This window comes from Ornithorhynchus anatinus, chromosome 15 (assembly GCF_004115215.2).
Source record: "Ornithorhynchus anatinus isolate Pmale09 chromosome 15, mOrnAna1.pri.v4, whole genome shotgun sequence".
NCBI classification, from domain to species: domain Eukaryota; kingdom Metazoa; phylum Chordata; class Mammalia; order Monotremata; family Ornithorhynchidae; genus Ornithorhynchus; species Ornithorhynchus anatinus.
In genome coordinates this window covers 11,998,319-12,142,497 of record NC_041742.1, presented here as the reverse complement: position 1 = coordinate 12,142,497, position 144,179 = coordinate 11,998,319, and the positions used below count along the sequence as shown (strand labels likewise).

The window sequence follows — 144,179 nt, the reverse complement described above, 5'->3', positions numbered from 1 at the left end:
TTCAGAACACTGTAGTAAGTGTTTGGGAGAGTAAAATAAAATGGTTGATAGACAGGTTCCCTGTCCACGAGGCATTTATGATCCAGGGGGATGACATATGTTAATGTCTTATTATATGACTGAGCTCCTTATCTTCCCACCCAAATTTTGTCCTCTCACTGAGTTTCCCATCACTCTAGACGTACTACCATCCTTCCCATCTCACTGGCCCATCACCCTAGTGCTATCCTTGACTCTCTCTCTTTCATCCCACATATTCGAATCTTCACCAAATCCTGTCAGTCCCACCTTCACAACATAGCTAAAATCTGCCCTATCTACTCCATCTAGCATTAATACAATCACTTATTCTTTTCCCGTAGATCACTACATCAGTGTCCTTACTGACCTCCCAACCTCTTGTCTCTTCCCTCTCCAGCCCATACTTCATTCCACTGCTCAGTCATCTTTCTACAAAAACTTTCAGGACAAATCACGCCCCCCCAAAAAAAAAATCTACAGTGGTTGTGCACCTACCTCCGTATCATAAACTCCTCACTATTTGCTTTAAAGCCCTCCATCAGCTTGCACCCTCCTACCTCACCTCAATTCTCTCCTTCTACAACCCAGCCCTCATGAGAAACAGCATGGCTTAATGGAAAGAACACGGGCTTGAGAGTCAAAGGTCATGGGTTCTAATCCCATCTCCTCCACTTGTCAGCTGTGTGACTTTGGGCAAGTCACTGCACTTCTCTGTGCCTCAGTTACTTCATCTGTAAAATGGGGATTGAGACTGTGAGCCCCACGTGGGATAAACTGATCACCTTATATCGACCCTATTGCTCAGAACAGTGCTTGCCAAATTGTACACTCCAAGTGCTTAATACAGTGCTCTTCACATAGTAAGAGCTCAATAAATATTATTGAATGAATGAATGACCATAGTAAGTGCTTAACAAATACCATTATTATTAACATTTTTATACTTCGTTCCTCTAGTGCTAACCTTTCCATGGTGCCCTGATCCTACCTGTCATTCATTCATTCAATAGTATTTATTGAGCGCTGTCTCACATCCGACTTCTGGCACACATCCTACCTCTGGACTGGAACATCCTCCCTCCTCAAATCCAACAAACAATTGCTCTGCCCAGCTTCAAAGCCTTATTGAGGACACATCTCCTCCAAGAGGCCTTCCTAGACAAAGTTCCACTTTCCTCATCTCCCAATCCTTTCTGTGTCACCCTGACTTTCTCCCTTTACTCTTCACCCTCCTCAACAGCCCCACAAAACTTATTTATATATCTGTTTTTGGTGTCTGTCTCCGCCAATGTTTATTATTATATTGTACTTTCCCAAACACTTCGTACAGTGCTCTGCACACAGTAAGCACTTCATAAATTCCATCGAATGAATGAATAATTGAATGTAAATAAATAAGTTTTGGATATGTATGGATAAGGAAACAGTGTGGCTTAGTGGAAAGAGCACAGGTTTGGGAGTCAGAGGTTGTGGGTTCTAATCTCAGCTCCACTACTTGTCTGCTGTGTGACTTTGGGCAAGTCATTTAACTTCCCTCTGACTCGGTCATCTAATCTGTTAAATGGAGATTAAGGCTGTGAGCCCCAGGTGAGATGACGTGATAACCTCGTATTTACTCCAGAGCTTAGAACAGTGCTTGGTACATAGTAAGTGCTTTAAAAATACCATCATTATTATTATGTACAGAAAGAGACAGTAACTGAGACAAAAATTGATTGTGACAATAAGAAACATAGATAAACAGAGAGGGCAGGAGACAGAGACACAAGGGTATAGACAGTTGGAGATGGAGATATAGAGGCCAAAAAAGTCCAAGAAACATAGTAGAGGGACAGATATATACATAGAGAGAGAGAGAGAGAGAGAGAGGGGCAAAGAGGCAGATAGAGACAAACAGATGGAGAAATAGTCAGAAAATGACAGAGAAAAACAAAGAAGTGGAGAGAATGAGAGTGAGACAGGTGGAGAGATGGAGAATGAAAGAGAGAGGAAGAGAGAAACAGAAACAATGAATGATTCATTTGGGTGCCCAGTTAATTTCAGCACCACTTTTCATAATGGTTCCAGACAAATACATTTCCCTGTGGGCCAGTTACACAACCTACTCAGAAGTTTCCAAGATCCCACTTGGTCCCAGTTCAGTCTCATGTTCCATATAATGCAGGGAACCTGCCCCCAGTTCAGCAAGGAAGGACTGGAACTCTCCAGGTTGAACTGAAGCAAGATGAGAGAGGATTCCCATGGCATCCTTCAGAAAATTTAAAGGAGATGTGGGAAGAAGCCTGGAATACCCTCCATCTCTCCTCTCAAGTGGTTAGATTCTTGGAGACTAGACGTGAACACTATAATGCGAGTTGAGAATGGCCTCTTCTGCACTCCACCTCTCAGGTCCAGTAGTGTAAGGGAGGGAGACATAGGTGATGAATAAAGATCCTTGGGCACCAGAGAGTGGGAGCTCACTGAGCATGCTCATTGTCTGACACCAGCCCTGCCCTGGGCAGGATGGAGACATAGACTATGTTCTGGTTGCCTTCAAGGTTGGGTCACAGCAGGGTGGGCTTTAGGGGAACAAGAAAAGTTCTGTTGCCTCCAACCCCTTTCTAGTTGGTGGCCAGGAGGTGAGGACAGAAAGAATAAAGTGGTCTGTGTTGAGAAGAGGTGGGGAGGAGAGAGAAGAAAAAGAGTGGAAAGAAAAAATGGAAAATGGGAGAAAGGACTAGAAGGGCAGGGAGAATGGTCTGGGGAGTAAGTGAGAAGGGATGGGATGATAAAAAGAGAAGGGACAGGAGTAGAAAGAAAGAAGGGACAGGGGGAGAAAAAAAGAAGAGACAAGGAGAGAATGAGAAATAGGAGAGGAGGAGGGGGTAAAGGACAAAGGCAAAGAGAGGGAAATGCTTAGAGAGAGAGAGAGAGGAAGAGAAGAGTCTGCTGCAGAGAGCAAGGATTTACCTGGTTTCTTATCTTGGCTCCACCACTGGTTTGTTGTGGGACCTTGGGAAAGTTACTTAACTTCTCTAGGCCTCAGTTTCCTCATAGAAAAAAATGTGAATTAAATGATGCCTGTTCTCACCCTTATTTAGGCTGTGAAATGTTAAATGGGGATGAGATCCCTCATCTCTCTCCCTAATACATGCTGGGCCTCAGTAGAGGACAGGGACTGTGTCCAATCTGGTTATCTTGTTTCTACCCCAGATGTGGGTGCATAATAACCACTTAAGATATATCATCCTTATTAGGCCTGGTACTTGTCCCGGCTCTGCCACTTGCTTGCCGGGTGAACTTGGGCAAATCACTCCACCTCTCGACCTCAATTTCCTCACTTGTAAAGTGGCAGTCATAAATACAATGACACAGAGATCCTGAGAGAAGAAGATGTGAGATATAGCAAGTGATCAGCCCTCAGTACAGTTCTCTGTACCCAGTAAGCACTCAAAAAAACCATTGACTGACAGCACTTTGGAGTAATAAATTTAAGGCTTTATTATCATTACTGTATTATTACTATGATTATCATTCTGCCGTGAGTAGGGGGCTCTCTCTAGCCCTGCTGGCCTGAAATGGGGCTCAACTGTGCTCTGTATTCAGTGGATACGTAGAACTCCCAATAGCCCAACCCTCCCTTCTAATGAAGCTTGTCTGGATGTAGTTCACCCCAGACCTGTGGACACCTTTTCCTGCTTCTCCTGACGGCTCCATCCCATATAAAAATCATTAGAAATGTGCTGTGGAAACAGTATGCTCTAGAGGAAATATCTTGGACCTTGGAGTCAGAGGACATGGGTTGCAATCCCACCAAAGTCAATTGCCTGCTGTAGGATCTTGGGAAAGGAACTTAACTTTTCTCTGCCTCATATTCATTACCTGTAAAATGGGGATTAGATACCTCTTCTCCCTCCTACCTAAATTGTGAACCCGTGTGGTACAGGAGTTATATCCAATCTGATCAACTTGTATCTACCTTACCACTCAGAACTGAGATTGACTCATAGTAAGTATTTAACAAATATCATAGCAATAACAACAATAAAAGAAGAAGAAGGGGCTAAGAATAAAAATAAGAATAAGAATTATATTAACAAATAGGTACTAAGCCCTTCCCAGGATGAGAGCCTGGGGTCCAGTTCAGTTGGAACTGATTATTTGCCTCAGAATCTGGAGGAGTCTCCTCCCGCCAAGTCATTTCCACATGTATTCCCATTGAGGTCTCAAGCTCAAAATGTCCAAATCTGAACTCCTCATCTTCACTCCCATAGCCTCTCCTTCACCTAAGTTTCCCATCACACTTGCCAACACTGCCATCCACCCCAAACCTCAGTATCATCCTTGACCTCTCACTCTTTTTATTCTCATATTCAGTCTGCATCTAAATCCCATTGGATTTTCCTTCATAACATTTTCCAGATCAACTGCTTCCTAACCATCTCAGTGACCACCATCCTGGTGCAGGCACTTGTCCAAGTCTTGCTAGATTACTATGTGGACACCCTACCTCTATGGCTGTCATTTCTGATGACGGGAGTGCTTCCATTGGCATTATTCTGAGCCATATTGTCAATACTAGAAATCAAGGCAGTATAGTGGGCCAGGAAGAACTGGAATGTAGTCAATCTCCTAAACAATGAAATTATTCCCACTGCAACACCCTTGTGCTGGGGGAGAGGAAGTCAGAGAAGAATGTCCAGCAGCAGAATACCCAAACGAATTTTTCCCTGGAGTGTTGCAATTGAAAATGGAAATCAAGGAGGGTAGAGGAGACTATTTTAAGTGGATGCTGAATCAAAGGCTCAGATCTTGCTAAATCCCAGATGGGAATCAAAAGCTCTACAGAGACCAGCATGATGCAATGAGATCAGGAAGGTAGTGTTGAAGCCGGAACTCTATTAAGATTGTGAAAGTAAGAGGTAAAGGAGAAACAGTTCAGATTTTGCAAACTACTAAGACAGAACAATAAGGGGCAGTCTTGCCTACTTAATCTATCGTAATAATAAATTTCTATTGTACTCTCTCAAACAGTTCAGTCTGGAATCAAGTGCTCAGCTTTATTACATTGTACTTATCCCAGATGCTTAGTACAGTCCTCTGCACACAGTACTCCCTCAGTTAATACCACTGATGGACTGATTGCAAGCATAATGCAGCCAGGACTGTGCCTGCTCCCTTAGATTTTTCATACTCACACAACAATGGGCGAAAAACACCATCACTTACATCTTCTTCAAATACCAAGGACAAAATTCTGTGTTTGTGTGTGTGCACATTACATATGGTGGCAGGGAGACCATTAAGGAGATTGTTTAGAGTATCGCCCTCCTCACTGTTGTTCTTCCTCCTTCCACACTCTTCCTACCCTAGTCCATTCTTCACTTTGTTGCCTGGATCACCTAAGATGCCATTCTGCCATTTTGTCTTACTCACCCGCACTACTTGAGAATTCAACCTGGGATAGCAACTCCTGCACAGTATGATTCTTTCAGGACAAGTCCGAGGCAGCAATTATCAACAACTTTCCTCATCTCTCCACTCCCTCAGGGAGTGATTAGTGTGTGTGGGGGGGTGAAGAAGGGGGGATGGAAGGTATCAGTTTGTGGCTCACCGAGCTCTAATCCACTTTGACACCCAGACTGGGACCGCTCTGGAAATTCTCAAATTCCCCTCTCTCTTGCCTACCAGACTGGGACAAGATGAGCCCAGATCTCTTCCTGCAATTACCTGATGCCAATTATCCCATCAGAAGTGCCCGGGGGGGGACATGGCATCTTCAGTGCTATACCTACACTCCTTTCTTCCCCTGTTACCTGTCGCTCCCCCTTCATGCTCCCTTTTCCTCTCCTACCCTTTCTCTCTTTCCCTCCCCTCCATCCCACCCTCTCCCTGAATTAGGTTTGGCCCTCTGCTCTTGGACCTGAAGAGAAAGGGATTGTGGGACTTGAATAATATGAGTACCAGCTAAGTGCTTTTTAGAAGATCAAAGAAACGAGATATCAGTTGAGATAAGGAACTAGGGTAAATGAGAACAAAGAACAAAGATGTCAGGATTTCGTTGATTTTCCTTCTGACCACATACGAAGTATTTTATGTTTATGATAGTCTTGTGAGCTGTTTTTGTTTTACAGAGGAGGTAACTGAGGCATCTAAAAGTAAAATGACTTGCCCAAAGTCACCCAGCTTAGATGTGTAAGAGCCCTGATTAGCACCCATGACCCCATGACCAGCCCATGCTCTTTCCACTAAGCCATGCTGCTTCTCATAAATCAAAAGCTGAGGGGGGTTGTGCGGGGCCGGGGGGGGGAGGGGTAGCGGGGGGAATGAGAGCTGAGGGGCAGAGGGACTGAGGAACAGGAACAAGAAATAGTGATGATGGCAGAGAGCAGAGACCCTGGGGGAGGCAAAGGGAGAAGAGAGTTGAAGGGTAAAGAGTAATAATAATAATAATGATAATAACTATAATAACTAAGATTGTGAACCCCATGAGGGACAGGGCCTGGACTATGTCTGACCTGATTACCTTGTATCTACCTTAGAACTTAGGACAATGTTTGAGACACAGTGGCTAACAACTACTATTGTGATTATAACTGGTAGGATGAAAAAAAAACCCAAACTGGTGGATTGCCTTAAAGCCACTGGTGAGGCTCTCTTTGACATAGAGAGGAATGAGTAACCATTAGGAGTTTTTGTCTTCTCAAGATGAAGGGGGCCTCATCAGAATTTAGGAGGGAATCCTGGTAACTGGCCATGACCCAAAAGGTCCTTGTCCCCTGGAGCAATGAGCCACCTTAAGACTGGCTCTCTGTAACTGCCACTGCACAGATCAGCTTCCCAAGTACAGGAACCTATAGAATATTTGGAGAAATTGTATCTCCTAAGATTCCAGATACTTGGAAAACTTTCCAATCTTAATCCTATTATACTGATTTCTTAGCACCAGGATTTATAATTATTCTTAATCCACTGTTATCCTGCTTTTTCTGTGTCTACCCTCTGTCCTTGTCCCTGAATCCCAGAGGAATGAGCAAGTATTTGTAAAAACGGAGAACCGGGATATAGTCCCACGTCTGCCTCTGGCCTATTGTGTGACCTTGAGCAGGTCACTTTACTTCTCTGGACTTTAGTTTCCTAATCAGTAAAATGGAGATGTGATACCTGTTATCCCTCCTTCTGAGACTGTACACCTTCGTATCTATCTTATATAATTATTTCTCAAGCATTAACTTTTATGTACATGGTAACATTCCTTCTTATTTCTATCTGTGATGTACTTTATTATCTGCCTCTTCCCTTTCCATCCTTCCCCCCGCACCCCAACACACGGCTTGGATTAAAATAACTTGAGGGTATTGATCATGTCTTCTGAACTCTCCTGAGTTCTTTGTTCAGTGCTCTGCACAAAATAAGTGTTCAAAAATACTGTTGATGAATTAGACTGTAATTGTTTGCATTTATCCCAGCACCTAGTTCATTAGGTACTTAAAAAAGATGAACACCAACCAGTGAACATCAAAAATGAGGTCCTCCAAGCTCATCGTACAGTGTTTAACATTCAGAAGGTGATTAATAAATTTGTTTAATACTACTATTACAGAGAAAACTCTGATCATGTTTAGTAGGACACAAGTACAAGATCTCTAGTATGAATCGTTTTAATCATCAATCTTTGTCTTCATCACCATCCTCATCATCAATGTCAACATCACTATTTAATTCAGCATCTCTCCCTCAAGAGGTCCTTCCAACCCTATTCTCCCTCCCGCTTTGCATCATTTAGGCTGTAGCCTTTAAGCAATTTGATACCCCATGCCCAGCCCCATAGTGTTATGTCCATGTCTTAAACTCTGCCATTTCCCCTATTTGTAATTTCTTTTAGTGCCTGCCTCCCCTCTAGATTGTAGTTCTTGTTGGTTAGGGATCATGTCTACCAACTCTATTGTACTGTACTCTGACACAGACCAGAGTTAAAAGGGAGATACCAGATGTCACGGTGCTTTATAATCTGCTCTTTTTACTTTTATGCTGCTATCTCTTGTTAGATCGTTGGGATGGTATGTAACTTTTTACTTTTCTATACTTCCCAAGTCTCTAGTACAGTACAATGCACCAAGAAATGCTCAATAAATGGTACTCTTACTTCTATTCATTCATTCATTCCATTCAAGAGTGCTTGGGATATAGTAAGTGCTTAACACACACCATTCAAGTATAAAAGAGGGAGATCAGGCCTAGGCAGGAAGGAGATTTGTTCTGTGTTCTGTATGCCTTCAGGGAGAGCTCTCAGAAGGGTGGGCTTTAGAGGAACAGGAAAGCACTCATGGCTCCTTGTAGCAGAACCTATGTCTCCTGACTCCTAGTCCCCTCATCACTCCATGAGAAAAATCTCCATCAGCACCTTGGAGGAAACAGTCCTGGTACTTGTCAGGTGCCCATAATAATAATAATAATTGTGATATTTGTTAAATGCTTACTATATGTCACTGGGGTGGATACAAACAAATAGGGTTGGACATAGTCCCTGGCTCACATGTGCTCACAGTCTCCAATCCTCATTTTACAGATGAGGTAACTGAGGCACAGAGAAGTGAAATTAATTCATTCAATAGTATTTATTGAGTGCTTACTATGTGCAGAGCACTGTACTAAGTGCTTGGAATGTACAAATCGGCAACAAATAGAGACAGTCCCTGCCCTTTGACGGGCTTACAGTCTAATCGGGGAAGAAATGACTTATCCAAGGCCACACAACAGAAAAGTGGCAGATCAGGGATTAGAATCCATGACCTTCTGACTCTCAGGCCCATTCTCAATTCACTACACCATGCTGCTTCCATCATTTGTCCAGTGGCCGATGTTTACCCTTAAGTATCTGCAACTCCCCCGTGACCCCAGGCCCCGGGGAATAGGCTGGGGATGAGGCAGTCTGGCCCCAAACAGATGGAGATGGGGGTCAAATGCGTTGAAGGACCAGATAGGACATCCCTGGCAGTAGGTGGCCAGGGAGTGGGGCCAGAAAGAGTGAAAGGGATTGTGTAGGGGAATGGTGGGAAGAAGAGGGGAGAAAAAGGAAAAGGAGAGAGGAAAGGGTAAAGAGAAAAAGGGAGAAAGAACAGGGTGAGAAAGGGAGAAGACGCCAAAGGAGAAAGGGAGATGGGACTGGGAGAGAAAGGGTTGATGGGGTTGGGGAAGAAAGAATCAAGGGACCGGAGGGGCAAGAGAAAAGGAACAAGTAGAGAAAGAGAGAAGGGACAGGTGAAGAAAGAAGGAATGGAAGAAATGGTGAAGGGACAGAGGCAGAAAGATAGAAGGGAATGGGGCCGAAAGAGAAGGGACATGAGAAAAAAGACAGGAAGTACAGAGAGATAGAAGGGGAAGAGCAGGAAACAGGAGAGGATAAACCAAGGGAGAAGAGGTAAGGGATATGCCGAGGAGATGAAGATTAAAGGGGAAAAGACAGGGAAGTGTGAAAAGTATGCAAGTAGAGCCAGGTGCAGGGTGTGGGGATATACCTGGTTTATAATCCCAGTTAATAATAATAATGATAACAATGAATAATTAATGTATTTGTTAAGCACTTACTATGTGCCAAGCACTGTTCTAAGCACTGGGGTAGATACAAAGTAATCAGGTTGTTCCCTTGAGGTTCACAGTCTTAATCCCCATTTTACAGATGAGGTAAATGAGGCACAGAGAAGTGAAGTGACTTGCCCAAGGTCACACAGCTGATAAGTGGAGGAGTTGGGATTAGAACCCATGATCTCTGACTTCCAAGCTGAAGCTCTTTCCACTAAGCCACACCAAACTAAAACATTTCTGTCACTTGTTTCCTGTTGGACCTTGGGCAAGCCACTTAATTTTTCTGGGTCTCAGTTTCGTTTCGGGTCTCAGGTTCCTCTCTATAAAATGTGAATTAAATGCTTGTTCTCACCGTTATTTAGACGGTGAAACCCATTTGGGACAGGGATTGTGTCTAACCTGATTGTCTCTTATCTATCCCAAAGCTTAGAATAGTTTTTGGCTTAGAGTAAGGACCTAAAAACAATAACAGCAATAATAATAATAATAATAATTTCATTATTATCTCTTTCAGGTTGTTCACTGATGGCAGTGGAAAGTACCCAGTTTTTCACCAACTTCACCACCATCCCCAGTTCCACCATTGCTGACCTGATTGGGCCCAGACTGCCTCATCCCTAGCTCTTTTCCCTAGCCCGGAGACCCGGGGAAGCTGTGGGTGCTGATTGGTGATCACTGACCAATGGGAAAATGGTGGACACCTGACCAGCACCGTGATTGCCTCTTCCAGGGTGTTGATGGAAATTTCCCATAGTGAATGATGATGGGATTAAGAGTCAGGAAACATAGGTTCTGCTAGTTATCTGTTTTGGGACCTTGGACAGGTCACTGCATCTCTCTGTGTCTTAGTTTCCTCTCCTGTCAAATGGGGACAAGCTCTCTGATCTCCCTCCCTCCTAGTCTCTATGCCTCAATAGGGGACAGAAACTATATCCAATCTGATCAGAGATGGAGAATGAAAGAGAGAGGAAGAGAGAAACATAAATAATGATTAATTCATGTGGATGCCCAGCTAATTTCAGGACTACTATCTACACTGTCCCCAGGGTAGTTTACAAAAACCACTCAGAAGGTTCCCAGATCTCACTTGGTCCCAATTTAGTTTTCTCTCAGTGAATGTAGGAATCACACCCCTCAATTCAGCAAGGATGGCCTGTAACTCTCCAGATTGGAATCAGGCAAGACTAGGTCGGATTCCAATTGGATCCTTGGGAAAATTTCAAGGAAATGTGGGAAGAGGCCTGGGGGGCTCTCAGTCTCTCCTCTCCGGATGTTGGATTCTGTGAGACCTGAGGGGACCACTATGTGTGTGAGCTGAGACTGGCCTCTTCTCCAATCCACCTCTCGGTTCTCATGGTCGAGGGAAGGGAGGCCCGGCTGATGAATAGTGACCCTTGGACACCAGAGAGAGAGAGAGAGAGAGAGAGAGAGCTCACTGAGCATTATCAGTTCCTGAGACCAGCCGTGTCTTGAGCAGGAAGGAGACATGTTCTACATTCTGCTTGGCTACAGGGTGGGTTCAAAGCAAGATGGACTTTTTTTTGTGGAACAAGAAAAGCTCTGTTGTCTTCCTGCCCTTCCCAGTAGGTGGCCAGGGGGTAAGGCCAGAAAGAGTGATGAGAGCTGTGTCGAGAAGGGGTGTGGAGGAGAGAAGACTAAAAGGAAAATGACAGTGGTAAAGAAAAAGGGAAAAGGGGAAAAAAGACTTGGGGAGAAAGGGAGACAAGCCCTGGGGGAAAGAGAGAAGGGGCAAGAGGAGAAAAAGAGAAGGAACAGGAGGAAAAAGAAATAAGAGACAGGGGAATAAAAAGAAAAGGGATAGGAGGAGATAGAGAGAAGGGTAACGGAGAGAAAGAGAAAGAATAAAGAGATTAAAAAGGCAGAGCAGGAAAGAGGAGACGGGAAGCCAAGGGAGAGGAATTAAGGGAAAGTACAGAGAGGATAAAGGATCAAGGGAAGGGAGAGAAAAGCATGAAGACAGGACAAGAAGAGCCAGGGGCAGGGAGTGGGGATTTAGATGGATTCTAATTCTGGCTGCACCACTCGTTTGCTGTGGGACCTTGGGAAAGATGCTTAACTTTTCTAGGCCTCAAATTCCTCATCCGCTAAATGTGATTCAAATGTCTGTTCTCTTCTTTACTCTATAAACCCCATCTGGTACAGGGATTGTGTCCAACATGATTATCTTGTGTCAATTAACAAATAGCAATGATTTTCATTATCATTACTATTATTAACTTTATCATTATTACTACTACATTATTACTGTCTTCATGTTATTCAGTGATTTTCTCTGCAATCCTTCAACTCCTTTGACCCTCATCTCCACCATTGTTGGCTCTCTGGTGCCAGATTGCCTTATCCCCAGATTTTTCCCTGGGCCTAAGGACCCAGGGGAGCTGCAGGTGCTGATGGGTGAAGATTGACCAATGAGTGAATGGTGGACACCTGGTCAGCACCAGGACTTTATCTTCCAGGGGGTAAATGGAAATTTCCCACAGGGGCCATTGATGGCACTAGAAGTCAGGAGACCCAGCTTCTGCTAGTTGCCTTCTGTGAGATCTTGGACAGGTCACTGAATCTCTCTGGGCCTCAGTTACTCTCCTGTTCAATGGGGATAAGATCACTCATCCCTCTTAGACTCGGAGTCCAAAAGGAGGACAAGGAATGTGTTCAGTTTGATTATCTTGTTTCAACCTCAGAGGTAGGTGCCACTTAATAAATAATATCCTCAATATCCCCATGGTCTAGTGGAAAGGGCTCGGGTCTGAGAGTCAGGAAACCCGGAGGTTTGCCTCAGCACTGCCACGTACTTGCTGAGTGACCTTGGACAAATCACTCCATCTCTCTGGACCTCAATTTACTCACCTGTAAGGTGGCAGTCAAATACAATGGCACAGAGGTGCTGGGGCACTGTGAGATATATCAAGTGACAAACCCTTAATACAGTCCTCTTCACACATGTAGCACTCAATAAATAAAACGTTGGTATTTGTTAAGCTATTACTATGTGCAGAGTATTATTCTAAGCGCTGGGTAGATACAAGGTAATCAGGTTGTCCCACGTGGAGCTCACAGTCTTCGTCCCCATTTTACAGATGAGGTAACTGAGGCCCAGAGAAGTTAAGTGACTTGCCCACAGTCACACAGCTGACAAGTGGTAGAGCCAATATTCAAACTCGTGACCTCCGACTCCCAAGCCAGGGCTCTTTCCACTGAGCCACATCTTGGGTTAACAACAGGGCTGAGCAAATTGGGGGCTTTATTATTATTACTGTATCATTGTTATGATTATCATCACACTGTGAACAGACGATTCTCCCTAGCTTTGCTGGCCTGAAATGGGGCTCAAGTAGGCCCTGCCTTTAGTGTCAGCATAGAACTCCAAATAACACGACCCTCCCATCTAGTGAGGGTTGTCCGGACACTGTGTACCCCAGACAAGTGGACATCTTTCTGCTTGATCTGATTGTTCTATCCAACATAAATATAGTTAGAGATCTACTGTGGAAGCAGCATGACCGAGAGGAAAGAGCACGGAACTCGGAGTGAGGGGACATGTGTTCCAATCCAGCTATGCCAAATGTCTGCTATGGGATCTTGGGGAAATCACTCAACTTTTCCACACCTCGGCTTTCTTGTCTATAAAATGGGGATTAGATATCTGTTCGCCCTCCTACTTCAAGTGTGAGCCCCATGTGGAACAGAAGCTGTGGACGGCACTACCGTCATTCCCATCTCACAAGTCCACAGTCTTGGTGCCATCCTTGACTCTGCTCTCTCATTCACCCCACACATCCAATCTGTCACCAAAACCTGCCGGTCACACCTTCACAACATCGCCAAGATCTGCCCTTTCCTCTCTATCTAAACTATTACTTTGCTGGTACATTCTCTCATTATATCCCGTCTGGATTATTGCATCGGTCTCCTCTCTGATCTCCCATCTTCCTGACTCTCCTTGCTTCAGTCTATACTTCACTCCGTTTCCCAGATTATCTTTCTACAGAAACGCTCGGGCATGTCACTCCCCTCCTCAAAGTCCTCCAATGGTTGCCTATCAACCTTCACATGAAGCAAAAACTCCTCATCTTTGGCTTTAAAACTCTCCATCACCTTGCCCCCTCCTACCTCACCTCCCTTCTCTCCTTCTACAGCCCACCCCATACACTCCATTCCTCTGCCACTAATCTCCTCACTGTACCTCGTTCTCACCTGTCCCACCATCGACCCTGGCCCATGTCCTACCACGGACCTGGAATGCCCTCCCTCCTCAAATCCACCAAACTAACTCTCTTCCCCTCTTCAAAGTCCTACTGAGAGCTCACCTCCTCTAGGAGGTCTTCCCAGACTGAGCCCTCCCTTTCCCTTTGCCCCCTTCCCCTCCCCATTCCACCTACTCCTTCCCTCTGCTCTATCCCCTCCCCCTCCCCACAGCACTTTGTGTATATTTGTACATATTTTTGTCACTCTATTTTATTAATGATGTGTATATATATATATATATGATTCTATTCATCTATTTTGATGGTATTGATGCCTGACTACTTGTTTCGTTTCTGCTGTCTGTCTCCCCCTTTTAGACTGTGAGCTCGTTGTTAGGCAGGGATTGTTCTCTATGTGTTGCCGAATGGTACATTCGAAGCACTTAGTACAGTGCTCTGCACACAGTAAATGCTCAGTAAATATGATTGAATGAATGAAAGGAGCTGCATCCAGTCTGGTTACTTGCATCTAACCAAGTAATAATAATAATAATGTTGGTATTTGTTAAGCGCTTACTATGTGCAGAGCACTGTTCTAAGCACTGGGGTAGACACAGGGGAATCAGGTTGTCCCACGTGGGGCTCACAGTCTTAATCCCCATTTTACAGTTGAGGGAACTGAGGCACCAAGAAGTTAAGTGACTCACCCACAGTCACACAGCTGACAAGTGGCAGAGCTGGGATTCGAACTCCTGACCTCTGACTCCAAAGCCCATGCTCTTTCCACTGAGCCACGCTGCTTCTCTATTTGAACCCATGACCTCTGACTTTCAAGCCTGTGCTCTTTTCACTGAGCCAAGCTGCTTCAGAGTTTGACTCATAGTAAATGATTAACAAACATAATTATAAGAATAAGAATAAAGATAAGAATAAAAATATTTAGAAATAGATAATAATCCCTTCCCTGAATGGGAGCCTGGTTTCCAACACAACTGAAACCTATCCTTCGCCTCAGAATCTGTTGGAGTCAGGCCATGGAGGGAGCAGGAAACCAACCAATGTTTGCCCACCATTGAACTGGGTTTTGGGGTTGGAGAGCAGGCAGTATTGCCTCGGTAACTGCTGTGGTCTTCTCCACCTATGGTGCTATCTGTTTTCCTGGATTCCCACTGGGCCTGTCTACCTCACGGAAAGACCTAGTTGATTCTTCAGTTGGAAATCTTCCCTGCTGATGACCACCCCCCACAGACTCTCCCCTTCTTCTGTCAGCTTCGTTTCTCCACGGCAGTGAGATGTGTGTTGGATGTTGGGCGGAGAGGGCAATGTAAAAGTGCTCTGTAATAATGAGCTGAAAATGAAACTGATGATTCTTGTAAGGAAAGGTTGCACAACTGTAGTTTTCTGCCCTCTCTTTTCAAATCCAATAAGCAGTCATTCTCCCCACCTTCAAAGCCTTCTTGAAGGCACAGCTCCAAGAGGCCAGCCCAGACTAAGCCTTCATTTCTCCTTATTCAAATCCCTTCAGCTGTGCCCCGATTGCTCTTTTTATTCACCACTACCTCCCCCACCAGCCCCTCAGCACTTGTGTACATATCAGTAATTAATTTGTTTATACTGCCATCTTTCCCTCTAGACAGGATGCTTGTTGTGGTTAGGGAATTTGTCTATTATATGTCATAATCTCACAGACCTTAGTACAGTGCTTGGCACACAGTAAGCCAGACTCCAGATTTATGATTGATTGATTGATTGCTCACAGTTGGCATTTAGAAGTGATTGACTGATTGGCTTAATAATTGAAGTTGGCCACCCAGTCCTGTGGCCAGACTCCAGAATTGGACACAGGAAACATAGAGAACCAACATGGCTTAGTGGACAGAGCACAGGCCTAGGAGTCAGAAGGACAAGGGTACTATCCCGGCTCCTCCACTTGTCCACTGTGTGACCTTGGGTAAGTCAGTTCAGTTCTCTGTGCCTCAGTTACCTCATCTGTAAAAAAATGAGGATTTAGACTGTGAGACATGGACTATGTCCAACCTGATTATCTTGTATCTAACCCCAACACTTAGAAGAGTGTCTGACAACATATTAAGCACTTAGCAGATTCTATTAAAAAAATGGGGTCTGTTAAATCGAGGATAAAGCCAGTGATACCAAAAAGTGGATAGCATAATGAGGGGCAGCCTTTGATTGTTCAGGAAGGGAGTCTCACATTGCTCTTTTCAGTCACACATAATCAAAATGCTTAGTTAATACCATAATCAATCAGCTAGAGTGAAAGCTCCTGTGGGCAGGAAACGTCACTTTTATTTGTACTTTCCAAGCACTTACTACAACGGTCTGCACACAATAGGTTCTCAATAAATACTATTGATAGATCATTCTCCATTAAATTCTAAGCTTCTTGAGAGCAGAGATCATTTCTTCTATCTGTTGCACTCTCTCAAGGGCTTACTATAGTTCTCTGCACACAGTGGATGCTCAGTCGATACAATTGGATTGTAAATTCCTTAAGGACAGGGACCATGTATAATAAGTCCCCTGTACATTATCTCAAGTGCTTTGTAGAGTGTTTTATACACCAAAAGGGCTCAATAAATATTATTGTTTGATTGAAAGCATTCTAATGCTTTCACCAGCCCAGAGTTTTAATCCACCAGTAAACTGACATACATTTAAATCTTGAGGTATTTCAACATTTCAATAAGAGATTCCCAAGAATGAGTTAATTTGGGGATTCCTTAAACACTAACAATGACATAAGCACTCTGACAGGAACTGAGGTATTTACGGGGTCATCAAATTGGACATCGGCCCTATCCTGTATGGGAGTCAGTCTATGAAGTGGAGAAAAAAGACGTCTTACTCCTTTTAGATCGCAAATTCACCATGGAATGAATGTGTAACTTCTTTGTTTTGCGCTCACCCAAGTGTATGATACAGTGTTTTGCACCCAGTGAATGCCCAGTAAATACCTTTACTATTTTACAGATATACAAACTGAAGCTTATAGAGGATAGACTACTTGACCAAGTCAGTCTGTCAATCAAATTTATTGAGCGCTTACTATGTACTGGGCTGGTGTTCTACATTCCTCTTCCTTTCTTTCCCTTGCTCTTGTTGAGCAGAAAGAAGAGAAGCAGCATGGCCTAGAGGAAAAAATACGGGTTTGGGAGTCAAAGGACATGGGTTCTAATCCCTGCTCTCCCCCATATCTGCTGTGTGACCTTGAGCAAGTCAACTTCTCTTTACCTCAGGTACTTCATCTGTAAAATGGGGATAAAGACTGTGAGCCCCATGTGGGACAGGGACTATGTTCAATCTGATTACCTTGTATATACCCCAGCACTTAGAACAGTGCTTGGCACATAGTAAGGGCTTAACAAATATCATAATCATTCCCCTGTGTCTACCCCAGCGCTTAGAACAGTGCTCGGCACATAGTAAGCACTTAACAAATACCAACATTATTTTATTATTATGAGGATGAGACACACATACTGGGAGGGGGCTGATATAAGCTGGGGCACAGTAGTATCTGTGACCCACGGGAGGGTGGGAGGGATGAGAGAGTGTCAGACACAAACTAGAGATCCAGGCTTGGTTCCTGGCACAGCTAGGCTGTGGGGTCAGAGCTGGAATGTCCCTGGAGCTGCAGAATATGACACTGAGGCTGCTGTGTCTCTCCATAGGCATCTCTGATAGCCAGATAGCAGTAAGTAAGTAAGTGAGGGGAGAGATCCAGGATCAACTTGTCCCAGATTGGTGGCCAGCAGCGAAGGGATTCTGGGCATTTCCAATGATGTCCCAGTTCAAGTGTCAGAGTGGATTACTGCTCAGCGATTTGCTCATTCATCCCCACACTAATAACTCCCTGAGGGATTGGAGATACTAGGAAAGCAGATGATAAATGTTTCCTCAGACTCTTCCTGCCAGAGTCTCTCTGCTCATGAGCTGCCCTCCCATCCAGTAGGAGAGATAGTGATAAGTGAGTACAATAGAGCGCTCTCTGTCAGTGTGATTTCAGACTTTCCTTAGGAACTTTGCAGCTTTGGGCCTGGAGCTCTGGGATGGGAATCAGGGCTGTTCACCCCTGCAGAACCTTCTCCCAGGGCTCTCACCTTCCCATTTCCAGGAGTTTTGGAATGGAGGCCCCTCAGCATTAAACTCAATCTCCTACTGTTCTAGGTCGAGGGAAAGAATCAGCTTTAATCTCAATATGCAGAAGGCAAAGCGTTGCCATCCAGAGGGTTGCTGTGAGTTTAACTTTCAGTGACACCCAGGGGTTGTCAGACAGGGAGGGCTGGGGCAGAGAGAGATGCTTCCAAAGCACACATCTCCCTGGGTCTCACCGTTTTCCCTTCTCTTCTGCTCAACTGTATCTCTTGGGATATCGGGGCTGCAGTGACCTCGGCCCAAGAGAGATTGCTTCTCAGCCACCCACTGACACAGCCATGGCCCCATGATTTCATAGAAGAAGGATGGGTAACTTGAGCAGAGATAGTAGGACCAAAGAAATCCCAATTTCATCCTTGGTGGCTACATGGGAGATGGAGGCAGAACAGAGCAGAATAGCAAAGGTAAGCTATTTACCTCCCTCCCTCCTTGCCTTTAACCTCTATTGCCTCGAGTTTAAGCAACCCACTGGGGAGGAAGGGAGGACAACATGTTTACTCTTCCAGTTTTCCGTTCTCTATTTCCATCTCTATTCAACCCCTGCCAACCAGTCAGCGCAACTCACTCCTCCCCTTCCAACACACTTTCCCCCTTGCCCTCCTCCACCCAACCCCTCCTCACCCCTTGCACTCTCCTCAACCTCATTCTTACCCCATCCCTGTTATTCTATCCCAGCACCACCCCTCTTCCCCCTCCCCCTACATTGGCCCCCCATCAACTCACTCCCACCACCCCCTCCCAACTCCTCTCATCATCCCCAGCCCAGAACCGCCTCGCAACATAGCCTAAGCCAAGTGCACATAGAACATATAGTGCATAATAATAATGTTGGTATTTGTTAAGCGCTTACTATGTGCAGAGCACTGTTCTAAGCGCTGGGGTAGATACAGGGCAATCAGGTTGTCCCACGTGAGGCTCACACTCTTAATCCCCATTTTACAGATGAGGTAACTGAGGCACAGAGAAGTTAAGTGACTTGCCCACAGTCACACAGCTGACAAGTGGCAGAGCTGGGATTCGAACCCATGACCTCTGACTCCCAAACCCAGGCTCTTTCCACTGAGCCACACTGCTTACAGTGTGCATACTTATTCTTATTAATCTGGAATAAGCTAATAGAAGTTGAGTCCTTTGGCAGTTCAAAGATCCCATTGGCTTTATTCCAAAACCCACTGCTTATTTTTCAGGCAGTGCACACGTGATATAAGCAAAAGCCTTCTCCAACACTATGTTTCAAAAGGATTAATGGTTGTACTATCATGTTTTTTCACTGTCCACTGTCCACTGTTCACTGTCAAATCCAAACAATATCACTGGAAACACAATAGAATTGACAAATTGTATTTTTGTGGCAATTGTTAGATCAGCACGTTTAATGTTTTTTTCAGGCTCATCATAGCAGATCTTCTTAACATTAACCTTCAGTGAATTTCTTGACAAACAGTTAGTTTATTTTTGATTATCAATCCCAGGAGAGAGAAATTTTGAACTATATCAATCTTCTCTCCATCCACTATAAATTTGTTAAAACTTCCAGTTGTCATGATTTTTGATTTCCTGACACTCGAATGCAGGTCCATCTTTTTGCTCTGCTCCTTAGGTTCATTCATTCAATAGTATTTATTGAGTGCTTACTATTTGCAGAGCACTGTACTAAGCGCTTGGAATGAACAAGTCGGCAACAGATAGAGAAAATCCCTGCCGTTTGACGGGCTTACAGTCTAATCGGGGGAGACAGGCAGACAAGAACAATGGCAATAAATAGAGTCAAGGGGAAGAACTTCTCATGAAATCAATGGCAACTAAATAGAACCAGGGTGATGTACATTTCATTAAACAAAATAAATATGGTGATAAAGATATATATAGTCGAGCGGACGAGTACAGTGCTGAGGGGGTGGGATGGGAGACGGGGAGGAGGAGAGAAAAAGGCGGGAGAAGAGGGTTTAGCTGCGGAGAGGTGAAGGGGGAGTAGAGGGAGCAGAGGGAAAAAGGGGGGAGCTCAATCTGGGAAGACCTCTTGGAGGAGGTGAGTTTTAAGTAGGGATTTGAAGAGGGGAAGAGAATTAGATTGCCTGAGGTGAGGAGGGAGGGCATTCCAGGACCGCAAGAGGTCATGGTCCAGGGGTCGACGGCGGGATAGGCGAGGCCGAGAGACGGTGAGGAGGTGGGTGGCAGAGGAGCGGAGTGTGCGGGGTGGGCAGTAGAAAGAGAGAAGGGAGGAGAGGTAGGAAGGGGCAAGGTGATGGAGAGCCTTGAAGCCTAGAGTGAGAAGTTTTTGTTTGTAGCGGAGGTTGATAGGCAACCACTGGAGGTGTTTAAGAAGGAGAGCGACATGTCCAAATCGTTTCTGCAGGAAGATGAGCCGGGCAGCGGAGTGAAGAATAGACTGGAGCGGGGAGAGAGGAAGAAGGGAGATCAGAGAGAAGGCTGACACAGTAGTCTAGCCGGGATATAACAAGAGCCTGTAGCAGTAAGGTAGCCGTTTGGGTGGAGAGGAAAGGGCGGATCTTGGCGATATTGTAAAGGTGAGACCGGCAGGTCTTGGTAACGGATAGGATGTGTGGGGTGAATGAGAGAGACGAGTCAAAGATGACACCGAGATTGCGGGCCTGAGAGACGGGAAGGATGGTCGTACCATCCACAGTGATAGGGAAGTCAGGGAGAGGACCGGGCTTGGGAGGGAAGATGAGGAGCTCAGTCTTGCTCATGTTGAGCTTTAGGTGGTGGGCCGACATCCAGGTGGAGACATCCTGGAGGCAGGAGGAGATGTGAGCCTGAAGGGAGGGTGAGAGGACAGGGGCAGAGATGTAGATCTGTGTGTCATCTGCGTAGAGATGGTCGTCAAAGCCGTGAGAGCGAATGAGTTCACCAAGGGAGTGAGTGTAAATGGAGAACAGAAGAGGGCCAAGAACTGACCCTTGAGGAACTCCAACAGTTAAAGGATGGGAGGGGGAGGAGGCGCCAGCGAAGGAGACCGGGAAGGACCGGCCAGAGAGATAAGAGGAGAACCGGGAGAAGACGGAGTCCGTGAAGCCAAGGTGAGATAAGGTGTGGAGGAGGAGGGGATGGTCGACAGTGTCAAAGGCAGCTGAGAGGTCAAGGAGAATTAGAATGGAGTAGGACCCATTGGATTTGGCAAGAAGGAGGTCATGGGTCACCTTAGCGAGAGCAGTCTCGGTAGAGTGGAGGGGACGGAAGCCAGATTGGAGGGGGTCCAGGAAAGAATGGGAGTTAAGGAATTCTAAACAGCGAGTGTAGACGACTCATTCTAGGATTTTGGAAAGGAAGGGTAGTAGGGAGATAGGGCGATAACTGGAAGGGGAAGTGGGTCGAGAGAGGGTTTTTTTAGGATGGGGGAGACATGGGCATGTTTGAAGGCAGAGGGGAAGGAGCCATTGGAGATTTGAGTGGTTAAAGATAGAAGTTAAGGAACGGAGGAGGGCGGGGCGATGGTTTTTATAAGGTGTGCGGGAATGGGGTCCGAGGTGCAAGTGGAGGGGTGGCACTTGCGAGGAGGGAGGAGATCTCCTCTGAGGATACTGCAGGAAAGGATGGGAAAGTAGGGGAGAGGGTTGGTGGGGAGGAGGAGAGAGGGGGAGGGGTGGCTTTGGGGAGCTCAGACCTGATTGTGTTGATTTTTGTGATGAAGTAGGTAGCCAGATGATTGGGGGTGAGAGATGGGGGAGGGGGAGGAACAGGGGGCCTAAGGAGAGTTAAAGGTCCGGAACAATTGGCGGGGGGGACGGGCATGGGTGTCGATGAGGGAGGAGAAGAAGTTTTGCCTGGCGGAGGAGAGGGCAGAGTTAAGGCAGGAAAGGATAAATTTGAAATGTGTGAGGTCGGCTTGGTGCTTGGACTTTCGCCAGCAGCGCTCAGCAGCTCGAGCCAAGGAGCGTAGGAGGCGAACAGAGGAGGTGATCCAGGGATGTGGGTTAGTGGAGCGAGAGCGGCAGAGGGAAAGGGGGGCGAGAGAGTTGAGATGAGTAGAGAGGGTGGAGATGAGAGCGGAGACCTGATCATCCAGAGTGGGAAGTGAGGACAGGGCGGCAAGGTGAGGAGAGATGTTTTTGGAAAGACGGATGGGATCAAGACAGCGGAGGTCTCTGTTGGGGAGTAGCAAAGATTTGCAGGGGGAGGGAGTGTGAGAGATGAGGCACGTGAGAAGGTTATGGTCAGAGAGAGGGATTTCAGAGTTGGTGAGGGAGGAGATAGTGCAGCAGTAGGAGATGACGAGATCGAGGGTGTGACCGAGTCAGTGAATGGGCGCGGTATGGTGGAGCAAGAGGACGGCAGAGTCGAGGAGGGATAGCGGGCGGGCGGCAGAGGCGTCATCGGGTACATCCATATGGGTGTTGAAGTCTCCGAGGATCAGAGTGGGCAGAGAGAAGGAGAGAAGGAAGGTGAGAAAGGGGTCAAGGGGGTTGAAGAAGTCGGAGGTGGGACCGGGAGGGCGGTAGATGACAGCGACAAGTATCTGGAGGGGGTGGTAGAGGCGAATGATATGGGCTTCGAAGGAGGGGAAGGAGAGGGGGGGGAGGAGGGATAGTGCGGAAGCGGCAACGGGGTGAGAGGAGGAAGCCGACGCCTCCTCCCTTACCGGTGAGTCTGGGGGAGTGGGAGAAGGAGAGGCCTCTGCTGGAGAGAGCGGCGGCGGAGACAGTGTCTTAGGGAGTGAGCCACGTTTCTGAAAGGGCGAGGAGGAGGAGAGAGTGGGAAAGGAAAAAGTCATGGATGAAAGGTAGTTTACCTGTAATGGAGTGGGGGTTCCAGAGGCCACACTTGAAAGTAGCTGTGGGTGCTAGGGGGGGAGGGTGGAGGAGCGGGGGGAGGGGAGGGTTTTGATGGGAAGAGGGGGATGAGGGGTAGCGGTGGGACAGGAGGACTGGGATGGGGCGTGGGTGGGGAAGAGGGAAGGGGGGAGGGGTTGAGGAGGGGGTTTGGTGGGGGGGAGAGTAGGGCCAGGGGGAAAAGTGGGGTTCTAGGGCGGGGGAGAGGAGGGTGGGAGGAGGCAGAGGAGAGAGCAGGAAAGAGCTGAACGAGAGAGGGGAAGGGGAGGGGAGAATAGGAAAGGGTGGGACGGAGGGGGGGGGGTGGAGGGACATGGTGAGGCCAGAGAGGTGGGTGGCAGCACTGACAACAATAAACAGTAACAAGCGAAATCGGTAATATAGCAACATGGTACAGTATGATACAATACAATAGTGTTAATAAGTGGGCGATGACCAGGGTTGGGGGTCGACTTGATTAAAGGTCGACCTGATCAAACTCAAAGTCAAGCGGCTGGTGAGGCCAGAGAGGTGGGTGGCAGCACTGACAACAGTAAACAATAACAAGTGAAATCGGTACTACAGCAGCATGATACAGTATGATATAATACAATAGTGTTATAATAAGAAGCTCTTCAAATCTTCTTCACTTTGTGCTAGTAGGGTTGTATCAACAGCATAAAGAAGGATGTTTATATTCCTTCCTCCAATCTTTACTCCTGGTTCATCTTCATCCAATCCAGCTTCTTTTATTATGTATTCAGTTTAAGGAATGAACAGATAAGGTGAAGACACATCCTTGTCCTACACCCTAGGTAAAGGGAAACGTATCAGTTTCTCTATATTCTGTTCTTATTGTAGCCTTCTGTTGGGCACAAAGGTTCCGTATTAATGCAATTCAATGGTCCAACATGCCCATTTTCCTTAAAGTGCTCCAGAGCTATTCATGGTCCATGCAATCAAAGGCCTTACTATAATCTATGAGAAGCAGCATTGCTCAGTGGAAAGAGCTCGGGCTTGGGAGTTAGAGGTCATAGGTTCGATTCCCAGCTCTGTCACTTGTCAGCTATGTGACTGTGGGCAAGTCACTTAACTTCTCTGTGCCTCAGTGACCTCATCTGTAAAATGGGGGTGAAGACTGTGAGCCTCACGTGGGACAACCTGATTGCCCTGTATCTCCTCCAGCGCTTAGAACAGAGCCCTGCACATAGTAGGCGCTTAACAAATACCAAAATTATTATTAATTATTAATCCCAGCTCTGCCACTTGTCAGCTGTGTGACTTTAGGCAAGCCATTTAACTTCTCTGTGCCTCAGTTACCTCATCTGTAAAATGGGGATTAAGACTGTGAGCCCCACGTGGGACAACCTGATTACCTTGCATCTCCCCCAGCGCTTAGAACAGTGCTTGGCATGTAGTAAGTGCTTAGCGAATACCAACATTATTATTGTTATTATTATTATTATAATAATCTATAAAGCACATGCTGACTTCCTTTTCATATTCTACCATAATAATATTGGTATTCGTTAAGTGCATACTATGTGCAGAGCACTGCTCTAAGCACTGGGGTAGATACGGGGTCATCAGGTTGTCCCACATGAAGCTCACAGTTAACCCCCATTTTACAGATGAGGTCACTGAGGCACAGAGAAGTTAAGTGACTTGCCCACAGTCACACAGCTGCCAAGTGGCAGAGCCGGGATCCTTTCAATTACCCAGTGGACAGTAGCAATAATATCTCACAGTCCTCATCCTTTCTGGAATCTTGCTTGAACATCGGGCAATTCACGTTCCAGGTAGGTCTCCACTGTATACTGTTTAACTTTTAGCAATACCTCACTGGCATGTGAGATCAAGGAAATTGTATGATAGTTGTCATGTTTAGTTGTACCCCTTTTCTTCAGTATTGGAACATAAACGGATCTCTTTCAATTAGATGACTATATCTGCCGACATAAATTGGTAAGGACTTTAACAAGTTCCCATCCAGTTGCCTGACACACCCCAATAATAGGTCTATCAAAGTCAGGGGCCCTATTCTTGGCAAGGCTATGCAGAGCTGATCTAACTTTGCTTTCCCTGATAAGTGGCTCTAATTCACAAGAACTTCTTACAAATACTCCTTGAATATTGCTATCCTTCTGTCATAGTTCCCTTGTGTATTCCTTTCATGTCTGTTTGATTCCGCTGGCATCATTCATGATCAGCCCATCTTTGCTTTTAACAAAGCCATTCCGAGGACAAAATGTTCCTTTGATTTCCTTAATGTTCTGAAATATTGGTCTTGTCCACCCACATTTGTTATTGACTTCCATTTCTTTACATCTGCTGTTATAATATTCTTGTTCATCCTTCTTGGCAGAGCGCTGGATTTCTGGGCTCAGTTCTTTATCCAGCTTCTTTAGCCCTCTGATTTTTGCTTCCTTCCTTTTCCTGGTTCTTTCCAGAGTTATGTTTGACATCGATTTTGGCTTCTTTTGCTTCTTAACCTTTTTGCAATACTGGGTTGTGTTCTTCCTGGATGACATTTTTAATCTCCAGACACATTTTCTCTAGTTTCTTGTCTGTGAGATTTAAGTGCCTCAGATCGATTTTTCACATGATTCTTAAATGCAGGGGGAAAATTCATCAGGTCATATTTGGGCAGCTAAAAGACATGATAGATCTTTCTAACTTTCAGCCCAAGAGTACACATTAACAACTTATGATCTGATCCAAATCGCTCCAGACCGTGTTTTTACTGCCAAAATAGAACTCTTTCATCCCTTTCTACAAATAAAATAGTCTATTTGATTTTTATATAGTCCATCTGGTAAAGTGTAATTGTACAGTTGTCATTTAGGTTTGTTAAAGAAGGTGTTGACAATAAAAAAGTCATTCCATTCACAGAAATTGATGTCAGTCTCCAGCTTGATTCCAATTTCCAAAGCCATATTTTCCAACAACCTTCATTTCCATTTGATTACCAACCTTTGGAGTCCAGTCGCCAGTGATAATCAACACACCTTGTTTGGAGCTTTTATTAATCTCTCCCTGCACTTTATCAGAAAACCTATATCTTCTTGCTCTGCATCCGTTGTTGGAGCATACACCTGAAGTATTGTCGTATTGAATGGTTTTCTTCTGAATCTAAGGGATATCAATTGGTCATTGACAACATTATATCCAATAACTGTCTTAGAAATTTTCTTCATTTACACTACACCATTTACACCGCTACACCATTTCTTCTTCTTTTCTCAGCATGTGCAGAGTAGTAGACTATGTGCTCAGTCAACTGGAAATGCCCAATACCAGTCCATTTTAGTTCACTTATCCCAAGCATGTCGATCTTCAATAGGTCCATTTCATTCTTGACTATTTCCAGCTTTTCCTGATTCATACTCCACACATTCTATGTTCCAATAATAAGGGTGTCTTTATAGCTTCGGATACTCATTTCTTACATGGAACATCAGTGACCAGAGGGCCCGAAGACTTTATTCCAGCCAGGCACAAACACCCATGATACTCAGAGACATCATCTGCTCATCCCCAGTAGCTCATTGAGTGCCTTCTGACCTTAGATGCTCATCTTCCAGCACTATATCTGCAGTTGTTCAGGTATGTGTATACATAGAGTTTTCTTAGATAAAATGCAGAAGTGGTTTACCATTGCCTTCTTCCATGCAGTGAAAACTTGAGTCTCTGTCGCCACCTTTGACCAACACTTAGATGACGTGATCATCCACCTTTGACTATTTCCCACACCACTGCTACCCAGCACAGTTGAATCAACTTTGTGTGACACTTCAACTTAGACCTTTCCATTATAGGTAACCCTAGTGAGACAGTGTCTTTCAATGGAATAACTCTAAGTATCATTGGTTTATGCAAACTTTCCTGCCATAGTAAGGCATTGAATTCATAGGAGTGATATAGATAGTACATAGCTATAATTTATTTGTTTCTATTAATGCCCGTCTCCCCCTCTAGACTATAAGCTCCTTATAGGCAGGAAATTTCTTCAGTGTTGTACTTTCCCAAGTGCTTAGTACAGTGTTGGCTTAGTGGAAACAGCACGGGTTTGGGAGTCACAGGTCACGGGTTCTAATCCCATCTCCGCCACTTATCAGCTGTATGACTTTGGGCAAGTCATTTAACTTCTCTTTGTCTCAGTTACCTCATATCTAAAATGGGGATTAAGACTATGAGCCCCACATGGGACAAACTGATTAGCTTGTATCTACCCCAATGTTTAGAACAGTGTTTGGCACATAGTAAGTGCTAACAAATACCATCATCATCATCATCTTCACGATCTACACCACAGTAAGTGCTCAATAGATGCAAATGAATGGATGAATTGAATGAATGAAATGGATGAAGTGCAGCCTGTGGAATCCCCGCTTCATCATGAGAAAGCTTCCCTCCAACCTTGACGTGTTCCTGACCCAATCACTGCTCCCCCTCACCATCAGTGAAACCTGGCTCTTCCCAGATGACACAGTCACCCCTGATGAGCCCCTCTAGAGTGGGCTTCATCTTCACCCACACCTTAGACTCACTGGGAAATGGGGAAATGTCGGCTTCCTCCTCATGCCTCGATGCTGTTCTTGCACCATTCCACCTTCCCCATCCCTTTTTTCCCCTTCCTAAGAAGGCCTTATCACCTGCATCTACCACTTACTCCAGATTCTAATAACAGTCAACTCCCCCCTCCTCCCCAAGGGCTCCACTTCCAAATTTTAACCATTTCAATCCCTTTCTCACATTCCTTCCCTCTTTCTCCATACCTATATTGATTCTTGAGGACTTCAATATCCACATAGATGTTCCTGATGACCCTTCTGCTGCCCGCTTTCGATCACTCCTCAACTCCCCTGATCTCCTACTCCACCCCACCTCACCCACTCACCAACTTATACACACTCGATCTTATCATTTCTAGCCACCGCAAAATCTCTACCCTCACCAACTCTGGAATCCCTCTGTCTGGCCACAACCTCTTTACTTTTTCTCCCATACACAGCCTCCCCACAAATCTGTGCTGTTCCCCAATGAGACCTCCAATCTTTTGACCCCAACCAATATTCTTAAGTCATCATGATCCCCTTTAGTCTCCAACCCAAACTACCTCTCACTGATTATGAAACTGACACCCTCTACACCACCCTCTCTACTGAACTCAACTTACTCGCTGCCCTATGCCTTCATTGATCTCATACCACTAACACACCTCATCTGGAAAAGGGGAATGAAGGCTTGAGTCACACGTGGGACAGTGGGACAGGGACTGTATCCATCCCAATTACCTTGTATCTACCCCAGTGCTTCAGACAATGCCTGGACACACAGTAAATACTTAACGAATATGATTATTGTTATTATTATTATTATCATCACATCCCTGGATCACCTCCACAGTCCACCTCCTTTGTTCTTGTGCATGAGATGCAGAGTGCTGGTGGTGGAAATCTAAATATTGGGCCAACCTTGTCCATTTCAATAATAATAATGATTATGGTACTTGTCCACGTCTTACTATGTCAGGATTAGAACCCAAATCAGCCTGACTCCCAGGCCCATGCTCTATCCACTTGGCCATGCTGCTTCTAATTTATCCTTATGTGGTTTAACTCGGTTCTCTCCTCTGACCTGCAAAATGATTTCTCCATCCTTATTGACATCCATGGCCATTTCCCTTGCCAGTTGTTCCAGACATAAAATTCCTTCCTCAAACCCCCTGTTCTCCTGTCTCCCTAAACTTCACACTGTACCTCGATCTCATCTATCTCACCTCTGACTTCTTCTCCATAGCCTGCCTCTGGACTGGAATGCCCTCCCTCTTCATATCTGACAATTACTCTCCCTAACTTCAAAACCTTACTGAAGGCCAATCTCCTCCAAGAGGCTTTCCCTGACTGAGGCCTCCTCTCCTCTTCTCCCACTCCCTTCTGCACCACCCTGGCTCTCTCCCTTTAATCATTCACTCTCCCACCCCTACAACATTTATATACATATCTGTAATTTATTTATTTACATTAATATCCATCTGCTGCTCTAGACTGTAAACACTGTGGGCAGGAAATGTGTAATTATTATATTGTACTATCTCAAGCACTTGGTATACTGCTCTCCCCACAGTAACTGCTCAATAAATATGGTTGACTGACTATAGAGACCATGGCCTGGGACCCTGGTTCCTGTCCTCCATAAGCCATGCTTCAGGATACCACTGACCCAGCAATGATACCACTTCCCATAAGAGCAGTACAGGAAGTGGGCATAGGTGGCAGGACCACAGAGGTCTCTGCTTCAGTGCAGGTGGCCACATCTGAGGTGGAGACAACACAGAACAGAAAAGGCTAATGTCTTGTTCCTCCTGACTTTTTCCAAATGTCTCTCCCACTCCATATCCCTTCCTTCCCTCAAACTTCCCCCTCTGCTCTCCATCCATTGCTTATTCATTGGTGTTCTTACATCACACAATCAGATGTCCTGGTCCACTTTCCCTCTCTTCACAGTGTGATAATCATCCGTCTCAGACCTGTACCCTTGATTCAGAGCACAGGGCAGAGAGGGGAGACCTTGTCAGGGGCATCCTCAGAGAAGGGGTGGTGCAGGAGATGAAAGATCTTTCCTGTAGAACTGAATCCTCAATCATGGCTAGGGGCATGGTTGGCTTGGGAGGACTGAGGATGCTCAGTTTGCTCTCTCAAGCCTAACACCACTTTCCAATAACTGTAGTTTCTGTTTTTCCATTCACGTCTCCCAAGTCTCAGAGCATGTATAGAGCCAATGACAAGCACCAGGGAGACATCCCAACTTTGTGGAGAGGAGGAACTGAAAGTGTTTACTAGCAGGGAGAGCTGCTCCCTGCAACTTGGGATCAGATAACAGCTCCATGGTCCGTGGTGATCATCAGAGGGGAATCTGGGACCTCAGAGCCCGAGATGGATGGCCAAGAGGGAGATCATCCCACTACTTCTTCTAAGTTCTTTGGAGCCAAGCCTGGAGATAATCAAGCAATATACAATTGGTATTTATTGTGTGTTTACTGTGGGCAAAGTACTCTACTCAGTGCTTTGTAGAGTACAGTACAATAGAGTTGGTAGACTTGGACACTGCCCCAAAAGAGCTTACAGTTCAAAAGGGGAGAGAGAGAGAGTTAAATGAATTATAATAGTAGTGTAAGGATATGTAACATAGGTGTGCGGGCTTGTGAGCGGGATGAATATTAAGAGCTAAGGAGCTCCCAGTGCAAATGCGCTGGTGATGTAGAATGCAGCAGAGGATGGGAGGGCTTTGTCTGGGAAGATTTCTTGGAGGAGATATGATTTGAGTGTGGTTTTGAAGGTGGGGAGACTTTCTCTCCACCTTTATTTCTTACTCTCATAGTCTCTTCACCCCCATTCTTAGATCTAATCTACTACAGGTGTATCACTACAAGAAGCTGCTGTGATATTTATTGAAATTTTAACACAATGGATGCTACTGATCTCTCATTTGGAATCGTGATTCTGATACAGTTCAGCCTTGGGCTCTCAGTCAACATCTTCCTCCTCCTGTTTTATATTCGTGTGGTCTCCACCAGGCACAAGCCCAGTTCTACCGACCTGATTCTCGCCCACCTGACCTTGGCCAACTCCATCCTCCTCCTCATGGTTGGAATACCTGAGACTATGTCAGCCTGGGGGCTAAGAAATTTCGTGGATGATGTTGGTTGTAAAATCCTCATGTACCTTTACCGGTGGCCCGGGGTCTTGCCATATGCACTACCTGCTTCTTGAGCATCTTCCAGGCCATTACCATCAGCCCTGGCACTTCCTGGTGGGCAGGAATCAAAGCAAAATTACCAAAGTTCATCCTCCCTTCCTGACTCATCTCCTGGACCCTCAATATGCTGATAGAATTGGATACGCCAATATACATGATAAGCCCCCAGACCAATAGCACTTTTCGAATCATTTTGGATATAAAATATTGCTCAGAAATTGGTATCAGTGAAGAAACCACCCTAGCAATTACAGTGGTCCTTTCTCTGCGGGACCTTTTCTTCGTGGGGTCCATGAGCACAGCTAGCGGCCTCATGGTGTTTGTCCTTCACAGACACCACAAGCAGGTCCACCACCTCCATCGGTCCAGCTGCTTCCACAAGACGATGCCTGAGGTCAGAGCAGCCAGGAAGGTGGTTGCCCTGGTCACCCTCTATGTCCTCCTCTACGGGAGACAGACCATCATGCTGAGTGTTTTAGTAAACATAAAAGAAAATTCTCCTTTGCTAGTGAAGAGCCACCTAGTATTTCTACTCACCTTCTCTGCTTTGAGTCCATTCCTGATAATTCATGGAGACAGGAGAATAAGGACATTCTGGAAAAGGGAATCTTCCATCTCTGACCTGGATAACTCTTAAGGTTCCAGATCAGTCAGCTGTTTTCCTTCTAGGGGCAGCTGGGACAGGGTGACCAGGCAACCTGATTTTGACAGCACCATTTGGATGTTGGTTATTTTTTTCTAAGTCTATCCAGTGCTAAGGGAGAAGCAGTTAAGCATGATGGTGATGTGGATTCCCTTCCCTAAATTTCTTTCATGCCAAGGAGGCCTCCCTGCATTGGGATAGGGTAACTAGGCAGTCTGATTTTTGGCAGCACCATTGCTATTGTTCTTGTCTGCCCATCTCCCCCGATTAGACTGTAAGCCCGTCAAAGGGAAGGGACTGTCTCTATCTGTTACCGATTTGTACATTCCAAGTGCTTAGTATAGTTCTGTGCACATAGTAAGTGCTCAATAAATACTACTGAATGAATGAATGAATGATATTGGAGAATCTTTTCCGAGTCTCCCAAGGGTTAGGAGAGAGCCAGTTATGGGTGATGGTGATATGGCTTCCCTTCCCTAAATTCCTTCCATGTCTTTGAGGCTGCTCTGTCCTGGTCCTGGGCAACTAGTGATAGCAGGAGGCAGGGAGAAAGGAAGTGAGCTGGCCCTTGAAGCTCAGCCTTGGTCTAGCATCCTTGAAGCTGTCCTGACACCGCTGCTGTGGGGTCAGTTTCCCAGGATACCCAGCACAGAGGCAAGCTCCAGAATGATAATAGTCCTGGAAGCATATTTAAGTGGAAGCAGCCACAGCTAGGGTAGCAGTGACATCTAAGATGCTAGATAAGCTGGACCAGGTATTATGGATTTTCAAGTCACTCGATGACTGTGGGAGATGGTGCAGAGTTTTCCGTGGCAGATAAAGGAAGTTGAGAATATTATTGATGGGCTCCAGCTTCCCCACCTTCAGTTAATAGCGGAACGTGGCACCATTACCCTGAGAGACTTCTCAACCTACCCGCAATCTCGTTTATCATTTGTCCTCCCACCTAAATTGCAATCTTTGTGGTGGCGGTATCATGCCTATTAATTATATTTTGCTCATCTAAGAGCTTAGTGCTCTTCATACTGTCAATATTATTAGACTGGAAGCCTCTTGAGGACAGCAATCCTGTCTACCAACTCTATTGGATTCTCTTATATGCTTAGTACAGTTCTCTGCACACAGAAGATGTTTATTCAGTACTATTAAGTTGTAAGCTGTGTGGTCTGCACTAGGTAAGCACTCAGTAAATAACGACTGAAAGAATGAGCTCTTGATTATTTGTATCAGCCTCCTTGCTGACCTCCCTGCTTTCTGTCTCACCCCACTCCAGTCCATATTTCACTCTGCTGACTGGATGATTTTTCTACAAAAATGTTCAATCCATGTTTCCCTACTCCTGAAGAACCTCCAGTGGTCGACCATCCACTTCTACATCTAACAGAAACTCTTTACTATTGGGCTTAAAGCATTCAATAAGCTTGCCCCCACCTACCTTAGCTCACAACCCTCCTAATATACCCAGCCCAAACACTTTGCTCCTCTAAAGCCAACCTTGTCAATGTACCTTGATCTCATCTGTCTTGCTGCTGACCTCTTGCCCACATCCCACCTCTGGTCTGGAATGCCCTCCCCTTTCTTATCCTAGAGACAATTACTCTCCTCACCTTCAAAGCCTTATTGAAGACACATCTCCTCCAAGAGGCCTTCCCAGACTAAGTCCTCATTTCCTCTTTTCCCACTCCTTTATGCATCACCCTCACTTGCTGTCTTTACTTACCACCGCCCCACCAGCCCCAAGGCACTTAATAAACATATCCATAATTTATTGATTTAAATTAATATCTGTCTCCTCCTCTAGACTATAAACTCACTGTGGGCAGTGAATGAGTCTGTTATATTGTGTCCCTCCTAAGTGCTTAGTTCAGTGTTCTGCATACAGTAAGTGCTAAATAAGATTGATTGATTGAATGATTGATTGATTAAGCTCCTTCTGGGAAGGGATTGAGTCTACTAATCTATGGCACTCTCTAAAGTACTTAATAAAGAATTTAATACACTGAGTGGCAATCAGTAAACACTTAGAAGAGTAAAGAAGACATATCTTCTTACCTCACAGATCTTAAATTTAATGACAAATCTGATTTCAAATTTTGGGAGGAGAATCTTAAACAAGGACAGAACAGCCAGTAATATGAATATATCAGGATAAATGAATGATGGAACATACAAAGAAATACAAAGGTAGTTAAGTGTTTAAGATTTTGCTCTGCCCATCATAAATGTTCATTAAATGTTATCCATCTGGTTGATTAATGGATTTTAAGAGTGGTGCTCTTCTTGAATATTTTGCACCACTTTACACTTGCTTTATATTTACTAAAGGCCTAACTCAGTATTCTATAGGCACTATCAGTGAAAATGAGGAGGAGCCTGGGAGTGAGCTGGATTATGCTGGTGGTGATGGTCATGATTGTTGATGATTATTGATGATGATAATGATGATGGAAGAGAGAAAGGGGGAGAACCAAGATATAGTGTGCAAGAAAGTTGCTGATTCTTGGCACTAGGCTGAAGGAGGAACTACAAAAAAAGTCATGAATCAAAACCCTGAAGAACCTTGAAGACCCTTGAAGAACTACACACACACACACACACACACACGAAGGAGTCATTGCTTAAGTGTTTGAGAGCCAAAAATCCAAATTTTTTAAAATCTGAATTTCACACTCATTCTCTTTCCTCATCCCTTTACTGATCCTCAGGGACTTCAATATCCTTCTGAGATTCCCGACGATCCCACTGGGACATGACCCTTCTCAATCCTCAATCCTTCTCAATTTTGCCCCACCCAGCCCACTCACCAACTTGGACAGACCGTCCATTTCACCATCTCTAGTTATTGTACAATCTCTAACCTCATTAACTCTGAAATTCCATTCTCCTCACATGAATTGTCTCCCACATGCCCCCTCTTCAGAAATATCTCCTGTTACATCACACAGACTTCCATTCCCTGTAGTGTTTCAGTTATCAAGATATATTTGCTCTCCATGTATAACCTTCTATCTCTTGACATACAAATCCACACCCACAGACACCTTAAGCATAACAAGTCCAAAACAGAACTCCTCATCTTCCCACTTAACCTCATTCTGCCCCTTGGCAGTCCTATAACTCTAGGGAGCACCACTATCTGCCCTCTCATAATGCCCATTACTTTTAAAATGTCCTTGACTTGTCTTTGTCACTTGCCTGCATGCCTGCATAATGTCTCTAGAATCTACCCCTTCCTCTCCATCCAAGCTGCTACCATGCAGATCCAAGGACATATCATAACTCACCTTACCTACTGTGTAAGCCTCCTGCTGACCTCCCAGCATGCTGTCTCTCCCCACTTCAGTCTTTACTTTGCTGTCTGGATCATTTTTTCTAAAAAGGAAGTTCAGTCCTTATCTTCTTACTCCTCAAAAACCTCCAAACATTACCCACCCATCCTCATAGGAAACAAAACCACTTACCACCAGCTTTTACCTCACTAATCTCCCATTGCAATCCAGCCCACTCACTTTGTTTCTCTAATGCCAGCCCATTAACTTCACATTGATCTTGTCTTTTTGATTGCCTCTTTCCCATATCCTCTCTCTGGCATGGAATTCTCTCCTCCTTCGAATCTAACAGACCACAACTCTTGCCACTTTCAGAGACAAACTAAAATTATAGGTCTTCTAAGAGGCCTTCCCTGACTAAGCCCTCACTACCCCATTTGCTTTCCCTTCTGCATTGCCTAAGCACTTGGATCTGTATCCCCTAAACACCTTGTATTTAGGATCTATATCCCCTAAACCCCACCCCAGTTCACCTGTGTACACAGCCATATGTTACTTACTTTAATGTCTGCTTCCCCCTCTAATCTGTTAACTCCCTGTGGGCATGGGTCATGCCTACCAATTCTATCATATCATTCTCTGAGAAGCAGCATGGCCTAGTGGCAAAAGCACAGGGTTGGGAGTCAGAGGACTTGGATTCTAATCCTGCTCCACCACTTGTCTGCTGTGTGACCTTTAGCAAGTCATTTCACTTATCTGTGCCTCAGTTACCTCATCTGTAAAATTGGGATTAAGATTGTGAGCCCCATGTGGGACAACCTGATTACCTTGTAGGTACCCCAGTGCTTAGAACAGTGCTTGGCACATAGTAAGTGCTTAACAAATTCTATTATTAGTATCATCTCCAAAGCACTCTCTAAAGTGCCCTGCACACAGTAAACACAGAGTAAATATCATTGATTGATTGATTGATGTAAAAGGTTGGGAAGTCTGAACCAATGAAATGATATCATGAGAGACCCAGGCTTGGCTCCAGGCAGTGCTGGGTTGTGGGTGAGAGCCGGGATGTCCTTGTGGCTGCAGGATGTGGCACTGATGTTGCCATGTCTCTCTATGGGCATCTCAGAGGGTCAATTAGCAGCAGGTAATTATGGGGCACAGACTTGTGCTCATCTTGTTTCAGTTTGTTGAAGCAGAGTCTGAGCATTTCCAGTGATGTCCCAGTCTGAGTGTTACAGTGGATTAGTAATTCTCTCTCTCTCTCTCTCTCTCACACACACACACACACACACACACACACACACACCAAACACACACCACTCCCTGAGGGTGGGAAAAGATGAGGAAAGTGGCTGATAAAATGCTGCTTTAACCTTGTCCTGCTTGAGTTTGACTGCCTGCGAGCTGCCTTCCTGGCCAGCATGAGTGATGGAAATAGATGAGCAGGATAAAGCCATCTTTCTCTGAGGTTGTGGTTTCTGGCTCTCTATAGGAACTCTGGAGCTTAGGACTCGAGCTCCGAGGTGGGGGTCAGAGTTCGTTAGCCTTAAAGAACCTTCTCCCAGGGCTCCCTTTTTCCTACTCCCAGGGCCATTTCAGACTGGATCCCCTCCTGCTTGATGTCTTGGAAAACAATCAGTTTTAAACTCGCTATGTAGGAGACAAAAAGTTGCCATATGGCTGGCCACTAGGAGCTCAGAATGGCTCCCAGATGGCTCTCGGGTGTCAGCTGGCAGGGAGGACTGGGGACAGAGAGAGGGGGAAATTTCCCTGTGCCCCACGCTTCCCCCTCCGTCCTTCTGCAGTCGTGTCCCTCAAGGTCGTGGGACTGCAGTGATCATAGCCCAGGAGAAGCCGATTCCTGTCTCCGCTCTGTTACCCTCCAGGACCACACTGACCCAAACAATCAATCAATCAATCACATTTATTGATCACTTACTGGGTTCCAAGCACTCTACTAAGCACTTGGGAGAGTACAATGTGTGAATATAGCACATATGTTCCCTGCCCACAATAAGCTGACAGTCGGGGGGGGGGGGGGGGGTGTTATGTTAATATGAATGTCATTTATAACGTATAATTTTAAGACATGATGCAGCAATCATCTCAACTCCCATGAACGCAGGATGGGTGGAGGGTGGGTGGGTGATCTCTTGCTACAGAGATCACAGACCACTCAGGGTCACTTTGGAGGTGGAGGCAGCACAGAGCAGAGCTGTAAAGGCCAGTGCCCTGCTCCTCCTGTCTGCTTCCGAATCTCTCCCTTAACTGACCTCTAGTCTCCCACTCCATCTCCCAAACATGTCCTCTCTGCCTTACCTCCCTGCTCTATTCCTTCCCTCACGGCTGTTCTTGTCTCACAGAATCAGCTGACCCCATCCCCTTTGCCATTCATTCGTCCCAATCAGTGTGATAATCCCCCAACTCAGATTTGTGCCTGTCTCTCAGAGCACAGTGCAGAGTGAGGAGACCCCAGGAGGGGAATACTCATTGATGAAGAGGTGCAGGGGATGGAGTTCCCTTAGAATTGAAGCCCCAACCATGGCCAGGGTCAAGGCTGGTAGGGGGGGACTAAGCATGCTCAGTGTGATCTCTGCGACCCAACATCACCTCTGTCCAGTGGTCCTGGTCTCTATTACAACGTCCATGTTCCAAAAAAAGAGTGTGGATGTAGCCAACCACGGAATGCAGGAAGATGTCCTAAATACACAGTCAGTAAGAGCTGGCTTGTATCTCAGATTCTGATATTGCGGATCATCAGAGGGAAAAACTGCAGCATCAGAGTTAGGGATACAAGTCCAAGAGAGAAATAATCCTTTGGCTTTGGAGCCAGGACCTGAAATAATCAGTCAATCAGTGGTATATATTGAGCACTTACTGTGTGCAGAGCGATGTGCTAGTGACTTGGGAGAGTAAAAATTGATAGAGTTGATAGATGAAATGGCTACCTACAAAAGAGCTTATAGTTTAGAAGGGGAGACAGACAGTAAAATAAAATACAGATGGGGAAGTGGCATAAGAAATGTGTACATAAGTGTTATGGGGCTGAGGGTGAGGTGAATAACAAGTGCTTAAGTGGTACAGATCCAGGTACACAGATATTGTACCAATTAGACTGTAAGCCCGTCAAACGGCAGGGACTGTCTCTATCTGTTGCCGACTTGTTCATCCCAAGTGCTTAGTACAGTGCTCTGCACATAGTAAGCGCTCAATAAATACTATTGAATGAATGAATGAAAGATATTGTAGAAAGGGATGGGGAGGGAGGGCTTAGTCTGTGAAGAAAGACCTTTTGGAGGAAACAAGGTTTTAGCATGGTTTTGAGTCAGTTGCTTTCCCACTAGGATAGGGTGCCCAGATGGCCTGATTTAACTAGAACCTTTTGACTGGTCCCAGCTTCCTATAGGCACAGCCACCTGATACCCCTGACAAGGCCTGGCCAAAGCGACTCCAGGTGCCAGTGTGGTGGCGGGCTTTCATGGTGCCCACATCCAGAGCGTTACCTAGTCCACTCTCTGGTTGGTCCTGAGCAACAGTGATGGCAGGAAGCAGGGAGAAAGGAAGTGACCCTCGAGCCCCTACAAGGTTCCTCCTCCTGCTACTGTGGGGTTGGCTCCTGTCACGTGAGACCTACATGACTCCACTTTGGCCGAACTGCAAATTCAGGGCAAGGCAGGGAAAATGTGGAAGAAGTTCGAGTATGAGAAAGTCAGGGAAATGTTCACGGTCCTTTGTCTGTGAACCCAACAGTTCACATATTTGAATAAGATGTGGGAGGAGAGGAAGTGCACAAATCAACACCAGCTGCAGCCTGCCTGCAGTGGGATGGGATGAGAAGACAGCAACCCACCAGTAACCACCACTGGTTACTAATGGGTATAATAACTCCCCTCACAGGGGAGGACTTGTCATTGTTCCAGCCCGTCGGACGGTCCACGGGCCGAACCGGATTCATTTCCGAATACCAGGGTTGCCTGGTGGGGCTCTGTGAGTATTGATACAGCATCATATCCATTCAGGAACAGCTATGGTGTTGTTAATAATAAGAATAATTACACTTGTTAAGCACTACTATGTTACACTGTTCTAAATTAATCAGGTTAGACACAACCCCTGTCCCACATGGGGTTCACACTCTTAACCCCCATTTTACCGATGAGGCCCAGAGAAGTGAAGTGACTTGCCCCAAATCACAGAGCAGACAAGTGGCAGAGCCAGGATCTGAACCCAAGTCCTTCTGACTACCAGGTCTGTGCTCAATTCACAAAATCACATTGTTGTTCCTGTCTCTAAGAGATGTGAGTTGATTCCCACGATGGGTAGTGATTTTGGAGAGTGTAATAGATCATAATAGGGGACAAGTGGGTCACAGCATGGTTGGTTGCAAGTATCAGTTATTCTGTGCGTTTAGTGGTATAATAAATAGCAGTGTTTAAATGAGTGACTGGTCTCAACTTTTGTGCTCCTCTTCCCGCTCAAATTCTGAGCACACCTACCTGGTCAGTGCACAGATCTCCGTGAGTGACAACTCCCTATTTTCCCCAGTATGGAGGCATTCTCCAGGACCAGAATCCCCCAGGAAGCAGATGACAGTAGAGGGAGTAGAGCAGTCATGGAATCAGAGATGGTAGGAAGGATGATCAGGCACTAAGGAGTTTCAACTCACTGGCTGTGGTGAGATGGTTCAGAGCTTTCTGTTAAGCTTCTCCAGCTTTTCCACATTCAGTCAATACCTGAACAAACTACCCATTACCCCAAGAGACTTCTCAGCCTACCTGAAATCTCTTTTATTGTCTGTCATCCTGGTAGGAATTCAAGATCCTTGATGGCAGGGATCATGACTATTAATTCTACTGTGCTTACCCGTGTTTGCTGCTCTTCACACAGTCAATATTATTAGGTTGTAAGCCTCTTGAAGGCTTAGATTCTGTCAACTCACTCTATTAGACACTCCCAAGCCCTTAGTACAGCAGCGTGGCATAGTGGATAGAGCATGGTCCTGAGAGTCAGAAGGTCATGGGTTCCAATTCCATCTCTACCATTTGGCTGCTGGGTGACCTTGGTAATTCACTTCTCTGTGCTTCAGTTACCTCATCTGTAAAATGGGGCTTGAGACTATGAGCCCCATGTGGGACAGGAACTGTGTCCAACCTGACTCAAGTGTTTAGTACAGTGCCTGGCACATAGTAAGCACTTAACAAATACCACAATTATTACTATTATTAGAAAATGCTCAATCAGTACCATTACATTGTAAGCTTGTGGCTCAGTGGAAAGAGCCCGGGCTTGGGAGTCAGAGGTCTTGGGTTCTAATCCCGACCCCGCCACTTGCTAGCCGTGTGACTTTGGGTAAATTGCTTAACTTCTCTGTGCCTCAGTTACCTCATCTGTAAAATGGAGATTAAGACTGTGAGCCCTACTTGGGACAACCTGCTTACCTTGTATCCCCAACAGTGCTTGACACATAGTAAGCGCTTAACAAATACTATCATTATTATAGAGAAGCAGCATGGCTCAGTGGAAAGATCCCAGGCTTGGGAGTCAGTCGTCATGGGTTTTAATCCCATCTCTGCCCCTTGTGAGCTGTGTGACTTTGGGCAGGTCACTTCACTTCTCTGTGCCTCTGTTACCTCATCTGTAAAATGGGGATTAAGACTGTGAGCCCCATGTGGGATAACCTGATCACCTGACCCCCCCAGTGGTTAGAACAGTGCATTGCACATAGTAAGCGCTTAACAAATACCTTCATCATCATTATTATTATTATTAAGCTCCTTGTGGGTTGGGATTAAGTCTCCTGACTCTATTGTACTCTCCCAAGCACTTAATGAATAATTTAATGCAAACAGAGGGCGCATGATATATGTGACTGATGGATTGATTGACTCGTATAAGCTGAGTGTAATTTACCCAACACTTAGAAGGGTAGAGGAGAAGTATCTTCTTTCCTCATGGGTCTTAAAATTTAATGGGTGAGTCAGGCTGACAAAACTGATTTAGAAACTGTGAGACCACAAACTTGAACAAGGGTATAACAGGTAGTAGTGAAAATATAACAGGAAAATAGATCATGGAAAATACAAAGAAATATAAATGCACATAAGTGCTTAAGACTGCTCTCCATATAGTAGGTGCTCAGTGAATGTTATTGTCTGATTGCTTAATTGGTTTTATGAGTGTTTTCTTCTAGAATGTACTGTACCATTGTACACTTCCTCTAAATCTGCTAAGGGCCAACCTCAGCATTCAATTAGGACTGTCAATGAAGATAATGAGCAGGAGGATGAGTGGAGTGATGATTGATGATGATGATGATGATGATGAAGAGGAGGAGGCAGAGGAGAACCAAGAAATATGTAAGAAAATGGATAATTTGCAGCACTAGGCTGAAGAAGGGGCTATAAAAACAGTCATGCATCACCATCACTTGAGGAACCACGCACATGCATGAATGTGAGCATTGCCTCAGTATCTGATAGCCCCAAATCCACATTTTAAAAATCCAAATTTCACATTCCTTCTGTCTCCATCCCTACACTGATCGTCAAGGACTTCAGTATCTATACTGAGTTTTCCTACAACCTTCCTGTGGCTTGCCTCTTCTCACTCCTCAACTCCACCGAACCTCGGCTCCAACCCACCTCACCCACTCATCAACATGGACACAGTCTGTATTTCATCATCTCTAGATATTGTACAATCTCTAACCCAGTTTACTCTGAAATTTCACTCTCCAACCACAACCCCCTCTCCTGAATTCTCTCCCACAGACCCACTCCCTACAAATCTTTCCTCTTCCTATACAGAGACAGCCAATTTCTTAACTCCCTCCAGTGTTCCAGTGTTATCATGGCCCATTTGGTCTCCATAACCACCTACTCTCCCTTGACAAATAAATCAATGCCCACCAACACCTTAAACATAACTAGTCCAAACAGACCTTCTCATATTCCCATTCAAATCGTGTCCTTCGTAAGACATACTCATAACTGGAGGCTACATCACTATCCTCTCTGCCTGAATACCAATAAACTTGGCATTACCCTCAACTCATCTTTCTCATTTAACCTACATGTTTGGTCTGTCACTAAGTGTTGTTACTTTTACAGTCACAACGTTTCTAAATCTAACCCTTCCTCTTCATCCAAACTAAGCTGATCCAGTTACTAAGCTGATCCAAGCATTTATCATATTCCCACATTGACTACTACTGCATCAACCTTCTAGCTGATTTTCCAGCTTCCTGTTTCTCCCCATCAAGTCCTAACTTTGCCCTGCTGTCCAGATCATTTATACATAAAACCTCTCCAGCATGGCGCAGTGGAAAGAGCACGGGCTTTGGAGTCAGGGCTCATGAGTTCGAATCCCAGCTCTGCCACTTGTCAGCTGTGTGACTGTGGGCAAGTCACTTAACTTCTCTGTGCCTCAGTTCCCTCATCTGTAAAATGGGGATTAAGACTGTGAGCCCACGTGGGACAACCTGATTCCCCTGTGTTTACCCCAGCGCTTAGAACAGTGCTCTGCACATAGTATGCGCTTAACAAATACCAACATTATTACTCTCAATCTCCATCTTCCTACTCTTCAAATCTTCCAAAGGTTGCTTATCCATCTCCATATGAAGCAGAAACACCTGCCCTTCTGCTTTAATACCCTAAATCTTCTCTCTCCCTCCTGCTTAACCTCACTGGTCTCCCAATACAGCCTAGCCCACACACTTTGCTCCAGCAATACTAGCTTACTAACTGTTCTATAATTTTGTCTTTTTCACTTCCAACTTTCTGCCCACGTCCTTCCTCTGACTTGGTATTCCTTTCCTTAGTGAAGCAGCATGGTTAGTGGAAAGAGTCCAGGCTTAGGAGTCGGAGGTTGTGAGTTCAAATTCTGGCTCCACCACTTGTAGTTGTGAGATTTGGGGTAAGTCACTTCACTTCTCTGTGCCTCAGTTACCTCATCTGTAAAATGGGGATTAAGACTGTGAGCCCCACAAGGGACAACTTGATAACCCTGTATCTACCCGAGTGCTTAAAACAGTGCTTGGCACATAGTAAATACTTAACAGATACTATCATTATTATTATTATTTTTTTTCATATTCAACGGATGACTACTTCCCCTACCTTCAAACCCAGACTAAAACCACAATTTCTCCCAGAGACCTCCCCTGACTATGCCCTCACAAATTTTATTCACCCCACCCTATGTATCATTTGGGCCTGAACCCCTTCAACACTTTGATTTTCATCCTGTCATTTGCGACTTATGTGAATATCCTCTTGCCACTTATTTCAATGATTTTCTCCCCTTATACCTGTAAACTCCTTGTGGACATGGATTATGCTTACCAACTGTACTGAACTGTATCTTCCAAACACTTAGTACAGTGCTCAGCACCCACTACAAGCAAAATAAATATCATTGGTTTGTTGATGGATAGAAGAGGATAGGAAATATCAACCATGAAAATAACATCATAGAAGACAGGTGCTTGGGTCCTAGCAAAGATGTATGTGGGAGCTGGAATGTTCCCAGGAGTGCTGAACATTGCACTGGGAATGCCACATCTTCCCATGGACATCTCTGATGGTCAATTAGCAGCAGGTAATTGAGGGGAGAGATCTAGACTCATCGTCTCCCAGCTCTGAGGGCAAAAAGGAGGGGAGCCAGGGCATTTCCAGGAATGCCCCAGTCTGCCTGTCAGAGTGGATTAATGTTCAATGAGTCACACACACACACACACACACACACAGACACACACACACACACTAATCACTCTCTGAGGGAAGGGAAAGATGAGGAAAGTGGCTGATAAATGCTGCCTCAGCCTTGTCCTGCCAGAGTCTGACTGCCCACAAGCTGCCCTCCTAGCCAGTGCGAGTGGTGGAAATAGGTGAGTAGGATGAAGACACCTTTTTCTGTTGGTGATCTTTTGGGTTGTTCCATAGGAACTCTGGGGTTCCGGGGTGGGTCCAGGGCTGATCACCACTGAAGAATGTTCTCCCAGGGCTCCCACCTTCCCATTCCCAGGACCTTTGGAGTAGAGGGCCCTTGGCAGTGGACTGGATCTCCTTCTGGCCAAGGTCTCTGGAAAGAATCAATTTTAATCTCGATATGTAGAAGGCAAAACGTTACCATACAGATGACCACTATGAGTTCAGAATGACTCCCAAATGGTGGGCAGGGAGGACTGGATCAGAGGCAGGTGGTTATACAGCATACATCTCCCTGCGCCTCACAGATCCTCCTCTGTGTTTTTGCAGCTGGGTTTTCTGGTTGTAGCGGGGCTGCAGTGAAGTTGGTGAAGTGAAGGCCAGGAGAAGATGGTCCCTGTCCCTTCTCTACCACCCTCCAAGACACCCCTGACCGAGCAACAATTTCAGCTCCCACTGGAACAGAACAGGTGGTTAGCAGATATGGCAAAGCCACATAGATCTCCCCTTCAGTCCAGGGGGCCACATCAGAGATGGAGAGAACGTAGAACACAGTGATAAATGGCAATGCCTTGCTCCTCCTGTCTGTTTCCATCTCCCTTCCTTATATAAACTCCATTCTCCCACTCCATAAATCCTTTCATTCTCCAAACACCCTCTCTCTGCCCTCCTTCTCTTGCTAGTTCCTTCCCTCGCTGTTGTTCTTAAAAAACAGAAACAGCAGACACTGTACTCCCTTGTCACTCATCCCAGTGAGTTTGATAACCCCGTCTCAGACCTGTGCCCTTCTCTTAGAGAGTGGTGCAGAAAAGGGAGACCCCCGAAGCTGTGGCATCCTCACTGAAGCAGTGGTGCAGGGGTTGAAGTATCTTTCCTTTAGCCTTAAAAATCTTAACTGTGCCCCGGGGCAAGACTGGCCAGAGAAAGGGGGAAAGGCGGGAGGGGGACTGAACATGCTCAGTATGTTCTCTGTGGCCCAACATTATTGTCCAGTGATTGTGTTTTGTGCCTCACTACCAACAGCCCACAAATCACAAAGAGTGGACAGAGTGAACCACAGGCTGCAAGGAGATGCCCCAACCCTCTAGAAAGTAGGAACAGGATAAGCATATCAACCTGATAAGCTTATATCAACCCCAGTGCTTAGTACAGTACCTGGGACATAGTAAGTGCTTAACAAACACCATAAAGAAAAAAGTAAATTAAATTTTTAAAAAATGGAGGGCCTCAGGTGGGGAGAGCTGTGCCCTGGAACTAGAGCTCAGATATCAACCCCTTGGATCATAGTGGATTGTCAGAGGACATACATTGGGATATCAAAGTTAGGGATGGATGTCCAAGAGGATGTCCGCAGTTCCTCTAAGGGTCTTTAGAGCTGGACCAGAGAGAGTGCAATGGGGTGACCCAGAATGTCACTACAATATGGTGTAGTGGATAGAGCACGACCCTGGGAGTTAGAAGATCATGGGTTCTAACCCTGGCTCTGCCATTTATTTGCTGCATGACCTTGGGCAAATCACTTCACTTCTCGGGGCTTCAGTTACCTCATCTGTAAATGGGGGTTGAGATTGTGAGCCCCACATGGGACAGGGACTATGTCCAAGCCCCTTTGTTTATATCCTCCCCAGGGATAAGTACAGTGTCTGGAACATAGTAAACACTTAACAAGTATTATTATTGTTGTTATCCTTATTTTACCAGGAAGGCACCCCAAGAGATGCCATCCCCAATCTTGAACCCCAAAATAATGGGCAAAATGATATGATCATTCCTCTTGAAGAACTGCTCCGAACAGACAGGATTTTTTTTCTTCTTTTTAATGCCCTGTCATTCATTCATTCATTCATTCATTCAATTGTATTTATTGAGTCCTTACTGTGTGCAGAGCACTGTACTAAGCACTTGGAAAGTACAATTCGGCAACAAATAGAGATAATCCCTACCCAACGACAGGCTCACAGTCTAGAAGGGGGGAGACAGACAATAAAACAGGTAGACAGGCATCAATATTATCAATATAAATAAATATAATTATAGATATATACACACCATTAATAAAATTAATGGAAGAATAAATATGTACACATTTACCCAAGTGCTGTGGGGCAGGGAGGGGAGTAAAGAAGAGGGAAGGAGTAGGGGTGATGGGGAGGGGAGGAGGAGCAGAGGAAATGGTAGGCTCAGCCTGGGAAGGCCTCCTGGAGGAGATAAGTGAGATGAACACAGTTAGATAGATAGATAAATAGGTAGACAGGTATTCTAACAAATGTTCTATCCCTCTTGCTGTAAATATTGCTGTCCATGTATTTTCTACTGTTTTTCAGTTTTTATTGTTTACCAGTCTTATACATCTGTAGACTCTCCCTTTTCCCTTTTCTTCTTCTTAGATTGTGAGTCCCCTGAGGGCCAGGAATTGTGCCTAATTTTCACCTGTGCAATTTTTCCAGACATTTAGTACAGTGTTCTAAATTCCCTTAAGAGCTCAATCGATACTGTTACTATGACTACCACTAAATAGCTAAATGCTTTCTCTTTCTAAATCTAATGACTAAATCTAATGACTAAATCTTTCTAAATGATGATGACTAAATGCTTTCTCTCTCTTTATCTCACTCCATCTTCTCTACACTCACCTACCCCTATAACTCTCCTCCTCCATGTTGCTCTAAAAGTTATTGCCACCAGTTTGAACTGAATATTTAAACCAATGAATTCCACTGAGCTCTCTTTCGGGATGCTGATTTTCTTGCAATTCAGCCTTGGGCTCTTGCTGAACGTCTTCCTCCTCCTGTTTTATATCCGTGTGGTCTCCACCAGCCACAAGCCCAGCTCCTCTGACCTGATCCTTGCCCACCTCCTCCTCACCATCCTCCTCCTCACCTGTGGAGTCTTAGAGACCTTGTCAGCTCGGGGGCTGAGAAATTTCCTGGATGATGTTGCCTGTAAAATCCTCATGTACCTCTCCCAAGTAGCCCGGGGTCTTGCCATTTGCACCACCTGCCTCCTGAGCATGTTCCAGGCTATCACCATCAGTCCCAGCACCTTCTAGTGGGCAGGAATCAAACTCAAATTACCCAAGTGCATCCTTTCATTCAATAGTATTTATTGAGCGCTTACTATGTGCAGAGCACTGTACTAAGCGCTTGGGATGAACAAGTCGGCAACAGATAGAGACAGTCCCTGCCGTTTGACGGGCTTACAGTCTAATCGGGGGAGACGGACAGACAAGAACAATGGCACTAAACAGCGTCAAGGGGAAGAACATCTCATAAAAACAATGGCAACTAAATAGAATCAAGGCGATGTACAATTCATTAACAAAATAAATAGGGTAACGAAAATATATACAGTTGAGCGGACGGGTACAGTGCTGTGGGGATGGGAAGGGAGAGGTGGAGGAGCAGAGGGAAAAGGGGAAAATGAGGCTTTAGCTGCAGAGAGGTAAAGGGGGGATGGCAGAGGGAGTAGAGGGGGAAGAGGAGCTCAGTCTGGGAAGGCCTCTTGGAGGAGGTGATTTTTAAGTAAGGTTTTGAAGAGGGAAAGAGAATCAGTTTGGCGGAGGTGAGGAGGGAGGGCGTTCCAGGACCGCGGGAGGACGTGACCCAGGGGTCGACGGCGGGATAGGCGAGACCGAGGGACGGCGAGGAGGTGGGCGGCAGAGGAGCGGAGCGTGCGGGGTGGGCGGTAGAAAGAGAGAAGGGAGGAGAGGTAGGAAGGGCAAGGTGATGGAGAGCCTTGAAGCCTAGAGTGAGGAGTTTTTGTTTGGAGCGGAGGTCGATAGGCAACCACTGGAGTTGTTTAAGAAGGGGAGTGACATGCCCAGATCGTTTCTGCAGGAAGATGAGCCGGGCAGCGGAGTGAAGAATAGACTGGAGCGGGGGCGAGAGAGGAGGAAGGGAGGTCAGAGAGAAGGCTGACACAGTAGTCTAGCCGGGATATAACGAGAGCCCGTAACAGTAAGGTAGCCGTTTGGGTGGAGAGGAAAGGGCGGATCTTGGCGATATTGTAGAGGTGAAACCGGCAGGTCTTGGTAACGGATAGGATGTGTGGGGTGAACGAGAGGGACGAGTCAAGGATGACACCGAGATTGCGGGCCTGCGGGACGGGAAGGATGGTCGTGCCATCCACGGTGATGGAGAAGTCTGGGAGCGGACCGGGCTTGGGAGGGAAGATGAGGAGCTCAGTCTTGCTCATGTTGAGTTTTAGGTGGCGGGCCGACATCCAGGTGGAGACGTCCCGGAGGCAGGAGGAGATGCGAACCTGAAGGGAGGGGGAGAGGACAGGGGCGGAGATGTAGATCTGCGTGTCATCTGCGTAGAGATGGTAGTCAAAGCCGTGAGAGCAGATGAGTTCACCGAGGGAGTGAGTGTAAATGGAGAACAGAAGAGGGCCAAGAACTGACCCTTGAGGAACTCCAACAGTTAAAGGATGGGAGGGGGAGGAGGCTCCAGCGTAGGAGACCGAGAATGATCGGCCAGAGAGGTAAGAGGAGAACCAGGAGAGGACAGAGTCCGTGAAGCCAAGGTGAGATAAGGTATGGAGGAGGAGGGGATGGTCGACAGTGTCAAAGGCAGCAGAGAGGTCAAGGAGGATCAGAATGGAGTAGGAGCCATTGGATTTGGCAAGAAGGAGGTCATGGGTGACCTTAGAGAGAGTAGTCTCGGTAGAGTGGAGGGGACGGAAGCCAGATTGGAGGGGGTCTAGGAGAGAATGGGAGTTAAGGAATTCTAGGCATCGATTGTAGACGACTCGTTCTAAGATTTTGGAAAGGAAGGGTAGTAGGGAGATAGGACGATAACTGGAGGGGGAAGTGGGGTCAAGAGCGGGTTTTTTTAGGATGGGGGAGACGTGGGCGTGTTTGAAGGCAGAGGGGAAGGAGCCCTTGGAGATTGAGTGGTTAAAAATAGAAGTTAAGGAAGGGAGGAGGGCCTGGATCCTCAATATGCTAATAGAAATGGATACGCCAATATACATGATAAGCCCCCAAAACAACAACAGTTTTCAAATAATGTTGGATCTCAAATACTCCTCAGAAATCAGTGACAGTGAAGAAACTACCCTACTAATTACAGTGGCCCTTACCATGAGGGATCTCTTCTTTGTGGGGCTCATGATTGCAGCCAGCAGCTACATGATATTTGTCCTGCACAGACACCATCGGCAGGTTCGTCACCTCCATGGGCCCAGCCACTTCCCCAAGGCAATGCCTGAGGTCAGAGCAGCCAAGAGAGTCATAGCCCTGGTCACCCTTTATGTCCTCCTCTATGGATGACAGACCATCATGCTGAGTGTTTTAGGTGAAAGAAAAATCTCCCATCCTTGTGAAAAGCCACATGGTATTTCAACTCACTTTTTCTGCGGTGAGTCCATTGCTGATGATTCACAGTGATAGGAGAATAAGGACATTGGTGAAAAGACAATCTCCTGTGTCTGACCCGGAGTCTTCTACAGTCCCAGAGTAGACACCTGCCCTCCCCGAGGGTCCCCCTCAGTACTCTCCTACTACAAACCAGCCCACATATGTCACTCCTCTAATGCTAACGTTCTCATTGTACCTCAATCTCATCTATCTTGCCTCCTACCTCTTGCTCATGCTCTGCCTCTGGCCTAGAATGCCCTCCCTCCTCTAATCCAGCTGACAATTACTCTCCCTCTCCTTCAAAGCCTTACTGAAGACACAGTTCCTCCAAGAGGCCTTCCCTAACCAAGATTTCCTTTCCTCTTCTCCCACTCCCTTATGCATCACCCTGACTTGCTCCCTTTATTCATCTCCTCTCCCATCCCCCCAGCCCTTATGTACATATCTGTAATTTATTGATTTATATTAATGTCTGTCTCCCCCTCTAAACTGTAAGCTCACTGTGGGCAGGGAACATGTCTGTTATATTATTGCATTGTACATTCCCAACCACTTAATACAGTGCTCTGCATAAAATAAGTGCTAAATAAATACAATCAACTGATTAATTGATTGATTAAGCTCCTTATGGGCAGTGATCGAATCTACTAACTCTATTGTAGTCTCCCAAGCACCTAAAAAAATTTATTTCACAGTGGCAATCAATAAATAGGAGTGATCGATTGATTGACTCCACGAGCTGAGTTTAATGTACTGAGCACTTGGAAGAGGACAGAAGAAATATCTCCTTTCCTCGAGGGTCTTAAAATTTAATGGAGGAGTCAGGCTGACACCCCCTCAGCACTGTACTCGTCCGCTCAACTGTATACATTTTCATTACCCTATTTATTTTGTTAATGAAATGTACATCACCTTGATTCTATTTAGTTGCCATTGTTTTTACGAGATGTTCTTCCCCTTGACTTTATTTATTGCCATTGTTCTTGTCTGTCCGTCTCTCCCGATTAGACTGTAAGCCCGTCAAACGGCAGGGACTGTCTATCTGTTGCCGACTTGTTCATTCCAAGAGCTTAGTACAGTGCTCTGCACATAGTAAGCGCTCAATAAATACTATTGAATGAGTGAATGAATGAAAACTGATTTGCAAACTGTGGGAGGAGAAGCTTGAACAAGGACCAAATAGACAGTAATAGAAGATATTAGAAGAATATGACATAATAGAGAAGCAGCATGGCTTAGTGGAAAGAACTGGGCTTGGGAGTCAGAGGTCCCAGCTGTACCACTCATCAGCTGTGTGACTTTGGGCAAGTCACTTAACTTCTCTGTGCCTCAGTTACCTCATCTGTAAAATGGCGATTAAGATTGTGAGCCCCATGTGGGACAACCTGATTACCTTGTATCTGCTCTAGTGCTTAGAACGGTGCTTGGCACATAGTAAATGCTTAACAAACACTTTTAGAGAAGCGGTGTGGCTTATTGGAAAGATCAAGGTCTTGGGAGTCAGAGATTGTGCGTTCTAATACTGACTCTGCCACATCTGCTGTGTGACTTTGGGCAAATCACTTCATTTCTCTGTGCTTCAGTTACCTAATCTAGAAAATAGGGATTAAGAATATGAGCCCTACATAGGACAACCTGATTACCTTGTATTTACCCCAGCACTTAGAACAGTGCGTGGCAAATAGTGTTTAACAAATACCATCATCATCATTATCATCAATAATATATATCAGAATAAATACAAAATGAAATATACTAGATAATTTCTTAGGCCTGTGCTCTGTCTGCAGTATGTGCTAAATCAATGTTAACTGTTTGATTGATTAATGGATTTTAAGAGTGCTTTCCTTCTTGAATACATTGCAATCTGTGTAACCTTGGGCAAGTCACTTCCCTTTTCTTTGCCTGTTACATCATCTGTAAAATGGGGAATAAGAGTGCAAGCCTCATTTGGGACAGGGTTTGTGTTCAACCTGATTAACTTGGTATTTTAGAACAGTGTTTGGTACATAGTAGGCACTTTAAAAGTACCGTGGTTGTTGTTATGGAACATGTCTACCAATGCTATTTAATAAAGTACTTAATAAAGTACTCTGCATGCAGTAAGGGCACAATAAAAAAAATGATTGATTGATGTTAGATGATGGAAAGTATGATCGAGTGAGATACAGAGAGAGACTCCAGTTTGGCCCCAGGCAGATCTACGATGTGAGTGAGAGCAGGGATGTCCCAGGATTGCAGGATATGTCAGTGAGGCTGACCTGCCTCTCCCTGGGTAACTCTGATGGTCTGTTAGCAGCAGGTAATCATGGGGCAGAGACTTCTGCTTATCTTGTCTAAGTTTGATGAGCAGCAGGGAGCAGAGTCTGAGCATTTCAAGATATGCCCCAGTCCAAGTGTCAGAGCAGATTAGTGAGTCACACACACAACCGCCCTCCTCATTACTCCCCCCCACACACACACACACTAATCACTCTCTGAGAGAGGGGAAAGATGAGGAAAGCTGCATTATAAATGAAGCTTCAAACTTGTCCTGCCCAGAGTCTAACTGTCCATGAACTGCTCTCCCATCCAGCATTAGCGATGGAAATGGGTGAATAGGATAAATCCGGCTCTCTCTGTTGCTGCTGATTTGGGCTTTCTATATCTACTCTGGGGCTTCAGATTCGAGCTCTGGGGTGGAAACCAGAGCTGGTCACCCTTGCAGAACCTTCTCCCAGGATTCCCACCTTCCCATTCTCAGGACCATTGGAGCAGAGGCCCCTCAACATTAGACTGGAATCTCTCCCTCTTGATGTCTCAGGAAATAAGTGGTTTCCAATCCTGATATATAGGAGACAAAGCGTAGCCATAGAGATGGCCACTCTGAGCTCAGACCAGCTCCCAGGTGTCAGTTGTCTGGGAGGACTGGGAAAGAGAGAGGTGGCTGGACAGGACACATTTCCCTATGCTCCTTGACTGCCCATTCCCCTTCCTCCTTCTGCTGCTGTGTTCCCCAGTGTAGCAGAGCTGCAATGATCCTGGCCTGGGAGAAGATGGTCACTGCCTCCTCTCAGCCACCCTCCAGGACATTCCTCACCGAGCAACTATCCCAGCTCCCACTGGAGCAGGATGGGGGTAGGCAAAGATGGCAGGCCCACCGAGATGAGATCACCCCTTCACCCCAGGGGGCCACATCAGAGGTGGAGACAGCATAGAACAGAGAGATTAATGGCAATTCCCTGCTCCTCTTGTCTGTTTCCACCTCTCTTTCCTATCTGAGCTTCATCCTCTCACTCCATCCCTCTTTCATCCTCCAAACACCCCTCTCTGCCATCTTTCCCTCGCCGATTCCTTCCCTCACTGTTGCTCTGAAATAACAGAAACAGCTGACTCCATTCCCCCTTTGCCACTCATCCTACTGAGTTTGATAATCCCCCGTACCAGATCTGTGCCCTTCTTCCAGATCATGGTGGAGAGGGGAGACCCCATCAGGGCACCCTCATCCAAAGGGTGGGGGTGCAGAGTCTTTCTTCCTCTCCAAGCTCTTTGAGCAAATCATCTACATCCTGTCCCAAATTCCTCTTCTCCAATTCTCTCCCAGACCACCTCCAACCTGGCTTCCATCCCCTTCACTCCACTGAAACCACCCTCTAAAAAGGTTACCAATGATAGAGAAGCAGCTTGGCTCAGTGGAAAGAGCACGGGCTTGGGAGCCAGAGGTCATGGGTTTGAATTCCAGCCCTGCCACTTGTCAGCTGTGTGACTGTGGGCAAGTCACTTAACTTCTCTGTGCTCCAGTTACCTCATCTGTAAAATGGGGATTAAGACTGTGAACCTCACGTGGGACAACCTGATTACCCTGTATCTCCCCCAGCACTTAGAATAGTGCTCTGCACGTAGTAAATGCTTAACAAATACTAACATTATGATTATCTCCTTCTTGCCCAATCCAATGGCTCCTACTCTATCCTAATCCTTCTCGACTGCTCAGCTGCCTTTGACACTGTGGACCACCCCTTTTTCCTGGATATGTTATCCAATCTTGGCTTCTCTGACTCTGTCCTCTCCTGGTTCTCCTATCTCTCTGGCCATTCGTTCTCAGTTTCCTTCGTGGGCTCTTCCTTTCCCTCTCACCCCCTAACTGCGGGGTCCCTCAATGTTCAATTCTTGTTCCCCTTCTATTCTCCATCTATACTCATTCCCTTGGAGAACTCATTTGCTTCCACGGCTTCAACTACCATCTCTATGCACGTGATACCCAAATCTACATCTCCTCCCCTGATCTTGTGTTCTCTCTTCAAGCTCATATCTCTTCCTGCCTTCAAGAAATCTCTACTTGGATGTCCTCCCATGACCTCAAACTTAACATGTCCATAACAGAGCTCCTTATCTTCCCTCCCAAACTCTGTCCTCTACCAGACTTTTCCATCACTGAAGATGACGCCATGATCCTCCCCATCTCATAAACTCGTAACCTTGGTGTTATCTTGACTCCACTCTCTCAACCCACAAATCCAATCTGTCCCCCAATCCTGTCTGTCTCATCTTCACAACATCAGCAAGATCCTCCTTTTCCTCTCCATCCACTACCATGTTAGTACAGTCACTCGTCCTGTCCCGCCCAGATTACTGCATAAGCCTCCTTTTTGACCTCTCAACCTCCCCATCCAGTCCATATTTCAGGCCGCTGCCCGGATTATCTTTCTACAGAAACATTCAGGGCATGCCAACTGCCTCCTCAAAAATCCTCAGTGGTTATCTATCCACCTCCTTATCAAACAAAAACTTCTCACTATTGACTTCAGGGCACTCCATCACCTTGCCCCCTCCTACCTCACCTTCCTTTTCTCCTTTTACAACCCATCCTGAACACTTTACTCCTCTGGTGCTAGCATTTTCACTGTGCCTCAGTCTCACCTGCATCACTGCCAACCTTTGGCCCACGTCCTACCTCTGGCCTGGAATGCCCTCCCTCCTCAAATCCACCAGACAATGACTCTCCCCCCTGTCTTTCAAAGCCTTACTGAAGGCACATCTCTTTCAAGAGGACTTCCCAGCCTGAAACCTACATTTCCTCATCTCCCACTCCCTTCTGCATCACCCTGACTTGTTCCCTTTGCTCTTCCCCCCTCTCCCCATACCCCAGCTCTTATATATATATATATATATATATATATATATATATATATATATATAGTTGTAATTTTATTTATTTATACGGATGCCTTTTTACTTTTTACCCGATTTGCTTGTATCCAAACCAGTGCTTAGTATGGTGTCTGGCACATAGTAAACTTAACAAATACCACTATTATTATTATTTTTATTAGTAGTGCTGTCCTTATTTTACTAGGGATCCCAACAGATGCCACCCCCAATCTGTAACCCCCCAAAAATGGGTTACAGTTTTCACACCTCTTGAAGAACTGTGCAAAACTCAAAGGATTTTTTTTTTAATGCCTTGTCAAATCTGTGGGATGCACAGGATAGAGAGGTAGTTAGATAGATATATGCTCTAAAAATGTCCTCTCATTCTTGCTGTATCACTGTGCATTTATTTTCTGTTGTTTTCACTCATCCATCTGTAGGTTATCCCTCTTCCCTTTTCTTATTCTTATATAGTGAGCCCCTTGAGAGCCAGGAATTTTGTCCATTTTTCACCTACACAATTTTCCCAGACACTCAATACAATGTTTGACATTCCATTAAGGGCTCAGTTAGTACCATTTCTATGACTAGTCCTACGACGATGTTGACTAAATGCTTTCTCTCTCTTTATTGCACCCTCTCCAACTCCTCCTTTACACTTTCCCTCTGCTATCACTCTTCTCCTCCACGTTGTTGTATAAGTTATTGCCACTGGTTTTAACTGAAAGTTAAAGTCAATGAATTCCACTGAACTCTTTTTTGGGATGGTGATTCTCTTGCAATTTGGCCTTGGGCTACCGGTGAATGTCTTCCTCCTCCTGTTCTATATCCGTGTGGTCTCCACCGGCCACAAGCCCAACTCCTCTGACCTGATCCTGGCCCACCTGGCCTTGGCTAACACCATCATCCTCCTTACCAGTGGAATCTTAGAGACCTTGTCAGCTTGGGGCCTGAGAAGTTTCCTGGACGATGTTGGGTGTAAAATCCTTATTTATCTCTACCGAGTAGCTGGGGGTCTTTGCATCTGCACCATCTGCCTTCTGAACATCTTCCAGGCCATCACCATCAGCCCTGGCATCTTCTGGTGGGCAGGAATCAAAGCCAAATTGCCCAAGTGCATCCTCCCCTCCTGGGCTCTCTCTTGGATCATCAATCTGCTCATAGACTTGGATTTACCCATATACATGAGAAGCCCCCAGAAGAACTGTGGCAATGTTTAAAATACTGCTGTGAAATCATCGAAAGTGCAAAACCATCTTGGCCATTATAGTCATGCTCTTTTTCTGGGATCTGTTCTTCGTGGGGCTCATGAGCACGGCCAGCAGCTACATGGTGCTTGTCCTGCACAGACACCACCGGCAGGTTCAGCACCTCCATGGGCCCAGACGCTCCCCCAAGGTTATGCCCGAGGTCAGAGCAGCCAAAAGAGTCATCACCTTGGTCACTGTCTACGTCCTCCTCTATGGAAGACAGACCATAATGCTGGGTGTTCTGGTCAACATGAAAGGAAAGTCACCTCTGCTTGTGAAGAGCCACTTGGTATTTCTACTCACTTTCTCTGCCTTCAGTCCCTTCCTGATTATTCAAAGTGACAGGAGAATAAGGACATTCTGGAAAAGGGAATCACCTGCTCCCAACCCAGATCCCTCCTAGCTTTTGAGGATAATTGCCTTTCGAGGATAATTGCATGCCCTTCCCTAAGTCCCTCTGTGAGCAGCATGGATGAGTGGATAGAGCATGGGCCTGGGAGTCATAAGAGCCTGGGTTCTAATCCCAGCTCTGCTATATGCTTGTTGTGTGACCTTGGGCAAGTCACTTCACTTCTCTGGGCCTCAGTTATCTCATCTGAATAATGGGGATTAAAACTGTGAGCTCCATGTGGGACAGGGACTCTGTCCAACCTGATTAACTTGTATCTAGCCCAGCATGTAGAGCAGTGCTTGGCACATAGCAATCACTTAAAAAGTAACATAATTACAATTATTATTTTAGTGGATGTGAGAATCATATCATCCTTGGTTGTGGTATCACTTATTCCATGTGTTTATTGGTATATAAAATAGCAATGTTTAAATGAGTGACTGGTCTGAACTTTTGTGCTCCTCTTCCCGGCCAAATTCCAAAGCTATCTACCCGATCAGTGCATGGATCTCTGTGGATGACAGCTCCCCAAGTTCTTCAGCCTGGAGACATCCTCCAGGACCAGATTCCCCCAGGAAAAAGATGGCAGAAGAGACAGCAGGAGTCAAGGCATCATAGGTGATAGGAAGGCTGACCAGAGGTTATGGAGTTTCAAATCACTCACTGGCTCTTTGCAAATGGTTCAGAGCTCTCATTTGCAGATAAAGGACGTTGTGGAACTTCCCTGAGGGGCTCCAGCTTCCCCACATTCAGTCAACAGCAGAAGGTACTAGCCAATTTCCCTGGAGACATCTCACTTGAAATCTCTTTTATCTCTTTTATTGTCTGTCCCTCCCAGCTAGAATGCAAGCTCCTTGATGGTTGGGGTCATGCCTACAAAATCTAATGTGCTCACCCAAGTGCTTAGTGCTTTTCACACAGTCAATAGTATTAGGATCTAAGTCTCTTAACAGCAGAGATCCTTTAAAACCACTCTAATAGAAACTCCCAAATGCTTAATATGGTGCTCTGCACATATGAAATACTAATTCCGTACCCTTACATTATAAGCTTTTTGTGGGCAGGGATTGCATCTCCCAACTCTATTGTACTTGCCCAACAACGTAATCAAGAATTTAGCACATACGGTGGGCATTCAGTCAAATATGATCAGTTGGTTGACTCACATAGCTTAGTGCAATATCCTGAGCACTTGGAAGAGTACAGAAGAAGTATCTCCTTTCCTCACGGGTCTTAAAATTTAAAAGGAAAGAATTTGTAAACTGATTTGCAAATTGCGGGAACACAAACTTGAATAAATAGGAACAGGTAGTAGGGTAAATATATCAGGATAAACAAATGTTGGAATATACAAAAATGGCTAAATGTATCTGAGTACTTAGGACTGTATTCTGCACAGAGTAGGTGTCCAATAAATGTTATTGTCTGAAAGTTTAATTTAGCTCATGAGTATTTTCTTTTAGTATGCACTGTATCACTTTACACTTCCTCTATATTTCTTAAGGGCTTATGTCAGCATTCAATTAGTACTTTTGATGGAGATAAAGAGCAGGAGGGCCAGAGGAGTGATGATGATGATGGAGGGGAGTGGAGCCAAGGAATAGCATGTAAGAAAGTTGCTCATTCTTGGCACTAGCCTGAGGAGGGGTTTCAAAAAAAGGCTTCCCTTGAGGAGCCACACAGTCACACGAATGAGACACTGCCTCAGTGTTTGGTAGCCACATATCCAAATTTTTAAAAATCTGAATTTTGCATTTCTTCTCTCCTTCTCCATCCCTACGCTGATCCTCAGGAACGTCAATATCCACATTGAGTTTCCTGACAACCTTCCCTTGGCCTGCCTCCTCTCACTCCTCAGCTCCAGCGACCTCCAGCTCCACTCCACCTCACCTATTCATCAGCCTGAACACACTCTCCATTTAATCATCTCTAGTTATCACACAATCCCTAACCTTGCTAACTCTGAAATGTCACTTGCCAACCACAACCTCCTCTCCCGAATTCCCTCCCACACATCCACTCCCCACAAATCTTACATCTTCCTATACAAAGAAGTCCAATTTCTTGACTCCCTCCAAAGTGCCAACATAATCATGCTCCATTTGGTCTCTATACCCACCTACTCTCCCTTGACAAACAAATCAGTGTGCACCAACAACTTAAACATAACTTGTCCTAAACAGGAACCGCTCATATTCCCACTCAAACCCTGTCTTCCATAAAACATACTCATAACTGAGACTACATCACTATCTTCTCTGCCTGAATACCAGTAAACATGGCATTATCCTCGACTCATCTTTCTCACTCAACCCACGTTTGGTGTGTCACTAAATCCTGTTGCTTTTACAGTCAAAACATCTCTAAAATCTACCCCTTTCTCTTCATCCAAACTGTTACTAAGCTGATCCAAGCATTTATCATATTCTTGCATTGACTATTCATTCAGTAGTATTTATTGAGTGTTTACTATTTGCAGAGCACTGTTCTAAGCACTTGGAATGTACAATGCGGCAACAGATAGAGACAATCCCTGACCAATAACGGACTCACAGTCTAAACTGGGGAGACAGACAGCAAAGCAAAACAGAACATAACAAAACAAGACATCATCATCAATATAAATAGAATCAAGGAGATACACACCTCATTAACAAAATAAATAGGGTAATAAATAATATATACAAATGAGCACAGTGCTGAGGGGAGGGAAAGTAGGATGAGCAGAGGGTGGGGGGGAGGGGAGGAGAGGAGGAGCAGAGGGAAAGGGGAGCTCAGACTGGGTAGGCCTCCTGGAGGAGATGAACTCTCAGTAGGGCTTTGAAGAGGGAAGAGTTAGTTTGGCAGATGTGAGGTGGGATGGTATTCCAGGACAGCATAGGATGTGGGCCAAGGGTCGACGGCGGGACAGGTGTGAACAGGGGACGGTGAGGAGGTGAGCAGCAGAGGAGCAGAGCATACGGGGTGGGCGGTAGAAAGAGAGAAGGGAAGTGAGGTACGAGGGGGCAAGGTGATGGAAAGCTTTGAAGCCAAGAGTGAGGAGTTTTTGTTTTGTGCGAATGTAGATAGGCAACCACTGGAGGTTTTTGAGGAGGGGAGTGACATACCCAGAGTATTTCTGTAGAAAGATGAGCCAAGCAGCAGAATGAATAGACTGGATTGGGGAGAGAGAGGAGGAAGGGAGATCAGAGAGGAGGGTGACACAATAATCCAATCGGGATATTATGAGAGCTAATACCAGCAAGATAGCCGTTTGGATGGAGAGGAAAGGGTGGATCCTGGAGATATTGTGAAGGTGAGACCAGGAGGTGTTGGCGACAGATTGGATGTGTGGGGTGAATGAGAGCCTACTTCCTCTTATATGACCTTCCTGCTTCCCGTCTCTCCACACGTCAGGCCTTACTTCAGTTCTCAACTTCTTACAACTCAAAACTTATACGAGCTGCTCTACCACCTCCACCTGAAGCTGAGGTCAGCCTCTTAGCACCTGACCTTCTCCTTTAAGACCCAAAATCTCTCTTCCTCCTACTTTTCCTCAATAATCTTCCACTACAGGGCAGCCCACACACTTTACTCCTGTAATGCCAGTGTTCTTCAATTTTGACTTTCTCACCCTGACTTTTTTCCCACTTCATCCCTCTGGCTTGGAACTCTTTTCCTCTTCATATCCAACAGACTACTCTCCCCACATTCCAAACCAAACTAAAATCACAGTTGATCCCAGAGACCTCCCCTGACTATACCCTCACGGGCTTGGGAATCAGAAGGATCTGGGTTCTAATCCAGATTCCATCACTTATCTGCTGTGTGATCTTGGGCAAGTCACTTAGCTTCTCTGTGCATCAGTTTCCTTATCTTTAGAATGGGGATATAGACTGTGGGCCCCATGAGAGACAGGAACTGTGTCCAAAATGATTAAATTGTATCTACCCCAGTGCGTAGAACAGGGCTTGATACATCATAATACTTAATACCATCATCAACATTAACATTATTATTACCCTGCCTTCTAAGTCATCTGGGTCTGTACCCTTGAACACTTCATTTTCACCCTATGTAAATAACCTCCTGCCACTTATTTTAATTTTTTTTCTCCCCTTCTAGTCTGTAAGGTCCTTGTTGGCAGGGATCATGCCTACCAACTCTATTGAACTGTCCTCTCACTCTCTTAAGCACAGTGCTCTGCACATACTACGAGCAAAATAAATATCACTGGTATGCCGACTGATGTAAGAGGATTGGAAATATGAACCTAGGAAGCAGCATCATGGAAGACACAAACTTGGGTCCTGGTAAAGCTCTAGGTGGGAGCTGGGTTGTCCTCTCGATTGCTGAATATGACCCTGAGACTGCCACATCTTTCCATGGACATCTCTGATGGTCAATTAGCAGTGGGTAATTAAGGGAAGAGATCCGGGCTCATCGTCTCCCAGCTCTGGGGGCAACAAGGAGGGGGAAGCTGAACATTTCCAGAGATGTCCCAGAGAGTACCAGAGTGGATTAATGCTCAGGGAGTCACACACACACACACACACACACACACACACACACACACACACATCACTCCCTGAGGGAAGGGAGAGGAGAGGAAAGCAAATGATAAATGCTGCCTCAACTGTGTCCTGCCAGAGTCTGACTGCCCACGAGCTGCCCTCCCAGCTAGCAGGACCATACGATAAGGGGTGAGTAGGATAAGGCAGTCTCTCTGTCAGTGTGATTCATGCTTCCCATAGGAACTCCGCAGCTTTGGACTGGAGCTCCGGAGAAGCAGCCAGGGCTGGTACCCTTGAAGAAACTTCTCCCAGGGTCCCCACTTTCCCATTTCCAGAACTTTTGGAGCAGAAGCCACTCAGTATTAGACTGGATGCTCTCCTGGCCAAGGTCTGGGTAAAAAATCAGTTTTAATCTCGATACGTAGAAGGCAAAATGTTGCCATACGGATGGGCATTACAAGTTCAGAAGAGCTCCCGATTAATCTTCAGATGTCAGTTGGCTGGGAGGACTGGGGCCAGGACAGGTGGCTACAAAGCGCTTATCTCCCTGTGCCCCATGGTTCCCCCTCATCTGCAGTTGTGCTTTTCCACATAGCAGGGATGCGGTGACCATGGACTGGGAGAACATGGTCTTTGTCCCCTCAGAACCTGGTACTTGTCCCCTCTCAGACACACTCCAGGGCACCCCTGACTGAGCATTGATTCCAGCTCCCATTGAAACAGAAGAGGTGTGTTTGGGGGAGATATGTCAGGGTTGCAGAGATCTTCTCTTCAGCCTGGGAGGCTACATTGAAGGTGGAGGCAGCAGAGAACAATCACTCATCCTATCCAACTGGATTACTGCATCAACCTCCTTTCTGACCTCGCAACCTCCTGTCTCTCCCCATTTCAATTCATACTTCACTCTGCTGCCCCGATTATCCTTCTACAGAAACGTTCAGGGCATGTCACCCCCCCCTTCAAAAATCTCCAGTGGTTGTCTATCAACCTGTGGATCAAACAAAAATTCCTCACTATTGGCTTCAGAGCTCTCCATCCCCTTGCCCCTTCTTAGCTCTCCTCCTTTCTCTCCTACATCCCAGCCCTCACATTCCACTCCTCTGGTGCTAACCTTCTCACAGTGCTTCAATCTTGCCTGTCTTATTGCCGACCCCTGGCTCACGTCCTACCTTTGGCCTGGAACACCATCCCTCCTGAAATCCACCAAACAATCACTTTCCTCCTTAAAAGTCCTACTGAAGGTTCACTTCCTCCAAGAGGCCTTCCCAGACTAAGTCACCTCTTCCTCAGTTCTCCCTTCCTTCTGTGTCACCTCAACTCACTCCTTCTGCTCTTCTTCCCTCTCCCCACTGCACAGCACTTATGTATATAAGCAGATATCTATAATTCTATTCATTTATACCGATGGCTGTTTATTTGTTTTGATATCTGTCTCCCCTCCCTCTAGATTGTGAACCTGTTGTGGGCAGGGATTGCCTCTCTTTACTGCTGTATTGTACTTTCCAAGCATTTAGTACAGTGCTCTGCACATGGTAATTGCTCAATAAATATGATTAAATGAATGAATGAATGAACAAAGCAATAAACCCCAATGTGCTGTCTGGATTCCTGTGTTTCCACCTGTCTCTCCTATCTGAGCACCAGCCTCTCACTCCATCATCCTTTCATGCTCCAAACTTCTCCACTCTGCCCTCCATCACTTGTCTATTCCTTCCCTGGAGAAGCAGCCATGTGTAATGGATAAAGTCCTGGCTTAGGAGTCAAAGGTTCATGAGTTCTGATCCTGACTCTGCCACTTCTCTGCTCTGCGACATTGAGCAAGTGACTTTAATGTCTGGGTCTCAGTTACCTTAACTGTACCATGGGGATTGAGACAGTGAGCCCTACGTGGGACAGGGACCATACCCAACCCAATTTGCTCATATCCATCCCAGTGCTTAATATAGTGCCTGATACATAGTAGGAGCTTATCAAATATCAAAGGTATTATTATTGTTATTATTATTATAATTCCCTCACTGTTATTCTTAAGTAACAGAATCAGATGAGCCCATCTCCCTTCGCCAAACATCCCAGTGACTGTGATAATCCCATATCTCAGACCTGTGCCTTTCACTTAGAGTGCTGTGCAGGGAGGGGAGAGTCTAGCAGGGGCATCCTCACCATTCATTCATTCATTCATTCATTCAATAGTATTTATTGAGCGCTTACTATGTGCAGAGCACTGTACTAAGCGCTTGGGATGAACAAGTTGGCAACAGATAGAGACAGTCCCTGCCGTTTGACAGGCTTACAGTCTAATCGGGGGAGATGGACAGACAAGAACGATGGCAATAAATAGAGTCAAGGGGAAGAACATCTCGTAAAAACAATGACAACTAAATAGAATCAAGGTGATGTACAATTCATTAACAAAATAAATAGGGCAATGGAAATATATACAATTGAGCGGACGAGTACAGTGCTGTGGGGATGGGAAGGGAGAGGTGGAGGAGCAGAGGGAAAAGGGGAAAATGAGGCTTTAGCTGCGGAGAGGTAAAGGGGGGGTGGCAGAAGGGAGTAGAGGGAGAAGAGGAGCTCAGTCTGGGAAGGCCTCTTGGAGGAGGTGAGTTTTAAGTAGGGTTTTGAAGAGGGGAAGAGAATCAGTTTGGTGGAGGTGAGGAGGGAGGGCGTTCCGGGACCGCGGGAGGACGTGGCCCGGGGGTCGACGGCGGGATAGGCGAGACCGAAGGACGGCGAGGAGGTGGGCGGCGGAGGAGCGGAGCGTGCGGGGTGGGTGGTAGAAAGAGAGAAGGGAGGAGAGGTAGGAATGGGCAAGGTGATGTAGAGCCTCGAAGCCTAGAGTGAGGAGTTTTTGTTTGGAGCGGGGGTTCATAGGCAACCACTGGAGTTGTTTAAGAAGGGGAGTGACATGCCCAGATCGTTTCTGCAGGAAGATGACCCGGGCAGCGGAGTGAAGAATAGACTGGAGCAGGGCGAGAGAGAAGGAAAGGAGGTCAGAGAGAAGGCCGACACAGTAGTCTAGCCGGGATATAACGAGAGCCTGTAGCAGTAAGGTAGCCGTTTGGGTGGAGAGGAAAGGACGGATCTTGGCGATATTGTAAAGGTGAAACCGGCAGGTCTTGGTAACGGATAGGATGTGTGGGGTGAACGAGAGAGACGAGTCAAGGATGACACCGAGATTGCGGGCCTGAGAGACCCGCAAAGGGTCACCAAAGGGGTAGTGCAGTGGAGGAAGGGTCTTTCCTCAGCATAAAAGTCACCTTGTCCTCACTTCCCACTCTCGATGATCAGGTCTCCGCTCTCAACTCCACCCTCTCTACTCATCTCAACTCTCTTGCCCCCCTTTCTCTCCGCCACTCTCGCTCCACTAACCCACAGCCCTGGATCACCTCCTCTGTCTGCCTCCTACACTCCTATGCTCGAGCTGCCAAGCGCTGCTGGCGAAAGTCCAAGCACCAAGCCGACCTCATACATTTCAAATTTATCCTTTCCTGCCTTAATTCTGCCCTCTCCTCCGCCAGGCAAAACTTCTTCTCCTCCCTCATCGACACCCAGGCCTGTCACCCCCGCCAATTGTTCCGGACCTTTAACTCTCTCCTTGGGCCCCCTGTTACTCCTCCTCCCCCATCTCTCACCCCAATGATCTGGCCTCCTACTTCATCACAAAAATCAACACAATCAGGTCTGAGCTCCCCAAAGTCACCTCTCCCCCTCCCCTCCCCCCGACCAACCCTCTCCCCGATTTTCCCATCCTTCCCTGCAGTATCCTCAGAGGAGATCTCTTCCCGCCTCACAAGTGCCACCCCCTCCACCTGCGCCTCGGACCCCATTCCCGCTCACCTTATAGAAACCATCGCCCCTGCCCTCCTCCCTTCCTTAACTTCTATTTTTAACCACTCAATCTCCAATGGCTCCTTCCCCTCTGCCTTCAAACATGCCCACGTCTCCCTCATCCTAAAAAAACCCGCTCTCAACCCCACTTCCCCTTCCAGTTGTCACCCTATCTCCCTCCTACCCTTCCTTTCCAAAATCCTAGAACGAATCGTCTACATTCGCTGCTTAGAATTCCTTAATTCCCATTCTCTCCTGGACCCCCTCCAATCTGGCTTCCGTCCCCTCCACTCTACCGAGACTGCTCTCTCTAAGGTCACCCATGACCTCCTTCTGGCCAAATCCAATGGCTCCTACTCCATTCTAATCCTCCTTGACCTCTCAGCTGCCTTTGACACTGTCGACCTTCCCCTCTTTCTTCACCTTATGTCACCTTGGCTTCACGGACTCTGTCCTCTCCTGGTTCTCCTCTTATCTCTCTGACCGGTCATTGTTGGTCTCCTTCGCAGGTGCCTCCTCTACCTCCCATCCTTTAACTGTTGGAGTTCCTCAAGGGTCAGTTCTTGGCCCTCTTGTGTTCTCCATTTACACTCACTCCCTTGGTGAACTCATTCGCTCTCACGGCTTCGACTACCATCTCTGCGCAGATGACACGCAGATCTACATCTCTGCCCCGTCTTCTCCCCCTCCCTTCAGGTTCGCATCTCCTCTTGCCTCCAGGATGTCTCCACCTGGATGTCGGCCCGCCATCTAAAACTCAACATGAGCAAGACTGAGCTCCTCATCTTCCCTCCCAAGCCCGGTCCTCTCCCTGACTTCCCTATCACCGTGGATGGCACGACCATCCTTCCCGTCTCTCAGGCCCGCAATCTCGGTGTCATCTTTGACTCGTCTCTCTCGTTCACCCCACCCATCCTATACGTTACCAAGACCTGCCGGTCTCACCTTTACAATATCACCAAGATCCGCCTTTCCTCTCCCCCCAAATGGCTACCTTATTGCTACGGGCTCTTGTTATATCCCGGCTAGACTACTGTGTCAGCTTTCTCTCTGATTTCCCTTCCTCCTCTCTCGCCCCGTTCCAGTCTATTCTTCACTCCGCTGCCCGGCTCATCTTCCTGCAGAAACGATCTGGGCATGTCACTCCCCTTCTTAAACACCTCCAGTGGTTGCCTACCGACCTCTGCTCCAAACAGAAGCTCCTCATTCTAGGCTTCAAGGCTCTCCATCACCTTGCCCTTCCTACCTGTCCTCCCTTCTCTCTTTCTACTGCCCACCCTGCACACTCCGCTCCTCTGCCACCCACCTCCTCACCGTCCCTCGGTCTCGCCTATCCCGCCATCGACCCCTGAGCCACGTCCTCCCGCGGTCCTGGAATGCCCTCCCTCCTCACCTCAGACAATCTAATTCTCTTCCCCTCTTCAAATCCCTACTTAAAACTCATCTCCTCCAAGAGGCCTTCCCAGACTGAGCTCCCCCCTTTTTCCCTCTGCTCCCTCTACCCCCCCTTCACCTCTCCGCAGCTAAACCCTCTTCTCCCCCCTTTCCCTCTCCTCCTCCCCCCTCCCGTCCCACCTCCTCAGCACTGTACTCGTCCTCTGGACTGTATATATCTTTATTACCCTATTTATTTTGTTTATTTTGCTTAATGAGATGTACATCACCCTGATTCTATTTAGTTGCCATTGTTTTTATGAGATGTTCTTCCCCTTGACTCTATTTATTGACATTGTTCTTGTCTGCCTGTCTCCCCCGATTAGACTGTAAGCCCGTCAAATGGCAGGGACTGTATCTGTTGCCGACTTGTACATTCCAATCACTTAGTACAGTGCTCTGCACATAGTAAGCGCTCAATAAATACTATTGAATGAATGAATGAATGAATGAATGAATCCTGTACCTACTCTTTAGTGTTTAGCACATAGCATTTAACACATAACAAAATGACTTTTTTTTCATCTCTGTGACCTCCACGGTTGTGGCAGCCACCGCCGTGCCCTCGCTCATTTGGTAAATTGCGACAGGAATCCAGGTTTTCTGACTACCAGTCCAGTACTCTTTCCATTAGACCACCCTGCTTCTTTACTGACTCTATTGGACTCTCCCAAGTGCTCAATAAATCCAGCTGATTGATCGCATTCCAAAGCTTGGTGGTGCTCTTTCGTTCCCTATGGCTTGTACCTCACTACCCCCTTGTGGCAGAAAAGGGTATTGCCTAGGACACTGTAATATGCAGCTGGTCCCCATCACCATCTCCATGGAAACACCCAGGAGCGTGAGGGGGAAGGTAATAATAGTAATAATGTTGGTATTTTTTAAGTGCTTACTATGTGCCAAGCACTATTCTAAGCCCTGGGGTAGATACAAGATAATCAGGTTGTCCCACGTAGGGCTTGCACTCTTCATCCCCATTTTACAGATGAGGTAACTGAGGCACAGAGAAGTGAAGTGACTTGCCCAAGGTCACGGCTGACAAATAGCGGATCCGGAATTAGAACCCCTGACCTTTGACTCCCAAGCCCGGGCTCTTTCCACTGAGCCACGCTAGATTCCCCCCCCGCCCCCAACTCCATATGCCCAGAGGTTGGGTAGGGAAAATAACCTCACTGCAGCGCCGAGATCCTCTCCGGGCTCCAAACCTGGATTCCAATCCCAGCTCCGCCACATGTCTGTTGTGTGACCTTGGGCCAGTCACTTAACTTGTCTAAGCTTCAGTTTCCTCATCTGTACAAATGAGGACTGAGTATGACCCCATGTGGGACTGGGACTGTGTCCAGTTTGATTGACTTGTATGTACTGCAGGGCTTAGAACAGTGTTTTCGCGGCCTTGAAGCCCGGGCCTGGAGGTGACATCATAAAGAGGGGAGGGAGGGCACGAGGAAACATTAGCTCCCCTGGTCCGTCCATCCGCCCTAAGGAAGAAGTTGACTGGGAATCCTGCGGGCTTACCCCATCCCACCCCTCTGCGAAAGTGAGTGGCCACTGAGTCAGAGAAGCCTCTGGCAACTTAGAGAAAACCCAGAAGTTGACAGGACCCACTTCCAGTCACTATGGTTCAAACTGAAACCGCAAGTCCATCCTGGGAAGCAGTGAATCAACCCTGGCTCTGGGGTGGGAAGGGAGCTTCACCCAAGGGAGCTTCTGGGAGGGATTTAGCCGGAGTGGGAGAGGGGAGGGGGCTGCAGTGCGGCCTCCCAGAGGGATACCTTCCACATCCAAGGGGATCCGGCAACTGGGGGAGACCCAATCCCTGACCCCAACCCTGGCCCAGCTCCTGTCTGGGCAGCAGTGCCCCTGGTCAGACTTGAGACTTCCCCCATGACAGGGGCACCTTTCCCAGGAGACCAGGGTGGGCATCCCCAGGGAAGGGATTGGGGGTAGGGATGTCACATCAACATTTGTTTCCTTGGATCTCCAGCATGAGAAGGAAATCCCTAGTTGTGCTATCAGAGAACCCTGACTTCTAGTGATCCTCCTCCCAGCCATTCAAGGCCTTGACCCCTCCAAGTTTCCCGACTCCCTTCCCCAGCCACTGCTACCTCCACAGTCAGTCTGAATTGCCCCCTTTTTCTTAGTGCTGTGTCCTTCTTAGCTCTCACCCTCTAACTGATTGTGGTAGGATAGACGTGGGAGCTCTGAGCCACCATAATGATAATAATATTCATTCAATAGTATTTATTGAGTGCTTACTATGTGCAGAGCACTGTACTAAGCGCTTGTAATGTACAACTCGGAAACAAATAGAGACAAATCCCTGCCCAACGATGGGCTTACAGTCTAAGAGAGACTGACATAAGACAAAATAATCATGATAAATAGAATCAAGGAGATGTACACCTCATTAACAAAATAAATAGGGTAATAAAAATATATACAAATGAGCACAGTGTTGAGGGGAGGGGAAGGGAGAGGGTGAGGAGCAGAGGGAAAGGGGGCTTAGCTGAGGGAAAGTGAAGGGGATAAGGGGGAGGGAGTAGAGGGTGGAGGGGGAGAAGAAAGGGAGCAGAGGGAGAAGAAGGAAAGGGGAAGTTCAGTCTGGGAAGGCCTCTTGGAGGAGGTGAGTTCTCAGTAGGGCTTTGAAGAGGGGAAGAGAGTTTGGCGGAGGTGAGGAGGGAGGGCATTCCAGGACAGCAGTAGGATGTGGGCCAGAGGTCGACGGTGGGATAAGCATGAACGGGGGACGGTGAGGAATTGAGCGGCAGAGGAGAGGAGCGTGCGGGGTGGGCAGTAGAAAGAGAGAAGGGAGGAGAGGTAGGAGGGGGCAAGGTGATGGAGAGCCTTGAAACCCAGAGTGAGAAATCTTTGTTTCGTGTGGAGGTTGATAGGCAACCACTGGAGGTTAAGGAGGGGAGTGACACGCCCAGAGGGTTTCTGCAGGAAGATGATCCGGGCAGCAGACTGGAGTGGGGAGAGATAGGAGGAAGGGAGATCAGAGAGAAGGCTGACACAATAATTCAGCTGGGATATTACAAGAGCATGTATCAGCCCGATAGCCATTTGGATGTAGAGGAAAGGGCAGATCTTGGTGATACTGTAAAGGTGAGACCAGCAGGCAATGGTGATGGATTGGATGTGTGGGGTGAATGAGAGAGTCGAGTCAAGGATGACACCAAAGTTGAGGGCTTGAGAGACGGGAAGGATGGTTGAACCATCCACAGTGACAGGGAAGTCAGGAAGAGGACCGGGCTTGGGAGGGATAGATGAGGAGCTCAGTTTTGGACATGTTGAGTTTTAGGTGGCGGGCGGACATCAGGTAGAGACGTCTTCGAGGCAGGAGGAGATACAAGCCTGAAGGGGGGGGGGGAGGACAGGGCAGAGATGTAGCTCTGTATGTCATCTGCATAGAGATGATAGTTGAAGCCGTGAGAGCGAATGAGTTCACCGAAGGAGTGAGTATAGATGGAGAACAGAAGAGGGCCAAGAACTGACCCTTGAAGAACCCCAACAGTTAGAGGATGGGATGGGGAGGAGGAGCCTGCAAAGGAGACCGAGAATGAATGGCTAGAGAGATAAGTGGAGAACCAGGAGAGGACGGAGTCCGTGAAGCCAAGGTGAGATAAGGTGTGGAGGAGAAAGGGATGCAACAGTGTCGAAGGCAGCTGAGCGGTCAAGGACGATTAGGATAGAGTAGGAGCCATTGGATTTGGCAAGAAGGAGGTCATGGGTGACCTTAGAGAGAGCAGCTTTGGTAGAGTGGAGGGGGTCCAGAAGAGAATGGGAGTTAAGGAATTCTAGGCAGCGAGTGTAGACGACTCGTTCTAGGAGCATGGAAAGGAAGGGTAGTAGGGAGATAGGGCGATAACTGGAAGGGGAAGTGGGGTCGAGAGAGGGTTTATTTTTGGATGGGGGGGACATGGGCATGTTTGAAGGCAGAGGGGAAGAGGCCATTGGAGAGTGAGCGGTTAGAGACAGAAGTTAAGGAGAGGAGGAGGGAAGGGGCGATGGTTTTTATAAAGTGAGCGGGATTGGGGTCCGAGGCACTTGCGAGGGGGTGGCACTTGCGAGGAGAGAGGAGATGTCCTCTGAGGATACTGCAAGGAAGGATGGGAAAGTAGGGGAGAGGGTTGGGGGGCGGGGGAGGCAGGATGGGGAGGGGTGACGTTGGGGAGCTCAGACCTGATTGTGTTAAAGTGTGTTAAGTAGGTGGCCAGATCGTTGGGGGTGAGGGATGAGGGAGGGGGAGGAACAGGGGGCCTGAGGAGAGAATTAAAGGTCCGGGATAATTGGCAGGGGTGACGGGCATGGGTGTCAATGAGGGAAGAAAAGAAGTTTTGCCTGACGGAGGAGAGGGCAGAGTTAAGGCAGGAAAAGATAAATTTTCAATGGATAAGGTCGGTTTGGTGCTTGGACCTTTGCCAGCAGCGCTCAGCAGCTCGAGCATAAGAGCGTAGGAGGCAGACAGAGGCAGTGATCCATGGCTGTGGGTTAGTGGAGCGAGAACGGCGGAGGGAAAGGGGGGGCGAGAGGGTTGAGATGAATAGAGAGGGTGGAGTTGAGAGCGGTAACCTGATCATCAAGAGTGGGAAGAGAGGGCAGGGGGGCAAGGTGGGGAGAGATGCTTTTGGAGACATGGATGAGATCAAGAGAGCGGAGGTCTCTGCGGGGGAGTAGTACAGATTTGCAGGGGGAGAGAGTGTGAGAGAGGAGGCAAGTGAGAAGGTTATGGTCTGAGAGAGGGATTTCAGAGTTGGTGGGGGAGGAGATAGTGCAGTGGTAGGAGATGACGAGATCGAGGTTGTGACCAAGTTGGTGAGTCGACGAGGCGTGGTGGAGCAGGAGGTTGGCAGAGTCGAGGAGTGATAGCAGGCCGGCGGCAGAGGAATCACCAGGTATATCCATGTGGTTGTTGAAGTCTCCAAGGATCAGAGTGGGCAGAGAGAAGGAGAGAAGGAAGGTGAGAAAGGTGTCAAGGTGGTTGAAGAAGTCGGAGTTGGGACCAGGAGGGCGGTAGATGTCAGCTCCAAGAATCTGGAGGGGGTGGTAGAGGCGAATGATATGGGCTTCAAAGGAGGGGACGGAGAGGGAAGGGGGAGGAGGGATAGTGCGGAAGCTGCATTGAGGTAAGAGGAGGAAGCCGACCCCTCCTCCCCTTCCGGTGAATCTGGGGGAGTGGGAGAAGGAGAGGCCTCCGCTGGAGAGAGTAGCAGAAGAGACCGTCTTAAGGAGTGAGCCAGATCTCCGTAAGGGTGAGGAGGAGGAGAGAGCTGAAAAGGAAAAGGTCAAGGATGAAAGGTAGTTTACCTGTCATGGAGGGGGATTCCAAAGGCCACACTTGACAGCAGGGGTGGGTACAGGGGAGGGAGTGGGGAGGGAGAGGAGGGAGGGGAGGGTTAGGATGGGAATGAGATGGCGGGGCTCTGGACGGGGAGAGAGGGATGAGGGGTGGCGGTGGGACAGGAGGACTGGTATGGGGCGTGGGTGGGGAAGAGGGAAGGGGAGGAGGAGGGAGGAGGGTGTTTGGTGGGGAGGAGCGCAGTGGGAGGCGGTAGAGGGGTGGTGCTGGTAAAGTGTGGTTCTAGGGCGGGCGTGGGGAGGAAGGGAGGAGGCAGAGGAGAGAGCTGGAAAGAGCTGGGCAGGAGAGGAGAAGGGGAAGGTGAGGATCGGCAGGGGAAGATGGGAGGAAGGGGAGTGGAAGGACATGATGAGGTCAGAGAGGAAGGTGGCAGCACTGAGAACAATTAACAATATCATGCAAAACCGGTAATATAGTAACATGATACAATAAGATATTATTAATAAGCAGGTGATGACCAGCGTCGGGTGTTGATTTGACTAAGGGTCAATAGGATCAAAATCTAAAGACTAGCGGCAACGAGAGTCCTGGTGCTCGTGGTCCAAGTGTTTCTGAGGTGGCGGAGGGAGCCCTGTGGTTGTCCAATGTGGGGAAGGGTGGAGCTGATGTGGGGGATAAGGGAGCAGAAACTCATGGGGAGAAGAGTAGTTGCGGGAGCAGGGAGCAGCTAAAGTAACACAGTGAAAACAAGCGCAGTGTTGCCCGGGGATGGGGGTGAGGAAAGTGTGGGCGGGGAATATCTATCACCTCTGGTCAGAGCACAGGGGAGGAGGGAGTGAGGGCTCCCCAAAGGATGGCCGCTTCTGGGCGGAGGGGGAGGAGGGCGGTTGGAGAGGTAATGTTCCACGTCCCGGGGTGGGGGGGGCGGCTGGATAGCACAATGTTCCGTGGCCCAGGGGTTGGGGGAGCAGGGGAGCACAATGATCCACGACTCCGGGTGCGGGGGGAGCACAATGTCTCTCGACCCGGGGGAGGGGGGGAAGGGGGTGCTGGGAGAACAGAGTCCTACTGTCCGGGTTTGCTACCAGGAGGGGCTACGAGGGGGTGCAAGACCTGGGAGGGGGGCATTGTTTGGGAGTAGGAGGGTCAGGGAAAGTAGGGGGAGGTCTGGGAGCTACTTGTGGATTTGGTGGCTGTGGGGTCTGCGGTGGCGGGGGTGTGGGGGAGGGGAGGATCCTCAGTGTCAGAGTCCTTGGGCGGGGGTGCAAGGAGTCCGGGTTGGGAAGCTGGTCATAAACCCGGGGGCAGGTCATTGAAGTCTGATAGCGCGGCTCCAAGGGAGCGGAGGTCCCGAGTCCACGTGGCGGCGATCAGTGGAGGAGAAAGATTCAGCCAGTCCAAGGCGCAGCTCCAATGGAGAGGCGGTTCCGGCACAATTGTGTCCGCGATCGGCGGCCTTCCCACAAGGAACAGGCACCCTATAGTGGGAGATAATCACTAAAACAAATTATGGATTGGGAAAATAGGCTATTTACATGAGTGCTGTGGGACTGGAATGAACATCAAAGTGCTCTGCCACTCAAGAGGGTAAATAAAGAAAAACAGCTCACAAGACTATCAGAAGCAGGAAATACTTTGGAGGTGGTTGTCCCAAGGTGACCCTGGGGTACAGACCATCTCAAGGTCAAATGCTATCTCGTGATCTCCCAAGCCAGCAGGCGGAACTCGGAAGTGAGGGCGGAATACCACCCCCACAACCAAAACTGCCAGATTGACAGCCCAAGTTGAGAATACGGAAGGTGTCCCTCACCACCGTGCCAATCAAAATAGGAATGGAGGAGGGGGGAGGGCAGAGATTGGATAAACTGAGGCTGGAAGCTGGAATGGCCTAAGGGCACAGGTGATAAATACCTGCCGCCTCTAACCTTCTGTGCATAGGAACGGGACTTGCAGCAACCGGCTGCAGGTCTCCTCTGTCCAGAGTGTGAGAAGGCTGCTCTGCCTGCACCAAGTGAGGAGCCGTGGGATGGGTGAGTGCTCTGTCCTGCAGAGCGCTCGTGGGGTTGGAAGCCACACGCTTCACCATTGGTATGTAATGTTTAAATGGATTTGATGTCTAAGTGGGTGCCTTCCCAGGGAAACGTGAACAGGGTGGGAGCTAGCCGCCTCACCAAGTGCGAGTAGCACATAAGTGGATTTGATGTCTAGGTGGGTGCCTCCCCAGTGGGATATGAACAGGGTGGGAGCTAGCCGCCTCACCAAGTGCGAGTAACCATAAGTAGGTAACGCATTACTGGGTTTAATGCATAAGTGTATGTAACTCATAAGTGTATTCATTCATTCATTCAATAGTATTTATTGAGCGCTTACTATGTGCAGAGCACTGTACTAAGCGCTTGGGATGAACAAGTCGGCAACAGATAGAGACAGTCCCTGCCGTTTGACGGGCTTACAGTCTAATCGGGGGAGACGGACAGACAAGAACAATGGCACTAAACAGCGTCAAGGGTGTATGTAACTCATTAGTGTTTAACGCATAAGTGTATTTAACACAAAGGTGGATTCCTCCTGGGTGGGGTGAGCACAGGGTGGGAGCCAGCCGCCTCACCACGTTGTGAGAAAATCATAAGTGGGCTCGGGTGTTGGGCCACACGCAAGTAACATACCAGTGTATTCCTCCCATTAGGGAAGCTTAACACCATATATCTCCCAAAAGAGAAGGCTGATTTGTCGCGTCTAAATAATTAATTAATTCAATTAGCCCCGCGGAATAAATTCTATACAAAACTCAGGTTTTCCATCCCCGGCCTCTCTCTCTCTCTCTCTCTCTCTCTCTCGCTGAACCGATTCCTAAAGAACCTGTACCCGGCGACGGGTGAGAGTGGTCAAAAGGAAAATCAACCAAATCCTGACTCTAAATGCCATCTGTTCTTATCTACCCTAGGTCCTTATCTCAGCTGGGATCTTGGTTCTTCCTGAGATCTTCTAAAAACCACTGTTCTTCAAGAAACAAAATCCCCTTGTCTTCAGCTCCAACAGTTAAGGGCCAAACCTACTACAGGGAGAGGGCGGGATAGAGGAGGGGGAAGAGAGAAAGTGCAGCAGAGGGAAAGAGAGTGTGAAGTGAGAGGGACAGGAAGTGGGGGAAGAAAAGGAAGTGTAGGTACAGCACTGATGATGCAAAGTTCCTCTAAGTGCACCTCTGATGTGTTAATTGGCATCAAATAATTGCAGAGAGAAGGTTGGGCTCATCTTGTCCCAGATTGGTTGGCAAGAGGGAGCAGAGTCTGAGAAATTCCAGAGATGTTCTAGTCTGAATGTCAGTGTGGATTAGTGCTCAGCTATTTGCAAATGGCACCTCCCCCCCATCCCCAACACCACCTCCACCCTGACACACACTAATCACTTCCTGGGGGAGTGGAGAGATGAGGAGAGCTACTGATAAATGCAGCCTCAGCCTTGTCCTAACAGAGCCTCACTGTCCAGAGGCTGCCCTCTCAGGCTAAATTCACAAGTGATGCGGGTAAGAAAAAATGGCAAATGGCATTTTAGAAAGGGGAACAAGGCAACAGAGTGAAGTATGGACTGGAGTGGGAAGAGCGTGGAAGAAAGAGGACCAGTGAGGAGGGGGATACTCTAAAAATCTCCTCACTGGTCTCCTGCCAACATATGTATCGTGCGCACACACACACACACACACACACACACACACACAGAATCTTGTCTTTGGTATTTGAAGAAGATATTGCTGATGGTGTAATTCATTCAATCATTCATTTGTATTTACTGAGCACTGTACTAAGCTCTTGGAAGGTACAATTCTGCCCTAAAGAGAGACAATCACTGCCCCACTGGCTTACAGTCTAGAAGGAGGGGAGACAGACATCAAAACAAGTAAATAGGCATCAATAGAAATAAATAGAATTTTAGATGTATACACATTAAAACAAGTTAATAGGGATCAATAGAAATATATAGAATGCATACATTGGCGTGTAAGTGAACATGAAAAATCTAAGGGAACAGCCACTGTCCGGTTGAATTATTCATGCAATCAGTCCATTAGTGATATTCAAAGTGCAAAGGGTTGTGCTAAGCAGCTGGGAGAGTACAATATCTTAGAGTTGAGCATTTGAGTCTAGATTGAACTAAGTGCTTGGGAGAACACAATAGAGATCAATAGTCACAATAGAGTAATTAAACAAGACTGCCCCTGTTGTGTTGTCTTTATAGTTTGCAGCATCTGTGCTGTTTCTCCTTTGCCTCTTACTTTTTTGATCCTAACAGAGTTACTGTTACAAAACTCCCTTCCTGATCAGAGTGCACTATGCTGGTCTCTCTAGAACTATTGATTCCTAGCTGGGATTTAGTATGGTTTGAGGCTTTGTTTTATCATGCACTTACAGCCTCCCATGTCTCTCTTGCTTTCTGTTTAATTTCAGCTCCCCAGGCGACATATGTTTGGGTATCCTGCTGCTGGCCAGTCTTCTCTTGTTCCTCCTTGCCCAGAACAACTATGTTTCAGCGAGCATAGCTTCAAAGTTTAGGAGACTGACTTCATTTCAGATCTTCATTGCCCATGGTACTGTCTTGCTATCTAATATTGAGACTATGACTCGGAATGTTGCCTGTGGAAATGCTCCTAATGTCAGAAGTGACATCTGTAGGGATAGGGTGTCCACACTGTAATCTAGCCAGAGTATGACAAGTGCCTGCACCAGGATGGTGTCCATTTTGATGGTGAGAAAGCAATCAATCTGGGAGATGTTAAGCAGGATCATCTAGTGGGATTTAGCCACAGACTGAATATGGGAATGGAAAGAGTGAGAGGTCAGGATGATATCAAGATTTTGGGTGGGATGGTAGTATTGCCAAGTGTAATGGGAAAGTGAGGAAAAGGAGTGTCAATGAGAAGGAAGTTGAGGAGTTTAGTTTTGGACACGGTGAGCTTGAGGCCTAAATGGGACATGCCTGTGGAAATGATTTGGAGGGAGAGAGAAATCCAATATTGCAGAGGAGGAGAGAGGTTGGGGTAAGTGGAAAGGACAAGATTGTGAGAAATCCTGAGGCAAAGGATAGTCTTCAGTTGTGTTGGAACCCAGGTTCCCATTCAGGTAAGGGATTATTATCTATTTCTAAATATTATTTTTTTAAAATTCTCATCTTTATTCTTATATAATTATATTTGTTAATCATTTACTATGAGTCAAGCTCTGTTTTTAGTACTTGTTTAGATGTAAGTTAATTAGACTGGATGCAGCTCCTTTTATTCATTCAATCGTATTTATTGAGCATTTACTGTGTGCAGAGCACTGTACTAAGCTCTTGGAATGTACAATTCGGCAACAGACAGAGAACAATCCCTGCCCAACGATGGGCTCACAGTCTAAAATGGGGAGACAGGCAGCAGAAATGAAACAAGTAGTCAGGCATCGGTACCATCAAAATAGATGAATAGAATCATAGATATATACACATCATTAATGAGTGATAAATAATATATACAAATATACACAAGTGCTGTGTGGAGGGGAAGGGGGCAAAGCAGAGGGAGGGAGTAAGGAGGGAATGGGGAGGGGAAGAGGGGCAGAGGGAAAGGGAGGGCTGGGAAGGCCTCCTGGAGGAGGTGAGCTGTCATGAGGGCTTTGAAGAGGGCATGAGAGTTAGTTTGGCAGATTTGAAGAGGAGGGCATTCCAGGTCAGTGGTAGGACGTGGGCCAGGGGTCGATGGTGGGACAGGGAGAACGGGGCACAGTGAGCAGTTAGCGGCAGAGGAATGGAATGTATGGGGTGGGCTGTAGAAGGAGAGAAGGGAGGTCAGGTAGGAAGGGGCAAGGTGATGGAGAGCTTTAAGCCAAAGGTGAGGAGTTTTTGTTTCATGTGAAGGTTTATAGGCAACCACTGGAGGTTTTTGAGGAGGGTAGTGACTTGCCCAGAGCGTTTCTGTAGAAAGATAATCCAGACAGCGGAGTGAAGTATAGACTGAAGCAGGGAGAGACAGGAGGATGGGAGATCATAGAGGAAGCTGATGCAATAATCAAGTCAGGATATTATGAGAGATTGTACCAGCAAGGAAGCATTTTGGAAGGAGAGGAAAGGGCAGATCTTGGCGATGTTGTGAAGGTGTGACTGGCAGGTTTTGGTGACAGATTGGATGTGTGGGGAATGAGAAAGCAGAGTCAAGGATGGCACCAAGGCTGTGGACTTATGAGATGGGAAGGATGGTAGTGCCATCCACAGCTTCTGTACTTTAAGTAGGAGGGAGAACAGGTTTCTAATCTCCATTTTATAGACAAGAAAGCCGTCATGAGGAAAAGTTGAGTGATTTCCCCAAGATCCCATAGGAGGCATTTGGCATAGCTGGATTGGAACACGTCCTCTCACTCCAAGTTCCGTGCTCCTCTCGGTCATGCTGCTTCCACAGTAGATTTCTAACTATATTTATGTTGGATAGAACAGTCAGACGAAGCAGAAAGATGTCCACTGGTCTGGGGTACGCAGCGTCCAGACAACCCTCATTAGATGGGAGGGTCGTGCTATTTGGAGTTCTATGCTGACACTGAAGGCAGGGCCTACTTGAGCCCCATTTCAGGCCAGCAAAGCTAGGGAGAACCCTCTATTCACAGTGTGATGATAATCATAATAATGATAGTGTAATAATAATAAAGCCCCCAATTTGCTTAGCCCTATTGTTAACCCAAGGTGTTGCAAATCAATGGTATTTATTGAGTGCTAACTGTGTGAAGAGCACTGTACTAAGGGTTTGTCACTTGATGTATCTCACACTGCCCCAGCACCTCTGTGCCATTGCATTTGACTGCCGCCTTACAGGTGAGTAAATTGAGGTCCAGAGAGATGGAGTGACTTGCCCAAGGTCACTCAGCAAGCACGTGGCAGTGCTGAGACAAACCTCCGGGTTTCCTGACTCTCAGTTCCAGGCCCTTTCCACAAGACTATGAGGATATTGAGGATACTATTTATTAAGTGGTTACTATACACCTACCTCTGAGGTTGAAACAAGATAATCAGACTGAACACATTCCCTGTCCCCCTTTTGGGCTCAGAGTGTAAAGGGATGAGGCACAGAGAGATTCAGTGACCTGTCCAAGATCTCACAGAAGGCAACTAGCAGAAGCTGAGTCTCCTGACTCCTAGTGCCATCATTGGACCCTGTGGGAAATTTCCTTCTACCTCTGGAAGATAAAGTTCTGGTGCTGATCAGGTGTCCACCATTCCCCCATTGGTCAAACTTCACCCATCAGCACCTGCAGCTCCCCTGGGTCCTTAGGCTCAGGGATAAAACTGGGGATGAGGCAATCTGGCACCTGAGAGCCAACAATGGCAAAGATGAGGGTCAAAGGAGGTGAAGGATTGCATAAAAAACCACTGGCATCAGTGAATAATGTGAAGGCAGTAATAATGTAGTAGTAATAATGATAAATAATAATAATAATGATAATGAAAATCACTGTGCTATTTGTTAATAGACACAAGGTAATCAGGTTGGACAGTCTCTGTACCAGATGGGGTTCACAGCTTGAAGAAGAGAACAGACATTTAAATCACATTTAGCAGATGAGGAATTTGAGGCTCAGAAAAGTTAAGTAACTTTCCCAAGGTCCCACAGTAAACAAGTAGTGGAGCCGAAATTAGAACCCATGTAAATCCCCAGTCCCTGCCCCGGCTCTTCTTGCCCTGTCTCCATGCTTTTCTCTTCCTTCCCCTTGATCCTTTATTCTCTCTGTACTTTCCCTTAATTCCTCTCCCTTGGTTTCCCCTCTCCTCTTTCCTGCTCTGCCTTTTTAATCTCTTTATTCTTTCTCTCTTGCTCTCCATTATCCTTCCCTCTACTTCCTCCTATCCCTTTTCTTTTTATTCCCATGTCTCTCATTTCTTTCTCCTCCTGTCCCTTCTCCTTTTCTCCTCCTGCCCTTTGTCTCTTTCCCCTGGGCCTGACTCCCTTTTTTTCCCAGTCTTTTTTCCCTTTTTCCCTTTTTCTTCTCCACTATCCTTTTCCTTTTTCTCCTCTCTCCTCCCCACCCCTTCTCGACCCAGCTCTTATCACTCTTTCTGGGAAAGGCAGGAAGACAACAGAGCTTTTCTTGTTCCACAAAAGCCCATCCTGCTGTGAGCCCACCCTGAAGCCAAGTAGAATGTAGGACATGTCTCCTTCCTGCTCAAGACAGGGCTGGTCTCAGGGACTGAGCAAGCTCAGTGAGCTCTCTCTCTCTCTCTCTGGTGTCCAAGGGTTACTATCTCCCTTCCCTCCACCATGATATCCAAGAGGAGAAGAGACCAGTCTCAGCTCTCACACACAGTGGTCCCTTCAGGTCTCACAGAATCCAACATCCGGAGAGGAGAGACTGAGAGTCCCCCAGGCCTCTTCCCACATTTCCTTGAAATTTTCCCAAGGATCCCACTAGAATCCTACCTAGTCTTGCCTGATTCCACTGTGGACAGTAGCATGCCATTCTTGTTGAATTGAGGGGTGTGATTCCTATATTCGCTGAGAGAAAACTAAATAGGGACCATTAAGTGATCCTTCTAAGTGGTTTCTGTACGCTGCCCTGGGGACAGTGTAGATAGTAGTCCTGAATTTAACTGGGCATCCCCATTAATTAATCGTCATTTCTGTTTCTTCCTCTCTCTGTCATTCTCCATCTCTGATCAGATTGGACATAGTCTCTGTCTCTTATTGAGGCACAGAGACTAAGAGGGAGGGAGAATAGAGAGCTTGTCCCCATTTAACAGGGGAGGAAACTAAGACATAGAGAGATGCAGTGACCTGTCCAAGGTCCAACAAGAGATAACTATCAGAACCTATGTCTCCTGACTCCTAATTCCATCATCAGTCCATGTGGGAAGTTTCCATCAACACCCTGGAAGCGGAAGTCATGCTGCTGGTCAGGTGTCCACCATTCTCCTCGTCATCAATGATCACCAATCAGCACCCACAGCTTTCTTGGGTCTCTGGGCTAGAGAAATAAGCTAGGAATGAGGCAGTTTGGCCTCAGACAGGTCAACAATGGTGGAACTGGGTGTGGTGGTAAAAGTGGTGAAGAACTGGCTAGGACACCATTGCCATCAGTGAACAACCTGAAGGAGGTAAAACTATTATTATTATTACTATTGCTGGTATTGATTTTAGGTCCTTACTGTAAGCCAAACACTATTCTAAACTTTGGGATAAATAAAAGATAATCAGGTTAGGCACAATCTTTGTCCCAAATGGGTTTCACCATCTAAATAAGAGTGAGAACAGGCATTTAATTCCCATTTTAAAGAGAGGAACCTGAGACCCAAGAGGAAACTAAGACCCAGAAAAATTAAGTGGCTTGCCCAAGGTCCTTCAGGAAACAAGTGACAGAAATGTTTCAGTTCAGTATGGCTTAGTGGAAAGAGCTTGGGGTTGGGAGTCAGAGGTCATGGGTTCTAATCCTGACTCTGACACTTATCAGCTGTGTGACTTTGAGCAAATCACTTCACTTCTTTGTGCCTCATTTACCTCATCTGAAAATGGGGATTAAGACTGTGAGCCCCATGGGGGACAACATGATTACCTTGTATGTAACCCAGTGCTTAAAACAGTGCTTAATGAATACCATAACCATTAATTATTACTATTATTAACTGGGATTAGAATTCAGGTAAATCCCCACGCCCCACACCTGGCTCTACTTGCATGCTTTTCACACTTTTCTGTCTCTTTAATCTTCATCTCCTCTGCATGTCTCTTACCTCTTCTCCCTTGGCTTAGCCTCTCCTATTTCCTGCTCTTCCCCTTCTATCTCTCTTTACTTCCTGTCTTTCTTCTCATGTCCCTTCTCTTTCTGCACCATTCCCTTCTATCTTTCTGCCCCTGTCCCTTCTCCGTTTCTCCCATCTCTTCTTTCTTCACCTGTCCCTTCTCTCTTTTTCTTCCTGTCCCTTTTCTCTTACCCCTCCGGTCCCTTGATTCTTTCTCCCCCAACCCCATCAACCCTTTCTATCCCAGTCCCATCTCCCTTTCTCTTTGGGTGTCTTCTCCCTTTCTCTCCTTGTTCTTTCTCCCTTTTTCTCTTTACCCTTTCCTCTCTCCTTTTCCTTTTTCTCCCCTCTTCTTCCCACCAGTCCTCTACACAATCCCTTTCACTCTTTCTGGCTCACTCCCTTGCCACCTACTGCCAAGGATGTCCTATCTGCTCCTTCAACGCATTTGACCCCGATCTCCACCACTGCTGACCTGTTTGGGGCCAGACTGCCTCATCCCTAGCCTATGCCCCGGGGTTTGGGACACGGGAGAGTTGCAGTTACTTATGGGTAAACATCGGCCATTGGATAAATGATGGAAGCAGCATGGTGTAGTGGATTGAGCATGGGCCTGAGAGAAGATCATGGGTTCTAATCCTGGATCTGCCACTTTTCTTCTGTTTGGTCTTGGGTAAGTCACTTCACTTCTCTGTGCCTCAGTTATCTCATTTGTAAAATGAGGATTGAGACTGTGAGCCCTGTGTGAGTCAGGGACTGTGTCCAACCCGATTTCCTTGTATCCACCGCAGTGACACATAGTAAGCATTTAACAAATACCACAATTACTATTATTATGGACATCTGACAAGTACCAGGACTGTTTCCTCCAAGGTGTTGATGGAGATTTTTCTCATGAGGAGTCAGGAGACATAGGTTCTGCTACAAGGAGACAGGAGTGCTTTCCTGTTCCCCTAAAGCCCACCCTTCTGAGAGTCCTCCCTGAAGGCATCCAGAACATAGAACAAATCTTCTTCCTGCCCAGGCCTGGTCTCCCTCTTTTTTACTTTAATGGTATTTATTAAGCACTTACTATAACCCAAGCACTCAAGAGGACACAAGTTAATCAAGTCGGGCACAGCCTCAGTCCTACACAAGGCTCACAGTCTCAAGTTGAGAGATAAATGGTATTGAATACCCATTTTATAGCTGAGGATACTGAGTCCGGAACACTTAATAATAGTAGTAATGACGGTATTTAAGTGCTTACTATGTGCCAAGCACGATTAAGTGACTTGCCCAAGGTCACATAGTTAAGGAGTGGTGAAGCTGGGATTAGAACTCAGGTCCTCTGACTCTGAGACCACAGCATTAGGTAATGCTACTTTTTAAGATGGAACTTTCATCCAAAATGTAACTAGACCTGGAACTGAGGTTCCTCCTACTAAGCTGTGAACTTCTTGAGGACAGAGCTCATATCTTCTAAACAATTTCATGCTACTAAATGACTAGCAGAGGACTTACTCTCATTATTGTGTTCTCATTTATGTTAACGTGAAAACATAATGACCTGAAACATCTCATACCTGTGAGAAGAAACTGTATATTTGTAATCTTCAACCATGCTCCAACTCTCTTTACAATGAGCTATCTCTGACTTGGTTTCTCTGCCTGGTTTCCAAAGTTCACTCTTCAGCACCTGTGACTCTCTCTCCCTTCCACCATGGGACCCAAGAGGTGGAGTGGAGAATAGCCAAGTCTCGACTCGAACATACCCTGATCACTTTGGGTTTCACAGAATCCAACACCCTGAGAGGAGAGACTGAGAGTCCCCTAGGCCTGTTCCCATGTCTTCTTCAAATTTTCCCAGGTGCGCCTTGGCAATCCTACCTTGGAGAGTTCCATCCTTCCTTGCTGAATGGGGGGCAAGTTCCCTGCATTATCTGGGAGACAAGGCTGAATTGGGACAAAGTGGGATCAGGAATTCTTCTGAGTGGCTTGTTTAACCTTCCCACAGGGAAATATGTTTGTCGGGGGTCCATGTGGAAAGTAGTCCTGAAATTAACTGGGCATACAAAGGAATTAATACATTTTTCTGACTCTCCCTGCTTCTTTAAATTTCTATCTTTCTCTTTACCTCTCTCACTCTCAATCTCTCCATTTTGTTTTTCTGACATTTTCTGACACAGTTTCTCTTTCTCTCTGTCTTTCTCTGACTGTCTCTGTACTATGTCTCTCTCTGATTCACTATATGTGTCTGACTCCCCATCTACCTCTTTCTACCTGTTTGTCACTTTTTCTTAATCTATGACTCTCTTTGTATCTCTTTGAGTCAATCTATCTCTTTCTGACACTACCTCTCCATCTCCTTCTGCTGTCCAACTCTGCTTCCAAAATCCGCTTTACTTCTCTGTCTTACCTGCATCTTTTTTTATTATTATTTTGAAAAATTTCTATGGTATTTTGTTAAGTGCTTAATATGTGGCAGGGACTGTTCTAAGTAATGGGGTAGATCAAAGCTAATCAGGCTGGACAGAGCCCCTGTTCCTCATGGGGCTCACATTCTTAATCCCCACTTTGCAGATTAAGGAATTGAGGCATAGGAAAGTTAAGTGCCTGCCCTAAGGGCACACAGCAGAAAAGTGGAGGAAGCAAGAATAGAACCCAGGTCCTTCTAACTCCCAGGTCTGTGTTCATCCACTAGGCCATGCTGCTTCTCTATCTCTTTGACTTTTGTAACTACATCTTCTTCTTCTTCTTCTGTTTCTTTCTGCTCTGTCTCTTTTCACCTCTCTCTGACTTCCTGTCTCTCCCTATCTCTCTCTGTCTTTACATCTCCCTCTGTTTCTCTCTTTTTATCTCTCTCTGCCTCTTCCTCTCCCTTTCAGTCCCTCAATCATATTTTCACTCAGTCAGTCAATCACAGAGAAGCAGCGTGGCTCAGTGAAAAGAGCACAGGCTTGGGAGTCAGAGGTCATGGGCTCTAATCCCGGCTCTGCCACTTGTCAGCTATGTGACTTTGGGCAAGTCACTTAACTTCTCTGTGCCTCAGTTACCTCATCTGTAAAATGGGGATTAAGACTGAGAGCCCCACGTGGGACAATCTGATCACCTTGTATCCCCCTAGCACTTAGAACAGTGCTTCACACATAGGAAACACTTAACAAATGCCACCATTATAATTATTATTATTATATTTATTGAGCACTTACTGGATGCAGAGCACTGTACTAAGCACTTGGGAGAGGACAATATAACACTAAGTCTCTGCCTACAACGAGGTTACTACCTAGTCCCTCTCTTTTTCTCTCTATCCTCATCCTCGTCCTATATCCTTTTTCTCATCCTATATCCTTCTTTCTTTTTGTTTCAGCCCCTCTCTCTCTCACTCTCAGTGTGTCTTTCTCTCACTCTTGGTCCCTCTGCCTCTGTCTCCCTATAACTCTCTCATTCAGTCTGGGTGTCTGTCTCTCTCTCTGTTTCTCTCATTCCCAGGTTATGCTACTGGAGGATCTCTTCTGTCATTGTGGAATGAAAAGAATGGATGCCATTGAGCTTGCCTCTTGCTGGTACAGATTGTCTTTGGAGTCTCAGGGAATGTATTCCTCCTCCGGGTTTATGCACAAAAGGTCTGCACCACCCACCAGCTGAAACCTCCAGACATGAAGCAGCGTGGCTCAGTGAAAAGAGCACGGGCTTTGGAGTCAGAGGTCATGGGTTCAAATCCCAGCTCTGCCACTTGTCAGCTGTATGACTGTGGGCAAGTCACTTAACTTCTCTGTCCCTCAGTTACCTCAGCTGTAAAATGGGGATTAAGACTGTGAGCCCCACTTGGGTCAATCTGATTCCCCTGTGTCTACCCCAGAGTTTAGAACAGTGCTCTGCACATAGTAAGCGCTTAACAAATACCAACATTATCATTATTATGTTCCTCGCCCATCTGGCCCTGGCCAACACCATGGCCCTTCTCAGTCAGGGGATCGCCGATATTTTAGCTGTGGGGTTGAAGAATTTCCTGGGTGACGTTGGTTGTAAAATCCTCTTATAAGTTTATCGAGTATCCCAGGGTCTTGCCATCTGCACCACTTGCCTCCTGAGCGTCTTCCAGGCCATCACCATCAACCCTGGTACCTCCCAGTGGGCAGTAGTCAAAATCCAATTCCCCAAGTGCATCCTCCCCTCCTGTCTCCTCTCCTGGATCCTCAGTCTGCTGTTTGACATGACTACACCAATGTTCATCACAGGCCTTGGGAACAGCACCAACATGAACTTTGTCATCCTGAAATACTGTTCCTCCATCAGTAACAGTACAGTCACAACCCTGGTCAATGCGGTGGTGCTCTCCCTCCGTGATATGTTCTTCGTGGGACTCATGAGCGTGGCCAGTGGCTACATGGTGTTGGTCCTGCACAGACACCACCAGCAGGCCAGACACCTCCACGGACCCAGATGCTCCCCCAAGGCAATGCCCGAGGTCAGAGCAGCAAAGAGAATCATTGCCCTGGTCACCCACTATGTCCTCCTCCATGCACGGAACACAATCACCCTGAGTTTTTTATTAAATATGAAGACACATTCCCCTCTCATCCTTCAGAGCAACAACCTTATGTCCTTAACTTTTTCAGCTGTGTGTCCATTTCTGATGATTCTCAGTGACAGGAAGATAAGAATGTTCTGGAAAAGGGATTCTTATATTCCCAACTGGGAACCCTCACAGGGTCTTGGGAAATGGTGCATGCCTGTTAGGGAGCTGGGGAATCCAGGGATCTGGGGGACAGGATAGTACTGGAACTGGGATGGAGGGCTAGAGACACCTTGTCCTGCAAGTCTCATTCTCCTGTATACTCAGAGGCATGATACCTCCATCCCCACTGAGATGGCTTCCATGTCTGTATGTGTTTGTGATGTGGAAGCAGAACTGTTTGGTGTCCTGGTACCCTGTTCCAAGTTTCCTCCCGGACAGTGCCACCAAACAATGTTTGATAATTCTGAGAGTCATTGGTTTGGTGAAGGGGGCTAACCCAGAAAAGGGAAGCAGTTAGTAACACTGGGGGTAATTTCAGGTTTGCCAGGATCTGCCAGCATTCCCACTGTGCATGGCTTTTCATACAAGGACCAGACCAGGGAGTGTGAAAACCTCAGTGCAAAACATCCCCTATAGTGCAAATAAAAATTCATCTACATGACTTGTTGGTGGCATGACTGGTGTCTGACCAATGCTCATCAAAATGGTAAAGAGCCAGAAAATATGTGCATGACTGAGTTTGTAAGGGCACAGAGAGCAAGTATGGAAGAAATTCACTCTTCACAACACAATCTTAGATACATTTTCACCACCAGAAGTATAAATGGGTAGGAGCATGGCCTAGTGGACAGAACACAGGCCTTGGAGTTAGAAGGACCTGTGTTCTAATCTTGGTTCTGCCACTTTAATTCATTCATTCCATAAATTCAATTGTATTTATTGAGTACTTACTGCATAAAGATCACAGTACTTAGCACCTGGGACAGAACAATGTAACACTGAACAGACACAGGCTGGGAGACCTTGGGGAAGTCACTTCACTTCTCTGATCCTCAGTTACCTCAGCTACAAAATGGGGTTTAAGACCACGAGCTCCATGCGGGGCAGAGACCGTGTCCAACCTGACTAACTTGTGTGAACCGCAGTGCTTAGTACAGTGCCTGGCCCCTAGTAAGCTCTTAACAAATACTATAAAAAAGTCTTGCACGCAAAAGACAGGTCTTGGAACCAAAGGAGAACTCTCCTACCTTTCTCCTTATTATTTTTATTCTTATCATCATCGTCTTGATTATTTACTAATTTTAGCCATAGTTGTTTTAGACATAGTACTCCTAGTAGAATAGTAGTAATAGAAATGATTGTAGCATTTATGGAGCACTTTCTTGGTGCACTGTACTGTACTAGAAACTTGGAACGTAAAGAAAACCAAATGGATACATATCACAACGCTCTAACCAGAGAGACCAGCATAAAAATAAAAAGAGCAGATTATAAGCACCATGAGATCTGGGATCTCCCATTTTAACTCTAGTTTGTCTTAGAGTCTGGTATGTTAGAGTTGGTAGACACAATCCCTAACCAACAAGAACTACAGTCTAGAGGGGAGGCAGACATTATAAAAATTACTAACTGGGGAAATTAACTGGGAGTTACTAACTGGGAGTTTAAGACATGTACCTACCACTGTGGGGCTGGGCAAGGGGCATCAAAGTGCTTAAAGACTAGAGACCTGAGAGCCTAGGTGATGGAAAGTGGGAGGGAGAATAGGGTTGGAAGGACCTCTTGGAGGCACGGAGGGATAATTATGTAACTAGTGATGTTTGACATTGATGATGAGGATGGTGATGAAAACAAAGATTGATGATTAAAAAGATTCAAATCAGAGATCTTGTATTTGTGTCCTACTAAACATGATCAGAGTTTTCTCTGTAATGGTAATAGTGAACAAATTTATGAATCACCTTCTGTGTTCTAAGTCCTGTACTGTGAGCTTAGAGGACCTCATTAATGATGTTCACTGGTTGGTTTTCATGTTCATTAAATAGCTATTATACTAAGTGCTGGGATAAATACAAATAATTAGATCAGCCACAGTCCCTGTCCAGTAGTGGACATACAATCTTTACAATCAACAGCATTTTTTGAACACTTATTTTATGCAGGCCACTGTACTAAGCACTTGTTAGAGTTCGAAAGATATGATCCAAACCCTCAAGGAATTTAAAGCCTAGTGGGCTCGGGGGGGGGGAGTGAGGGAGCAGAGAAAGAATTACATTACAGTTTGAAATGAGAAGGAATGTTGTTAAGTACATGGGTTAATTCCTGAGAAATAGATATAGAAGATAAGTACACATATGCAACATTAAGAGGGAGGTATAGCAGGTATCATGTCTCCATTTTACAGGTTAGGAAACTGAAGCCCAGAGAAGCAAAGTGACCTGCTCAAGGTCACACAATAGGCCAGAGGCAGAGCTGGAACCACATCCTGGTTCTCCAGATTTACAATTCCATGCTCATTCCTCTGGGCTTCAGAGACAAGGACAGAGGGTAGAGACAGAAACAAAGCAGAATAACAGTGGATTAATAATAATAATAATAATAATGTTGGTATTTGTTAAGCGCTTACTATGTGCCGAGCACTGTTCTAAGCGCTGGGATAAACACAGGGGAATCAGGATGTCCCACGTGGGGCTCACAGTCTTAATCACCATTTTACAAATGAGGTAACTGAGGCACAGAGAAGTTAAGTGACTTGCCCACGGTCACACAGCTGACAAGTGGCAGAGCTGGGATTCAAACTCATGACCTCTGACTCCAAAGCCCGTGCTCTTTCCACTGAGCTACGCTGCTTCTCTAAGAATAACTATAAGTTACAGTGCTAACAAATCAGTATAACAGGGGAAAGATTGGAAAATCAGATAAGAAGGGATGACAGCCCAGTATCTGGAATTCTAGGGGACTCAATTTTTCTAAATATTCTATAGGTTCCTGCACTCGGGAAGCTGCTCTGGGCAGTGGCAGCTACAGAGAGCCTGTCTTCAAGTAGCTCACTGCTCCAGGGGACAAGGACTTTTGGGGTGGTGGCCAGTTTACCAGGACTCACTCTTAAATTATGATGAGGTCTCTCCATCTTGAGAAAACAAAAACTCCTAATGGTTGCTCATTCTTCTCTACAGCAAATGGAGCTTCACCACTGTCTTTCAGGCAATCCACCAGTTTTTTTTTTCCTTCTACCTGTTATAATAATATTAGAATTTGTTAAGGACTATGTACCAAACATTTCTCCAAGAGCTGAGGTAGATAAAAGATAATCAGGTCAGACACAGTCTCTGTCCCACATGGGGTTCACAGCCTTAATCCCCATTTCCTCAATGAGGTAACTGAAGTGCAGAGAAGTGAAATGGCTTGCCTAAGGTCACCCAGCAGACAAGTGCCAGAGTAGGGGTACGAACCCTGGTCTTTCTGACTCCTAGACTCCTGCTCTGTCCACTAGAGCGTACTGCTTTTCTATCTACACTCTTCTCCCACTCCACACCAGCTTGCACTTTTTATTCCTCTCTAGCCAACCTACTCACCATGCTTCCTTCTCATGTCTCCCGCCACTGACCTCTTGCTCAGGCCCTCTCTCCCCCTTAGAAACATCTTCCATTCATTCATTCAATCATATTTATTGAGCACTGACTGTGTACAGAGCACTGTAATAAACATTTGGGAAGTACAATTCAGCAAGAAATAGAGACAATCCATACCCATCAATGGAATCACAGTTGAGAAGAGGGGGTGACAGACAACAGTACACTGGCACACCACAGATCTCCCTTCCCTTAAAGCCTTACTGAAATGCTGGGATGAGTACCAAAATGCTCTGAATAGAACACTCTGCTGTAGTATACTTAAGATGGCAGACAAAAAAAAAAAAGGAACTCCTCACAAGACTATCATGAGCTTAAAATACTTTGTGTCTGGTCAAAAGGAAAATAATCAAATCCTGGAGCCAAATGCAATCTGTTCTTATTTACCCTAGTTCCTTAATCTCAACTGGGATCTGGTTCCTCTTTAGATCTTCCAAAAATCTCTTGGCTGTTACCCATGTTCTTCAGTTCACATGATCTCTTTGTCTTCAGCTCTAAGAGCTGAGGGCCAAAGTTAATTCAGGGATATGGTGGGTTGGAGGGGCAGAGAAGAAAGGGGTGCAGGAATGGCAGTGATGATGCTACTTATCTCTAAGGGCACCTCTGACGTGTCAATTAGCAACTGGTAATAGCAAGGAGAGAACTGGGCTCATGTTGTGCCAGACTAGTGGGCTTCAGGAAGGGGAATCTGAAAATATCCTGAGATTTCCCCTTCTGAGTGTCAGAGTGGATTAGTGCTCAGTAATTCCCTAACTGACACTTTCCCTATCTATCCCCACCCCCTCCACCCACTGACATATGCACATACACACACACACACACACACACACACAAATCATACCCTGAGGGAGTGGAGAGATGAAGAAACCTGTTAATAAATACTGCCTCAGCATAGTCCTGACAGAGTCACACTGTCTGCAAGCTGCCCTCCCAGGCTGAATTCACAATCGGTGTGGGTGAGTAAGACAAAATGGCAAAATGATACTTTAGAAAGGTGATCCAGGCTACCGGGTGAAGTGTGGACTGAAGTGGGAAGAGCATGGACGAAGAAAGACCAGTGACCAGTGACATTTTTGCACTAAGAATAATAATGGCATTTGTTAAGCGCTTACTATGTGCCAAGTACTGTTCTAAGAGCTGGGGTAGATACAAGGTAATCAAGGTAGTACCACGTGGGACTCACTGTCTTCATCCCCAATTTACAGATGAGGTAGTTGAGGCACCAAGAAGCTAAGTGACTTGTCCAACGTCACTCAGCTGATAAGTGGCAGAGCCAGGATGAGAATCCACGACCTCTGTCTCTGAAGCTCGGGCTCTTTCCACTAAACAACACTGCTTCTCTAGCTACTCACTGCTCTCCTTGCCTGCACAAGTAACACAAACAAACACAGAAACGCACACAGATAAACACAAACACATGCACACCCCCGCAGAGGTACACACTCACACATAGGTCTTGTTCTTTATATTTAAAGATAATATCGCTGACCATTTTATTCACTCATTGGTGTGTAAGTGAGGATGAAAAATACAAGGGAACAGCCACAGTCCTAGCTGAATTATGCATGCAAGCAGCCCTTCTGTGGTATTCAGTGAGGGATTCCTGTGTGCAGAGGACTGTACTGAGCAGATTGAAGAGTATAAATACTATAGAGTTGAGCACTTGAGTCCAGACTGAACTAAGTGCTTGAGAAAGTACAAAATAGTAATAAATAATCACTATAGGGTAAGTAGGCAAGACTGCCCCTTACTGTGCTCTCTTTGTAGTTTGAACTGTTTCTGAGTTGCATAATAATAACGTCTTATATTTCCTCAGTCCTATTATTACCCTAAAGTGCTGTCAATCAGTGATATTTATTGATTGCTTACTATGTGCAGAGCACTGAACTGAGGGCTTGCCACTTGATTCATTCAATATTGTATCTCACCCTGTCCTCACCATCTCTGTGTCATTGTATTACGACTGCCACTTTACAAATGAGGAAATTGAAGTCCGGAGAGGTGGAGTGATTTGCTCAAGGTCACCCAGCAAGCACGTGGCAGATGTGGGACAAGAACCAGGGCTCATAAGGATGATATTTAATAAATGGTTACTATGCACCAACCTCTGGAGTAGAAGTAAGATAATCAGATTGGACACAGTCCCTATCCCCTATTGAGGAGAAGCAGAGTGGTTTAGTGGAAAGAGCATGAGTTTGGGAGTCAGAGGTCATGGGCTATAATCTCGGCCACACCACTTGTCAGCTGTGTGACTTTGGGCAAGTCAGTTAACTTCTCTATGCGTCAGATGCCTCATCTGTAAAATGGGGATTACGACTGTGAGCCCCAGGTGGGACAACCTGATTACCTTGCATCTACCCTAGCACTTAGAACAGTGCTTGGCACATAGTCTGTGCTTAACAAATACCATCATTATCATTATTATCATTATTACTATTGAGGCTCAGAGTCTAAGAGGGAGAGAGATGAGGGATCTCATCCCCATTTAATAGGAGAGGTAACTGAGACAAAGAGAGATTCAGTGACCTGTTCAGTGTCACACAACAGGCCACTAGCAGAACCTGGGTCTCCTGACTCCTGGTCCCATCAGCTAACCATTTGGTATATTTCCATTTATACTCTGGAGGACACAGTCCTGGTGCTGGCTCGGTGTCCACCATTCCCCCAGCAGCTGATGTTCACCCATTAGCACCTGAAGTTCCTTCAGGTCCCCCGATCTGGGGAAAAAGCTGGGGATGACTCAGTCTGGCTCCACCAGGCCAGCAGGGGGTGAAAGGTGGTGCAGAATTACATACATCACTGGCATCAGTGAATAACTAGAAGGCAGTAATAATGAAGTGATAAGAATGAAAACAGTGATAATAATGATAATCATTGTGGTATTTATTAAATGCTTACTCTAAGCCAATCACTGTTATAATTGCTGGGATAGATACAATATAATCAGGTTGGACATAGTCTAGGCCACACATGTGGATCACAGCCCAGATAAAAGTGAGAACAGGCATTTCATTCACATTTTATAAATGAGGAAACTGAGGCTCAGAGAAGTGAAGTAACTTTCCCAAGGTTCCAAAATAAACCAGTGTTGCAGCCGAGATAAGAAACCAGGTAAATCTTCGCTCCCTCCATCGGACTCATCTCGCTGTCTCTCTATGCCTTTCCTTCTCTTTGCCTTTGTCCTTTATCCCCTCCTCCTCTCCCTTTTCTCTGTCTCTCCGTAGGTCTTCTTTCTTTCTCTTCCTGTTCCTTCTTTGTATCTACTCCTGTCCCTTCTCTTTTTATCATCCTACCCCTTATCTCTTACTCTCTGGGCAGTTCTCCCTATCTCCCCCAATCCTTTCTCCTTTTTCCCTTTTCTCTTTACACTCTTCTTTTTCTCCTCTTTCCTCCCCACCTCTTCTCAACACAGACTCCTTTACTCTTCCTGGCCTCCCCCCTGGCCACCTACTGGAAGGGGCAGGGAGGCAATGGAACTTTTCTTATTTCCCTGAAGCCCACCCTGCTGTGAGCCCATCCTGAAGGCAACCAGAATGAAGACTATGTCTCCTTCCTGTCCAGGGCAGGGCCAATCTCAAAGACTGAGCATACACAGTGAGCTCCCACTATGCAGTGCCCAAGGGTCATTATTCATCTCCTATGTCTCCCTCCCCTCCACTATGGGATCAGAGAGGTGGAGTGGAGAAGAGGCCAGTCTCGACTCGCATTATAGTGGTCACGGTGGGTGTCCAAGAATCGAACAACCTGAGAGGAGAGATCGAGGGTATGCCCCAAGGAGACCCCAGGATACCCACCATCTCAAGACCAAATGTAATCTTATGTCCGCCTGAGCCATCAGCTGGAATTAGGAAGTGAAGGTGAGATACCACCCCCACATCCCTAACTGCTAGATTGACAGACTAAGCCTGGAATACAGAAGGTGTCCCTTCCCCTGCATGCCAATCAAATTAGGTATGAAGTAGTCAGGAGGGCAAAGATTGGATAAACTGAGGCTGGAAGCTGCAGTGGCCTATTAGCGCAGGTAATAAATACCTGTGCCCTCTGACCTTCTGTGCAGCAGATCGAGACTTGCAGCAGTTGGCTGTGGGTCACTTCTGCCCCTGGTGTGAGAAGCTCACTCTGCCTGCCCCAAGTGAGACACCAAGGGATGGGGGACTGTACCGTGCTGCTGAATGCTCATGGGACTGGAAGCCAGGCACTTTGCCATGGGTGAGTAAAGCATAAGTGGATTTCTCCCAAATGGGAAGTGCTCGTTGGGTGGCAGCTAGCCACATCCTCGTGCGTGAACAAACCATGAGTAAATTTCTGCTGGGTTAGACCTGGGTGTTTTACCACATGCAAGAAACACATAAGAATATTCATCCTATAGAGAAGCTCTAATATAATCAAATTATTCAATTTTTCCCATTTAAAATAATCAAATAATTCAAATAGGCTGTGTTCAGAATAATCAAATAATTCAATTTGCCTCGTGGAATGAATTTTTTATAAAACTCAGCCTTTCCATCCTTGGTCTCACCTTCGCTGTCTCGCCGCACTGATTCCTGAATGAGCCTGTGCCCAGGCAGTGGGTCACAAGGTATTCCAGGCTTCTTCCCTCATCTCCTTTAAATTTTCTCAAGGTTGCCATGGGAATCCTGCCTCATCTTGCCTCAGTCCAATCTGGAAAGTTCCAGTCCTGTCTTGCTGAATTGGGGGCAAGTTCTCAGCATTATCTGGGAGTTGAGACTGAACTGGAACAAAGTGGGATCTGAGAACCTTCTGAGTGGCTTGTCTTGGGTCCATATGAAAAGTAGTTCTGAAATTAACTGGGCATCCAAATGAATTAATCATTGTTTCTGTTTCTCTCTTCCTCTCTCTGCATTCTCTGTCTCTCTCTCCCTGTCTCACTCTCATTCTCTCCACTTCTTTGTTTCTCTCTGTCATTTTCTGACTGTCTCTCCATCTGTCTCTGTCCTTCTGTATTCTCTTTCTATATGTATAGAAATACATATACATATAGAAATAGAAATACATATAGAAATGTACAAATAGGAATACATATAGAAATAACACAATCAGGTCTGAGCTCCCCAAGTCACCCCTCCCCCTCCGGCCTTCCCCCCCCCCCCAACCCTCTCCCCTACTTTCCCATCCTTCCCTGCAGTATCCTCAGAGGAGATCTCCTCCCTCCTCGCAAGTGCCACCCCCTCCACTTGTGCCTGGACCCCATTCCCGTTCACCTTATGAAAACCATTGTCCCTGCCCTCCTCCCCTCCTTAACTTCTATCTTTAACCACTCACTCTCCAATGGCTTCTTCCCTTCTGCCTTCAAACATACCCATGTCTCCCCCATCCTAAAAAAACCCTCTCTCGACCCCGCTTCCCCTTCCAGTTATCGCCCTATCTCTCTACTACCTTTCTTTCCAAGATCCTAGAATGAGTCATCTACACTCGCTGTCTAGAATTCCTTAACTCTCATTCTCTCCAGGACCCCCTCTGATCTGGCTTCCGTCCCCTCCACTCTACCGAGACTGCTCTCTCTAAGGTCACCCATGACCTCCTTCTTGCCAAATTCAATGGCTCCTACTCTATCTTAATCCTCCTTGAACTCTCAGCTGCCTTTGACCCTGTCGACCATTCCCTTCTCCTCCACACTTTATCTCACCTTGGCTTCACGGACTCCGTCCTCTCCTGGTTCTCCTCTTGTCTCTCTGGCCGGTCATTCTCGGTCTCCTTCGCAGGCTCCTCCTTCCCCTCCCATCCTCTACCTGTTGGAGTTCCTCAAGGGTCAGTTCTTGGCCCTCTTCTGTTCTCCATCTCCATTCACTCCTTCGGTGAACTCATTCGCTCTCATGGCTTGAACTATCATCTCTATGCAGATGACACACAAATCTACATCTCTGCCCCTGTCCTCTCCCCCTCCCTTCAGGCTCGTATCTCCTCCTGCCTCCAAGATGTCTCTACCTGGATGTCTTCCCGCCACCTAAAACTCAACATGACCAAAACTGAGCCCGGTCCTCTCCCAGACTTCCCGATCACCATGGATGGTATGACCATCCTTCCCGTCTCTCAGGCCCGCAACCTTGGTGTCATCTTTGACTCGGCTCTCTCGTTCACCCTACACATCCGATCTGTCACCAAAACCTGCCGGTCTCACCTTTATAGTATCGCCAAGATCCGCCCTTTCCTCTCCACCCAAACGGCTATCTTACTGCTACAGGCTCTCGTAATATTCCGGCTCGATTACTTTGTCAGCCTTCTCTCTGATCTCCTTTCCTCCTCTCTCTCCCCGCTCCAGTCTATTCTTCACTCCGCTGCCCGGCTCATCTTCCTGCAGAAACACTCTGGGCATATCACTCCCCTTCTTAAAAACCTCTAGTGGTTGCCTATCAACTTCCGCACAAAACAAAAACTTCTCACTCTAGGCTTCAAGGCTCTCCATCACCTTGCCCCTTCCTATCTCTCCTCCCTTCTCTCTTTCTACTGCCCACCCCGCAAGCTCCACTCCTCTGCTGCCCACCTCCTCACCGTCCCCCGTTCTTGCCTATCCTGCCATCGATCGCTGGGCCACGTCCTCCCGTGGTCCTGGAATGCCCTCTCTCCTCACCTCTGCCAAACTAATTCTCTTCCCCTCTTCAAAACCCTACTTAAAGCTCACGCTCACCTCGTCCAAGAGGCCTTCCCAGACTAAGCTCCCCTTTTCCCTCTGCTCCCTCTACCCCCCCTTCACCTCTCAGCAGCTAAACCCTCTTCTCTCCCCTTTTCCTCTGCTCCTCCCCCTCTCCCATCCCATCCCTTCAGCACTCTAGTCGTCCGCTCAACTGTATATATCGTCATTACCCTATTTATTTTGTTAATGAGATGTACATCACCTTGATTCTATTTATTTGCTATCGTTTTAATAAGATGTTCTTCCCCTTGATTGTATTTATTGCCATTGTTCTTGTCTGTCTCCCCTGATTAGACTGTAAGCGTGTCAAAGGGCAGGGACTGACTCCGTTACCCATTTGTACATTACAAGCGCTTAGTACAGTGCTCTGCATATAGTAAGCACTCAATAAATACTATTGAATATATATATCCCTCTACTATATTTTTCTGACTTTTGGCCTCTCCCCCTCCATTTCTGTCTGTCTCTTTCCCTGTGCCTCTGTCTGACACCTGATTTGTTTCTTTGTTTCCCTCTGTCATACTGTGTTTCTGTCGTTTTCTGTACATATTCATATCTTATTCATTCATATTCATTCAATCATATTTATTAAGCACTTACTGTGTGCAGAACACTATATTAAGTGCTTGAGAAATAAAATACATCAGTAAACAGTGACACCCCGTGCCCACAGTGAGCTCATGGTCTAGAGGTGTGGAGACAGACATCACTACAAACAGATGAAATTACAGATATATACATAAGTGCTGTCGGGCTGATGAGGAAGGTGAAGAGGAAGTGAAGCAAGTCAGGATGATGTAGAAGGGAATGGAAGATAAGGAAAAATGGGGCTTCTTTTGGGAAGGCCTCTTGAAGGAGATATGCCTTCAGTAAGGCTTTGAAGTGAGGGAGAGTAATTGACTGTTGTATATGAGGAGGGAGGGTGTTCCAGGCCCAGGGCTGGATGTGTGCCAAGGGTCAGCAGTGATGCGAGAGGCAAGTTTAGGGGCATCATGGGAAGGTTAGCAGTAGAGGCGTGAAGTATGTGAGCTGGGTTGTAGAAGGAGAGAAGCAAGGTGAGGTTGGAGGGTTGAAGGTGATGGCGTGTTTTAAAGCCAACAGTAAGGAGTTTTTGTATTGGAGGTAGATGGGCAACCACTGGAGATTTTTGAGAAGGGAGGAGGGGGGTGAAATATGCTGAACTTTTTTTGTAGAAAGATGACCAGGGAGTGGAGTGAAGTGTGAACTGGAGGGGAAAGAGACAGGAGGTTGGGAGATCAGCAAGGAAGCTGATGCAGTAATCTAGGTGAGATAGGATGAGTGATTCTATTAACGTGGTAACAGTTTGGATGGCGAGGAAAGGGCAGATTTGAGCTATGTTGCGACGGTGTGACTGATATGATCTGGTGAAGGATAGTATTAGTATGTTGAAAGAGAGAGAGAGGAGTCAAGGATAATGCTAAGGTTAGGGTTCTGTGAGGTGCGGAGGATGGAGAGTTTCTTCAGTGATGGGAAAGTCAAGGAGAGGACAGGGTTTTGGGTGGAAAGATAAGGACCTTTGTCATATATAAAAACCCTAATGTATGTCTTCCCCCTGGACTGTATGCTCATCGTGGGCAGGGATCTTTCTATTAACTGTTTCATTTTACCCTCTCAAACACTTATTACAGTGCTCTGAACACAGTAACTGCTCATAGAATGCCAATGAGGGATTGATTTCTGTGTCTCTCTAACTCTTCATCTCCATCCGTCTCACCCTCCTTGCCTTGTCTCTATCTATCTAGAGCTCTTTTTGTCTCTCTTTGACTCACACTGTCTCTTTCTGACTTGGTTTCATTGCCTTACCATCTCCATCTAATTCACCAATTCTACCTCGCTCTTCCTGCGTCTCTCTGTTGACTCTCTGAGGGGAATAAACTGAAGTGGTAGAACTCTCACTTGGAATGTGAGAGGTAGCAGGTTGGTTGCCCACATTGTCTAAATGTATCTGTTTCCTATCCTCTAGACAGTAAGGTTGATAATTGGCAGGGAATTTTTCTCCAAATTGTGTTGTACTGTATTCTCCAAAGCGCTTAGAACAGTGGTCTACACGTAGGGAATTCTCAATAAATACCACTGATTGATAGTTTGATTTCTGTCACTCCTTCTGCCACTCTCTCTCCCTTATCTCTTCTCTCTCTGTGACTCTTTGTCTTTCTGTCCTTTCCTCTGACTCTTGACACTCTCTGACTCTATGTCTCAATGCGTATATTTGTTTCTCTCTAGTTCTCTCATTTCCCAAATTGTACTACTGATGATCTCTTCTGATACAGCCGAGTGAAGATAATGGATGCCAGTGAACATGCCTTTGGGATTCTCTTTCTGTTACAAATTGTCTTTGGGGTCTCAGGGAATGTGTTCCTCCTCCTGGTGTATACAAACATGGTCTCCACCACCCACCAGCTGAATCCTCGGGACCTGATCCTAGCCCACCTGGCCCTGGCCAACACCATGGCCCTTCTCGGCCGAGGGATCCCTGACATCCTGTCTGCTTGGGGGCTGAATAATTTCCTGGATGATGTTGGTTGTAAAATTCTCTTATACATTTATCGGGTGGCACGGGGTCTTGCCATCTGCACCACTTGCCTCCTGAGCGTCTTCCAGACTGTCACCATCAGCCCTGGCACCACCCAGTGGGCAGGAGTCAAAACCCAATTCCCCAAGTGCATCTTCCCCTCCTGCCTCTTCTTCTGGATCCTCAATCTGGTCTTTGACGTGACTACACCAATGGACACGTTGGGACCTAGTAACAGCACCAGTATAAATAGGGTCATCCTCCTGAAATACTGCTCCATCAGGACCAGTACAGTCTCAACCCTGGTCATTGCAGTGGTGCTCTCCCTCCGTGACATGTTGTTTGTGGGACTTATGAGCATGGCCAGTGGCTACATGGTGTTTGTCCTGCAGAGACACCACCGGAAGGTCCGACACATCCACAGGGCTGGATGCTCCCCCAAGGCAATGCCCGAGATCAGAGCAGCAAAGAGAATCATTGCCCTGGTCACCCTCTACGTGCTCTTCTATGGACAAAACACAATAACCCTGAGTTTTTTATTAAATATGGAGATAAATTCCCTTCTCATTCTTAATAGCCACAAAATAATGTCTTTAATGTTTTCAGCTGTCAGCCCATTTCTGATGATTCTCAGTGACAGGAGAGTGAGATTGTTCTGGAAAAGGGATTCTCATATTCCCAACTGAAATCCCTCTTAGGATCTTGGGAAATGGTGCATGCCTGATGGGGAGCGGGGGAAATCCAGGGATGTGGGGAACAGGATAGTTATGGAACTTGGATGGAGGGGTTAGAAACACCCTGTCTTGCAAGTCTCATTCTCCTGTATACCCGGAGGCCTGGTAGCTCCATCTCCACTGATCTGGTTTCCATGTCTGTCTGTGTTTGTGACCTAGAAGCAGAACTGCCTGGTGTCCTGGTACCCTGTTCCAAGTTTCCTCGTGGCAAGTGACACCAAACAGTGCCTGATAATTCTGAATCATTGGTTTGGGGAAGAGGGATAACCCAGAAGAGGGAAACAGTCAGAAACACTGGGGGCAAGTTCAGGTCTGTCATGGTCTGCCAGCATTCCATGATGCATGGCTTTGCCTACAAGGACTAGGCCAGGCCAGGGAGAGTGAATACCTCATGCAAACCATCCCCACTACTGCAAATATAAATTCATGCACATGTCTTGCTGGATAGACCATGCTTTCCCATGACTGGTGTCTGGCCAGTGCTCATCAAAATGGTAAAGAACTAGATAATGTGCATGACTGAGTTTTTGTGCACACAGTGGGCAATTATGGAAGAAATTCACTCTCAACAACACAATCCTAGGTAAAATTTCACCACCAGAAGTGGAAATGAGAAGGAGCATGGTCAAGTGGGTAGAGCACAGGCCTTGGAGTCAGAAGGCCCTTTGTTCTAATCCTTGTTCTGCCATTTTCATCCATTCAATCAATCGTATTTATTGAGTGCTTACTGGGTGCAGATCACAGTACTAAGCACCTGGGAGAAAACAATGTAACAATAAACAGACATTCTGGAAAACCTTGGGGTAGTGACTTTACTTCTCTTAGCCTCAGTTACCTCAGTTACAAAAAGGGCTTTAAGACTACGAGCTCCACATGTGGCAGAGACTCTGTCCAACCTGATTAACTTGTGTGAACCCCAGTTCTTAGTACAGTGCCTGGCCCATAGTAAATGCTTAGCTAATACCGTAAAAAATGCCTTTGAACAAAAGGACAACTCTACTACCTTTCTCCTTATTCTCGTTATTTTTGTCATCTTCATCTTGATTATTTACTATTATTGGAAGTAGTTGTCATATTAGTAATTATAGTGTAATAGTAATAGAAGTGAGAGCACCATTTATCGAGCTCTTTCTTAGTGCATTGTACTGTACTAGAAACTTGGAAAGTATAGAAAAGCAAAAAGATACATATCAGCCCAACTAACCAGAGAGACCATCATAATAATAAAAATAGCATATTATAAGCCCCATGAGATCCAGGATCTCCCTTTTAACTCTAGTCTGTGTCAGAGTACAGTACAATAGAGTTGGTAGACATGATCCCTAACAAACAAGAACTGCAGTCTAGAGGGGAGGCAGGCATTAAGAGAAAGTACAAAAAGGGGAAATGCCAGAGTTTAAGAGACGGATATAACACTGTGGGGCTGGGCATGGGATATCAAAGTGGTTAAAGGCTACAGCCTAGGTGATGCAAAGTGGGAGGGAGAATAGGGTTGGAAGGCCCTCTTGAGGGAGAGATGCTGAAGTAAATAGTGATGTTGACATTGATGGTGAGGATGCTGATGAAGATGAAGACTGATGATTAAAAGGATTCATAGTAGAGATATTGTACTTGTTTCCTACTAAACATGATCAGAGTTTTCTCTGTAATAATAGTATTAAACAAATTTATTAGTCACCTCTGAGTGCTAAGCACTGTACTATGAGCTTAGGAGGGCCTCATTTTTGATGTTCACTCGTTGGTGTTCATCTTTTTTAAGTACTTATTGAACTAAGTGCTGGGATAAATATGAACAATTACAATATAATCCATCAACAGTATTTTTGAACACTTATTTTGTGCAGAGCTCTGTACTAAGCATTCAGGAGAGTTCAAAAGACATGATCCATACCCTCAAGGAATTATAAGACAAGCCGGGCCTGGGGGAGGCATGGAGAGTGAAGGGGCAGATAATAAAATACATTATAGAAATAAGAAGGAATGTTACCATGTACCTACGTTAATGCTTGAGAAATAATTATATGATAGGTACAAATGTGTACAGTCTAACAGGGAGGGGTAGCAGTTATCACATCTCCATTTTACTGGTTAGGAAACTAAGTCCACAGAAGCAAAGGGACCTGCTTAAGGTCACACAATAGGCCAGAGGCAGACCTGGATCTACATCCCGGTTCTCCATTTTTACATTTCCAAGCTCATTCCTCTGGAATTCAAGGACAAGGACAGAGGGTAAACAGAGACAAAGAAGGATAACGACGGATTAAGAATAACTATAAGTAATGATGCTAAGAAATCGGGATAATAGGATTAAGATTGGAAAGTTTTCCAAGTATCTGCAATCTTAGAAGACTCAATTTGTCCAAATATTCTACAGATTCCTGCACTTGGGAAGCTTATCTGCACAGTGGCAGCTACAGAGAGCCAGTCTTAAGGTGGCTCATTGCTCCAGGGGACAAGGACCTTTCAGGTCGCGGCCAGTTTACCAGGACTCCCTCCTAAATTCTGATGAGGCCCCTTCGTCTTGAGAAGACAAAAACTCCTAATGGTTACTCATTCCTCTCTATGTCAAAGAGAGCCTCACCAGTAGCTTCAAGGCAATCCACCAGTTTTGTGTTTGTTTTTTTTTGTTTCATCCTACCTGTTATAATCACAGTAGTATTTGTTAACAACTGTTTCTCAAACAATGTTCTAAGTACTAATTTAGATACAAGGTAATCAGGTCAGGCACAGTCCCTGTCCCTGTCACATGGTGTTCACAATCTTAATTATAATCATCATTATTATTACTCCCTACCCTTCAACTCTCTTCTCCCTTTGCCTCTCCCAGGGTCTCTGCTCTCTACCCTCATCACTATGCCCCCTATGTCTCTGTCCCCCTGTTCCTCAGTCCTGTTGCCCCTCACCTCTCTATTCTCTCCCGCTCAGTTTTCGACTTATGAGAAGCAGCATGGCTTAGTGGAAAGAGCATGAACTTGGTAGTCAGGGGTCGTGGGTATTATTCAGGGCTCTGCCACTTATCAGCTGCATGACTTTGAGCAAGTCATTTCACTTCTCGGTGCCTCGGTTACCTCCTCTGTAAAATGGGGATTAAGACTGTGAGTCCCAAGTGGGACAACCTGATTATCTTGTTTCTTCCCAGAGCTAAAAATAGCGCTTGGCACATAGTAAGTGTTTAACAAATGCCATTATTATTATTATTATTATTATTAATTTCGATTTTCTAGTTAGGATAACTTAGGTGAAGAGATGTCAAGTTCATTCATTCAGTAGTATTTATTGAGCACTTACTATGTGCAGAGCACTGTACTAAGCGCTTGGAATGAACAAGTCGGCAACAGATAGAGACAGTCCCTGCCGTTTGACGGGCTTACAGTCTAATCGGGGGAGATGGACAGACAAGAACAATGGCAATAAATAGAGTCAAGGGGAAGAACATCTCGTAAAAACAATGGCAACTAAATAGAATCAAGGCGATGTGAAGTGGCTTGCCCAAGTTCACACTGCAGACAAGTAGCAGAGTAGGGACTTGAACCCAGGTCTTTCGAACTCCTAGGCTCATGCTCTATCCACTAGATCACTTTGCTTTTCTATCCATACTCTTCTCCCACTCCATACCAGCTTCCATTTTTCTTTCCTCTCAAGCCAACCTAGTCACTCTACTTCATTCTCATCTCTCCTGCCACAGACCTCTTGCTCATGCCCTCTCTCCCCATGAAAGCTACCTCCCGGTTCACATCCAGCAGACCAAGATCTCCCTTCCTTTAAAGCTTTACTGAAATGCTGGGATGACTATCACAGTGCCCCATAGTGCACTTCAAATAACAGATTCAAAAAAACCAAAACAGCTCACAAGACTATAGTAAACATAAAATACTTTGTGGTCAAAATGAAAATCAACCAAATCCTGACACCAAATATCTTCTGTTCTCATTTACCCTGTTCCTTATATCAACTGGGAGCTTGGTCCTTTGATCTTCTAAAAACCGCTTAGCTGGAATTCATATTGTGCAAGTCCCACAGTGCCTTTCTTTTCAGGTACAAGAACTGAAGGCCAAACCCAATTCAGGGAGAGCGTGTGAAGGAGGGGAGAGAAAGAGAGAAAGGGTAGGAGAGGGAAAGGGAGCATGAAGGGGGAGGGACAGGTAGTGGGGGAAGAAAGAAGTGCAGGTATAGTACTGATGGTGCCATGTTCCCCCATGGGCACCTCTGATGTGATAATTGGCAACAGATAATAGCAGGGAGAGACCTGGGCTCATCTTTTTCCAGTCTGGTAGTCAAGAGAGAGGGGAGTTTGAGAATTTCCAGAGAGGTCCCAGTCTGAGTGTCAGAGTGGATTAAAGCTCAGCGAGTCACAAACTGACACCTTCCGTCCCCCCTTCCTCCACTCACACACACACTAATCATTCCTTGAGGGAGTGGAGAGATGAGGAAAGTTTCTAATAAATGTCCTGAAATACTCTTCCTGTCCAAGAGCTGCCCTTCCAGGTTGAATGCACAAGCGGTGTGGGTAAGACAAAATGGCATTTTAAAAAGGTGATCCAGGCAACAGAGTATAGTCTGGACTGGAGTAGGAAGAGCGTGGAAAAAGAAAGATCAGTGAGGATGGGTATACTCTAACAATCTCCTCAATGGTCTCCCTGCCACCAGATGTAATGTGTACGCACACACACACACACACACACACACACACACAGAATCTTGTCCTTGGAATTTGAAGAAGATGTAAGTGATGGTGTTATTTGCCCATTGCTGTGTGAGTATGAAAAATTTAAGGGAACAGGCACAATCCTGGTTGCATTATGCATGCAATCAGTCCATCAGTGGTAATCACTGAGGGATTACTGTGTGCAGAAGACTTTACTAAGCAGCTGGGATAGTACAATGTAATAAAGTTGAGCACTTGATTGAGACTGAACTGTTTGAAAGAGTACAAAAGAAATAAATCATCATGTTAGAGTAAGTAGGCAAGACTGCCCCTTATTGTTCTGTCTTTGTAGTTTGGAACATCTGAGCTGTTTCTCCTTTGCCTCTTCCTTTCACAATCCTAACAGAGTTCCCGCTGCAACACTACCTTACTGGTCACATTGTATCATGCTCATCTCTGTAGAGCTTTTGATTCCTAGCTGGGATTTAGCATGGTCTGAGCCTTTGATTCAGCATGGACTTAAAATGGTCTCCTCTATCCTCCTTGATTTCCATTTTCTTCCAGGAAACAATCGTTTGGGTATTCTGCTGCTGGCCATGCTTCTCTGACTCCCTCTTCCCCAGCACAACTGTGTTGCAGTGGGAATAGCTTCAGTGTTTAGGAGATTGACTACATTCCAGTTCTTCATGGCACACAGTATTGCCTTGATTTCTGATGCTGACACTATGACTCAGAATCATGCCAATGGAAACTCTCCTGTCATCAGAAATGACATCCATAGAGGTAGGGTGTCCACAGAGTAATTAGGCAGAGTATGACAAGTGCCTGCACCAGGATGGTGGCCACTGTGATGGTTAGGAAGCAGTTGGTCCGGAAAATATTATGAAGGAAAATCCAGTGGGATTTAGCTACAGACAATATGAGAATAAAGAGAGCTAGGAGTCAAGGATGATACTAAGGATTGGGGTGGGATGGCAGTGTTGGCAAATGTGATGGGAAAGGTAGGTGAAGAAGAGACTATGGGAGGGAAGATGAGGAGTTCAGTTTGGGACATTTTGAGCTTGAGACCTCAATGGGAATACATGTGGAAATGACTTGGAGGGAGTGAGAAATCTGAGATTTTCATGGAGGTGAGAGGTTTGGGTAGGTGAGATAGGAATGGGAGAAATCCTTGTGGAAAATCGAATTCTAGGGTGTCACCAGACTCCTCCAGGTCCTGAGGCAAAGGATCAGTTCCAACTGAACTGGAACCCAGGCTCTCATCCTGGGAAAGGCTTATTACCTATTTGTTAATATCATTCTTATTCTCATTTTTATTCTTAGCCTCTTTTTCTTCTTTCATTGTTATTATTTCTATGATATTTGTTATTCACTTGTTATGAATCAATCCCAGTTCTGAGTGTTAAGGTAGATACAGGTTAGTCAAATTGTACATTACCTCTGTACCACATGGGGCTCACAATTTAGGTAGGAGGGAGAAGAGGTATTTAATCTCCATTTTTCAGATAATGAAGCTGAGGCATAGAAAAGTTAAGTGCTTCCCCCAAGATCCTACAACAGGCAGTTGACATCGCCAGGATTGCAACCCATGTCCTCTGACTCCAAGGTCTGGGATATTTCCTCTAGGTCATACTGTTTCCACAACAGATTTGAAACAATTTTTATATTGGATGGAGCAGTCAGGAGAAGCAGGAAAGGGTGTCCACAGGTCTGGGGTGAATAGCATCCAGACAACCTTCATTAGAAGGAAAGGTTGGGCTATTGGGTGTTGTATACCTCCATGGAGGGCAGGGCCCAGTTGAGCCCCATTCCAGGCCAGCAAGGCTAGAGAGAGCCCCCTATTCAGAGCAGGAGGATAATCGTAACACTAATACAGTAATCATGATAAAGCCGTGAATTTTTTATTCCAAAGTGCTGTCAGTCAGTGGTATTTTTTGAGTGCTTATTGGGTGCAGAGTATTGTACTGAGGGCTGATCACTAGATATAGCTCATGCCATCATCTCTCTGGATCTTTGTATCATTGGATTTATGACTGTCACTTTACAAGTGAGGAAATTGAGGTCCAGAGAGGTGGAATGATTTGCCCAAGGTCACCCGGCAAACACATGGTAGAGCTGGGACAAGAACCCAGGCTATATCTTAAGTAGTTACTATGCACCAGCATCTGGGGTAGAAACAAGGCAACCAGAGTGGACACAGTCCCTGTCCTCTATTGAGGCTCAGAGTCTAATAGGGAGAGAGATGAGGGATCTCATCCACATTGAACAGTTCACAGCCTAAATAAGAGTGAGAAAAGGCATCATTTGAGTCACATTTTATCGATGAGGAAACTGAGGTCCAGAGAAGTTAAGTAACTTTCCTAAGATTCCATAACAAACCAGTGGTGGAGCCGAGATAAGAAATCAGGTAAATCTTCGTTCTCTGCACCAGACTCTACTCTGCCTCTCTCTCTTTGGCTTTCCCTCTCTTTGCTTATGTCCTTTATCCCCTCTTCCACTCTTCCTTTTCTCCTCTCTCCTCCCCACCTCTTCTCAACACTGACCACTTTATACTTTCTGGCCTCACCTCCTGGCCACCTACTAGAATGGGCTTGGAGGCAACAGAACTTTTCTTGTTCCCCTAAAGCCCACCCTGCTGTGAGCCCACCCTGAAGTCAACCAGAACATAGACAATGTCTCCATCCTGGACAGGGCAGGGCTGGTGTCAGACACTGAGCATGCTCAGTGAGCTCTCACTTTCTGGTGCCCAAGAGTCATTATTCATAGTCATCACCTATGTCTCCTTGTCCCTCCACTACTAGACCCAAGAGGTTGAGTGCATAAGAGGCCAGTCTCAACTCACATTATAGTGGTCATGTCTGGTCTCCAAAGACCTAACACCCTGAGAGGAGAGGTTGAGGGTATTCTAGGTTTCTTCCCACATTTCCTTCAAATTTTCATTCATTCATCCATTCAGTAGTATTTACTGAACACTTACTATGTGCAGAGCACTGAATTAAGTGCTTGGAATGTACAATCCAGCTAGAGATAGACACAAACCCTGTCCAGTGATGGAAATTTTCTCAAGGCTGTCATGAGAATCCTGCCTCATCTTGCCTCAGTCCAACCTGGAGAGTTTTCCAGTCCTTCCTTGCTGAACTGGGGGCAAGTTCCTTGCATTATCTGGGATATGAGACTGAACTGGGACAAAGTGGGTTCTTGGAACCTTCTGAGTAGGTTGTGTAACCTGCCCACAGGGAAATGTGTTTGTCTGGAGCTCATATGGGAAGTGCTTCTGAAATTAACTGGGCATCCAAATGAATTAGGCATCATTTCTGTTTCTCTCTTCCTCTCTCTTTCATTCTCCAACTCTCTCTACCTGTCTCACTCTCATTCTCTTCACTTCTTTGTTTCTGTCATTTTCTGACTCTCTCCATCTGTTTGTCTCTGTCTTCCTCTTTGCCTCTCTCTGTGTCTCTCTCTAGAGAGAGAGTTCCTCTACTGTGTTTCTCTGACTTTTTTGGCCTCTGTCTCTCCATCTCCACTGTCTGTCCCCTTGTGTGACTGTCTGAGACACTTTTTCTATGTTTTTTATTGTCATAATCTGTTTTTGTCTCAGTTTCTGTCTCTTTTTGTACATAATAATAATGGTGGTTTATTTTAAGCACTTACTTTGTACCAAGCACTGTTCTAAGCGCTGGAGTAAAAACAAAGTTATCACGTCATCTCACAAGGGGCTCACAGCCTTAATCTCCATTTAACAGATGAGGTGACTGAGACAGAGGGAAGTTAAATGACTTGCCCAAAGTCACACAGCAGACAAGTGGTGGAGCTGAGATTAGAATCCATGACTTCTGACTCACAAACCTGTGCTCTTTCCACTAAGCCAGCCATATCCAAACATAGACATAACATTTATTTATAGTCAATCATTCATTCCTTCGACAGTATTTATTAAGTGCTTACTGTGTGCAGAGCTTGGGAAAGTACAATACAATAATAGTGTACAAAGTGTTTGGGAAAGTACAGTACAATAATAAACGATGGCATTCCCTGTCCACAATGAATTTACAGTCTAGGGGTGTGGAGGCAGACATCAATACAAATGAATGAAATTACAGATATATACATAAGTTTTGTGGGGCTGTTGGGGGGTGGGCTGAAGAGCAAAGAGAGAAAGTTAGGGTGACGCAGAGGGGAGTGGGAGATGAGGAAAGTGGATCTTTGTCTGGGAAGGCCTCTTGGAGGAGATGTGTCTTCGATAAGGCTGTGAAGTGGGGAAGAGCAATTGTGTGTTGGATTTGAGGAGGGAGGGTGTTCCAGGTCACAGGTAGGATGTGTGCCAGGATTCAGCCAGTGAGACAGGCTAGATCGGGGCACCATGGGAAGGTTAGCACTAGAAGAGCCAAGTATAATGATGTAAATAATAATGGTATTTGTTAAGTGCTTACTATGTTCATTCATTCATTCAATAGTATTTATTGAGCACTTACTATGTGCAGAGCACTGTACTAAGCGCTTGGAGTGTACAATTTGGCAAGCATTGTTCTAAGTGCTGGGGTCAATACAAGGTGATCAGGTTAACCCACGTGGGGCTTACAGTCTCAATCCCCATTTTACAGATAAGGTAACTGAGGCACAGAGAAGTTAAGTGACTTGCACAAGTCACACAGCTGACAAGTGATGGGGCCAAGATTAGAATCCATGACATCTGGCTTGGGACCTCTAACTCCCAAGCCACTAAGCCATGCTGATTCTCATTAAGCCACGCTGCTTCTCATAAGGGCTGGGTTGTAGAAGGAGAGAATCAAGATGAGGTAGGAGGGTGCAAGGTGATGGAGAGCTTTAAAGCCAGTAGTGAGGAGTTTATGATATGGAGCGGGGCACACAACCACTGGAGATTTTGGGGTGGTGGGGTGACTTGTCCTGAACCGTCAAGTGGGAAGAGACAAGAGGTTGGGAGATCAGTAAGGAGGCTGATGTAGTAATCTATGGGAAAAGGATAAGTGATTGTATTAATGCGGTAGTAGCAGTTTAGATGGAGAGGAAAGGGCAGATTTTAGCTCTGTTGTGAAGGCTGAACCGACAGGATTGGTGAATATTTGAATACGTGGGATAAAAGAAAGAAAGTCAAGGAGAACAGTAAGGTGATGGGCCAGTGAGATGGGTAGGATGGTGGTACCGACTACGGTGATGGAAAACTCAGAGAGAGGACAGGATTTGGATGCGAAGATAAGGAGATCTGTCATATATTAAGACATTAATATATGCCTTCCCCCTGGACTGTAAGGTCGTTGTGGTCAGGGAAACTATCAACTGTTTTATTTTACCCCCCCCAAAACACTCACTACATTATTCTGAAAACAGTAACTGCTCATACAATACCGTTGAGGGATTGATTTATATCTCTCTCTTGCTCTTCATCTCCATCTATCCTTACCTCCCTGATTGTCTCTATTTAGAACTCTTTCTGTCTCTCTTTAATTCACTCTGTCTCTTTCTGCCTTGGTTTCACTGCCTTACCATCTCCTTCTAATTCATCAATTCTGCCTCTCTCTTTCTCTGTCTTTGTCTCTCAACTCTCTGAGGGGAATTAGCTTAAGTGGTAATAATAACTGTGGTATTTGGTAAGTGCTTACTATGGATCAAAGTACTGTTCTAAGCACTGGGGTAGATACAGGGTAATCAGGTTGCCCCACGTGGGGCTTACTGTCTTACTCCCGATTTTACAGATGAAGTAACTGAGGCGCAGAGAAGTTAAGTGACTTGCCCAAAGTCACACAGCTGACAAGAGGCAGAGGTGGGATTAGAACCCACAACCTCTGAGTCCCAAGCCTGGTCTTTTTCCTCTGAGCCATGCTGCTTCTCTAGAGTGCTGCTTCTCTAGAGTGGTAGAGTGCTCACTTGGCATGGGGGAAGTAGCAGGATCGTTGTTCACATTGTCTACTTTTATCTGTTTTCCCCACTCTATACAGAAAGGTTGTTAAATGTCAGGGAATGTGTATCCTAATTCTGTTGTACTGTACTCTCCCAAGCGCTTAGAACAGTGGTCTGCATATGGTGAGTGCTCACTAAATACCACCAATTGAATAACTGTTTTATTTAAGTCTCTCCTGTATCTCTTCTCCTCTCTGTCTCTTTGTCTTTCTGACTCTTTCTCTGACTCCGTCTCTCTCTGACTCTGCCTCTCAATGCATATATTTGTCTCTCTCTAGTTCTCTCATTCCCCAGGTGGTACTACTGGAGATCTCTTCTGATACAGCAGAGCAAAGAGAATGGATACCAGTGAGCTTGTGTATGAGATACTCTTTCTGTTACACATTGTCTCTGGGGTATCAGGGAATGTGTTCCTCTTCCTGATTTATGCATGCGTGGTCTCCACCAACCCATCAACTTAATCCTCGGGACCTGGTCCTAGCCCATCTAGCCATGGCCAACACCATGGCCCTTCTCAGCCGGGGGATCCCCAACATCCTATCTGCTTGGGGGTGGAAAAAATTCCTGGATGAGGTTGGTTGTAAAATCCTCTTATACATTTATCGAGTATCCCAGAGTCTTATCATCTGCACCACCTGCCTCCCGAGCGTCTTCCAGGCCGTCATTATCAGTCCTAGCAACTCCCAGTGGGCAGGAATCAAAACCCAACTTCCCAAGTGCATTCTCCCCTCCTGCTTCTTCTTCTGGATCCTCAATCTGCTGTTTGACATGACTGCATTGTTGGTAGTCATGGGACCTGGTAACAGCACCAGCATCAATAGGGTCATCCTCCTGAAATACTGCTCTTCCATCATTATCAGTGCAGGCACAAACTTGTTCAATGCAGTGGTCCTCTCCCTCCGTGATATGTTCTTCTTGGGACTCATGAGAGTGGCCAGCAGCTACATGGTATTTGTCCTGTACAGACACCACCGGCAGGTCCCACACTTCCACGAGCCCGGATGCTCCCCCAAGGCAATTCCAGACATCATAGCAGCAAAGAGAATCATTGTCCTGGTCACTCTCTGCGACCTCCTGTATGGACAGAACACAATCACCCTGGGTTTTTTTTAATAAATATGAAGATATATTCCCCTCTCATTATGAATAGCAACATTATGTCCTTAACTATTTCAGCTGTCAGTCCATTTCTGATGATTCTCAGTGACAGGAGATTGAGAATGTTCTGGAAAAGGGATTGTCATCTTCCTAAATGGGATCCCTCTTAGGGTCTTGGGAAATGTTGCGTGCCTGATAGGGATCGGGGAGATCCAGGGATCTGGAGAACAGGATAGTAATGGAACTGGGATGGAAGGGTTAGAGACACCCTGTCCTTCAAGTTTCATTCTCCTGTATGCCCTGAGGCCTGGTACTTCAGTGGACTGAGCTGGCTTCCATGTCTGTCTGTGTTTGTGACGTGGAAGCAGAACTGCCTGGTGTCCTGCTACCCTGTTCCAAGTTTCCCCATGGCCAGTGACACCAAACAATCCCTGATAATTCTTAGTGTCTTTGGCTTGGGAAAGGGGGCTTAACCAGAACAGTGGAAGCAGTCAGGAACACTAGAGGTAAATTCAGGTCTGTGAGAGTTTGTGGGCTGGGATGTAGAAGGAGAGAAAAGAGGTGAGGTAAGAGGGAGCAACGTGATCGAGAGCTTTGAAGGCAATAGTAAGAAGTTTTGTTTTGATATGGAGGTTGATAGGCAATCACTGGAGATTTTTGAGGAGGAGGGTGACCTGTCCTGAACTTTCTGGAGAAAGATAATCCAGGCAGCAGAGTAAAGTACGGACTGAAGTTGGGAGAGGTAGGAAGTTCGGAGGTCAGAAAGGCAGCTGTTTCAGTAATCCAGTTGGAATAGGATGAGTAATTGTACTAACATAGTAGTGGTTTGGATGGAGAGGAAAGGGCAGAGCTTGGAGATTTTGTGAAGGTGAGACCGGCAGGATTTGGTGATGGATTGAATATAATAATAACAATTATAATGATAATAATAATGGTATTTGTTAAAGCGCTTACTTTGTGCCACGCACTGTCCTAAGTGCTGGGGGGGCTGGGGTGTACAAGGTAATCAGGTTGTCCCACATGAAGCTTACAGTCTTAACCCCCATTTTCCAGATGAGGTAACTGAGGCACAGAGAAGTTAAGTAACTTGCCCAAAGTCACACAGTTGACAAGTGGTGGAACTGGAATTAGAACCCATAACCTCTGATTCCCAAGCCTGCGCTCTTTCCACTGAGCCAGGCTGCTTCTCAATATGTGGATAGGTGGGGTGAATGAGAGAGAGGAGTCAAGGATGACACCAAGGTTGCAGGATTATGAGACTGGAAGGATGGTTGTACCATCCACAGGGATGGGAAAGTCAGGGAGAGGACAGGATGTGGGAGGGAAGATAAAGAGCTCAGTCTTCGACATGCTGAGTTTTAGGTAGCGGAAGGACATCCAGGTGGAGATGTCCTGAAGGCAAGAAGAGATGCAAGCCTGAAGGAAGGGAGAGAGAACAGGGCAGGAGATAGACACTTGCGTGTCATCTGCATAGACATGATGGTTGAAGCCATGGGAGAGAATGGGTTCTCCAAGGGAGTGAATGTAGATAGAGAATAGAAGGAGACCCAGAACTGAACCTTGAGGGAACCCCCTATAGTTAGGGCACAAGCGGGCGAGGAACAGCCCACAAAGGAGACTGAGAATGACTGGTCAGACAGATAAGAGGAGAACTAGAATAGGAGGAATAATAATTATTATCATAGTTTTCTATGTAATAGTAATTATAGTAATAATAATGGCATTTATTTAGTGCTTACTATGTGCCAAGCCCTGTTCTAAGCAGTAGGGGGGATACAAGGTAATCAGGTTGTACCACATGGGGCTCACAGTCTTAATCCCCATTTTCCAGATGAGGTAACTGAGGCTCAGAGAAGTTAAGTGACTTTCCCAAAGTCACCCAGCTGACTAGTGATAGAGTTGGGATTAGAACCCATCACCTCAGACTCCCAAGCTCGTGCTCTTTCCACTGAGCCACGCTGCTTCTCTAGTAGTAGTAAACAAATTTATTAATCACCTTCTGAGTGCTATGGAACTCATGGGACATGTTGAGTTTTAGGTAGCAGGAGGACATACAGGTGGAGATGTCCTGAAGTCAGGAGGAGATGCAAGCCTGAATGGAGGGAGAAAAACAGGGCAGGAGATAGACATTTTGTGTGTCATCTGCATAGAGATGATAGTTGAAGTCATGGGAGCGAATGAATTCTCCAAGGTAGTGAATGTAGATGGAGAATAGAAGGAGACCCAGAACTGAACCTTGAGGGATCCCATAGTTAGGGCACGGGAGGGGGAGGAACAGCCGACAAAGGAGACTGAGAATGACCGGTCAGAGAGATAAGAGGAGAACCAGGATAAGAGGAAGTCAATGAAGCCAAGGTTCTATAACATGTTCCTTCAATAGTATTTATTGAGGGTTTACTATGTGCAGAGCACTGTACTAAGCGCTTGGAATGTACAATTCGGCAACAGATAGAGACAATCCCTGTCTACTGACAGACAAAAACAATAGCAATAAATAGAATCAAGGGGATGTACATGTCATTAAAAAAATAAATAGGGTAATAAAAATATACACAAATGAGTGGACGAGCACAGTGCTGAGGAAGGGGAAGGGAGGGGCGAGGAGCAGAGGGAAGGGGGGAAAAAGGGGGCAGAGAGGGGAGGTGAATGGGGGGCAGAGAGGCAGCAGAGGGAGCAGAGGGAAAAGGGGAAGTTCAGTCTGGGAAGGCCTCTTGGAAGAGGTGAGCTCTCAGTAGGGTTTTGAAGAGGGGAAGAGAGTTAGCTCGGCGGAGGTGAGGAGGGAGGGCATTCCAGGACAGCGGGAGGACGTGGGCCAGGGGTCAACGGCAGGATAGGCGAGAGTGGGGGACGGTGAGGAGATGGGCGGCAGAGGAGTGGAGTCTATGGGGTGAGCAGTAGAAGGGGATGCTCCACAGTGTCAAATGCAGCTGAGAGGTCGAGGAGATTTAGGATGGAGTAGGAGCCGTTGGATTTGGCAAGACGGCAGTCACTGGTGACCTTGAGAGTGCAGTTCCTGTGGAGCGAAGGGGGAGGAAGCCAGATTGGAGGGGTCCAGGAGAGAGCTGAAGGAGAGGAATTTGAGGCAGTTAGGGTAGATGACTTTCTCCAGGAGTTTGGAAAGGAAGGGAAGGAGGGATATGGAGGGGGTTATGGGATCAAGGGAGGGGTTTTTTTAGGATGGAGGAGATGTGGCCTTATTTGAAGGCAGTGGGAAAGAAGCCAATGGAGAGTGAGCAGTTGAACACGGTAGTTAAGGAGGTAAGGAGGGAAGGGGCGAGAGGTTTTATAAGGTGCAGAGGAATGGGGTCTAATGTGCAGTCGGGGGAGGGCCCTAGAGAGAAGGCAGGAGATCTCCTCTGAAGATACTTCTGGGAAGGATGGGCAAATTGAGAAGGGGACCAAGAGGAGGTGGATTGGAGGAAGGGCAGGGGTGATTTTGGGGTCCTCAGACCAGATGGTTATTTTCTTGAAGAAGTAGATGGCCAGATCATTGGTGCCAAGGGATGGTAAGGATGGGAGAGGCAGGGGGCCTGAGGAGGATGTTAAATGTCCAGAACAATTGACAGGGGTGGTGGATCAGGTTGTCAATAAGGGAAGAGAAATAGTCTTGCCGAGCAGAGGAAAGGGCAGAGTTAAGGAAAGAATGGACAAACGTGAAGTGGACAAAGTCAGCCTGATGTTTAGATTTCCACCAATACTGTTCAGTGGCTCAGTCATAAGAGCAAAGGAGGTGGACAGTGGAGGTGATCCAAAACTGTGGGTTACTGGTGGGAGAGAAACGAAGGAATGGGGAATGAGTGAGTTGAGTTGAGGAGAGGGGGTGGTGTCAATGGCATCTATTTGGTCATCAAGAGTGAGTAGAAGGGTATGGAGAATAGGTAGGGTGTGATGCACTGAGAGAGATGGGTGAGATGGATAGAGATAATAATTGTTATAATCATAGTTTTCTATGTAATAGTAATTATAATAATGATAATGGCATTTATTTAGTGCTTACTATGTGCCAAGCCCTGTTCTAAGCAGTAAGGGGGATACAAAGTAATCAGATTGTACCACATGGGGCTCACAATCTTAATCTCTATTTTCCAGATGAGGTAATTGAGGCCCAGAGAAGTTAAATAATAATGATGATAATAAGAACAATAATGTTGGTGTTCATTAAGTGCTTACTATGTGCAGAGCGCTGTTATAAGCGCTGGGGTAAATACAGGGTAATCAGGTTGTCCCATGTGAGGCTCAGAGATCTTATCCACATTTAACTGGAAAGTTAACTGCAGTCACTTGTTCAATGTTATACAGCAGATCACTAGCAGAACCTGGGTCTTCTGACTCCTGGTCCCATCAGCTGTCCATTTGGGAAATTTCTATCTACACCGTGGAGGACACAGTCCTAGTGCTGGCTCGGTGTCCACAATTCCCCAGCTGCTGATGTTCACCCATCTGACTACCTATGGTGGTATTGGGGGTCAAAGGTGGTGAAGGATCAGATATTACACTCCTAGCATCAGTGAACTAGAAGGTAGAATAAATGTAGTAATAATAATGATAATAACATTATTAATAATAATTATGATATTCATGGTGGTATTAATTAATTTCTTACTCTAAGCAAAGCACCGTTATAATAATAATAATAATGTTGGTATTTGTTAAGCGCTTACTATGTGCAGAGCACTGTTCTAAGCGCTGGGGTAAACACAGGGGAATCAGGTTGTCCCACGTGGGGCTCACAGTCTTCATCCCCATTTTACAGATGAGGGAACTGAGGCACAGAGAAGTTAAGTGACTTGCCCACAGTCACACAGCTGACAGGTGGCAGAGCTGGGATTCGAACTCATGAGCCCTGACTCCAAAGCCCATGCTCTTTCCACTGTGCCACGCTGCCCTGGGATAGTTAGAAAATAATCAGGTTGGACACAGTCCAGGCAACACATGCAGGTCACAGCCTAAATAAAAGTGAGAACAGGCATTTAATTCACATTTTGCAGATGAGGAAACAGGAGGCCCAGAGAAGTTTAGTAACTTTGCCAAGGTCCCACAGCAGACCAGTGGTGGAGCCGAGATAAGAAAATAGGTAAATCCTCACTCCCTGCACCAGACTCTTCTCTCCCTCTCTCTCTCTATATATCTTTCCCTCTCTTTGGCTTTGTCCTTTATCCCCTTCTCCTCTCCCATTTCTCTTTCTCCCCCATCTCTGCTTTCTTTCTCTACCTGTCCCCTTTTTCTTTCTACTCCTGTCCCTTCTCTTTTGATCATTCTGCCCCTTCTCTCTTAGTCCCCGGGCCTTTCTCCCTCTTTCCCCAAGTCCTTTCTCCCCTTTTCCCTTTTTTCTTTCCATTCTCCTTTTTCTCCTTTCTCCTCCCCACCTCTTGTCAACACGGGCCCTGGCCTCACCTCCTAGCCACCTCTTGGAAAGGGCTTGGAGGCAAAATAACTTTTCTTGTTCCCCTAGAGACCACCCTGCTGTGAGCCCACCCTGAAGGCAACCTGAACCTAGACTGTGTCTACTTCCTGCCCAGAGACTGAGCAGGCTCAGTGAGCTCTTATTACCTGGTGCCCAAGGGTCATTATTCATCACCTTTGTCTCCCTCCCCTCCACTAACCTGAGAGGTGGAGTGCAGAAGAGGTCAGTCTCAACTCGCATTATAGTGGTCGTGTCGGGTCTCCAAGAATCCAACAACCTGAGAGGAGAGATTGAGGGTATTGAGATTTAGATTGTATTACTTCTCAGCAGTGGTGGCACTGGGGTCAAAGGTGGTGAAGGATCAGATACGACATCCCTGGCATCAGGGAACAAGGAGAAGGCAACACTAATGTAGTAGTAATAATGATAATAACATTATTATTAATAATAATGATAATCAATAAACTATTTATTAAATGCTTTACTCTAAGCCAATCATTGTTATAATCATCAGGATAGATACAAAATAATAAGGTTGGATACAGTTCAGGCAAGACATGGGGTTCAAAGCCTAAATGAGAACAGGCAACCTGAGAAGTGAGATTGAGGGCATTTCAGGTTTCTCCCGACATCTCCTTTAAATTTTCTCAAAGATGCCATGGGAATCCCGCCTCATCTTGCCTCACTCCAATCTAGAGAGTTCCAGTCCTTCGTTGCTGAACTGGGGGCAAGTTCCCTGCATTATCTGGGCCATGAGACTGAACTGGGACCAAGTAGGATCTTGGAACCTTCTGAGTAGCTAGTGTAACCTGCCAACAGGGAAATATGTTTGTTTGGGACCCAAATGGAAAGTAGTTCTGAAATTAACTAGGCATCCAAATAAAGAAATCATTGTTTCTATTTCTCTCTTCCTCTCTGTCATTCTCCATCTCTCTCTACCTCTCTCATTCTCATTCTCTCCACTTCTTTGTTTCTCTCTTTCATTTTCTGACCCTCTCTCCATTAGTCTCTTTCTCTGTCTCTCCCTCTCCATAAATATTTATATACATATGCATATATATATCTGTCCCTCTACTAATCTAGGAAGGCCTCTTGGAGGAGGTGAGGCTTCAAAGACCTACTGGCCTTCCCAGACTAAGTCCCCCCCACTTTTCCTCAGCTCCTTCCCCATTCCTCGTCACCCTGACTCACTCCCTTTGCTCTATCCCCCATCCCTGCCACGCAGCATTTGTTCATAGATATGTACATATCCATAATTCTATAGATCTATAATATGTACATACCTACAATTCTAATTATTCATAATTCTAATTATTTGTATTGATGCCTGTTCACTTGGGAAGCAGCGTGGCTCAGTGGAAAGAGTTTGGGCTTCGGAGTCAGAGGTCATGGGTTTGACCCCCGGCTCTGCCATTTGTCAGCTGTGTGACTGTGGGCAAGTCACTTCATTTCTCTGTGCCTCAGTTACCTCATCTGTAAAATGGGGATTAACTGTGAGCCTCACGTGGGACAACCTGATGACCCTGTATCTCCCCCAGCGCTTAGAACAGTGCTCTGCACATAGTAAGCACTTAACAAATACCAACATTATTATTATTATTACTTGTTGTGATGTCTGTCTTTCCATTTCTAGAACATATGGCTGGTGTCAGCAGGGATAATCTCTTTTTATTGCTGAACTGTATTTCTATGTGCTTAGTACGGTGCTCTGCCCACAGTAAGCGCTCAGTAAATATGATTGAATGAGTGAATGAATGAATGACTACTATGTTTCTCTGACTCTCTTTTGGCCTCTGTCTCTCCATTTCCCTGTTTCTCCCTGTGTCTCTTTCTGACACCTTCTTCGTTTCTATGTTTTTCTTTCATACTCTGTCTCAGTTTCTGTCTCTTTCTATTCTTACCCATAATTTATTTATTTATATTCATTCATTCATTCAATCGTGTTTATTAAGCACGTATTATGTGCAGAGAACAATATTAAGTGCTTGGGAAAATACAACGCAACAATAAACAGTGACATTCCCTACCCATAGCGACCTCACAGTCTAGAGGTGGGGAGACAGACATCAGTACAAATAAATAAAATTACAGATATATACATAAGTGTGGTGGGGCTGTGAGGGAGGGTGAAGAGCAAAGGAAGCAAGCCAGAGTAATGCAGAAGGGAGGGGGAGATGAGGAAGAGTGGGGTTTAGTCTGGGAAGGCCTCTTGGAGGAAATATGCCTTCAGTAAGGCTTTGAAATGGGGGAAACTAATTTTCTGTTGGATTTGAGGAGGGAGGGTATGCCAGGCCAGAGGTAGGACGTGTGCCAGGGATCGGTGGTGAAATCAGGGCACCAGAGGACTGATGGAAGACCAATATTTCAGGAAAATGTATTTCATGAGGATGACCATACTTAGAGGCATTGGAGGAGCAAAATATGAGGGTTGGGTTGTAGAAGGAGAGAAGCGATGTCAGGTAGGAGTGGGCAAGAAGTTGGAGTGCTTTAAAGCCAATGGTGAGGAGTTGTTGACACAGAAACGGATAGGCAACCACTGGAGATTTTTGAGGAGGGTGGTGGTGACATGTCCTGAATGTTTCTCTAGAAAGATGACCGGGCAGTGGAGTGAAATATGAACTGGAGTGGCCAGAGACAGGAGGTTGGGAGTTTAGCAAGGAGACTGATGTAGTAATCTATTCAGGAAAGGATGAGTGATTGTATTAACGTGGCAGCAGCTTGGATGGAGAGGAAGGGGCAGATTTGAGCTATGCTATGAAGGTGGCACTGACAGGCTTTGGTGAGGGGTTGAAGAATTGAATATGTGGGTTGAATGAGAGAGAGGAGTCAAGGATAGCACCAAGACTATGGACCTGTGAGATAGGAAGGATGGTGGTACCATCTACAGTGATGGGAAAGTCAGGGAGAGGACCGGGTTTGGGTAACAAGACGAGGAGCTCTGCATTATATTAAGGCATTAATATATTATGTCTTCCCCTTGGACTCTTAGCTCATTGTGGGCAGGGAACCTATCAACTGTTATTTATATCCTCCCAAACACGTATTACAGTGCTCTGAACACATTAAGTGCTCATTGAATACCACTGTGGGATTGATTTCTGTCCTTCTCTAACTCTTCATCTCCACCTGTTCCGCCCTCCCAGACTTGTCTCTATCTATCTTTAACACTTTTCTATCTTTGACTCCCTTTGTTTCTTTCTGACTCGGTTTCACTGCCTCTCCATCTCCTAATTCACCAATTCTGCCTCTCTCTTTTTCTGTGTCTCTGCCTCTTGACTCTCTGAGGGGAATTAGCTTAAGTAATAGAGTGCTCACTTGGCATGGAAGAGGTAGCAGGACTGTGGTCCACATTGTCTACTTGGATCAGTTTTCTCCCCCTCTAGTCAGTAAGGTTGCTACGGACAGGGACTGTGTCTCCCAATTCTGTTGTACTGTACTCTCCCAAGTGCTTAGAACAGTGGTCTGCACATAGTGAGTGCTCAGTAAATACCACTGATTGATTGTTTGATTTCTGTTGCTCCTTCTGCCCCTCTTTCTCTTCTCCTCTCTCTCCGACTCTTTGTCTTAGTGTCTCTTCCTCTGACTCTGGTCTCTCTCCGATTCTCTCTCTCAATATGTGTACTTGTCTCTTTCTAGTTTTCTCATTCCGAAGGTTGTACTACTGGAGATCTCTTCTGATACTGCAGAGTGAAGAGAATGGATGCCAGTGAGCTTCCCTATGGGATCCTATTTCTGTTACAGATTGTCTTTGGGTTCTCAGGAAATTTGTTCCTCCTCCTGGTTTATATGTACGTGGTCTCCATTACCCACAAGCTGAATCCTCCAGACCTGATTGTCGCCCATCTGGCCCTGGCCAACACCATGGCCCTTCTCAGCTGGGTGATCCCTGACATCCTGTCTGCTTGGGGGTTGAATAATTTTCTGAATGATGTTAGTTGTAAAATTATCTTATACATTAATCGAGTGGCCCGGGGTCTTGCCATCTGCATGACCTGCCTCCTGAGTGTCTTCCAGGCAGTCACCATCAGCCCTGGAACCTCCCAGTGGGAAGGCATCAAAACCCAATTCCCCAAGTGCACCCTCCCCTCCTGCCTCTTCTCCTGCATCCTCAATCTGCTGTCTGACATGACTGCACCAGTGTTCATCACGGGCCTCAGGAATAGCACCAACATGAACTCTGTCATCCTGAAATACTGCTCCTCCATTAGTATCAGTGCAGGCACAAACTTGTTCAATACAGTGGTCCTCTCCCTCCGTGATACATTCTTCTTGGGACTCATAAGTGTGGCCAGTGGCTACCTCCATGGGCCCGGATGCTCCCCCAAGGCAGTACCTGAGGTCAGAGCAGCAAAGAGAGTCATTGCCCTGGTCACCCTCTACATCCTACTCTATGGACAGAACACAATCACCCTGAGTTTTTTATTAAATATGAGGATAAATTCCTCTCTCATTCTTAATAGCAACAACTTTATGTCCTTCATTTTTTCAGCTAGCAGTCCAATTCTGATGATTCTCAGTGACAGGGGGCTGAGAATGTTCTGGAAAAGAGATTCTCATATTCCCAACTGGAATCCCGCTTAGGTTCTTAGGAAATGGTGCATGCCTGATGGGAAGCAGGGGATCCAGGGATCTGGGGAACAGGATGGTATAGGAAGTGGGCTGGAGGGATTAGAGACACCCTGTCCTGTAAGTCTCATTCCCATATATACCTGGAGGCCTAGTTCCAGGCTACCTCCAACTCCACTGAGCTAGCTTCCATGTCTTTATGTGTTTGTGACATGGAAGCAGAACTTCCTGGGATCTGGTACCTTTTCCCATGTTTCCTCGTGGTCAGCAACACCAAACAATTCCTGATAATTCTGAGAGTCATCGGTTTGGGGAAGGGGGTTAACGCAGAACAGGGGAAGTAGTCTGTAACAATGGGGTAAATTCAGGTCTGTCAGGGTCTGTCAGGATTCTCATGATGCATCTTGTCGGTTATGAGGACTGGGCTGGGCAGTGTGAATACCTTTTTTAATGGTATTTGTTAAGCACTTATTATATGTGCAGCATCATCCTAAGTTCTGTTGTAGGTACAAGATAATTAGGGAGAAGCAGCGTGGCTCAGTGGAAAGAGCACGGGCTTTGGAGTCAGGGCTCATGAGTTCGAATCCCAGCTCTGCCACTTGGCTGTGTGACTGTGGGCGAGTCACTTAACTTCTCTGTGCCTCAGTTCCCTCATCTGTAAAATGGGGATTAAGACTGTGAGCCCCACATGGGACAACCTGATTCCCCTATGTCTACCCCAGCGCTTAGAACAGTGCTCGGCACATAGTAAGCGCTTAACAAATACCAAATACCAACATTAGGTTGGTCACAGTTCATGCTCTGATAAAGCTCACAGTCTCAATCCCCATTTTACAGATGAGGCAATTGAGGCACAGAGAAGTTCAGCGACCTGTCCATAGTCACACAGTAGATCATTGGAGGAGATGGGATTAGAACTCAAGTCCTTTTGACTCCCAGGCTCATGATTTAACCACTGAGCCACGCTGTATCTCTATGCAAACCACCACCATTGATGCAAACATAAATTCAAGCACATGTCCTGCTGGAAGAGGGGCATAACCCTTTAATGCTGGTGTCTGACCAATGCTCATCAGAATGTCAAAGAGCCAGAAACTGTACATATCTGTTTTCATGAGCAAAATGGACAATTCTGCAGGAAATTCTCAAAAATTCAATTATGGATTCAATCTCACCATCACCAATGGTAATGTCTTCAATCCAAAGTACAACCTTACCACTTTTTCTTATCATTATTTATTATAAATTATATTTCTTGTCCAAGCAGTTGTAGTTGTAATCATAATAGAAGTGACAGTAACATTTATTGAGCATTCAGTGCACTGCCTTATGCTAGATGTTTGGAAATTATCGATAACATACCGACACAGTACCTGCTGTGGTGACCTTACATTCTAACTGAGTGAAAAGAATAGAAATAAAAGTATTAGATCATAATCACCATGAGATCTGGGATCTCCCATCTCAACTCTATTCTGGGTTGGAGTATGCAACACTGGAGTTGGTAGACACAATCTCTATTCACAAAGAACTTATTGTCCAGAGGGAAGGCAGACACTGGGGAAATGGCAGAGTTTAATGATGTATCTATCTATCTATCTATCTAGACATATATGGATCTATCTTCTATCTCCTCTAAATTTCTTAAACTCCTTAAATATATATATATTTATATATATCTGAACAATGTTTATCAGAATATCATAGTACATATATATCAACGTGCTTAAGGGATACAAACCTAAAAGCACAGGGATGCCTTAGAGGAATATGGTTGGTGAAAGACTCTTGGAAGAGATATGTTGTTAGTAATGATGTTCAACATCATTGATGATTAAAATTATTCATAGTGGTGATTTTGTTTTTCATGATTTCCCCATTCCTCCTCTACTTGTGTCCCAACAACCACCATGCGGAATTTTCTCTGCAGTAACAGTAAGCATATTTATGAATCACCTAGTGAGTGCTGAGCCAAGAACTTAGAAAATATGCTCTTAAAAGACCTCATTTTTGATGTTGCTCAATTTGTTTTGGTGTTTATTAAATATTTATTGTACTAAATGCTGGAAGGGATACAAATAATTGATCAGACCCAACCCCTGCCCCATAGGGGACATAAAATCTAATTAATAAATAGCATTTTCTGAGCACCTACTGTGTGTAGAACACTGTATTAAGCATTCTAGTGAGTACCAAAGAGTTAGAAGACATGATCCATAACCTCAAGGAGCTTGCAGTCTAGCGGGGGAGATAGACAAACAATAAAGTAAATTACAGATAGCAATAAGAGGGATTGTTGCTTGGTACATGAGTTAGTTCTTGAGGAATAGTTTGTATGAGATAGGTACAGAAGTGCTACAGTCAAGGCGAGATAGAGGGTAGGTATCACAACCTCATTTTACAGATAAGGAAACCAAAATCCAGAGAGGCAGTGACCTGCTCAAGGACACACAGCAGGCAAGTGGCAGAGAAAAGACTAGGTCCTGGTTGTCCACATTTACAAGTCCTCTGCTCTTTCCATCAGGCTTCAGAGACAAGGACAGAGAGTGAGATGAAGAAGGATAGCAATGAATCAGGAATAACTATAAGTAACATTGCCAAACAAAGATAACTAGGGTTAAGGTCTGTAAGCTAAGGAAGAAGACTATCCACTACCCAAGCTTTCTAAATATTCTAAAGGTTCCTGCGCTTGCCTTTGGACCTATAGAAGGCTGATTTGGTCAGTGGCAGCCCTAAAAGGCCAGGTTCTGGCGGGGATTAGTAATATTGAGGTCGTTACTGGATTATGAGAATTCCCTCCTAAATTCTGATGAGGTCTTGCCATCTTGAGATGAAAAAAGCTTCCAGTGGTTGCCCATTCCTCTCCATAGTAAATCTGAATCAGTGTCTTTGTCACTTCATAAATTTTCTTCCTCTTGCCAATCCACTCTCTTCTCCCACTACACCCTATCTTGCAGTTTTTCTCTCAAGCCATCCTAGTAACCATGACTCTTTCTCATCCCTCCTGTCACCAACATCTTGCTCATGGCCTCTCTCCCCATCTAAAGCTCCCTTCCTCTTCGGGGCTTAGTGGAAAGAGCATGGGCTTGGGAGTCAGAGGTCGAGGGTTCTAATAATATAATAAGAATGGTATTTGTTAAGCGCTGACTATTTACCATGCACTGTTCTAGGCACTGGGATAAATACAAGGTTATCATGTTGTCCCACGTGGGGCTCACAGTCTCAGTCCCCATTTTACAGATGAGGCAACTGAGGCACAGAGAAGTGAAGTGAATTGCCCTAAGTCACACAGCAAACAAGTGACAGAACTAGGATTAGAACCCACAGCCTCTGATTCCCAAGCCCATCCTCTTTCCACTAAGCCATGCTGCTTCAATCCCAGCTACTCCACTTACCAGTTATATGACTTTGGGCAAGTCACTTAACATCTCTGTGCCTCAGTTACCTCATCTGTAAAATTGGAATTAAGGCTGTGAGCCCCATATAGGACAACCTGATTACCTTGTATCTACCCCAGTGCTTAGAACAGTGCTTAGCCTGTGATACGCACTTAAGAAATACCATTATTATTATTCATAAGTCCACTGCTCTTCCCATTGTCAAGGCACTTCTGAAATAGAATTTCCTCAGGACACTTTCTGCGAGTAATCTCTAATCTTCCCACTTTATATCCCCAATTTTTTTCTGCCTGCTTCTCACTCTTTATTCTATTCATTCAATAGTATTTATTGAGCGCTTACTATGTGCAGAGCACTGTACTAAGCGCTTGGAATGAACAAGTCGGCAACAGATAGAGACAGTCCCTGCCGTTTGACGGGCTTACAGTCTAATCGGGGGAGACAGACAGACAAGAACAATGGCAATAAATAGAGTCAAGGGGAAGAACATCTCGTAAAAACAATGGCAACTAAATAGAATCAAGGCGATGTACATTTCATTAACAAAATAAATAGGGTAATGTAAATATATACAGTTGAGCAGACGAGTACAGTGCTGAGGGGATGGGAAGGGAGAGGCGGAGGAGCAGAGGAAGATGAGGGGAAAAGAGGGTTAAGCTGCGGAGAGGTGAAGGGGGGGTGGTAGAGGGAGTAGAGGGAGAAGGGGAGCTCAGTCTGGGAAGGCCTCTTGGAGCAGGTGAGTTTTAAGTAGGGTTTTGAAGAGGGGAAGAGAATTAGCCTGGTGGAGGTGAGGAGGGAGGGCATTCCAGGACCGCGGGAGGACGTCGGGGGGTTGTGTAATTAGTTAGCTAGTGTGGGTGGAGTGGAGAGGAGGATAGATTACCCAGACTAATGAGGGTTTGGAACACAGATGGGAAAGGAGTTGGGGGCGAAAGGGACAGATTTGCACTAGAGACACAGGTATGGTTCCTGTCAGAGCTGGGTTGTTGGATGGAGCTAGGATGTCTGTGGAGTTGCAAAATTCGCCTCTGTTTACTGCTGTATCTCTCCATGGGCATCTCTGATGGTCAATTAGTAGCAGATAATTTTGCGGAGAGATCTGGACTCATCTTGTCTCAGATTGGTGGGCAGCAGGGAGGCGAGTTCGGGCATTTCCAGAAACGTCCCCAGCTGAGTGTCAGAACAAATTAATGCTCAGTGAGTCACTCATTCACATGCACACACACACAAACACATACTCTAATCACTCTCTGAGTGAGGGGCGATTTGAGGGAAGTGGCTGATAAATGCTGCCTCAGCCTTGTCGCACCAGAGTCTGACTGCCCACAAGCTGCCCTCTCAGCCAACAAGAATGATGGAGTCTGGCAAGTAGTGTGGAGGTGTCACTCTCTAGCACTTGGGTTTTAAGGTTGATTCTAGAGCTTGGACTGGAGTGTTTCGATTAGGAGGTGGTGGACAGGAACAGCAAGATTCAGCATTCCCTGCCTCAGCCCCGAAGGCCACTTTGAATTTTCAAGAAGTAAGGAAAAGAGCAGCAAAGGTAACTGCTCTGTTCTTCTGGTCTATATCAACTTCCTCTTCATATGTCCCTTCTTGTCTTCCATTCTCTTGGTCTTTCTGCCCCCCATATTCCTCTTCTCCATCCATTTCTCTCCTATTTCGTTCATTCAATCCTCTTCCCTTTTCTCATTCCCGAATCAGCCTGACAATGTCTTAAGCCACGTCTATGCCTTTCTCTCAGAGGGCAATGCCAGTGGGGCCATGGAGGGAGTGAAGGGTCTTTCCTGTAGAACTAAACTCCCAGCCTGGGTCTGGAGTAGGGCTGGCCTAGAAGGACTGAGCCCTCTCTGACACAGTGTCAGCTGCTTTAGTCTCTATATCATCCTTCATGGCCCCCAAGACACAATGCGTGGGTGGGAGCCATCACAAGCTCTCCAGAGACGTCCCAACCCCCGGAGAGGAGGAACTAGGGGTTCCCTCAGGTTGGGAGAGCTGTGACTGTGACTCGGGTTTAGATCTAGGTCCCGTGATTCATAGTGGTTTGCCAGAGTGGAAAGTTGAGGAGATTTGGTATTGCCCAAAGTAGGTGACAATAATAAATTAACCTATAACAAGTAAGTAAATGAAATAAAAACAATGCATAAATAAGATAAAATAATTAAACATGAAATGAAACCTGAAATAATGATAAATCAAGTCATAAATAAAGTCCATAATAATGAATAAATAATAAGCCCATTCTTCGTCTTACCTCAGTCCTGACCCTTGCGGAATTGTAACCCATCCTATCTCCTCTTCTGCCACTCTCTTCTGCATCACCTTGACTTGCTCCCTTCATTCACCCCACCTCCCAGCCCCAGAGCACTTATGTACAGATCTGTAATTTATTCATTTCTTTGTTTATATTAATGCCTGTCTTCCCATCTAGACTGTAAGCTTGTTGTGAGCAAAGAATATGTCTGTTTGTTGTTATATTTCACTCTCCCAAATACTTAATACAGTGCTTCCCCCAGAGTAAGTGCTTAATAAATATGATTGAATGAATGAGTGAATAAATCTCTTCGCCTCTCGTTCCTGAGTCCCCCTGCAAGGGCAGAAACAATTCATGGCTCCTCCAAGAACTGGGAGGCTAACTGCTTTCCTGTGACAGACAGCAATATAAATAAATAAGTTACCAGTGATACTGGGATCTGTTTCCTCCTCTAGACTGTCCGCTCATTGTAGGCCAAAAATGTGTCTCTTAAATTATTTTGTACTCTCTCAAGCACTCAGTACAGTGCTTTGCTCTTAGTAAGTGTTCACTAAATACTACTGACTGACTGACTGACCAGTCATGTCAACTCCTCACAAGGAAAATCCCAACCAGTAGGACAACTGGATTTCTTAGCAGGCTGAACAATAGAGCTTAAACCTCCTCAAGGTACTTCTGTTTCTGTCCCAATTTCTACGTTGGTGACGAAAGGGTCTCTGCTGCAAACTCTGTCAGTATGCAGGACTTTGTGAATACTGATAATTCATAGTATCCATGCAGGATTAATTTGACTTTTCAACAGCCACTCTGTCATGATGCAACATTCAAGTGCAACAGTGAGCAGATTGGAGGGGTGAGGAGGTAAATGGCTGAGTGGGACTGTCTAGAAGGGAAGTAGACATTTTTCATGGAAAAGTAAGGTGTGGAAAGTGCTGTTGGGATGGGATGCTGTTGCAATGGGAGCTCTGACCACACGACTTATTGCTTGGGGAACAAAGCATTAATGGCCCCAAATCTGGCCCCAAATCTGCATAAGACAAGTGGGTCATTTTCCTGAATTTTATTTGGCAAGGAAACAACATTTTTCCTACCCATCTGTTCCAGGAAAGTCCAACACAAACCTAACCCTGTCGAGCAGGACTTGGAGAAATGTCAATGAGAACCCTGGTCGTCATCCTCACACCAGGTCCACACCTGGAGCACTGAACCAGAAGCAATCAACAAAGATGCTGTCTGAATGTCACCTTCATTTTTGAGCCCATCTTTACTGTTTCCCAGCCCTTCATCAATGTAGTAGTCAATGTTGGTGGTAAGGCAGGACTGATATGAAATGGGCAAAATTTGTCAATATCTATTCTTATTCTTTAAACCCACTGTCACATCTGTGAGGGACAGATCTGCAGACATTCTGATCCAATCCCTATCAAATTAACTCTGTTTAATGTCATCTCTCACTGTCTCATCCTTTCATTCTCTGTCCTTTTCTTTCTCTGTCCTCTGCCCCTGTCCCATTCTCTCATTTCCCCAGATCGCTCCGCCAGAAACCACCTCCGATTCCATCTGAAAATTTAAGACAATGGATACCACTGAACTCTCATTTGGGATCGTGAATGTGCTCCAGGTCAGCATTGGGATTTCAGTTAATGTTTTCCTTCTCCTGTTTTATATCCACATGGCCTCCACCAGCCACAGGCCCAGCTCTTTTGACCTGATCCTAACCCAACTGGCCTTGGCTAATATCATCATCCTCTTCAGCAGGGGAATTCCAGATACAGCGTCAGCCTGGGGGCTGAGAAATTTCCTGGATGATGTTGGATGTAAAATCCTCATGTACCTTTACCAGGTGCCTCAGGGACTTTCCACCTGCACCACCTGCCTCCTGAGTGTTTTCCAGGCCATCATGTCTTCCAGGCCATCACCATCAGCCCCAGCACCTCTTGGTGGGCAGAGGTCAAAGCCAAATTACCCAAGTGCATCATCCCTTTGTGCGTCCTATCCTGGGTCCTTAATATGTTGATAGGCATTGGTATACTCATATATGTGACCGGCCCCCAGAACAGTAGCAGTGTTCGAATCACATTGGATCTTATGTATTGCTCAGAAGTTAGTTCCAGTGCAGGAATCAACCTCGTTATAGCAGTCATTCTCCCTCTATGGGACCTCTTCTTTGTGGGACTCACGAGCGTGGCCAGTGGGTACATGGTGTTTGTCCTGCAAAGACACCACCGGCAGGTCTGGCACCTCCACGGGCCTGGTCGCTCCCCCAGGGTGATGCCTGAGGTCAGAGGGGCCAAGAGAGTCATCACCCTGGTCATCGCCCTGGTCACCCTCTACGTCCTCCTCTACGGGCAACAGTTTATCATGCTGAGCGTGATATAAAACATGCAAAAGAAGTCCCCTCTGCTGGTGAGAAGCCACCTTCTGATGGTATTCGCCTTCTCCATCATCAGTCCATTCCTGATGATCCACAGCGACAGGAGGAGGAGGACGTTCTGGAAAAGGGAACGTCCCTTTTCCAACTCGGATCCCTCTTAAAGTCCCAGGGAAGTTACCTATTTTCCCCTGAAGCTCCACTGGGATTGAGTGACCAGACGTCCCAACTTCAGCAGCACCAGACAAGTCCTGAATCCCCATCAGCCTCATGCAAAACCAGTAAAAGGTGATCATGGAAGCATCACAAGTCATAGCTGTTTAGCCACCAGAGAAAAGGTGGCATCACAGCCTGCTCTCTTACCAAGGGAGTCTTCCCCCACACAGTTATCGCAGGGCAGATGGACCACTGAGGGGATTGCTAGCAGCCCCCCGACAGACTCTGCAGTTCCAAGCCACTACTGGAGGCCTGATGGAGAGGCTTGTCAGGGCCTCGCAGAGACCTAGGGTGCTCTCCCCTAGACAACCACCGGGAAGTAACGCCTGGCTAGTCTTGATCGTAATGGGTAGGATGGTGGGAGAGTGGGAATGAGTGTGTCCTCCCCTACAGACTTTCCTGCCAATGCATCCCTGTCTGGTCCTGGTCCAGGAGGAGCTGGCCTTGCTTCCATGGCTGCTTCTTCTCCTGCTCCTTTTCTTCTGCTCATCCTTCTCCTCTTGCTCCTCCTCCTCCTCTTTCTACTTCGTCTCCTTCTGCCCCTCCTTTTCCTTCTCTCCTCCTTTGCCCTCTCCTCCTTCTCCTGCTCCTCCTGCTTCTTTTCTTTTCCTTTTTCTCCTCCCGATCCTCATTTCCTGCTCCTCCTTTTCTGCTCCTCCTTCTTCTATTTATCCTTCTTCACATCCTGCTCCTCCTCTCCCTCTCCTCCTCTCCCTCTCCTCCGCTTCTGCTCCTTCTTACCCTGCTCCTAACAAAAATAATTATAATAATGGTATTTGTTAAGTGCTTACTATGTGCCAGACACTGTACTAAGTGCTAGGTGGATACAAGCAAAGTGGGTTGTTCACAGTCCTTGTCCCACATGGGACTCACAGTCTCAATTCCCACTTTACAGTTGAGGTAACTGAGTACCAGAGAAGTGAAGTGACTAGCACAAGGTCAGTCAGCAGGCAAGTGGAGGGGGCCAAGGTTTAGAAACCATGACCTTTTGACTTCTGGGCCCTTGCTCTATTCACTACGTCATGCCGCTCTTCCTTGTCTTCTTCTTTCTCCTTCTCCTCCTTCTCCTGCTCCTCCCAGTTTTCAGCTGGGATACATTATTGCTTGAGGTTTTGTTTGACCATGTCCATTTCTTTCTCCCCTTTGCTCTCATTTCTCCTGCCTTTGTACCCTGCCCAAGCTGCTCCCCCAAATTGTGACTCTCTCCCTCCAGACTACTACTCTCCCCATCTTCAAAGTCCTCCTGAAATCTCACCTTCTTTAGGAGGCCTTTCCCAAGCAGCTTGCAACATCATAGGTCATTCAAATCTACCAGTTCTCTGCAGCACTTACAAGCTTTACACTCACTGAGCATTTTTGTACATATAATAATAATAATAATGATGGCATTTGTTAAGCGCTTAATATGTGCAAAGCACTGTTCTAAGCTCTGGGGAGGATACAAGGTCATCAGGTTGTCCCACGTGGAGCTCACAGTCTTAATCCCCATTTTACAGTTGAGGGAACTGAGGCACAGAGAAGTAAAGTGACTTGCCCAAATTCACACAGCTGACAAGTGGCAGAGCCGGGATTAGAACCTTTGATATCTGACTCCCAAGCCCGTGCTCTTTCCACTGAGCCATGCTGCTTCTCTATAACAGGTAAGCAGCAGATTCAGAATTAGAACCCAAATCCTCTGACTCGCAGACCCATGTTCTTTCCATGAGGCTACGCTGCTCCCCAGTGCCTCAATAAATCAATTTTATTTTATTGAGCACTTATAGTACAGTGTAAAGACCACTACACTAAGCACATGGGTGAGTACAACAGGGTCGAAAGATACGTTCCCTGTCTACTAGAAGCTTCCAGTCTAGAGGAAAGCAAAAAAACCCCACAAGCCTGGCAAGTAGCACAACACTCCTTTTAGCAACTGGTACCATGCTCAGAAATAGCCCAGGGCCACCCCAGAGCCTGAGGGTTAGTTAGACCTGAGAGCACTTCACTAGGTTCAGAGTGTGAATTTCCTCTTCCTCCTCAAAGCCCCAGCACTGGACTGTCTTACCACAGGCACCCCACCATGAAGACACCAGTCTGGCCGGAGAGAAGGTCTTCATTCACCATCTCAGACAAATTCAAGTACGGTATCAGACACAGGCTTGTAGTCACCTACGTGCCTGTGCAAGATCCATATTAGATGTTCCTCTCCATCGCTAGAACTCATCGCTAGAACTCATGATTATTGGGAAAAGTTCTTAATTTGCTTATAATTATAGTCCCTCATTGCTGGATTAAATCTTGCCACACATACAATTTCCTCAAACAGAGAATGTGAGATATCAATCATAGGAGTGGTCCTGGGAAGAAGCTTCAGTCAGGGACTCCCGGAAGTAGTCTCAGCTCAGCATGATTCTTTGCAGGACTTTCTCTCCATACTCTCTTACACCATGGCTTAAAGTTTGCCGGCACCTTTGTACCACACAGCTAATGAATGAATGAGTGAAGCTGCCACTCCATCCTCCACCACCCAGCTTTCCAAATGGCAGGAGCATCTCAGGCCCGTGCATGACCCTGAGAGTGAAACTGACAGACACACCCTAGAAACCCAGACTTGGCCCCTGGCAGAGCTGGGATGTGGGTGGGAGCAGGGACGTTCCCCGGGACAGCAGGATACGATGCCAATGATACCATGTCTCTCCATGGGCAACTCTGGTAGTCGGTTAACTCTAGGTAATTGTGGAGAGAGATCTGGGCTCACCGTGACCCTGATAGGCTAGTGGCAGGAAGGGGTGTCTGGGCATTTCCAGGAATGTCCTCGTCTTAGAGTCAGGGAGGATTGCCTTCCCTCCCAACACCGCTCTCCATGCGCACGCACCAACACATGCATACACACATTAATCCCACCCTGAGGGAGGGGATAGATGAGGAAAATGGCTGATAGACTCTGGCAGAAAAAGGCTAAAGGAACACTTGTCTGCCCTCCCAGCCAGCACAAGAAATGGAGAGAGTTGAGAAGGAAAAGGCCATCTCTCAGTCAGTGTGGTTTCAGGTTCGGCATCTGAGTAGGGAGGTGATACTTGGACTTGTAATCTGTGTAGCATCTTGATGTTTAATGGAGGATTTTTTTTGACAGAGTAAAACGGGCTTTGCTTCTCTCCCAAGAGAAGTGGGGAGGGAGCTGGTGTTGAGATGATAATAATTTTGGTGTTATCTACCAAGCACTGTTCTAACTGCTGGGATAGATATGATATGAACAGGTCAGACACATCCTGGGCAAGTCTTTTAACTTCTCTGTGCCTTAGTTTCCATACCTGAAAAATGGGGATTCAATGTGTGTTCTAACTCTTAGACTGTGAGCTCCGTGTGGATGGAGACAAACATAGGAGGTAAGTGGCAGAACCAGGATTAGACCCTGGGTTATGTGAATCCCAGGCCTATACTCTTTCTATTAGGATGGTGCTTCTCTTTAGATGATGTGTGTGGGGTGGGGGGACGTTTACCTTGGTGATTCACACTGTTGCCCCGTAATCTCCCAGTGGCATTCCCAACTCAACTCCAACTCTCTCCTGGACCCCATCCAATCTGGCTTCTATCCCCTCCACTCCACAGAGACTGCTCTCTCAAAGGTCACCCATGACCTCCTTCTTACCAAATCCAATGGCTCCTACTCTATCCTAATCCTCCTCGACCTCTCAGTGCCTTTGACACTATCGACCATCCCCTTCTCCTCCACTCCTTATCTCACCTTGGCTTCACAGACTCTGTCCTCTCCTGGTTCTCCTCTTATCTCTCTGGCCATTCATTCTCAGTCTCCTTCACGGGTTCTTCCTCCCCCTCCCTTCCCCTAACTGTAGGGGTTCCTCAAGGGTCAGTTCTTGGCCCTCTTCTGTTCTCCATCTATACTCACTCCCTTGGTGAACTCATTCACTCCCACGGCTTCAACTATTGTCTTGTTGGGAGATGGCTGGGAGAGTTAGGCCCATCCGAGAGGATGACGAGGGGAGAGACAGGCGGGGGTGAGTCAGGGCTGCCGGGCCCGAAGTGGGCGAGGCCCACAAAATGGGAGTGAGTTCAGAGTCAGCGTGATTTCACAAAGAGTAGCCAGTCAGTGAGGGAGCGAGGAGCTAAGCGGTGACTTCACCCAGCGTTACGTGACGGGGGCCGACCCTATATCTCCTCCCCACCCCCCACACTCCCAAGGTGCAGAACCCATGGGACCCCCTGTATCTCCTCAGGCGTCCTGCCTGTCAGACGTGGGCTGGGGACCCGGTGGGCAACAGGACCAGCTGACCCGTTCCCGGGGGTGCGGCAGGGTCCCTGCCTCCCCTTCCCCACAGAGGGAGATAATAATAATGATAATAATGATAAGGATGATAATGATAGTGACGCGTGTGATGAGCAAGAGTTATTCCATTCCATAACGCAGAAGCCATTTCATAAGAGACTGGTCTTTGATTGTGTGAGCAACAATATTAAGGGAGGAATTTGAGGAGAAGCTGAATTGTCTTGCTGACGATTTTGAGGAGGGACTGAAGTGCCTTGCTGTATGGCAGAAGAAAGTTGTTTCTTGCAAAGATAGCGGGCAGGGAAGGCGTTGGGGGAGGAGTAGCCGTTCCCGCTGGCTTTACCCGATAAGAAGCTTGAGACAGTAGCCCATGGGAGCAGCGAATCAGGAACCCCTCCACGCTGCAAGTCCTTCGAAACAGCTGCCATGAGTTGGTAAAAAGGGGAAATAGCTGGCCCCTGGGAGACGGTAAAAAAAAAGTCTAAGAAATGCACCAGGACCCTTACTGTGGCCACTGGGAAACACCTAAGACTCTAGCCAGGATGATGTGCTGCAGACAGCCGGACTCCTTGAGCTTTTCCAACATGGGACCCACCTGCATGAACCTCAGGAAAACAGTGGGATGGCATATATATATAGAGATAGATAGATATGTACATACATATATATGTCTGTATTTTCCTGCGTGTCCACGCAAGAGTATATTTACACATTTACTGTTGATTAGACTAAGCATGGAATAAAAACTTTTCGCTGTATAGAGTGGTGGTTTGGTTTCATTTTGAACTTTTCAGCAAGTGCCCGATCCAGTAGGAGCTCCCAGTAGGAGCTGCCCAGCGGGGAGAGGTGAGTCCATAGAGCCTGCCCCAGGGAATCAAGAACCTGGGGGATATGCATCCAAGGATCTCATCCAGGGGGAGCAGGAATCTGAGTGAGGGGAATCTTTAGCAGCCTGGGATAGGCAAGGCAGGGCAAAGATCTCAGTCGCTCCTCATGACCATAAAAATAATGATGATGATGGTATGTGTTATGCCTTGACTATATCACAGGTCCTGTACTAAGCGCAGAGGTAGATACTGGGTAATCAGGTTGGACACAGTCCCTCTCCCACATGGGGCTCACAGTCTTAATGCCCATTTTACAAATGAGGTGACTGAGGCATATAGAAGTTAAGTGATTTCTCAAGGTCACACAGGAGAAATGGGGTGGAGGCTGCATTAGAACTTACATCCTCTGACTCCCAAGCCTCTGCTCTTTCAGATAGACCACGCTGCTTCTCTCCATTACATCCAACTTCAGTATTCTTGGGCCATTCATTCATTCATTCCATCATTTATTGAGGGTCTACTGTGTGCAAAGCACCATACTAAGGGCTAGGGAGGGTATAATATAATGAGCTCACAATCTAGCCTGCGAGACAGATGAAATAAATAAATAATTCACAGATATGCACATAATTGTTGAGGGACTGGGAGGTGTCATGAATAAAGGGAGCAAGTCATGGCAAGGCAGAAGGGAGTGGGAAAGTGGAAACGGGGGCTTAGACAGAGGCAGGTGTACTTTATTTGGAAAACCATGTTAAAGTCTAATCACAGTATAAAAACAATTGAAGATAGCTCCCGGCTATCTATCTTGCTGCTCAGTCCACTGCAGTTCCAGTCGATAAAGTGTATGTCTAAAGAATTGTGCCCAGCATATGGCATTTTTTAAGCTCTTACTCTGTGCCAGGCATACATACATTTTATATTTTAGCATAGTGGATAGAGCACTAATCTAGTAGTCGGAAGGTCATGATTTCTAATCTCAGCTCCACCACTTGTCTGCTTTGTGGCCTTGGGCAAATTACTTAACTTCTCTTCTCTCTCAGTAAAAATGGGGATTAAGACTGGGAACTCCAAGTGGGACAGGGACTGTGTCCAACCTGAATTGCTTGTATCCACTCAGCGCTAACACAATGCTTGACACACAGTAAGAGATTTACAAACAAACCCAAGACAACCCAGATCCTATTTTCAGAACACAAGATAATGGCCCAGGGATCCAAAAGATATCAAAATTCATATGTAAAATGTCTCAGACTACAACGCAGAAAATAATCTGAAATGTGCCATCGATATTTTGGGAGAGACTAATCAGTTGTGTGGTTAATCCAGACTATGATGCTTCTTTTCATTTAATTTTGGAAAGGTACAGCACAGGTATGTGATCCTCCCCTTGATTTAGAGGAACTCAGTTTTTGCTCGAGAAACCTCTCTCAATTCTTGTCAGAATATGCAAGATGAAGAAGCCTATCACTACTACCAATCAATCAATTCCATTTACTACATGCTTACTGTATGCCGAGAACTGCACTAAACGCATGGAAATGTACAGCATAAGAGAACTGGAAGATGTGATCCCTACCCATAGGGAGCTTGTGGTTTACTGATTGCAGAGCACTGCACTGAGTGCTTGGGAAAGAACAATAGAGACATTAGATAAAACCCTTGCCCTCAAGGAGCCTAGAGTCTAGGGTGTGAAGACCACACATGTCTTTGTCATGAGTTCTGACTGAGATCTTTGCTCTCACTGGTCTCCCCGAGGCTGCTAAAGATTCACCTCAACCAGAATTCCCTGGGAAGAGATCCTTAGATGCCACTCACCCAAATTTTTGATCCCTTGGAGCAAGATTCAGAAATTCACCTTCCCCCTGAACAGCCCTAATTAACTGGGAGCTCCTACTGGGTCAGGTACTAGCTGACAAGTTCCATGTGAAACCAAACCACCACTGTATACGGCGGAAAGTTTTATTCCATATTTAATTTAATTAAAAAGAGAAAATGCATACACATACACACTCACGCAGAGATTATGACAAATTTAGCTATCCATCTGACTGGTTTCGCCAGGTTCGTGCAGATGATCCCATGTCAGAGTCAAGGAGTCCGGCTGCCCACAGCTTGTGGTTGTGTTTCAACTCTTAGATGCTTTGTCTATGGTCTGGGGGACTAGTTCTTTCCCCCTTTTGTCGCTTGTTTGTAGTAGAATGGGGGTTGAAGTGGTGGGGTCCTGATTCGCTGCTCCGATTACCTACTGTCTCAAGCTCATTACCGGATGAAGCCAAGGAGGATGGCTAATTCTCCCCATGGCACCTACCACAAAGCTCATCTGGCAGGCTTTTTCCTGCTCGGCAGCAGGGCAATCCAGCTCCTCCTCAAACTCCACTGCAAGCTAATACTGTTTCTCCTCAAGTTCCTCCTCCTCAAACCTCTCAAAAGACAGTTCAGTTTCTTCTCAAATTTCTCCTTTGACATTGTTGCAGAAGGGATTAGAGAATAGTGTCTTATAAAATGTCTTCTGCATTATAAGATGGATTCACTCTTGCTCACCACAGTCATCTTTCCCTATCCCTTGCCCATGGCTCCCTCCAGTAATCACCCTATCTCCCTCCCACTATTTCTCTCCACACTCTGAGCGAGTTGGCTACACAAACTGTCTTCACCGTCTCCTCCAATTCTCTCCTTGACCACCTCCAATTTGTCCTCAGCTATCTTCATTCCACCGAAAACATCCTTTCTAAGGTCAAAGATCATCTCGTTCTTGCCAAATCCAACAGCCTCTACTCCATCCTAATCCTGATCGACCTCCAAGCTGCCTTTGACACTGTCGACTACCCTCTTCTCCTGGAAACATTATCTAACCTCGGCTTCACTTACTCTCCTGGTTTTCCTCCTATCTCTCTGGCTGCTTTTTCTCAATCTGGTTCTCAGGCTCCTCCTTTGCCTCCCATCCTCAGAATTGGAAGTCCTTCAAGATTCAGTTCTGAATCCCCTTCCATTCTCCATCCACACCCACTCCCTCGAGAAGTCATTTACTCCCACGGCTTCCCAAATCTCCCCCTTGATCTCCTTCCCTCTTTTCAGTCTCACATTTCGTCCTGTCTTCAAGTCTTCTCTCTTTGGTTGTCCTTCAAATTATCATTTCCAAAATCGAACTCTTTATCTTCCCACCCAAACCCTGTCCTCCCCCAGCCTTTCCCATCACAGTAGACAGCATCATCATTTTCCCGGGCTCACAAACCCATAAACTAGGTATTATCCTTGACTCATCTAACTCATTCAATGCAAGTTCTATTCTTAATTGAACTCTCATTCAACCTGTCACCAAATCCTGTTCATTCAACCTTCACAAAATCGCTAAAATCAGCCTTTTCCTCTCCATCCAAACTGCTCCTTTACTGATTCAAACGCTTATTCTATCCCACCTTGACTACTGTATCTGCCTGCTCACTGACCTCCCTGACTCCTGTGTCTCCCCACTCTAGTTCATACTTCACTCTATTGTCCGGATCATTTCTCTACCAGACCATTCACACCACATCTCCCCACTCCTCAAAACCCTCCATTGGTTTCCTGTCCTCCTCTGCATCAGACAGAAACTCCTCAACATTGGCTATAAAGCCTTTGGTCAGCTCACCCCCTCCTACCACATCTGGCTGCTCTCCTACAACCCAGCCTGCTCACTCTGCTCGTCTAATGCCAATCGACGAACTGCACCTCGATCTCTCCTATCTCAACTCTGGCTTCTCTCCCAAATTGGGCTTCTGGCCTGGAATGCCCTCCCTCTTCATATCTTCAGATGATCACTCTCCTCACCTTCACAGCTTCTCCAAGAGGCCACCATACCTCCCCCACTCACCAACTTGGTCACACCCTCTATCTCGTCATCCTCCTACTGCTGCACTATCTCCTCCCTCACCAACTCTGAAATCCCTCTCTCAGACCATAACCTACTCACCTGCCTCCTCTCTCACACTCTCGCCCCCTGCAAATCTGTACTACTCCCCCACAGAGACCTCTCGCTCCACTAACCCACAGCCCTGGGTCACTGCCTCTGTCCGCCTCCTATGCTCCTATATTCGAGCTACTGAGCGCTGCTGGCGACGGTCCAAGCACTAAGCCAACCTTATCAATTGTAAATTTATCCTTTCCTGCCTTAACTCTGCTCTCTCCTCCGCCAGGCGAAACTACTTTTCTTCCCTCTTTGGCACCCATGCCCGTCACCTCCGCCAATTGTTCCGGACCTTTAATTCTCTCCTCCAGCCCCCTGTTCCTCCCCCTCTCCCATCCCTCACCCCAAGGATCTGGCCACCTACTTCATCACAAAAATTAACACAATCAGGTCTGAGCTCCCCAAAGTCACCCTTCCCCCTTCTGCCTCCCCCTGGCCAACCCTCTCCCCTACTTTTCCATCCTTCCCTGTAGTATCCTCAGAGGAGATCCCCTCCCTCTTCGCAAGTACCACCCCATCCACCTGTGCTTCGGACTCCATTCCCGCTCACCTGATGAAAACCATCGCCCCTTCCCTCCGTCCCTCCTTAACTTCTATCTTTAACCACTCATTCTCTAATGGCTTCTTCCCGTCTGCCTTCAAACATGCCCATGTCTCCCCCATCCTAAAAATCCCTCTCTCGACCCCACTTCCCCTTCGAGTTATTGCCTTATCCCCCTACTACCGTTCTTTTCCAAGCTCCTAGAACGAGTCGTCTAAACTCGCTGCCTAGAATTCCTTAACTCCAATTCTCTCCTGGACCCCCTCCAATCTGGCTTCTCTGCAAAGAGAAATTGCAGATTTTAGATGCAGTGAGTCTGGAGGAGCAGTTCAAGATGACTCTACCTTTGCTTGTAAGACAAATAGAAGGCCTTAAATTGCTTCAGAAAACCAGAAAGAATAAGCAGGATGATAACAAGCGGGTACGACATACTTAAGCATTGTCACAGAAAGCACTCTGAAGATCTTTTTGGTGGGAATAAAGGAGTATTGAAAATTTGGTTTTCCCAATATGTCTTAACTTGGTAGTGATGAGTTAGTCTTGAATGAGTGCATCTTTAAAATTGCTGTTTTCACAGACTCTGAAAATCGGGTCTGAACTGGTATTAGAGATTGCTTGGTGTCTAGTTAATATAGTTATTATCTAGGGGGACACTAGTAGAGTGTATATGAGGCACAGGAGAAGCTGTCGAATGATAAAAGAATTTGATGGGCCATAATTATTCTCAAGACCCTAGATCTTGTTCTGTTGAAGAAAACAAACTTATTTTTTAGTTGTACTGAGATGCTTGTTCACTAAGAGGTGAGAATCATAGACTTCTGTAAGAGAAGCTGGCAATTTAAATTTTGTTTATAGGGGAGTTATGAGTGGGGAGGAAATGGGAATTATAATCTTAATAGGTAGAGTTAAAAATCCATAATGGCAGGGATAGGGAGTCTTATTCTGCTCGTTGCAGAGTTGGCCTACAGCAGATGCAGTTGACTGATCCAAGCGCTGTGTTCAAGCTTGGGATTGTCAGTTCCACTCCCCGATGAGTGACAATATGTAAGTCAACTAGACATCCAGTATTTCGGTTTTCTCTACCTAAAATGGGGATGAGATAGTGTTCTGTGTTTATTGAAATTTGGGGCAACTTGACTAAATCAGCTGTATTGAGCATATCAAACTCGTGGCTCAGTGGAAAGAGCACGGGCTGGGTAGTCAGAGTCATGGGTTCAAATCCTGGCCCCACCGCTTGTCAGCTGAGTGACTATGGGCAAGTCACTTAACCTCTCTGTGTCTCAGTTACCTCATCTGTAAAATGGGAATGAAGACTGTAAGCCCCACGTGGGACAACCTGATTCCCCTGTGTCTACCCCAGCACTTAGAACAGTGCTCTGCACATAGTAAGCGCTTAACAAATACCAACATTATTATTATTCCTTTCCAAGCTCCTAGAACGAGTCGTCTACACTCGCTGCCTAGAATTCCTTAACTCCAATTCTCTCCTGGACCTCCTCTGATCTGGCTTCCGTCCCCTCCACTCTACCGAGACTGCTCTCTCTAAGGTCACCCATGACCTCCTTCTTGCCAAATCCAATGGCTCCTACTCTATCCTAATCCTCCTTAACCTCTCAGCTGCCTTTGACACTGTTGACCATCCCCTTCTCCTCTATATCTGGTTCTCCTCTTATCTTTCTGGCCATTCATTCTCAGTCTCCTTCGCAGGCTCCTCCTCCCCCTCCCATCTATAACTGTAGGAGTTTCTCAAGGGTCAGTTCTTGGCCCTCTTCTGTTCTCCATCTACACTTACTCCCTTGGTCAACTCATTCACTCTCACGGCTTCAACTATCATCTCTATGCGATGACACACAAATCTACATCTCTGCCCCTGTCCTCTCCCCCTCCCTTCAGACTCGTATCTCCTCCTGCCTCCAAGACGTCTCTACCTGGATGTCTGCTCGCCACCTAAAACTCAAAATGTCCAAAACTGAGCTCATCTTCCCTCCCAAGCCCTGTCCTCTTCCTGACTTCCCTATCACTGTGGATGGTACAGCCATCCTTCCTGTCCCTCGAGATCGCAACCTTGGTGTCATCCTTGACTCAGCTCTTTCCTTCACCGCACACGTCCAATCAGTCACCAAGACCTGCCGGTCTCACCTTTATAATATTGCCAAGATCCGCCCTTTCCTCTCCACCCAAACGGCTATCTTACTGGTCCAGGCTCTCATAATATCCCAGCTGGATTAGTGTGTCAGCCTTCTCTCTGATCTCCCTTCCTCCTGTCTCTCCCCGTTCCAGTCTATTCTTCATTCCGCTGCCCGGCTCATCTTCCTGCAGAAACCCTCTAGCATGTCACTCCCCTTCTTAAAAACCTCCTGTGGTTGCCCATAAACCTCCACACGAAACAAAAACTTCTCACTCTAGGCTTCAAGGCTCTCCATTACCTTGCTTCCTCCTACCTCTCCTCCCTTCTCTCTTTCTACTGCCCTCCCCTTGGGCTCCACTCCTCTGCCACCCACCTCCTCACCATCCCCCGTTCTCGCCTATCCCGCCGTCGACCCCTGGGCTACATCCTCCCATTGTCCTGTAATGCCCTCCCTCCTCACCTCCGCCAAACTAACTCTCTTCCCCTCTTCAAAACCTTACTGAGAGCCTACCTCCTCCAAGAGGCCTTCCCAGACTGAGCTTCCCCTTTTCCCTCTGCTCCCTCTCTGCCCCCCTTCACCTCCCCTCAGCTAAGCCCCCTTTTCCCCCTCTTTCCCTCTGCTCCTCTCCCTCTCCCTTCCCCCCCCCCTCAGCACTGTGCTCGTCAGCTCATTTGTTTACATTGTCATTACCCTATTTATTTTGTTAATGAGATGTACATCCCCTTGATTCTATTTATTGCTATTGTTTTTGTCTGTCTCCCCCGACTAGAATGTAAGCCCGTCAATGGGCAGGGATTGTCTCTATCTGTTGTCGAATTGTACATTCCAAGCACTTAGTACAGTGCTCTGCACATAGTAAGTGCTCAATAAATACTACTGAATGAATTGAATGAATGAAGAGGCCATTCTCTGACTAAGCCTTCATTTGTTCTTCTCCCACTCCCTCCTGTGTCACCCTGATGAGCTCCTTTTACTCAGCCCTCGCTCAGCCCCACTGCACTTATATCCATATCTGTCATTCATTTATTCATATTAATGTTTGCCTCCCGCTCTTGACTGTAAGCTCCTTCTGAACAGGGACTGTGCCTACTAACTTTGTTTCATTGTTATATTGTATTCGCCCAAGCGTTCGGTTAAGTGTTCTGCACACAGTAAGTGCTAAATAAATAGGACTGATGCATTGATCGAATTGAGTCTCACCCCCATTATCGATTGAAAGGAATCCTCTGCTTTGAGGGTCCACAGATCCCATTTGATATTGGTTTGCTCCCTAAATCATGGGAACGCCCTTCCCTGGGGAGATGAAAGAGGAATCATCCTCAGTGGCAAAATGAAGTCACCCACAATCTCCACTTCCATCTTCATTTTTGAGGGTAGGGCATAGGTCAACATGGTGAATTTTGACCCTTCAAGATTTCATTAGATCAGCTTCTGGCCTAGTAGTTAGAACCCAGCTCTGGGAGTCAGAGTACCTGGGTTCTAATCCTTACTCTACAACTCCTCTGCTGTATGATCTTGGACTTGTTACTTTACTTCGCTGGGACTCAATTTCTGCTTCTACATGTGCATCTTCATCTCTGCCACTTCTCTGCTGCATGATCTTAGACATGTCACTTTACTTCTCTGGGACTCAATTTCTGCATCCACATCCACATCTACATCTGATGTTCAAAACTAGGGGTGATGCGGGATCTTCTGGCTGGTACCCCCCCATGCCCAGTGGGAGATACCCGAGCTGTGGGTCAGCCTCCTTCCCTCCTGGGCAGGGCGGCCTCTCAGGCGGCGCCCTCAGAGAGACATGGCGCTTCTCCCCGGCCGGTCCCGCCCAGGACCACCTCCATTCCTTCTTCACCGGAGACGACCGGAGGGGGAGGGAGGCGGGGGCCTCGGGGAGACACCATGATTGGCTGCTCTTGGCGTGCTGACTCCTCCCCTCCCACTTGGGCCGGGCAGCTTCCTCGCTCCCTCGCTGACTGGCTGCTCTTTGTGAGCTCCCTCTGACCTCGCCCACCTTGGGCCCCGCCGCTCCTCTCTCCTTGGCTGATTGGCTGCCATTTGCTAGCTCGCTCCGTCCCCTCCTGTTGGACCAAATAGTTCCTCTCTCACCCGCTGATTGGTGGGTGTGTGTGAGATGGCCCCGCCCCCTCCTGCGGCTGACGGAGGGTGAGGCGGGAGTCCGATCCCCATCTATTTCCCGCAAAGGGCCGCGACGTAATTGTGACTGTCGCCATCTTGAACTGTCAAATTGAAGCCACCTCCCCCGCCCTGCGAGTGACATCCATCAAGGGGGAAGGGCGGAGACAATAGGGGCGGGGCCCCAGAAAGGGCAGTAGAAAGGATCACTGAGGAGATACCAGAGGGAGACGGGACTGAGGCCCGTCGTGTCAGATCCAGCCGGAGAGGCCGGGCCTGCGGGCTCGGGGCCTTGCCCCTTCTGGAGCGGGTCGAGCGGGAGAAGAGGCCAACGCTGGAGAGGGTGGGGACCTCCCCACCTATAACGCTACAGGCTGTAATTCTATACCCCCAAACCCTATAATTCTATTTTTTATTTATTGATGTGTATATATCTATAATTCTATTTATTCAAAATGATACTATTGATGCTTGTTTACTTGTTTTGATCCCTGTCTCCTCCCTTCTAGACTGTGAGCCTACTGAGGGCAGGGATTGTCTCTTAGTTGCTGAATTGTACTGTCCAAGTACTTAACACAGTGCTCTGCACTCAGAAAGTGCTCAGTAAATATGATTGAATTGAAAGAATGAATATGGAGGGGGCAGGGCTAACTGCTCCCCACCCATCTAAAGCAAAATGACATGCCCACTGTCACCCAGTAGACAAGTGGCAATGCCAGGACAAGAACCCAAGATATTCCCAACTCCCAGGCCCACTTTTATATCCACCGGCCACACCTCTTCCTTTCGCTTACTATGTGCCAACTTGCTGTACCTAGAACCAAATGATTACAATATAAGCACATGGGGCACAATCCCTGTCCTTTTCGAGTTTATTCTTCCCGGCTTGGACTCACCACCTTCCTCGCCAGCTGCAGTTGCAGTTGCACCTTGCAAAATCATGTGTTCAACTTAATTCGCTTCAGCATATCGCTTCATGTTATCACAACCAGAGAGAAAGGTTCAGGTGAGACCAAAGATAGTAAGTTTGTTTTTTGTCGCATTTTTTTAGGGCTATTGATTCACCCAACACTATGTTGGTTCCCTCTACGTTAAGAGATCTCAGGCTTGTAGCCACCACCAGACTACTCACATCCCTGACAGTGGAAGTGATCCTGAAGCCATGCTCATGCAGAGGTCGAGGTTGAAATGTTGAAGGAAAATGGGCTGAACTAAAGACCCTGGCATTTACATCGACCCTGGACGCACTTCTTGAGACTAACCCTTTTTTAACATGAACTCGACCCCTAATCTACCTCGTAAACTAACTTTCTCAACAAATACGAATCCTCAGTCCTCTGTTTATTGCATCCTGCAAAGGAGGAGAAGCCCCTGACTAAGTGATCTGCAGAAGAAAAAGAAACAGGACAAGAAGGAAACTGAAGAAGAAGAAGAAAACTGCAGTTTCAACCCAAATGCCAGAAACCAAACAAATATCTTGATAGTAACAGACTAGGGCATACCCAGAAATATGTCGATGTTACAGTCAACAAGCATAGTCTAAGAGAAGGGGGAAATTACACCCATGCTGCTGCACACTGTCCTCCAAAGGGAAGGTGTCCTCGGGCAGCCCAGGCATGAGGGACCTCTTAGGTCGAAGACCCTTGTGCCAGTCCGCATCGTGAAAGACGTGTTCTCTGGATGGGACTAATCATTTGAGGGTAGGATAATTTTATGCTTGGGTTGGGTGGAGTACAATTATGTTCTCGCTATAGCTGAATCTTTGACTTAGGTATCTAGTTTCTACATTGTGGCTCTCATTCCCTCGGCTGCTCCAAAACAAGACCCCTCTAATAGGGTGTCGGAGAACAGGTTGGCCACTGAGGACTCGCATCATTGGTGCCACATGTTTACTTGTGTCTTGGATACCCCAAATGGAAGGCACTGTCCTTCCCATCTAACAAACCCATAACCCTGTTGTTATCCTAGACCCCTCTCTTTCATTCAACTATCATTTTCAATTCATCACCATATCCTGTTGGTCTCACAACATCGCTAAAATCTACCCTTTCCTCTACATCCATACTACAACCACATTAATGCAATCACTCATCCTATCCATCCTAGATTACTGCATCAGCCTCCTATCTGACCTCCCAACCTCCTGCCTC

The 144,179-nt window shown here is 46.3% G+C and overlaps 3 protein-coding genes, 1 long non-coding RNA gene and 6 pseudogenes across 4 annotated transcripts; all 10 read left to right on the top strand.

Moving 5' to 3' along the window:
• ORNANAV1R-PS3949 (vomeronasal 1 receptor ornAnaV1R-ps3949 pseudogene) lies at positions 30,833–31,216 on the top strand (annotated as a pseudogene).
• ORNANAV1R-PS3544 (vomeronasal 1 receptor ornAnaV1R-ps3544 pseudogene) lies at positions 46,046–46,417 on the top strand (annotated as a pseudogene).
• ORNANAV1R-PS3545 (vomeronasal 1 receptor ornAnaV1R-ps3545 pseudogene) lies at positions 47,880–48,801 on the top strand (annotated as a pseudogene).
• Positions 54,565–55,480, top strand: ORNANAV1R-PS4110 (annotated as a pseudogene).
• An 11,204-nt stretch (positions 55,481–66,684) lies between these two features.
• Positions 66,685–75,083, top strand: LOC114817029. The gene is made up of 2 exons (XR_003764866.1): positions 66,685–66,766; positions 74,971–75,083. It is a non-coding gene; the product is annotated as an uncharacterized LOC114817029 (long non-coding RNA).
• ORNANAV1R-PS4042 (vomeronasal 1 receptor ornAnaV1R-ps4042 pseudogene) lies at positions 84,060–85,037 on the top strand (annotated as a pseudogene).
• Positions 97,368–98,282, top strand: ORNANAV1R3245 (vomeronasal 1 receptor ornAnaV1R3245). The gene has a single exon (NM_001253637.2). It carries the CDS (start codon positions 97,368–97,370, stop codon positions 98,280–98,282), a length of 915 nt encoding a protein of 304 aa, NP_001240566.2.
• An 11,035-nt stretch (positions 98,283–109,317) lies between these two features.
• Positions 109,318–110,004, top strand: LOC114817028 (vomeronasal type-1 receptor 3-like). The gene has a single exon (XM_029080010.1). The coding sequence runs from the start codon at positions 109,318–109,320 to the stop codon at positions 110,002–110,004; it is 687 nt and encodes a 228-aa protein (XP_028935843.1).
• A 9,085-nt stretch (positions 110,005–119,089) lies between these two features.
• ORNANAV1R3136 (vomeronasal 1 receptor ornAnaV1R3136) lies at positions 119,090–119,974 on the top strand. Its single transcript, NM_001253528.2, has one exon. It carries the CDS (start codon positions 119,090–119,092, stop codon positions 119,972–119,974), a length of 885 nt encoding a protein of 294 aa, NP_001240457.2.
• A 7,210-nt stretch (positions 119,975–127,184) lies between these two features.
• On the top strand, positions 127,185–128,143 carry ORNANAV1R-PS4075 (annotated as a pseudogene).
• Positions 128,144–144,179: the final 16,036 nt, after the last annotated feature.

Coding starts and splice junctions, on each gene's coding strand:
- ORNANAV1R3245 (NM_001253637.2), top strand. CDS start 97,368: ATGGATGCCAGTGAACATGCCTTTGGGATTCTCTTTCTGTTACAAATT.
- LOC114817028 (XM_029080010.1), top strand. CDS start 109,318: ATGCATGCGTGGTCTCCACCAACCCATCAACTTAATCCTCGGGACCTG.
- ORNANAV1R3136 (NM_001253528.2), top strand. CDS start 119,090: ATGGATGCCAGTGAGCTTCCCTATGGGATCCTATTTCTGTTACAGATT.